We start from the raw sequence: 144,179 nt of genomic DNA, 5'->3' as shown, positions 1-144,179 counted from the left end.
CTCTTAGGTATATACCTTGTCAGGCAAGCAGTGCTGGCTGCATTTCCTAGACGATTAAGCAAAGTTTATCAGAGATTTGACAAAAACACAAGAGAATACAAAGCTTGATATTCTACACTGTTTAAACTTATTTACAGAGCGTTCAGCATGAGCATTTGCGGAAGGCAGCTTAAAGACTTCAATATATAACTAAATCAAAAGTCATCTTAATAATCCTGTAGATTTAGCCCCAAAGGTGTCACTAATAAAACAAGACCAAAGTATAGCTGTCGGTGTTCCAACTCTTGAGTTGCATTTTAATAAGAAGGTGATTAAGATCAATCCTTATTAAAAATCCTCTGAGATATGAGAAATCCATCATATAGTACCGTATGCCAAGCAGCCTTTGGTAAAACTCATTTCAAGATCATAGGAAAGTAATTTCACATTGCTTTAAATAATCTTCAATTAGGGCATGACATTCAAGCTCATTATTCCAGAAGTATTATAAGTACCAGTGCAACTTTTATTAACTTCCTACAATGTCCAAAAGTTTTCCAAAAAAATAAAAATGCCTTGAAGTGACATTAATCATATTTCAATTGTCTTTAAGAATTCTTTCTGAATTAAATTATTTCTGGATCAACTGTTTTGTATTTAGGATGCCTTTTTTATTTGCTATTTCTTCAGCATTTTAAATGTAGCACAATATAAAGCTTTTTGGTCTCTTCTCTCTCTTTCCTTTTTATAAATTATGATAACCATTACTTTTGACGTTATATATTCATTAGGATTTCATTAAGTGTGTGTGTTTGTGTGTTCCTTTTGTTAATGAGTTTAGCACAATAAGTTCATTTACAAAAATAAATCTAAACAAATTAACTTGTCCCTGGAAGAGCTTCAGTAAGAAACTTCCTGTTATGTCCTGAGCCTTGCAAGCGGGCTCGGGCGTTGCAGGTGGTCCCGGGCAGGTGCAAGCTGCCCGGGACCAGACAGGCTGTCGCCAGTGCTTGTGCGCATGCGCAAGTGCTGGCACGTGAAAAGTAACACATTGACCCGGGAAAGTCCTATAAAAGGAGGCTGCGAGGTGTGGGCTTTTGCCGCCATATTCCAATGTAAGCTGAACTGAAGAATAAAGGTTTCCTGAGAACTACAACTGCTTCTCGTGTCTTACCATTTCGCAACGGACTCAACACTGGCGACGAGGATGGGATTGCCTTACATCGGAAAAGAGAAGGTGTAAGCTTACACGAGTGAGTCCGGAGCGGCAGGAACAGCGTTGACTCGGCAGCTACCCACCAATCCAGTGTGCATTCGGGGGTAGGCTGGCTGATAGACCCTTCCTGATACGAAATGGCGAAGATTGGAAGGCTTTCGGAATTCGACGTCTCACACCCAGAGAGGTGGGAGTCCTACGCAGCCAGGGTGGAAAACTACCTCAAAGTGAACCAGGTGAGGGAAGAGAGCTTGAAGGCTGCCACCCTGCTGTGCATTTGCGGTCAAGACACATTCGAAATCGCTGAGAACCTGGCAGCACCTGTTCCTTTAGAGTCTGTCAGCTATGCAGATCTAAAAAAGATACTGAAGGAGCACTTCCAACCTAAGATGTCCGTCATCGTGTGGCGCCACACCTTCGAGCAGAGGGATCAACGACCCGGAGAATTGGCCAAGGAGTACATCGCCGCACTGAGGAAAGCCACCAAACATTGCGAGTTCAAGGACCTCGAAGAACGACTGAGGGACCGATTTGTGTGCGGGCTAAGGCATCGAGAGTTGCAACAGAGACTTTTCGCCAAGGAGGACTTGTGTTTCCAAGATGCCTTGAGAGAGGTCACCGCAGAAGAAGCAGCGGGCGGCGCCATCAAGAACATGCGGCCGATCAGAAACAGTCCAGATGCTGCATCCGTGCACCAGGAAGAAGTCCAAAGAAACTCCGAGGAGGATCCAGACGAGGAAGTGGACTGTCTCCACCCCACAAAGGAAGGAAAACCAAGAGGAAGCTCTTCAGCTCTCCCCAAGTGCATCGGTTGTGGAGATCGCCACAAGAGAGCCGACTGCAAGTTCCGCTCCGCTATCTGCCGGGCGTGCGGAAAACAAGGACACATTGCAGCTGTATGCCTGGGCCGTCAGAAGGTACAACCTCAGGAAGAATTGCGCCTGAAAGGTACCAGGGTCCCCAGCCAGAATAGGGTGGGGTTTTGTGCTTCGCGAAGAAGCATCTACAGGACAGGCACACACAAGCCCATTAAGAAAAAGCTGTCACTTAAGGTGAAGCTACAAGGGGTTCCATTAACTATGGAACTGGACACGGGGTCTGCACTTTCGATCATTTCTATGCACACATTTAGGAAGATCTGTTCCGGCAGTGGAACCCAGGCCAAGTTGAGGCCTTCTGACATTGTGCTAACGGATTTTCAAAACTCCAGAGTGTGTGTTAAGGGGGAGGCCACCCTTAACGTACAGTATAAGGATTTTGAGGTCCACTAGACCTACTAGTAGTAGAGGGTGAACGAACGAGTCTCATAGGACTCGAGTGGTTTGAGGCCTTGGGGATACACGTCACAGGGCTCAACAGCCTACAAACACTCGACCTACAGGAAGTCTGCAAAGAATTTGCAAACGTTTTCAGCCCCCAGCTGGCACATACAAAGGACCCCCTGTGTCATTAAAATTAGACCCCACGGTCACTCCCATTAGAATTAAAGCAAGAAGGGTCCCTTTTGCTTTAAAGAGTAAAATTGACACTGAGTTGGACAAACTGATCCAACAAGGAATTCTAGAACCTGTTGACTCCAGTCCATGGGAGACCCCCATTGTCACGCCTCTTAAGGCAAATGGGGACATTCGCATCTGTGCTGATTACAAATGCACTCTAAATAAGGCATTGCAGCAACATGCCTATCCTGTTCCTGTGGTCAGTCATATCCTGGCCTCCCTCACGGGGGGGGCGCGTTTTTGCAAAGCTTGACCTAGCTCAAGCATATCAACAGCTGCCTGTTGATGATGACGCTGCTATAGCTCAGACTATTGTGACCCATAGAGGGGCTTTCAAGGTAAAGAGACTTCAATTTGGAGTAAATGTCGCTCCTGGGATTTTCCAAAGCATAATGGAAAACACACTACGGGGTATACCAGGGGTTTGCCCCTATTTTGATGATGTCTTAATTGCAGGAGACTCCACACACATTCTAGCTGAAAGGCTAAGGGCTGTCCTGTTAAGGTTCAGGAAAACGGGACTCAAACTCAAGAAGGACAAATGTAAAATTGGGGTACCTTCTACTGAGTTTCTGGGGTTCAAAATTGATGCTGCTGGGATTCATCCTGCTGAATCCAAACTAAAAGCCATTATGCAAGCCCCTAGGCCAAAGTCTAAGGCCGAACTGCAGGCTTTTCTGGGCCTTCTGAATTTCTACAATTCCTTTCTTCCACATAAGGCTAGTGTAGCTGAGCCTCTTCACAGGCTATTAGATAAACAGGCATTGTGGCAGTGGTCACAAACACATGAGGCTAGTTTCAATGAGGTCAAGGCCTTACTCACTTCTAACAGTGTACTTGCACACTGCAATGAGTCCCTTCCTGTGTGCATCGCTTGTGATGCTTCCCCTTATGGGGTGGGTGCTGTACTGAGCCACCTTAGGACTGATGGAACTCAGGTTCCTGTTGCATATTACTCCAGGACATTGTCTGCAGCTGAGCGCAACTATGCTCAAATAGACAGGGAGGCCTTAGCTGTTGTTGCTGGAATTAAAAAAAATCCATGATTTTTTTATATGGTAGGCAATTCACGGTCCTCACTGACCATAAGCCTTTGCTGGGACTGTTTACCACACGTAAACAAACTCCCCAAATCATCTCTCCCAGGATGCTCAGGTGGTCTATCTTCTTGTCTGCATATGATTTTTCCTACTTCACAAGCCTGGGAAGGAAATGGGCCATGCTGATGGCCTCAGTAGATTACCCCTGCCGGTAATAGAGGCTGACCCCGTGCCAGCCATCAATATTCTCTCCATTCAAGCTTTGCCCGAGTCCCCCCTGAATGCCAGGGATGTAGCCGCTGAATCAGGCACAGATCACACACTTTCACGTGTCCTTTCTTGGGTTTTGTCTGGATGGCCTGAGCACTGTCCTAGTCCTGAGTTTCAGAGTTTCTGGTCTAAAAGGAACGAGTTGTCCACCTCTCAGGGTTGTCTGCTTTGGGGAAGCAGGGTTGTCATTCCCACCTCAATGAGGACTAGGGTCTTAGATTCCCTCCACGAGGGTCATCCTGGCATTGTCGTATGAAGGCTCTTGCACGCAGCCACTTGTGGTGGCCAGGGGTAGACAAAGACATAGAAGCTAAGGTGCATGCTTGCCACCTTTGTCAACGTTCACGCCCTGAAATGCCCCAAGCTCCTGTGCATAGATGGGAGGAAACACAGTCTCCATGGTCTAGGGTGCACATTGACTACGCTGGGCCCTTTCAGGGTCAATTCTTCTTGGTCCTCGTTGACAGCCATTCAAAATGGCTTGAGGTTGTACCTGTCTCTTCCACCACCACTGCAAAGACTATTCAGGTACTGAGGGGGATTTTTGCTGCACACGGGCTCCCAGACGTCATTGTGTCTGACAACGGCCCTCAATTCACTTCCTCCGAATTCCAAGCTTTCTTGCAGGCTAACATGATTCGTCATGCCACTTCTGCACCTTTCCACCCGTCCACCAACGGTATGGCTGAACGCATGGTTCGCATCACCAAGGACGCCTTGAAGACGCTCACCTACGGGGGCTGGCATCACAGGTTGGCTGACTTCCTCCTTTCTTATCGCACCACACCGTCCACTTCTACAGGGAGAAGCCCAGCTGAACTTCGTTGGGGGTGCAAACTGACTACCAAGCTTGACCGGTTGCATCCGGACAGACTGCCTACTTCTGTCTCACACCCCAGGGCACCTAGGCAACTACTTGTGGGTGCCCCGGTTTGGACTCGTAATTACGGGCCTGGTCATACATGGGTTCCCGCATCTATATCCAGGGTCACAGGTCCTCTATCCTACGAGGTATCCCTGGACAACGGTCGTGTCCTGCGTTGGCACATTGACCAACTTCGCCCTAGACGGGACCTTCCCGCTGAGACTCCTGGGTCTTTTCCAGAGGGGGAGGTGGAGCCCTTTGGGCAAAGGGGGGGCATGGAATGCTGCCCTGTACCAATGAGGGAGCCACAAATGGCCCATCCCAAAATTCCGCAATTGCTCCCAACAGGCAGTCAGGGAGCCCAACTAGAACCCAGGCATCAATGCCTACTACAGCCAGGGAGTCACCCCGGGGGCATGATCACTTTTCACCCGCATCACTCAGTACTCCAGTCAGAGAGAATACCCGGGAGCATCCCAACAATCCATTCCCTGCAAGAGAGCTGGCACACACCCCTCCTAGTTGGCCTGACTTCAACCCTGTCCCTAGAAGGGGGCAAACACACAGGGAGGTGGTCGAGGAACCAAATCCCGACTACAACACCTCTGACTACACTCAGGGGATAACTGAGTTTTGGGACAGTACTGAAACCCACACAAGCCCGGACACAGAACGGGATTCAGGGAATAGACAGCCTCCTGACAGGTCTTGGACGGACCTAGGAGGTTCTACAGAAACGCCCAACAGTGACAGTCACTTAGAAGGGCCAGAGAGCCTACAGCTAGGCAGGACAACCAGGTCATACACTGGAAGAAGCCCTGGCCTGACGAGCCCGGTGGGCAAGCAAGCAGGCCAGGCATTGGAGCACAGTCTTTGGGAATCACCAAGGTATAATGGAGGGAACAGGCACACGTCACCCCTCAGTCAGGGAGTACCTAGCAAGCACCCAGAGCTTAGGAGGTCACAGAGAGCAAGGAAATCTCCTAAGTACTTAGAGGATTACATAACACTATTGGCTAAACAGAGCCAGTAGAAGGGTAGAAACACTGGGGCAATGAAAATGGGGGAACTCTGAACATGGAGGGGAGCAAAGCATTGTACTAAGAGTGGGTTGTGTATTATTTGGCATTGGTCGTAGTTTTAGCCCGGGGGAAAGGGTGTTATGTCCTGAGCCTTGCAAGCGGGCTCAGGGCGTTGCAGGCGGTCCCGGGCAGGTGCAAGCTGCCCGGGACCAGACAGGCTGTTGCCAGTGCTTGTGCGCATGCGCAAGTGCTGGCGCGTGAAAAGTAACACATTGACCCGGGAAAGTCCTATAAAAGGAGGCTGCGAGGTGTGGGCTTTTGCCGCCATATTCCAATGTAAGCTGAACTGAAGAATAAAGGTTTCCTGAGAACTACAACTGCTTCTCGTGTCTTACCATTTCGCAACGGACTCAACACTTCCCTTTATCAGTTTTTCTTCCTATCTCCCCACCCCACCCCATAGTTTTTAATTCCTGCTGAAACTAAGTTTCTGCAGCTTTTGACCCACAGCTAACTCTGCCTCTTTCTCTGACTGGAGGAGAAATTAAATATATATTTTTTTCCAATTGCCCCTTACTATTCTACATGGATGTATCCAGCAAGTCACTAGGAGATGAATTTGACAATGAGGAGACTTTATCTAATGTGTTCAATCTTAAAATAAAGTACCTTAAAATATATTAATACTCTTCTATAAACAAAGGAACAAACAATGCATTTTGGGAGAAGATCTCAATTTCCTTGCTTGATCTTATTGGATCACGACTGCTCTCAGGATCCAAAAATTCACCCCTTGGAAAGGACAGCCTCCAACAGTGAAAAAAAAATGTTCTCCTTATAAACAAAAGAAATATTCCTCTGCCAAGGTAGACACTGTATTAAAGGAAACACCAACAGATCCTCACTCCAGAATTAATCTCATCACACAATGTAAAATTTCCAATATGTTATGGAATTAAAGTATATTTTAGCAAGTTTTGCTGTAGAAAACAACTACTTAATAAAAGAAAAGAGGGATAAGAAACTGGTTCTGTTTCATAATATAGCTATAGAGTTTTGATTATCTCAACTCTTCCTGTAAGCCTTGTTGCCAGAAAACTCACTGTGTTATCTCTAACCATGCATAGAACAGAAGATCTAATATATTAGAAAGTTAAGCTCCAGAGTTAGCTGAATGGGAATACAAGTGCCAACATCTGTGACATCACTTGATTCCCACTATTTGGTACCCAATCTTCTGTTGCGTAGCTTTTCAGTTCAGCCAAGGCAGTAAATGTCTTATTGAATCTGCCTTTGGCTTCCATTAAATAGGCCCCTGAACTTTCCTAGGTAATGGAGTATGACGCAAGGCAGAGAGAATAATAAACAGGATTTTCCCATATGTATATAAGTCAAAACAATTCTATGCTGGCTTAAATCTGAATGCTGAAAAATTGAGAAGTATAGTGGTTTTCCTGTGTTCATGGACTGGTTTTCAAAGACAAAGAGTACTGGCTGCAGATCACAAAGATTTGGAAGACTTCGAGAGGAAATGATAATTTAGGTCTTAAACACAGTTTTCTAGGGACCCTTATTTTCCCTGTTTGAGTTCCTCAAGGAGGAAAAACAGGAATATCAGGCAAAAGCCAGTGTGTCTTAGGACTGTTCTTTTTCTGCTATCATCTGAGCAGCAAAAGGGAAGGAGGTTGCACTGTGTTCCCACATGCCCCATTTTGTCTTTTTGATCCCTCCAGCAAATGCTGTTTCCCAGGGGTTTTGGTGGTGTGTGTGTGTGGGGGGGGGGATGATGTGGCAGCAGGTCAGCCCTGCCTGTTAAAACACCAAGTCTGAGCTTTTGAGCACCCGGTATTAAATAGACAACTTATACCAGACATAAGTCCAACAGCAAGAAAGAGCTCTTGACATCTCAATCTCCCTCCTCTTGAACCAGGAATTGCATTCTTGCCCACATGGGCCTCCTTTTCAAACTTTCCCATTTTCTTTCTTTACTGCCTACATGCCAGAATGGGAAATTAATTATAAATTATTCCTTGCACATTGGATACTGATAATTGTGGTATTTGTCCTTTTTTTCCGATTACACAAAATTTGCCAAACTTACTTCCTTTTAAAGTTTGCTTTGCCTTTGTTTTTTAATAGGTAATTCTAAAAATTTAGCTACTTTTAATCAGTTTTTGTTTTCTTTCCTGTAGATTAGCTCCTTTAGTAGTAGATTTCAAGATTTCCCCTTTGGACATCCCCAAATACAAGAACTCCTTTTACATTAGAGACAGAAAAATCTGCTAGAAACCTTTCTCATTTTTTGGCAGTAGAAAATGCAATATTGATGGATCTAGTAATTATTTGCTGCCTTTTTATTCATCCAAACCAGCTTTCTCTTCTTAAGTGAGCCACAATATTGAGGGAAGCCTATGAATTGATTCTTTTTTCCTCATTCTGATTCACACTGTACATTAAACAATAATGTGGCTTGATTAGCATTGATTCAGTGTGCGGCGTGAACCCAGTCATCATGGTTTATTCTATAAACCCTGGTCTATGACTTAGTGCAATGTGCAACCAGGTACAATTAACAGGCAGGTAAAATAATAGGTAGAAATTGGTGTATAAAAGGCATTGCCCCCTGAAAGATAGAGCAATCTGTATTTTGAAAGCACTTCTTTAAAAAGGTCTGGCCCAAGATAAACAACATAGCCGGCACTTGTAACAAAGGAAAGGCAGCTATTTGAAACTGAATGATGTAAGATGATGTGGTGGAAGGGATCAGGAATATTAAATGTAAGCCTGTGGGATATTTTATTGTAAGGGTCACTGCACTGATTTGCCTGGAAAGTACACTTATAGCACTGATTCTTTTCAAGAGTTCTTCATTTCATTTTTGGCTCTTGTGGAAGATCCTGTTGACTATCCTACTAAGAAGGAAGTTTTTTTTGTGTGTGCTAATTAATCTGTCAACATAAAGTTGGAGTTGCAGGAAATCAACTTTGCCCTTGTCAGCTGCAATAAACACAGAGGCCCCAAGTATCCAACCACCATTCCCATTCACCTAAAATGACTAAGACTTGAAATAGCCGGAGAAAAATACATATTAAAGAGCTGCCTTTTTCATAGAAATTCTCTCCCAGTGGGAATGTTACCTGACATCCCCTCTTGCTAAGATTCTGCTAATACTATTACCTTCCTTCCATGTACTATTTCTAAACTAAGATGAAATTTGAGTAATAGATGAAGCAATGGAAATTGCATTTAAGTCTTGTTGTCTGTAGTTTTAAATCAGCTTGGCCCTATATTATCAGTTTCAATAACTCAGCTTCAAAGCTACTGACTGAATCAGATTATTCATGCATTTTTTTTTAAAGCAACAATAATTTTATATTTTCAGAGAGTGTAAAAGCCCTGTAGTGCTGCTGAGGCAGTTAAGTATAATCAAGAGAGGAAATGCTTGAATAAATGTCTCTAAGTGCTTTATTATTCAACAATGGTTTTCCTCTCCTAATGTTTACTGACAAGAAGGTTTTGTTAAGAGAAGATTTCTAACATGGGGGTCTGCAGTTCCAGCTTATTTCCTCAAAACTGTTCCATTGTCCCTTTTGGATGGATGTGCACTGTCACAATGCCTGTTCACAAGGGACAGGTCTTGTGCCGTGATGGGACAACGTTGCTTTCATCATATGGATTAATTTAACCCATGCAGATGCTGTTGGTGCCTATTGAAAGCTTCCTTTTGGAAGTTCATCTATTACTCTCCAAGGAGGGGTTTAGTTGAGGGTTAAGTGGTGATGAACCAACATGTGTTGCAATAAATATGCCAACAAGGTGTACTTCAATTTAGGTTACCAGCAGGCTAGTTCAAAATCATTCCATTCTATTTCCACATCCCTGTCCAGAGACCCTATTGAGTAATTACTAAATATGATTGTCATTTTTTTGGTATCAGTTTGGCATGGAAATGGTTAATCTCAAGATCAACTCTCTCAGAGTTCTGATTAGTAAGAACACTGATGAGCAGTCTGCTTGACTACCTGATTATCAACACTTAAAAAGTGAATTCAGTGTTATAAATATGGAATAGCCCAGATGAGAAAGACCTGCCAAAGAGAAGGAAGGAAGGAAGGAAGGAGGGTTCCAGCATTTCAAAATGGTCAACACCTTGCAACTGTATAATCCTGCTGTGACTATGGATGTCAAAGATATCCCAGTAAACCCTGCAGGCAATGCTCTTGAAGCAGGAAAACAAAGGAGGAGACCATTCTCAGGTTAGGCTGGGAGTGATTAGGGGATGATATTGTGAATGTAGCCATTTCACCATTTGTAATGTACAGTATACATATTGGATGCTGGCCTAGAAACCAGGAGACCATGAGTTCTAGCCCCACTTTGGGCATGAAAGCCAATTGGGTGACTTCAGGCCAGTCACTCACTGTCAACCCAACCCATCTCACAGGTTGTTGTGGCAAAAATAGGAAGAAGGAGCAGTGGGTATGTTCGTGCAATGAACCATAACAACAATAACAATCCCGTCTAAATATCTGGCTGATTGTGCAACCATAGTATATTTTAACAATAAGAAAAGCTACCAAAAGCATAGGGAAGGCATAGTACAGCCATAAAGGGGAGGCAAAAGCTCAGTTTAGGATAGCATGGGAGATGATCTCTTGGTTAAGCCATAGAAAATAATTATCAATTGTATTGCTTTAAAAACTATGAAACAATGGTAAATGAAGAGAATGTCAATGGTTTATTAAAAATAAATGTATGAGAAATACTACAACTTGCAATAGTTCAGTGTAAGAAAGGTATATGTGTGTGCTTTAGGCTGGTATTGAGTGATAAATTTTCCCAACTTGACTTCTGCAAAGCCGTTCTAATAAAAGCATTATTTTCTTATTTAAAGCTGAACAAGCATATTTTGAGCTGAATTGTTTACAGGATGAAAGCTGAGCAAAACACTTCATTCAAATATGTATAATATATTCAGATAAACTTTTCTTCCACCCTTCTGGAAATGAAATTCAGAACTAGGTAATGCAAAAAGTGTGCCAATGTGTGTGATTGTGCACATAATTATGCTCCATTATTTCCTCTCTGCCATTCCTCCTTCCCACTAATTTCTTCAAACTGGGTTTCTCTCTGCATGCCTGGCATTTAGGGGGTATTTTGTGGAAAAATGGCAAACTATATACTGTAGTCTACACTGAATCCAGTATAATTTGTTCCCTGACAATCTGTTTAAAATTATATTTTGCCTTATATGCTTTATAGGACCATTGATAATAAGGACATTTCATATATTGATAAGCTATATATTTTTTTACCCAAGCTTTATGAATAACCAAGAAAGTCAGCACTCTTTTCTATTGGTCCCTACCCATTACCCTTGGTGTGCTGGCAGTGTTTTGTACAGGTACCAGGCAATGGCTGAGGGCACATACATCCAGTTTTCCAGGTTTGGTATAGTGAAGTAACCTTGACTTGATCTGAGTTTTGGGATGATAATCTCTTTTTCTAGTGTGGCAAGGGAAGATCTAGTCATATACTATAGGTTTGTCCTTGGGTCTTCAAAGATTCAGATAGAGCTCACCATACAAATTTTTGTTTTAATTGTCAATTATGAAGCTTCATAGATGGTAGATATCAACATTTTAAATAAATTTCTACATAAAAACTTACAGTGCATATAACAGAACTGAAAAGTCAATGTATACAGCTTACTTCATTAGAGGTGGATGTGAATTTTTAGCCATAAAAAAGTTGAACTGGCTACAGTATTCCATTAAGAAACCTCTTCAGAAATTGTGTCAAATGGCCATTTCAATTCAAGCAGCTCTTGGAAAGGCCTGATCTGTCAATTCTAGCCATCCACCCCATTGTGAAAGACCTAAAGTTTTGGTCTTGAATGGAATGGGTCCTAATTTTTTCTCAGCCAGACTGCCTACCTTTCCTGAGATGAATTAGATTAAGTCGATGATAGTAAATCTCTGAACTGGCAGATGTTGGAATCGCAGCCTCCCTGGCCAATAGTCGGGAAAATAGGAACTGTAATCTGCATCTGGAAAGCCACAGGTTTCCTACCTGTGGACAAGATGATCTCCAACATAAAGTTCATCCTCCACAATTCTATAAATAAACAAGGATGCCAAACAGCTGAATCAACTCATTATTTGTTTAGAAATATTCAGTTACATATTTTTCCTAATAATCCTTGAATCAGCAGGCAATGCCAAAGGGCTGCAATTTTTGAAAGAGAGGAAAACAGCCTGTCTTTGAAGATGTATGCCAAAAAATCAGAGATTAGAAGGAATTCCTTCTCACCAGGAGAGCAGTCATAATAAAGTCAGGATTCCTTATTGCTCTGTATATGACTATAAAATTGACCTCTGACTTATTGTGACCATGAGGTCAAAGTCTGGCAAATCCTGTGCTTTACATTAAGATTGCTGCAGGATCAGATAAAGGTGCCTTTCCATCTTTCTCAGTGTGAATGAATTACCGTACCTGTTTTCTTGGAAGTTGGCCCAGTTTCTTCTTGCCACATAAGTAACAAGGAAATACAAGAAAAAAAAAAGATGCAGCTCTTCTTAAACTAGCGATTTTCAGGTGTATTCTTTCTGCATTATGAAGTCAAAATGAGATGGAGTTACAAGGAAACCACAATAAAATAATTGGTCTTAGTCCTAGATGGTTTAAGCATCACAGGTCAGTTTTTAATTTTGAGATGCGGTGCAATGCATAGTGTCTTTCCCTTCCTGTGTATGAAGAATAGGATGAAAAAGATGTATACATCAAGATTTCAATTACTTTAAGTCATCCTTAGCCATCTTTAATATTCTACACTGCTAGAAAACTATACAACTGGCTATCACTGGAAGTAGGGACTTTTGATATCACATTTAAGTTGTGAAATGTTTGCCCATAGGACTGGCTGTGAATTTCTCAGAGTTGAAGTCTACACATCTTAAAGGTGTCCAAGATTGAGATAATATTAATATTATCTCAATATTAGTGTGCACACCTCCTTGGATTAACCATTTTACTAATTAGATCCGTTTTATGTATCTTTTGCATGGAAAGGGTTTTACTGACATTTAACACAATCTATGCTCCTGAAATCAAAGTCTAAATATTCTACTCAGATGTAAAACTTCAGCTTACAAATATTTGAATTTCTCTCCAAGATCTCTTTTGTAGTTGATAGCTTTCTTGTTCCTAGGCAATTTGTTGCACAATCACTGAAATCCTGTATTGTATGATGCAGGAGGAATACAGTTAATTCTCAACTTACAACATTTTTGTTTAGTGACCATTCAAAGTTACAACAGCATTGAAAAATGTGACTTATGGCCCTTTTTCAAAGTTATGACCTTTGCAATATCCCCATGGTCATATATCAAAATTCAGATGATTGGCAACTGGTTCATATTTATAACCGTTTCTGAGTCTCAAGGTCATGTTATCCCTTCTGCAATCTTCTGACAAGCAAAGTCAATGAGGAAGCCAGATTCACTTAACAACCAGGTTACTAACTTATCAACTGCAATGATTCACTTAACAACTATGGCAAGAAAGGTTGTAAAATGGGGCAAAACTCACTTAACAAATGTCTCACTTAACAACAGAAATTTTGGGCTCAATTGTGAGCATAAGTCAAGAGAAATTGTACAATCACCTTTATTCCAAGACAAGACATTCTTTTTACTGAACTGTATTTATTTATGAATGAAAAAAATCCTAATCTTCAGAATATCACAGTGAGAGTTATCACACAACAAATTAAAGAAAAGCATGATCTAGTGCTAGCACTATACATTCTCAGGCAATATAAATTATATTCTATTAGAATCAAGAATGGTGTAGAATTGTAGGATTTTTTTAAAATTGCATTGTTTACCTGATGTAAACACTAATGATTGTACATAGGAAGGTTGTCTAGAACCACCTGTTTTTAAAATTGGTTTTCTTAGCAATATTGTACATAAACTGCTGTCAGTTTCCCAGGGCAACTGTATATTCAGCCCATACTGAATTTATGATTGAAATGATCAGTAGAAATAATAAATGGCTTTTGTTGCAACTGAAGATATGAAACTCTGTCTTTGTTAAGCCTATTATTGTATGAGTATATTTGCACGTGTGAATGGCAATGTGGTTTACTTGTTCTGCTCTTTCAGCCAATGATTGTGTCAGTGTTTTAATCAAGCTTTCCTGCTTTGCTTCTTTATCCAGATTCAGTTCCATCTGTTTTCAGTTGCTGAATCCCTATTTCTTGTTCAGGAAAAGTTGTAGTTTTAAGAAGGGTAGGATAAGCTTCTCACTAAAAGTTCAAAACAAGAAATATCCTGTCTTATGGGAGAGTTGGCTTTGAGTTAGTGTCACTTCTAATCCCATCATCTCCTAACTCGTCTATGTCCATCATGGTTCACAGAGGTTTGCTTTCCTCCCATGATCTTATACTACCAATTTACTTCCGGCTGTTTGAAATGTCATGTATATACTTCTACTTTTCCTTATGACATTCCTTAGGGACACTCCTGAAAACCCACTTCATGTGGTTTCTTTAGCCTGCTTGACCCTAAGATTAATGGAAAATACAATGTTTATAAAACAAGGCTTGGTCTGTTTCTCATGTTCCACCATCATTTGGTTGTAGCTGAAATTCAAATATCACATCAGTTGAACAGTTCCCACTTATCTGGCAGAACATCTGCTTTGCACCAAAAAATATCCTTCATCCATAGCATCTCCAGGTAGAGCTGCAAAAACTCCTATCTCAAATCTTGAGAAGTTAGAATGAGCAAAAGTTTAATTCTGTGACACATCATACAAAGCCATTGTTTTAATTAATATGTTTGTGAACCATGGTTTATGACTTAATATCAACATGCCAACTGTGATGTATTCAGTAAATTTTGGTGAAACAAACCATGTCTTAGCATAACGTCTGAACCAACAAGTGGAAAGCAACTTCCCAAGTTCCTCGAGGCAGGGTTTTGCCTGTATACTGTATACTTATTCACATTCTGTCTTCCCCTAAGTCTTATCTTTGTCTTCACATCTGTCTCTACATTTAACATCTGGTTTCAACAATGATGATAGAAATTAGAGAAGAATTTTACAAGACAGACAAATGCAATTATTCCACAGTGGTGGGATAATGCCCATGTTATGGCCAATTTGGTAGAAGACAAAGCAGTTTCAATTCAGCCTTATACATTTATGAAAAATGTAGTGAAATCCAAGTGATCCCATCTCTTCCTACATTGCTACACAATGTTATAATATCTGCATGGTTAGTCTCTTCTTATGGTTATTATTTACAAAGTGCTTGGCATCTTGACAAATTTAATATATTAAACTCGAGGCATTGTGGCTCAAATTTACTTAAAAGCCATACTTTCACAGTAACCAGCATGTTAAACTAAAGGAACTTTAGACTGTGGTTACTTAACAGCCAAGGAGAGTCTGGAAGGAGACTTTTAAAGAACCCATATTTTAAAGAATGGTACATTCTGGTTTTAGTATTTGGAAATAACTGTTTCTCTCTTTTGCTTTCCTGAACTCTTAGACATTAAATATCGTAAGGTCAGCTTCCTTTGGAAAAAGAAATTTATGCATATTGAAAGGAAATAGTTGGTGTAGGTTAGGGGTGTCAAATTCGCAACGTCACATAACATGTCGCGACATATCGTAACTTTTTTTGCCATTGCTGGTAATGAGGTGGGAGCGGTTTTGCTATGATGCATCTGGCCCGCGGACCGGCAGTTTGACACCCCTGGTGTAGGGCCTCATTATCTAATGAAGTTCGGCATACAACTTCTCTTCACAAATCTTTGATATCTTGTATTCAAAAGCCTCTGACTGAATGATTTCTCAGGCCAAGCTCCCATTATCTTTGCCTCAAACTTCCAGGAAATTGCTGCCTTCTGGGTGGGTAGTTTCCAAAGAATATGATTTTTGTGTTCCCAATGAACACAAAATCCATTGAGGGTCTTGTTCTCCAGGAAACATGAAGTTCCATTCAAAATCAAGCAAACTTTAACCACCTATTCCAATGGTGGCGAACCTATGGCATAGATGCCAGAGGTGGCACTCAGAGCCCTCTCTGTGGGCACGCGCACCATCACCCCAGTCCTAGGCCTTCAGCTGGGTTTTATAAAACCTTTTCGCTTTAGGCCTCTGCTGCTATGTGCAAAAAAAAAAAAAAAAAGGTTCAATCAATCAGTCAATTTCAACTTCTCGCAGGAAAACAAAAGATCTTGCAAAGTTGGAATTGATTGATTGAACTTTTTAGTCCCACCCAGTCTGCCGTTACCACCGCAGCCATGCCCACCCAATGGGCCACACCCAGCCAATGGGCCATACCCACCCGGCACCCGACGATGCATAAGTGGGTTTTGCGTTGCAGTTTGGGCACTCGGTCTCTAAAAGGTTCTCCATCACTGACCTATTCATTCATCCTATGAATGTTGAAAGCAGTCTGTGTATTGTCCTGTTACAATCCATGCAAGTTTGGTCTCTAGATGACAATTCCATTCAGACTCCATTGATTAAATGTAGGGCTACCAGATCTCAGAAGATGGCAGCAAAAGGTTGGAGGCTTCTATATCTTTGCCACATCTAGGGGCTTTCTGGATTCCTGCAGTCCTTATTATGACTTATTGACTTAAACAGAAGTTAGGAACTATTAACATTTGTCGTATTGTGCTTCCTGTGTGAGTTAGTTTAAGGAAAATATTGAAAACAATAGATGTTTCATTCCACTTGTATAAGGGAGAAGTAGAGATGATGTGGGAATGGACAAAGGATTCTATCACACACAGACACACATGCACACACAGACAAACAGAGAGAGAGAAAGAGATAGAGAAAGAGAATGCTGTGAAACTCCCTTTCTTATTAACAACTGTCTGGAAATTGAGGAAGATCTTTGAAATATAATCCTTCTGTTTTTAATCATTTTTAATTCAAGATTTTAAATAGTTTCCTTGTTTCTCTGCCGCTGTTTTGTGTTTGCTGGATTGTTTTATTTTTTTTTAATGTTCCAGATCAATGAATAATATAATTTGGAATTGCTTTTCATTCATTGTGGCAAACTGAGTGATTTCCCACTCAAATAGCCTGGCATAAAATCTCTTCTAAATTGCATACTTTGATTTTCTTTAAGTCGGTCTCTGTTTTTATTAATAAGAATGTGATTGCCTGAACAACTCTTATCACTGCTAGCCTATAAAAGCTTTTAGCCAGACATTAGACTTAAAAAAAAAGTCACAAGGTGCTGATGACAGAAATCTGGCTAATGATGAAGGAAGCCCATCATATACCCTGAAGTAGAGATGATGTGGGAATGGGCAAAGATCCTCTTACTATCCATGGAGAAACACAAACCTCCATAGCAACACTGTGAAACTTATCAAAATTTACACAGACAGGGCAACCTGGGTGAGATCATTTGGCTGTTCAAGCTGCAGAGGATTTTATAGATTTCCCACAACTTGCCAGGACTTCAGAATGGGTTAGTTAGAATGCTAATTAATTCTGGCTTTATTAAAATGATTAGTGGGGAAAAAAAGTTAAGAGCTTGATCAAAAATAATCACATGAACTGCAGGAAATGAAAGTGCAAGCTTTATATGAAAAGGTAGATTGGTTTCCCAACAGAAGGAATAGAATATTGATATTACAAAATGGGCTATGGAAACTGCTGAGTGAAAAGAATTATGTTACAGAATGAAGGGAAGTGTGTGGTGTGATAGTGGGAAGTAAAATGATGAAGTGAAAGGAAGTGTGAATGGTAAAAAAAAATGCAAAGAAAGAGGATGGGAGAAGGATACCATACAATATATATAGAGAAAAAGGTACTTTCAATGAATACAATAAAAGATAGCAAGAATTGGTTAAAATTAAAGAAGGCAGACAAAATACAAGGTAGTTTTGAGGGAAATAAAGTATAGTTTGAAGCTTTCACCCTAATGAATGGAATTAACCACAAAAACAATGAAAATATTTGGGATGAAAAACTGAAGCAACCACCATCTTGACTTTGCTGATAGTATAAAGCAGGGGTGTCAAACTCAATTTCATTGAGGGCCGCATCAGCATTGCAGTTGCCCTCAGGGGGCTGGATGGGAATGGCCAGGGTGGGTGCGGCCTACTGGGTGGGCGTGGATGGAGTGGGTGAGGCCTACTGGGTGGGCATGGCCAGCTCTACATCGTTTGCGTCAAGGGTGCCTGTGGAGACCTGGGTAGGAGTGGGACAGATTTGAGGGTCTCTGGCAGAAGGGGGTGGGACCAGGGCAAGCGCCAAGGCATGGTTCATTGGAGAAGCCTCACTGTTCCCCTCAGGCCATGTGGTGGGGGCTGGATGGTGGTGCGGGCTGCCCAGAGCCCTGGGCAGCAGAGGTCAAATTCCCAGCCTGGTTCTTGAGCACCCGCGGCACAAAGCCCAGCCCCACTTCCTCAAGGCTGCTGCTCAAGGTTCTCCTGGTTCCTCACTGTTTCTAGACAGGCTTGTGGAGCTAAGACTGAATGCATTTCAGCATAGATGGCCACCACAAAATTGTACATTGGCTCCCGGTTGGCCTGGGCCAGGGCCAAGGCAGAGGGGGTCGTTCCCTCACTGTTTCCAGGATGGCTTCGCAGGCCACATGAAATCACTTCGCGGGCCGCATCTGGCCCCCGGGCCTTGTGTTTGACATGTCTGGTATAAAGTAATACGTAGATATATAAGCTTTCCTGCATAAGCCAGATAGGAAACATGACATGGGTTACAATACTTTATTGTAAGGCTACATTAACAGAATCTTTCAAGTCTGAAGTAAAAACTTCCCGCCATCACTTTTACCAGTCTGATCAATTAGGAAGGATTGTTCCTAAGTTTCTTTCTCTGCTTGTTAAGTGCCTCCCTCATTGGTCTGATCCTTCTCTAGGTAACATCTCTTTCTCTCATCCCCCAGGGTCATCCACACATTCCATTGCAGGATCAAGAAAAGGAAAGAAAGATCTGGTGAATGGTGTTTGAATAAACTAGAGTCAGCTTTCCCTTCACTATCTAATCTCATGCATTTAATTTTTTGAGAGAAACTATTTCTTATGCCCTTTCGGTTCTTGTATTATATTACTTACCCTGAAAGAGAACCAGGTGATATGCAATTAAATGAGCAAATGCAATTTATGTTACTTTTTTCAACTCTACCAATACTTAATAACAGTGAGCATCTTACAAAAATAGGAGAACATCAGCAGCTAAGCAGCTCACAGAGACATTTAACAGAGAGACCCAGACAAATGTGAGCATGCCAACACTCACTTTATCTTCCTACCCTGCATAATACAGTTGAGTAATATTAAACCATCTCTTCTTTCTAGGCTGGGAGTTTTAGGGGAGATGAACACACAAAAAATGGAAAGATAGTACAGGATAGGGAAATGGAAAATGAGGGGGAATTACTGGGGAGCAAAATGCCCAGCACAAGTAGGAATATGATTTTCAAAGAAATGGCCTGTGTAAAGGAACCAAACAGTAAAGGAGAATAAGGAGAGAAAGATCCTATGCTGGAAACAGATGAGGAGTAGATTTCTGTGCAGAAAGGTGGAAAGAGACATGAATTTTCATCTAGTACAGAATATTATATGCTATGCTTAATCAACTTCTCATTTGCTGGGATACAGTGGTACCATATTTCTATAGGTTTTCAAATATATTTCTCTGTGGCTTGGCTTCGGTGGGAAGGACATTGCTAGAATATTACAAGTGATAATCGTGCATATGTCACCCTTGGCTCCAGACAGAGAGATCAGTTCTTCTGGCAGTGTACGGGCAACAGCGAAAGAAAATATATCCTGAGTTTATGGGTGGGAGACTGAAATGAAACGATCAGATACATGGAACCAGTCCTTCCCAGAATGAAAGTGAAGAACATCTGGTTGTCACAGACTGACAATATTTGCAGCTTCCTGTACATGTCAACACTTTTAGACTATTTCAATTCCACCTCAGGGCAGCAAACTCTCCCACAGAGTTTCTGTTATAAGGTGAAAGAAAAAAAATAATTGTGTGGGACAGAAGCTCATTCCCCTGGTGCAGTTTAAATGACTTGAGGAGTGGGGGGTGGCTAGTTTGTTCAGTGCTAGAAGGAAGAAGGGTAAATTGAAAACCTCTGGAGGATTCTCTGTTTCAGATTTGGTACCGTGCATCATTTGAGCAGCTGTACAGCTGAAGCACACTGCCCTCTAGCAATGTGTCTCTATATTTGGCAGATGGCATCGTGGAAAACCTACGGTTGCTAAATTAGCAGAATTTGGCAAGGTGCATGACATTTCTGAGAGCTGTGAGGACCCATGTATCTTTTGACAAGCCTTATTTGTTTAAACCTGGAAGGAACTGTTTCCTTTTCAGCCTTTTGCTAGCATCTTCTCAAATGAACAGAGCCCACATGTATGCTGGCAGTTCACATATATGCTAAAGCCAGAACTGTTGGAATCTGTTATATTGATGAAATAGAGAGAGAGAAATTTATCTACTGTACAATGCAAAGTATACTAATTGTGTGGTGTGCGTAGCTAAACAGTGTCACAAGTAAGTGCCAGTGGTGGAATGGGTATTCCTTGATCCTAGTTCTGTCTGAATTGAACCATTTCCTTGCTCTCTGATTGGCTTCTCTCTTCTTTCTCACTTGACTAATTATTTTCAGAAGTACAGTGTAACTTGAAGCATCACTGCCAGTGTTTCCTTGTTTGCTTTGCTCTCCTCATATGCTTCTTGTTTCCTGTCATGTCTCTTAAATTGCAGAGGTTCAGGGAAGTTTTCTGCTGAATAGAGATGTAAGATATTTACATCCTTGGTAGACAGCTTGGTACTTTCCCATCAGCACTAGGTAGCATGATCAACAACAGGGAACTGTGAGAGTTGTAATACAAAAATATCTGCCCGACTCCAGATTGCTTCCTCCTGCTTTAAATAAATATATATTCAGTTGCCTCCTAATCCAGAGGGTTATATTAAAGTGCACAGTGTGAACATTAGAAAATATAATGCTTCGGTACTAGCCAGGAGGCACAGATTCAAAAGTTGTTTTTAAAAAACAAAAGAAAACAAAACCCTTAAAACATTCTGAGAATGGTGTGAAAATGTATAACACTGTTCTTTAAAGGGTGATCCTAGGACCCCTGGAGGTCCTGAAGACCCTCTCAATGGTCCGTGAAATCAAAATTATTTGCCAGCTTATGTTGAAAAATAATATAATACAGATAATCCTTGATATGCCACTGGGGTCGCTTAACAGCTTTTGAAGTTACAACAGATCTCCCCACAGCCAGTTATGACCCAGTTTTGAAGTTACAATGGCAGCACCCTCCCCCCCCCACAGTCACATGATCGCGTTGGGTCACTTGGGAACCGGTTCAGCTTTACAGTTCTTAGCAACATCATGCAGTTGTGTGGCTGCAATTTGTGACTTTTTTTGCTGGTTTCCATCATTTATTTTTGATTTTGGGCAAAATATGCCCATTGGGGAAAGGGACTCACTTAACGACTGTGACGTTTGCTTAACAACTGCCACAAAAAAAATGTTGAAAACTTGGGTCTGGTCATGTGATACCTTGACTTAGAACCGCAATGACTTACAAACATAATTCCAGGTTCAATTATGGTCATAAGTCGAGAACCACTTGTACTGAAATCCCATGAAACAATTATGAGAAGCACAAAGGCAGTGCACATGCATCAATTTTGTTAATATGGCAAATAATGATAAATATAACCCATACAAACAAAACCTCTTTTGGGGTCCTCCATAATTTGTAAAAGTGAGAAGGGATCCTGAGAGAAAGAAGTTTAAGGAACATTGATATAGAGCAGAGGTGTCAAACTGCTGGCCCATGGGCCAGATGCGTCATGGTGAAACCGAGCCCACTCCATTGACAGCAATGGAAAAAAAGTCATAATACGTTGCGACACATCACATGACGCTGCGAGTTTGACACCCCTGATATAGAGGGATGGAGAACTTCGTTGACTTTGCACTTGATCTATCCACACAGGCAAGGACTCACCTACTACTACAGAGGTGTGTGCATAGCAAATGTCAAAAACAGATGATGAATTTCAAACTTAAAAAAAAAAAAGAGAAATGAAGAAACTGCCTGGGTGCAGATGTGTGCCATTAATGCTTAATAATATATTACAGGCTATCTTCAGATGCTAAAGATACTTTCCCTGAAAGGCAGGTGATCTCAATATTTTCATATTCAGAAGTCAGAAACCATACCCCAAGAATATGAGAGAAAGGACAGAGCTATTAAGTTTGTGTTTAATAGAAAAGAGAAATAACCAAAAGTGAAGTTCCCAATACCTTTAAGTATCAGGGTATTAAGAAGGCGAGCAGTTTAGTGACATACATCTTTATTTCATGTGATTGCAGTTTGACTGAGATGAAAGAGACTGAAAAATTATGCCACATCTCTAGAGAAAGGTTTTGCTTGAGGCTGACATAAATTTGCATCGAGAGGGATCACTGAAAGGCTGATTTTCAAAACGGGGGTAAGCAGAAATATTTTTCAGTAAATAAGCTTAGTTTTTAGAAGGTAAGCCCTTCTGACTTCGACAAGTAAGTGAGGTAAATAACAAAGCTTTCAGATTTTATGCTGACTTCAAGAATAGCTTAGTAGCATTGCCACAAGAGTCCAGTCTCCCTTGAATACTGTTGACCCTTATCTAGTGCCAATTTATTCTTGACCATTAGTTGGCTAGATTTTTGTGTATAGGCTTCAAGAAATCTTTTATGATGCAACCTAACAAATGGTCCTGATTCTTTGCACCTAACAAGCTGGTTATTTTTCATTTGCTTAGATTGAGTTGTTAGTTCACACTGGCCGTTTAATGGGTACCAGGTTTTTTTTTTTTTTAAGATTGCTTGCATTCCTAATGAAAAACAGGTTGAAAATCTTTCGTTACGGGCCACAATACTTTCTGAAAACCAATGCAATCAGAAGTAAGCACCACTTCAGCAGGATTTTTTTTTAATTAAAAAGAAAAGCCCTCTCTCTAATTACTACACATTTCTGTTTTCCATCTACTAAGAAGCTGGAGTATATTGTCTGAAAAATCAAGAGAGATCTGGATAACAGCTGGATTTCATATTTTCAAAACTGGGGAGTGGAGGAGGGTCAACCATTGTTGTTCCTTCATGTTCCAGCAGACCTAGAGAGACTGCTAGGTACAATCTGAAACCATTTCAACAACAAGCAGTCCCCAATCTGAATGTCTGCAACTTCTTTCCAAACTATTACTTAAGCCTCTAACATGGTCATTTACATCAGACGTGGGGGGTGGAAGCTGTCGTTACTAACTGCTTGGAGAAGAATTCTGCAGGTCCTGGAAGTCTGCCCACTGTTTTATGATCTTTTACCAGCCCAGGAAAGACATTATGTGGATCTTTTAATTAAGGATGTTACATAAAACATAGTGATTGTTAATTTACAAGGCAGTGTGACTTAGGCCACTTTGAGGCCAGTGTGAACAAGCAGCCTATACAAGTAGTTCTTGATTTATGACTGGGTTGCTTAGTGGCCAAAGTTACAATGGATCTCCCCAGAGGCACTTAGGACTTGGTTCCAAAATTCTGATGCCCCCCCAGTGACATGATTGCATTTCAGGCAGTTGGCAACTAACCTGCAATTCAGGGTCATGCAGTCACATGATGATATTTCATGATGGTTTGTTTACAATGGAAAATTGGCATTTATTTCCAATTTTCAGCAAAACCGGCTAGTGGGGAATAATCGGTCCACTTAAAGACCATGACAGTTGTTTTACAGTTTTTGCATTCACTTAGTGACTTGCAAAAAAAAAGGTAGTAAAATTGGATCAGTCATGTGGCAATCCGCTTTAGGACCCATCACAACTTAAGAATGTAATGGGCGGGGTCCCTTACAGTCATAAGATGAGGACTACCTGTAAATAATATAGAACAGAGATGTCAAACTCACTGCATCATGTGACGTGTCACAACGTATCATGATTTTTTTTCCCTTGCCAGAGCTGGGGTGGGCGCGGCTTCCGTGTGACACATCTGGCCTGCGGGCTGGCAGTTTGACACCCCTGATATAGAAGGCTTTAAAAGATAGAACTTTTGGGGGGGTAAGATTTTATTTAAATATGAACAAATCCACAACAAATTCCACTGATTATTATTCTATGTTGGGCTCATCTATGGAATATAGAGTAAAAGTCTGGTGAACACTTAATTTAAACATTTACTAGTTGAACTGGCAATTTAGAAGTTCTTTCTTTCTACTCATTTTTCCATGGATCACTTTCAATACTGTAGTTATTTGACAGGTTTCAGCATGTTAATTATCATAGCACTTTTCCTCTAAAACACCCAATTTTTTCCATGGCTGATATTAGCTCATGCTGAAGTTGTATTATATTCCTCTGCCTGATTCTTTCTTTTCTTCTGGGCTCTCTTCCTCTGTCTAACAATACAAGTCTTTTACCTTTATCTGCTTCCTAAATGCTTCCTTGGGGATTCTGGGGGCAAGCCCTGAACTAATTGAATTCAATTAGCACTCCCCTCCTCAATGACATGCAGTAACCGACTGCCTGGTGGACCCCACTCCTCATGGCTGCCCTTTGTCTCTTTGGCTTAACATGTGTTTTCTTTGCTCCGTTCATTTTGCTTCCAAGCACCTCTGTCTGTTAGCATTGGAAAAATGAAACAAAAACAAACATACAGTTTAGCCGTGTTGGCAATGTGGGAAAATAAAATAAAATATAAAATAAAATCCAGCGCCTGATTTCTGCAATAGCATGTAATCCAGCACCATAGTCTGTGAATGTAGTAGGTTCCTTATGTGACTAATTGTTTCAGTAATCTACCTAAATCAATAATCTACATAATTCACCAGGACAGAGTCTGTGAATGTGTTCAATTATGCTGTGATACTATCCCTTTGGCAAGGAATTCAGAGTGGGGCACCTTGGTTCCCCAAGCCACTCAGGCAAAGTTGAGACTCTCTAAGTGGTGTAAGATAACCTAACAGCTTCAGGTCTGGAGTGCTTGACATCCAACTTGTCTCCCCTGCTTATTACTACACCATACAGGCTTTCCAAATTCTTACAAAATCTGAACTGAAGGTCAGAGAGAAAACTTATCTGTTATCCTGCCAAAATAAAATGCCTGTCATTTCTGAGAGGGAGGGTCAATAATTGGGGAGTTTTCTTATGCGTTCCAGAACTTTCTTCAAAGCTCACCTTCCCCTGCTAGCCCCATAGGAAAGGGTAGTAAATCTATCTGGACAACGTAAAACTGGCTCGTGTATTTCTTGTCTTTTAAATTTCATTTCTGTTTGGAGCCTGGTCATTTAAATTTCGACATGGATATTTAATAAAGTATCTACAGTAATGGCACACCATGGCTAATGATTATCTACTTGAAACAATAAGCATTGTTTCCCTTATATTCCCCCAAGGCAACATTAGGGTAATAAAGGATTTTGTAAAGTGTATTAAATTAACCATTTACACTGCTGGCATGAGACTGCATATTTATTCAGATGTAAGACATATTTATTCTAGCCTACTTACCCATGGTTATTCTAACTGTAGTTTACTCAACCCAATTTTTCTTGGTTCACCTAAAACCATCAACTAACCTCACAGTTTTGCACAATAGAGTAGACTAAAATATGGTTGACCAGTTTGGGGTTCAGTGTGTCATAAATGCAGCTTGTGAGGAATTTCATTCAACGCAAGTAAGCCTAGGCTTGCATTAGGACCAGTTTATAAATGGAACAACAGAATCAAGTCAACAAAGAACTTTTTTCTGTGACTGTCAAATTTACTATAGCCATGTTTGTACAACATGCTTAACCAGGTCATTTAAAGAGCTAGTAGGTGCATGCGTACAACATACAATGCTTAGCTTGTGTTGTCTTGGTCTAACTTTTTTCAGCTTTGAGTGTTGTCCAAACCCAGCCGATAAGGTTAACTTATGGTTCAATGTACCCAGTGAATCCATAATGGATTAATTCAACCACTAGATTGTGTGTGTTCAACAATTGATTTCTCCTTTCATTGCAGTATTAAGATGGGAACATGATAAAATGCTATATTGGTAAAAAATATCTACAAAAATAGAGATGTTCTGACAAGTTCTAGATTCTGGGGGAAGTCTACCTAACTGAAGCAGAACATCAGGCATTTGGTGGCTGACTCAGCTGAAAGTAATGTTTTCAAGCAACTTTATCATTGACAGGATTTATTGAGATGAAATAGATAGGATTACAAGCATTTCAGCAGCTGAATTATTTCTCATTTAGCACCAATTTATCTTGAAATACATTCTGGTGGAGACCCCGTTCAGATTCTTTCTAACACATTTGTTGGGAACTGATAAGGAGGTGATTTTTTTCATAGATAACAGAAAAACTTGCAGATCACTGTTTACAAAGCCATCTCCTGAATCCTTATCAGCCTGTGAACCAACCATTGCACAGAAGTTCTGCTTTAGAAAAAGGTTATTCTATGTATAATAGAGCAACATAGAAATACTATAAATAATAGAATAAAGTGAAATTAAAATTATGGATTGGAATTTGTGGTTAGAGTTGATTCCGTTTGCTGTTTAATGCTACTCTCATGCTCTTCTGTCTTTTATTTCTCTGTACAACTTATTTAACTTCATACTTGAATTTGCAACTTTTATCTCATATTTCAGGCAGAGTTCCCAAAAAATACATTTTCCACTGTAGAATATTCTTGTAATTGCTAGTATGAATTTGGAATTCTATCCCATCTCTTTATGGAGCAGACCAATACCATCCTGGTGGTATAGTCTTTTAGATTTTTCTGCTACTAGTGCTTTTCCCTTGAACTGGGCTGTTCTCTTATTTATTTCAAACATGGAATATTTCCTTTTTAATATTAATGTTTTTAAAAGCTTTTGTCTTTTATTCCTCCTTTTCTTTTTTATTTTGTTTATCTCTTGTGACATTGAACTATCACTTGAGGCAGAGAAAAAGGCTAAATCCTCTAGATACTATGCCTTTACAGTACAAAGTCACTAGTGAAATTATTTTGCTTTTTGTTCTTTGATGGTTTCATTGCCAGAAAGGCAGCATAGTTTATGAAAGTCCCATTTCTCTCCACAGTGCTGTTAGAGTGTGGATGTCAAGCCAACTGCTCCCTGACACTAAGTGATGGCAGCAGAAATTAATAAACTGCTACCACAAAACAGGAGACGAGGCCAGGATAGAAAAAGTCAAAAAGCTTTGTGGAGAAGAATTGAGGCTTCCAGCTTTCCACCCTATAGGCTCAGCCATTTACTATGAGGATCTTAAGCTATTTTTAGAAGTGGAGTTTCCATGATATTTTAGTCCAGATATGACTGCTTGTGACTAAATGTTATTCTGCATGTTATTCAACAATGACATGGGACCTCTGAGAGCTTATTTTAAAATGCTGCTGCTGATATCCTTATGCAGATGACATCTAGACTTAATCCACTTGAAGTGATGGATGTTTTAAATTGGTACCTGGATTTAGTAAGAATGTTTAGTAATAGTAATAGTAGTAAGGTTGGAAGGGACCTTGGAGGTCATCTAGTCCAACTCCCTGCTCAGGCAGGAAACCCTACACCATTTCGGACAAATGGCTGTCCAGTCTCTTCTTAAAACTTCCAGTGTTGGAGCATTTACTGCTTCTGGAGGCAGGCTGTTCCACTGATTAATTGTTCTCACTGTCAGGAAGTTTCTCCTTAGTTCTAGGTTGCTTCTCTCCTTGATTAGTTTCCACCCGTTGCTTCTTGTCCTGCCTTCAGACGCCTTGGAAAATAGCTTAATTTCCTCTTCTTTATGTCTGTGGGATGTTTATGAGAGAGATGTATGCAATATGAGTAAAATTGCATAACCCCTATAGCAGTGATGGTAAACCTTTTAGAGACCGAGTGCCCAAAAACTGGCCCCGCCTCCCCACCCCCTGCCTCACCCCTGCCCCACTCACCACTTCCAGGGCCCACCGCAGATCCCCCAGGCAGCCCCGCAGCGCTAATGCAGTCACGCCCTCTGCCCGTGCCCTGCAGCATCAACTGTGCATGATGGGGTGTGAGGGCAGAGTCTTGTCTATGCTGTCTGGCTGCCATGTGGGCCACTCTCAGGGGCAACTCTCCTTCAGGGGGGCTGCTGGAGAGGAGGGGGTCACGGGGGGAGGGGAGGCTGGGGCAATGGCATGTGTGCCCACAGAGAGGGTTCCGAGTGCCACCTCTGGCACCTGTGCCATAGGTTTGCCACCACTGCCCTATAGGATCAGATGTTTAGTCTGGGATACTCTCAAATACTACATTACATAGATGATGATTTGAACATCTTTTATTACTTAGCTGATGCACCACAGATAGCTCAACTTTATGCCATTATTCACACTGCAGTACCATTGTCCCTTGGGGGCTCCTTTTGAAAATGCCCATGAAACATCAGCTAATCAAAAGGACACAAAATAGGTACTATTACTTTCCATGTTCTGCTTCTAGATATATAGTGAGATGATGGGATGGAGTATTTTGTTTTGTTATGCTTTTTTTTTTACAACTCTAAGCATTTTAGGCATTTTGATTTGGCCAAGAGGAGTCAGAATAATTGTTAGTTATTTTTGTACTATTTTTTAGATTGTCCATTTAAATATAGTTTGAAAATGTCAAAGCAACAGGAGTGTTGTGGGTAAGTGATTATCACTCTTGATTTTAAGGAAAATTAAGAATAGTAAAACCTGTATTTTGTCTTGAGAAAAGCAGCTCTTCAATAACTGATAAATAGAATTCCATGGGAAGAGAAGCTCGTAAGAAAAGGAGCTTAAGATGGATGGGAAGGAAATGCTTATCCTATTTCTAGAAGATACAAAATTGAATTAGATAGCTTATATCCAAGAAATGAAATATTGGTGAGTAGAAAAAATTAAGGACCGATACAATAACTGAACAGGTTTAGTAAAAATCTCAAAACAAAAAAAGATCCAGGGTCTTCTATTCTTCACTACTTCCATTAAAGATTTGAATGATGAAGTGAAGGGAATGCTTATGAAATTTGCAAATTATAAAAATGGGATTGGATATTGTATGTTTTCGAAGTAAAAAAAAAGGACTCAAAATGATCATGTACTGGAGGAATGAAAAGAAAAGAATGAAGTTTAACAAAGACAATAGCAAAATTCTTTACTTAGGGGACAAAAATCAGATCTACAAGCATAGAATCAGGGATCACCTGGCTCAGTAATAACACTTGCAAAAAAAAAAAAAAAGATTTTGGCTTAATCCTTGACTAGAAATTGTAAATGAGCCAGTAATATGATGTGGGTTTGTAATTAAATCAAATGAAACGGGCATCCGATCACAGGAAGTAACCATTCCATTCTGCCTGGGTCAGGTCCCACACACTTTAAGTTGAAATCACACTTTAAAAGGATTTTGAGAAATTGGAACCAGTTCAGAAAATGATAACAAAGATGCTTAGAAAACTATGTACCAAAACCTGCAGAGCAAAATTGGATGAACATATGTTAGCCTTGAGAAAAAAGGGCATAGAATAGCACTCTTGAAATATCTGAAAAGATGCCCCATAGGAGAAGGTCAGGACCCATTCTGTCTTGTGCCAGAGGGCAGAACAAGTGATAACAGATTTAAGTAACCGGACTGTAGATTATTCTCCAACATTAGAAAGAACCTTCCTAATGATAAGGGCAGTTTGACAGGGGAACCAGTCACCCAGAAGAATGGTGGCCTCCTCTTTGGATGTGCTCAAGAGGCTGGAGAGCCCTCTCCCTGGGATGCTTTGATTTGGATTTCTGTACTAAGCAGAAGGTGGGGCTCAGAAATCTCAATGGCCCTCCCCAACTCTGTGATTCTATCATAATATTATAGTGTACAATATCACCATAGAGTGTTGGTCTTTACTTATTTGGAAGTAAAGAATGTTGCCTGGATTAATCCATTGACCTAAGACCTGATTTGCTTAATTGTGGTTTACTGGAAATTCCCCAACTTCCCCAAGCTGTCAAGCAGGAATAAAAAATCTTAATGACTGGTTTAGCGCTCGCCACACTGTACAAAGCTATAGGACTATAGCTATTCTTTTGTTCTTTGGCTGGGATAACCAGGTCGTACCTATGACTACCTTGATTGGTCTTAACAGTGCTTGTCAGCATATTTCTGTGCACCCCCCCCCTTTTTTAAAAAAATCATCTTTTGCAGCCCTTGGCACTCATACAGAGGTACTCAAAGGAGCAGGTAAGGGGCAGTCCAAAAAGTCCTTTTAGCAGCAAAAACATTTGGACCTCCCTGGAATCTTCTCTTCTGGCTGGAATCAATGGTCTTTGAAGAGCATTCTTTAGGATAGAAAAACTATAGCAGACATTGATTAATTAATTGATTATATGCCACTCTAAGAGACCACACAGATAGATTTTTATCCATGATGATCTGTCCCTAACCTGGTCCTTCACCTTTTCCAAGAGTGCCCCCATGCCACTGCCACTGTGTCCATTCACCTGGCTGCTGACTACCTCCTCACCTCTTTTTTCCTTCCAGCTGATGACAAAGACAGCAAAAAACAATTCCTGGGACGCCAAATTTGACTGTCTCCCTTTTTCTTTTCCTTGACCAGCCCTCCCCATTGGGGAGGTTCAAACCCAGATCCCAAACTGGTAAAATGGATCGGAGGCCGTAAAGGGAATTCCTACAGCAGGGAGTACTTGAAATTTGGGGTCCAGCGGAGGAGAAAGTAGGCAGAAAGTGGGCAGAATTCCAGAGGGCTGATCTAGAGACGGCCGCAGCCCGGAGGGTGGTTCTTGTGCTCCGAGCTAGCCTGCCGCGGACAACTCAGAGGCCGGCAGCTGCCGGAAAGTCCTGGACTTGGAGACGGAGCGCGCTTGCCTCCGGCCTTCTAGCCTCTCGGGCTCTGGCAGTCTCGGCGCGAAAAGCTGGGTGGAGCCCTCGCGTGCAGAACTTCGGGGGAAATGCGCGGCGGCGGCCAGCTGAAGAGCAAGGCGCGCTTGAGGGCGGGCGAGCGAGCAAGCGAGCCGGCATCAGGAGCCTCCCCTAGGCAGCTGGAGCGCGGCCTCGGAAACGCTGCGGGGCTCGGGACCATCCGACGGATTTTGAAAGAACTTCTGGCGGGGCCGGTTAGTGCTGCCAGCCTGGCAAGTGAGGGGCTATGCAGCGCGCGGGAACCCTTTTCGCCGGCCTGGGAATGTGGTGGTGGCTCAGCTGGGACCTCGTCGCCCTCTGCGAGGCTGCCAAGGGCCGCGTGCCTCGCCTCCGCCTCTCCTATAAAGGTAATTGCAGGCGAGTTTTGCAGTTCCTTTAAGCCTTTCTTTTTTTTCCCTGATTTTGCCGTCGGGATAAGCCTCGGCGATAGGGTGCTGATGATCCCATTTTGCAGATGGGGAACTGAGACTGAGCAAATGAAACTTGAGCGATCGCGCGCTGCAGAGGCCGTCAAAGGATTCTATCCGCCACTTGGCTCCCCAAAATTGTCTTCGCCTCTTTAATCTGTGTTTCTGCACGTGTGTTTGTGTGAAGTCCTTAGTAAACCTGTCTCTATAATCTTTTAGGATACTTTTTGTAATCTAATATTGGTTCTTTCACCTTTGTTGTACCTTGATTAAATCTGGAGGACAGACAGATGTGTGTGCAGGAGATATTTGGAGGGACTAGCAGGCTACTTCATGCTCTTGCTAGGACCTAGCTAGGTTTTATTACAAGTCCCTAAATCTCAAAGGGAGATCTTTGGACTGAGATCCACATTCTTTAAAAGGGGTGGGGATTACTAAAATCCTCTGAACTGCTTTAAATTGTGAGTAATTTTCTCCTGGGCAGGTTTATATAATGGTTAGGGGTAAGTGAAGAAGAATAGATAAGAAAGAAATCTAAGAATGGCAGGCAGGGGGTTTTGGCTTCAGCATTGTGCAAGTGTGTGGAGTATGCGCTAGATCAAGACTGCAAATTATGAGTTGAAATAGTGTGCATTTAAACTTTTTTGCATGGGATTGAGGGTGGGTGGTGGGTGGGATTGAACTGCATGCAATTCAGAGATAATAGATTTTCAACTGTACATTTCTGCAGGGATATTTTTTAATATATACATACAATATAATTATCCCAGAAAAAAGCGTGTCAAACAAGCATACAAATCAGATAAGGTTGCCAACTGATCAAAAAGCAAAATCAGCCTGCCATGCCATGCCTTGATTCCCTTGACAGCAATTTAATATATCAAAATCAACAAGTGCGCTTTATTTTGTAAGCATGCAGACAAAAAAACCCAAGTACTTTACACATTTGGTTTTTGTAAAAGTTGCCAGCCCTGGGGGTAAATACAGATAGATTTCATTTGTCTTTCCTGAAATTTTACCACTAGAGGGTGAGGGAAAAAAAACCCGCCCTCTATGGGAGTTTTGCTAATTTTATTTCAGCTCAACTCAAACACTCATAAAATTTTCTCTGACATGGTCCTATGAACAATGCCTGTATTTATGCAGCCCCACATAAGTACAGTTTGTATTTAATAGGGCAGTGGTGGCAAACCTATGGCACGCGTGCCAAAGGTGGCATGCGGAGCCTTCTCTGTGGGCACGCGCCATTGCCCCAGCACACGTGGTCTCTAAAAGTTTGCCATCCCTGGCCTAAGGCCAGCCAGCCTGGAGCCGCCATTGGGGAGCCTACCATCCCACCCACCAGAAACCCCCTGGATCTCCCCCAACCTTGCCTGGCTCCCACAGGTGTCCCTCCCCATAAGCAACATTGAGGTGGCCATGCCCACCCAGGCCATGCCCACCCAGTCTGCCATGACTACTGCAGCCACACCCATCCAGTGGCCATGCCCACCCAGTCTGCCACGCCCACATAGCTGCGCCTGCTGAGTGGGCCACACCTACCCAGCACCCGGCAATACATAAGTGGGTTTTGGGTTGCAGTTTGGGCACTCAGTCTCTAAAAGGTTCGCCTTCACTATAATAGGGTCTCTGCATGATCTCAGGAACATACTAGTTATTGTAGCTTTGCAGCTGACTGGCATTTGCCTGGAAAAAGCAGGTTTACAGGAATAACCAACACAATAAAGTCTTTAGCCCCCGGGATTTGCTTTTTGTCACAAATCACTGAGCAACCTTCACTGAAGTTCCCTAGTTTCCAGTTTTACTTTCCTACTTGCTTTTCTATCTTCACACATTATATTCTGCAATGTGTTGTGCTGTGATTTTATTGCTTTTTCTGATTTGCAAAGGAATTTTTTATTACTTTTCAGTTGTTTAAAACAGTGGTTCTCAACCTTTTCTTTATCTTGAACCCCCTTTAAGTATTTTTTGTGGCCACAGACCATGGCCGCAGATTTCCAAATGGTGTAGGGTTTCCTGCCTGAGGAGGGGGTTGGACTCGATGACCTCCAACATCCCTTTCAACTTTTATTATTATTATTATTATTATTATTATTATTATTATTATTATTATTACTCAAGATTACTTGATTTTTATTATTACTATAATAATATATATTATTATTACTATAATATATTTTATTACTTGATTATTATTATTACTCAAGATTACTTCAATTATTACTCAAAATCGTAACATTTCTTCAAGCTTTCGCGGACCCCCTGTGATGACCTCATGCTCCCTCAGGGGTCCATGGACCACAGGTTGAGAACCACTGGTTTAAAACATTCACCCTTATTATTTAAGTAATAATTAAATAAATAAATATTACTTGTTGTCTGTTAGTAGTGTGCTGGTGAGAGAACACTGAAGACAACTTGTGAAAAGTTAAACCAATGGCTCTGCTTTCACCAGTAAATATTGTCCATTAGGGGTCTTTTGGTGCTCTCTGAGCTTGGATGTTTTCTTGCAGACGTTGGTTAGCATTGATGATGTTACCTAGTTTGGGTAATGAAACGTTTGCAGGAGAACTAGCAAGCTCAGAGGGCACCAAGGACCCCTCATGTCAACCCTGAGCTACAAATATTCTCCTTTATTGGTATCACCTATAGCAAACCTACTGGCTTTCTAAGAGCTCAGGCAGTCTTGTATGATCTAGACCAGGGCTTTTCAACCAGTGGTACGGGTACCACCTGTGGTACATTGGCACCTGGCAGGTGGTATGCGAACATCCTAGAAAAGTGGTAGCGGGGGAGGGGAATCAACTGAACCGGTGGCAGCACTGCACAAGCCTGAGCGAAAGATGGCTGGAGCTGCAGGGCTGTCAGGGCTCAGCGGAAGCGCTAGGATCAGCGCCAAGATCCAGCTGCAGCTTGGCGCTGATCCTGGTGCTTCTGCTGAGCCCAGAAGAAGCGCCGATCAGCTGGAATGTTGCAGCATCTCCAGGGTCTTATGATTTACATTCAGATGCTTGGCAACTGATTCATATTTATGACGGTCACAGTGTCCCAGGGTCATGTGAAGTGACCAAAACCTGCTGCAACCACCCAGCAGAGTGGGGGGGGGGGATAAAAACCAAACACCCCCCACCCCCACTGCCAATCTTCAACAGAAATGTTCACAACAATGGAAACCTCAGACAGGAGGAAGAGTGCCACCGGATGGCAGGCAAGTGTCTTGCTCGGCTGTGGCTTGGGGGACACTTTTTTCAGTGCCATTGTAACTTCAAACAGTCACTAAGTGAACTGTTGTAAGTCGAGGACTACCTATACTTTATCACTTTTTTACTTTTTTTTTTTTTTGGTCATCAAGTTTTTGACACCTTGCTAGGTGGTACTCGGATATTGCCATATCCTAAAAGTGGTACAATGGGTGAAAAGGTTGAAAAGCCCTGATCTAGACAACTCCTGGATTGAACTTGGAACCTTCTATATGTATGACGTTGCCGGGCTATCTTCCTCCTAGCCTTGTGTCTTGACCTGGATTCCCTGGAGAGAGTTGTAACAAGGATCATAAGACAGGCGGTCCTTGTTCAAGGCTGCGTTTCTTTGGTCCGGAATGGAAGCAGAGTGATGATATCTGGAGAGGCAGTGTGAATGAGAACAAGGGCAAGAATGCTTCAGGCGTCTCTGATGCTTGTAATGTTGTCTGAATTCTTAGTGATGGATCAGATGGACTGGATTGCTTCCATTTAACATTATAAATAATGAGTCTGGGCCTAAGTGTCAGAACAGTGGAGAGTAAATCTGAGAGATTAGGTGGAATTTGCATATTTAGAATGGCTGCTGTGAAAATTTGTATATTGCTTTTCTGCAGGATAAGGAAACGCTATTGGAATGTTGTATATTTAATCATTCACTTGCTAACTCCTGAAATATTGTTTCTTGCCAAATGCCTAGGACAGCTATAGTGCCCAATCAGTAGGACAGTGATCAGTTGGCAGAACTCTCTGTCTCTATTGACATGAACAATTTTTTTGCTTCCGGCCATTGGGGATGCTTTTTGATCTCCTAAATTCATTATTCAAGATGCCATCTCTTAGGCTAACTCTGAGCCCCATAATTCTTAGTCTGAGGTTGGGCTTAGTCAAGAGGATAATCAGTGGGTTGCTGCTGTTCTCAGTGGCTCTTCTGGAATAGCAAAATATCCTTCTTTTAGGAAGATGTCCTAAAAGTTGGTGTGTTGTTCAAATATGAATACTAGAGAAAACTGTCAGTGTCCAGTCAAGCCTCAGTTGTAATAGTATGGTAAAATGTTGTTCAAAGAATTAGAAGCATAATTATTATGTTATCCCTTTTTGTCAATATTGGACTTAAAGGCTGAATAGGGAGTTCTGGTGCTCTGTGACATGACAGAAGATTCCAACAATAAAGAGGAAAACTGAGGGAGTTTGATGAACTGGAACACATGTCACTTGATGTCAATACTATGACCAATACATTTGAACGTTCTTTGGGTGATCCTGGTTTGCTGCAATTCAGGGATGGGGTGCAATGTTCTAAAGGCTGCACAGACTGTTTTGAAGATCTGAGGGCTACAAAGGGAGTGGAGCCACAACTTACAAAAGCATAGTCGTTTCAGCAGAGTTGTTTGGATTTTCCCTTCTTTGTGGTATGTTTAAGTTTAGGGTTTACAATATGTGAGTTTTCTTCTGTTTTGCATCACAAAATGGAAATAAATTCTGCGTTCCGTTTTTAACAGTGATGATCTGATGGCCACAAAAAAGGGCACTTGAGGGCTGCATGAAGGGGATGTGGGGATTTTGTAATCTCTGAAGCTTATCCTTGTTGTGGAATATGAAGATTCCGAAGTGAAGGTTGGTGGCAGCAAGAAATCCAAGAAGCCACCCATCAGGGACCACAACCTTGCATTATAGTGAAAAGAAGAAGTTGCTCTTTTGATGGTTTGTTCCCGCAGAAGCCTATAGTAAATTCACATGTGCTTCTCAGAGGAATAGTTATTGGCACTTCTAACCTCATGAGTCATGTTAAGATTGAAGCACACATTGCACTGAGGTATTACTGAAGTAGCTGCATCTGTATCTATTTAGACAAATAGTTCATTTTCCAAACAAATGTTCTCTTCTTTGCTCTAAGATGCTGCTCTGTGCAAAAAGAAATATTGTGGCCAGGAAACAAAGATAGTGTAACCTCAAGTAGGCTAAAGGAAATAGGGAAAATCTGCTTTTAGGAGCAACCGTGGGAGGGCAGGAAATGTAAAACAGAAAAGTTGGGTTGATGCTGGCTTAAACTGAATAGCTATGGAGGTCTTTTTCCCAAAGGCAGACCTGGTCCTGGCTGATGGGATGTTTTAGGCTATGATCTGGGACCCTTGAATTTGAAAAGGAGTATATTTACACAAGAGACTAAGTGGAATTATTCTAGGAGGAACGCTGTAGGCTATCCATGTACCTCATCTGAGAACAGGAAAAAATGTTTGAACTGCCTTAAAGCATAATGCAACCAGTTACTTGTCACTATCAATATGTAATATTTTAGTTTTTTAGATGCTTATACTGGGTAGCAGGGTAAAGAGTTCTGCAATCAGAGAAATATATAAATCCAAACATATGGATTTAGCCAAAAAAAATGATTGAAAAAGGCCCTTTGTTCTGTACTTTTGGGGAAAAAAATCTAATAAAGAACTTTTCTCCCAATTATTTATAGATTGCATTCTCAAGACATGGTTAAACCAGACCAGTGTTTTATCAGAACTCTAGTTATTTTACTCAGGAAGAAAATTATCTACCCTCTTGCTACTTAAGGTAGCAGTTGGTTTCTGCATATGGCCATTGCAAATGGCTTGCAGACTCTCCAAAAGAGAGAAATAACCCTAAAAAGCAGAGTAAAATAGGGATAGAAGGTTTTATTTCATCCCACCTCACTCACGGTGATCTCAACCACAGTCAATTCTCTGATTTTTATTTTTATTTAATCATATAAGTAAAAAAACTTACCTGGTTCCTATCTCAAAATATGTCTAGAATGCTATCTAAGATATTTAGGTTAGTCAGTGGTTCCTTCTCTGGTACCAAATCAATTATGTCCAGCTTTGTGCTAAACTTGGTGAGGCCTTAAGTATCCACATGAATAGTGACAGAAACAATAACCAGAACTATTACTGAAAACAAAACAAAACCACAAATTATTCCAGTGATAATCAGGGCACTTGGTACAGACTTGAAAAATGTGCATGAGTGGCTCAATTTAACAGTGGGTATGGAATTCTAGGGACAGACTTCCTGATCTCCTGTAGCAAATATTCACAATTGTCTCATGTTTAAGGTGCCATGAACTGCTTGATCGGATCTTAAACAATCCAAATTAAGAATGGTTGTATTCATAGGAGTTCCAATGGAAGAACATTCTATAGCAAACCACAGAGCTCACAAGTATCCAATATTGACTTGTAGCCTCCATTAGATGATTTTTCCCCTCTTTTCCTTTCATTAAGAGTATGATTAGCTAATGTCTGTGCCTCCTAATTGGTCTTGAAATGGGAAGTAGAGAGGAGGCAGTTGTAGGACACTCTCACCACTGTTCTGCTTTATGAACATAGCTTAGTGCACCTTTCAGAAAGAAAGATGGTAGCCCACATACAGGTCCAATTACCATAAGCAAGCACAGCACACATGTGCATGCATGCAAATACACGGATGCACGCACACACTCTCTCTCACACACACACACACAAAAGCCATTACATTGTAAAGAGTTCTCTTTGGTAAACTGTTCTTTGGGCTGTTGATAATAGTATGTCTGTGTATTTTAAAAAAAGTCCCCTGTGTAAGCCATCTTGTATTACTTCATGCTTTTTCACCACTTGCTGGGTGGGCCTCTGATTTCTAGAAATATAATTATGCTAGTCCCAGAGCTGTACCTCTCATTTGGTGCCATAAGCAGCCAGAAAATTCCAATAATTGCAGTCCATCAAAACTCTTCTTTCAGGAGTAGGGGAAGGAGGGAAGCAGCTCCCCGAGGCCTTGAGTGCAAGTTAAGCTAAAGTCTGAATCTCTCCAGCACCATGCAATGGATTAGGTAGGCCTAGGCCAGGGGTAGGCAACCTTGGCTCTTTTATGACTGGTGGACTTCAACTCCCAGAATTCCTGAGCCGGCTGGCTCAGGAATTCTGGGAGTTGAAGTCCACCAGTCATAAAAGAGCCAAGGTTGCCTACCCCTGGCCTAGGGTCACCCCAACTCTGAAATAATTATTGGAGAAAGCTGGTGTTTGGAGATAGAACTTTGTTGGCTGCTGTTAATCATACCTGGTGCCCAGAAGACTTCACTCCCATTTTTCTTTTTAAAGAAGCAGGGCCAAACATCCTTTTTCTCCATTCATATGTTGAAATGTCTTACTTACTTCTCAGCCTTGCTACTTCCTTTCTCATGTTGTTTGTTTTTAAACAGCTCACCCTTTCATGTGGCAGTTTATTTGTCAAGTAGGGGACTCTGATGGTCTGGCTCCTGTTCCTCTGACCCAATCACACACAAACAGACCGTATGAAAACACATAGGGAAGGAAGGCTTGAGCCTGGGGAAAATATAACAAATGCTGAGTTTGCTTGTGTATGTCTTTCCTGCAGTTAAGCCTTCTAATAAAAGAGAATATTTGTAGCTCAGGATTGAACTTGCTTGTTTTCTTGTAGATGTTTCATTACCCAAACTAGGAAACATCATCAGTGCTAGTAAGGAGTGCAGTTTGTTGTTGGTTTATAGTCTGCTGCCTTGCCCTGTCAGTGTGGGTGGGAGTGATCTTAGAGATTCTTTGGTTGGGCTGATTACTGTTGGCTTCTTTGTCAGTTTCTTGATTGGGTTGTTGTTTACTTGATTGTTGGTCTGATGTTAATCTTGGAGTTAATCTAAGTCCAAGACCAAGACCAAAAACACCAGGGGATTTCTAGAAGCCTGGCACGCTGACAAATTAGCCATCAATAGACACATAGACATTAACAACATCTTTAGACTATGCAAAAGAGACAATCTATCAGCCCAAAAGGGAAGCACCCCTCCACCAGCAATCAGCACCCAGCTTAGCATAGATGAACTCCAAGGTTAACATCAGACCAACAGTCAAGTAAGCAATACCCCAATCAACAAATTGCCAAAGAAGCCAATAGTAAACAGCCCAACCAAACAATCTCTAAGAGCACCCCCACCAACACTGACAGGCAAGCCACTAGAGTATAAACTGACAGTAAACAGCACTGATGATGTTATCTAGTTTGGGTAATGAAACTTCTGCAAGAAAACAAGCAAGCTCAGAACACTAAGCGTCCTAATATATACAGTTGTCTAACTCTATATATCTAACTATCTTCTTTTTCAATTTTGTGGCTTAAAAACTTTTTTTTTTAAAAAGCGACCATTTGAGCTTATTCTGGTGTAGAACAAGAGAATGAATTTGTTGGAAACCTATAGATTAAAAAGTGAAAATAGAAACGTACGGGTGTCATTTGAGGAAGTGACTCATTCTTTTCCAATATTGGATTCTCCATCCTTATCTAAAAACATGATTTATTAATACCATCTAAATTTAATGTATAAGCAAAAGTATAATTTCACAACAACATTGTGGGAGGAGAACCAGGTGCCAAAATTCAGGAACATGAGAGCCACACTGTCAAGATAAATAGGGCTATGGCAGTGGGGCTGCAAAAATCTACATGGCGGCAGAAACAGAAATGCTGTTTGCTATCCATTTTTTTTCAGTGCAAATCTGGTAGGCCAGTTGTGAAACCGGGGCTCTTCCCTCGGGCACTGACACTGGATATTGGTGGGTTGATGGCATGGATGTGGTTTGTATCCTTAAAATCAGCATAAAATTGAGACCAGAAGTTTTCTTTTAGGATAAAGAGTTGGAAAAAAAGATTTGGAGCTTTATTACTGTGTATGTTAACTGCAGCAAGAATTGAATATGCACAGAAATGGAGAGAGACATCAACCTCACAATAGTATGCCCAATGGAAAAAGTGTCAGAGCTAGCAGAGATGGCAAAATTGATGTTTTAATCAGAGAAAAAAAAATATGTCCAGTTTTATTTCTACCTGGAAATCACTTCTGGATTTTGTGCTTGAGACAGAAAAAAAATATGAAATTTTGACTTGGATTTTCTTGATTAAACTAGCTAGTTATGGAAATGGCTAGTGTTTGTTAGAATGATACAGTAAAAAGTCGAGGCTGCAATTCTAGTTTGCGTTTGCATTTTACTGCACTGAAAAATGTTGGAAGTCAATGCTTTTTTTCTTCTCCTATCTGATTCCTCATTTTTTCTTTCTCTTTCTTTTTTCCCCACTTTCCTATCACTTTTATTTTCATTTGTATTTATATTCTTAGTAATAAAAAAAGGAATGGATGTAGTTTGTTTAACGAACTACATTATAATGTGATTTTTAGGAGCCTCAGCCCACTTTGTTTTCAGTAGATCTTTACAGCTGATTTTTGTTTTTATTTCCATTTGTTGCCAGAGTCCCTTGGGTAGATAGACAGCCATATAATTTTATCAAACAAACAAACAAACAAACAAACAACCCTAATATCACATTCCCAACTGCATTTGAAGCCTAGCTGGAAGCAGTCTCAGAATAAGAGAAGTGGCAGAAAATAAGAACTTAGCTTTAGGAGTCACTGAATGTTTGATTAGGATTGGATGGGCTAGAGTCAGACTGAGAGAGTAAAATGTTCCATGAGTGACAGCTGAAGATGGACTAAGTTGGACAAAGCTGAGGAGCTTTTATGAGCAGTTTCCAGGAAAGATCAGGTTGGCACAATCCCATCCTCAGTTCTAAAGAATGGTTTGTTTTGTCTTTTAATCTGTTGTAATTTTCTTGCCTTCTTGGTTTAAATTAGTCTAAGCAAGGGCCCTGGTGGGCAGAAAAGTAATTTATAAATATAAACATTTTTAATGAATAAATAAAGCCTGCACATTGTTTTCCATTGCCTAGGATCAGCTACATTTCCTTTACTTTATGTAGACACATGTAAGAAAAGTAAGGTCATGGTCTTTTTCCTACAGAGTATTTTTGTCTGCATTTTACTCCCCCTCTAATATTTCAAAGACAATGACATCATGGCTTGGAATGCCTGTGTGTGTCTTTGTGTGCACAGTTTGTCAGTATACAGCCTGCGCCTCCCGGTTGGTGGGATGCAACAATGTGTTTGTCTGCAAGGTCATGTCTAGATCTGAGATTCTACTGGACTTCAGTTGTACTTGAGGTATACTAATCAAAAGGTGCCAAAATGATAAGGGAATTCCTTATCATTAGAAAGGAATTTTGCAGGTGAAACTATCTTATTAAAAAGTGTTATTGAAAGCCTCCATTAATCAAAACCACAAGGAATGGTGTCAGTCAATCTTTGTGGACCAAGGGTTGATTGCTATGGCATTATTTACAGGATCCAGAATGCTTTGATTCACTTGACCTGGGTCATCTTGATGAAGCTAGTGGAAGACATCACCCATTGGTTTTGGGGTGAGATATCATCCTGATAATATTCAGCCTTTTTATCCTGGACTAAGCCTGAGATGCTGCGGAAGTCTTGAATGGGTGCTTTGGAGGCTACTCAGATCTGGATGCAACAAAGCAGGTTAAAACTGAACCCAAGCAAGCCATTTCTGATGAAGTATCTCTATTGTCACCAATGATAACTTTTGATCTTTGCATAATATTTGGTTTGAAAGGAAAAGAAGGAAGAGAAAAAAGGATCCATAGAATTTGCAAAATACTGACATTACCTGGAAATGTTTTCAGAACAATACAAGACAAAACTAGAAAAAAATATAAATTCTTCCATTTTTATGGAAGAATTTATATTTTTTTATCCTTATGTATTAATTTGGATTAGAATAAAAATAAACTAATTTTCAGACAGTTTAGCACTTTAGCATTTTATAGTGTTAAACTCTCAGAAACAGTATTTATGCTGTTACATTTAATAATAAATATACTACTACATTTAATTGCTATTTTAAAAAATTAAAACAAGAGTTCAATGTAATAAAAATAAATAATTTTAACTAAAGAGTTTAGAACCTTTATTTTAAGAGAAGCCAAACCTCGGATGTCTCAGCAAGCCTTCTGTTGAATTGTACTCCATAAACCAGGGGTTCTCAACCTTGGCAACTTTAAGACTTGTGGACTTCAATTCCTAGAATTCCTCAGCCAGCTTTGCTGGCTGAGGAATTCTGGAAGTTGAAGTCCACAAGTCTTAAAGTTGCCAAGGTTGAGAACCCCTGCCACAGTTTCAAGCTGAAACTAACATCAGTCTTCTTTTCAGGATGCCATTATTTTTGGGATTATTGCACACTCGCACAATTTAAGTTGCCATCTCTTTAATGAAGGAATGAGATGTGATTTCCAATAAAAAGTATAAAGTGTTCTGGGGATAGTTACCATATATAAAGTCAACTTAGTGTATTTTATAGATGTATAAAGTTTAGTAATACTTAACAGAAAAATATGGGATAGAAAAGGAAAACCAACTTTTAGGGTTTGTTGCATCCTGCAGTAAATCATCTAAAGAATAATTGAACTATTTATGACATTACCACCAGATATGATAGCACATTCCAATTGTCATAGTTCCACCGATTTTTAACAATTATCACTGGGATAATTTATCAGCAGAAGAACATCTTGTTATAACTATGATTTCTTTGTTATAGTGTATTATTCACAGTGAATCTGATGCTCATCTTCCATTAATACTCTCATTGTTGCTTGTCAATTATATCATTTAAGTTCTGTCTGTCTCTTTTTGATTGTGTAATCTTTAACTAGCTTGGTCTCTGAATCATATTTCAGTACCAACTTACTTAAAAATCCAGCAAGTGTTCTGCATTTTGTATGGCAAGCATTTCAAGTTCAGTCAAATCTGAGCATGTTTAATTTGTTTTTGTAATTCCTTCTGGACTAGACTGCTCATTTGAAATAGTTGAAACACTTTTGACCATTCTAAGGAAAGAATCTCGAATGATTTTATTTTTGCAGGCTGTCAATATTTTTTTGTCCAATAATCAAATATGAATGAATGAATGAATCTCTCTCTCTCTCTCTCTCTCTCTCTCTCTCTCTCTCTCTCTCTCTCTCTCTCTCTCTGTTTGTGTGTGTGTGTGTGTGTGTGTGTGTGATATATATATATATATCCTCTATACATTTAATACTACTTTGAACAAAGTTCATACTTATATTCATTCAAAGTTATTTCTGCAAATCCTGTTCCTTCCTTAGTCTGAACTGAAGTTTAAATCTGAAGTTTAATTCATGTTTGTTTATTTAACCAGATAAAATTACACATTTTGTCTTTGCCACTCATTCAGCATCTTTTCATCAATGTTTATAGGAATCATTTGGAACAGGAAACTAACTCTTGGAAGAAATGTTCATTTTTATTGTTAACATTCTCCCTGGCCAAAATGTATTTTTTTCATCTAAGAATGTCATTATACTCTTTCAGATTTACAAATTATTTTAGAGTGCATATTATTTTCTAGCTAAGTAAATTCCTAATTATTTCATTGGTTTAATAATAATATTAAATTTTGATGTTTATCTTAGAAATTGCTGTTCCTCTTTGGAGAATTTCCATGCAGTCATCTGTGTCTCATTGTTCTGGATCCAAGATCCTATACTGTATTGTATATATTCCATTATTAATTCTAGACAACCCCTTGGATGAGTAACTATAACTACAACTTAATCAGTGTATGTTTTGAACTTATATGCTTCTCTTGCCATTTTAATTCTAAAAAAATTACTATCCTGTTGAATCTTCCTTGTTAATGGTTCTAATGCCAATAAAATCAGAAATGGAGAACTGGACAACCTTGTCTTGTCCTTTATGTGATGTAGCATGCTTTAGATGTAGTTTCTCTTACCATTATCTTTGCTGCTTGTTCATGATCAGACTTTGAATCCCTAGAAAAATGTCTGAGCAAGAATTCATTTTCTTCACCACTGGAAATATAAAAGACCATTCTAAATGATCAAAACTTCTCATCCTGAACTCACAGCTTTTGCTTGAGAGATAGGTGGAGGCTATAGCCAGGTGAGCCTTCATCCATCTCTGGCTCTGCAGCTGTGACATCCCTAACTGGAGGAGAGAGCTCTTGTCCCTGTAACCCAGGGGTTCTCAACCTTGGCAACTTTAAGACTTGTGGACTTCAACTCCCAGAATTCCTCAGCCAGCTTTGCTGGCTGAGGAATTCTGGGAGTTGAAGTCCACAAGTCTTAAAGTTGTCAAGGTTGAGAACCCCTGCTGTAACCTATAGTGATGTTCTGTCATCACCCTCTCTTTGGATTCTGCAGTGTGCTTTACACGCAGCTGTCTTTGAGAACCATTCAGAAACTACAATTATTACAAGATGTGGTTGCCCAGATATTAGCAAATTAGAGCCACTTTAGTCATGCAGCAACACTTTTGCATTTGCTGCATTAGTTACCAATAAGTCTTCAGGTGCAATTCAAGCTGCCGGTTTTGACCTTTAAGGCCATCTATGGCTTGGCATTCAGGGACTTCTAGGACCACCTTCTCCATTCAGGAAATGGTCCACCCAACTCATCCAATACTGATTTGCTATCAATATCTTCTAAAGTTCCCACAAGTGAGAGGGATGGGGTGAAGAGATGGGTTTCATAGCATTTTTCAATTGCAGCCACCATATTACAGAACAACTTCCCCATTGATATTAGGGTGGCATCCTCATTGTTGGTCTTCCAGTTGCTATTAAATAAGAAATTGCTCCAGAATGAATGAATGGTCATCATTGTGCCTATTGCAATATGGGAGCATTCTGTTTTTATGGTTTGTATTATGTTTTTGTGGTTTTCATTTGTAAGGTGCCTTGAGTTGTTTTCTGAGTCTAGTGGTGCATTAACACAATAAATAAACAAATGTCAAAGACTGCATCTTGGACTGTATACTGTGAGTACTATAAATGGCAATGGGAATGAATTAACCAATACAGTGAGAGGAAAAAAAAAGGTATATGTGTGTGAAAGAGAAACAGAGAAAAAGGAAGGAAGCAAAACTATAAATCTGAATAGAGTTGGTCTGACCTATAGATTAGAGTTATACTCAAGGAAGTAAAAGTGCAGATATAGTTATAAAGAAAGGGGCTAACATGTATATCAGCAAGTATACACTATATTGGTGATATTTAGGTTTTGGGGAGCGCCTATGCAAGTAGGAATTAATACAATAGATTAGTGTTAATTCATGTTATACTCCAGTAAACAGTGATAAGCAGAAATAGAAGTTTGCTTTGAAAAACTTGTGCAAAATGTTCTATTTCACACACCAACTTGATTTGCAAATAGTTTACTATTAAGTAATGAACCATTACAGACAAGCAGAAAGCCAGCATCTCTCCTCCAGAACTGTATATAGGAAAGCAAGGTTTTGCTTGAGAGTTGGGTGGTTAGAGAGTTCAGTGTAGAGTCAATACAGAGGGAGGGAGGGAGGGAGGGAAGATGCATTCTGGAACGGTTCAAAAGTGTAGTCACCAAGAAGCATAGTTAACCAGCTCAGAATGCAAAACAGGAATGATGGGTCCCAGGTTGACATGGTTGTTCTCAAGAAGAGGCTGACAGATGGCAGCTGCTATAATACAGCCAAGCTGCAGGTGTAACTCAATTATAGATATTCATACCCTTGCTTCTTGAGGAGCTGAGCTTAATGACCATGTGATTCACTTAGCAACCAGAGTAAAAATGATCAAAAAAATTGGATAGGGTTATGTGATGACTCACTTTACAGTCACACTGACGTATGATGGAAATTGTGATCCCAATTGTGGTTGTAAGTCTAGAATGACCTGTACTATTTACTTAAGAAAGTTAGGATTTTATAGCGACTCTATAGTGTTTGGATTTCCAAGCACTGAGAAACATACCTGTAGCAGCTGCCTGTAGCACTTCACAACAGCTGTACCTGTTCCTGCAGTTGTGGACTTGCTCTCTGCAGCTGCCTTGTAATCCTGGGAAAGCAGGTGGTATTGGAAATTGGTGCTGTTTGTAGTTGCACGCCTTCTGAAACACAATCAGGATAGCTGCACAGCTCTAGTTTTTTTATCATTTCATCTGGGCAATAAGTTTTCTAAGGTAGGTTAGGTTGAAAAGCAGCAGATCATTGAAAAGGTATGAGGTTGGTTTGAACCTTTAGCTCTGAGGTCCAGTTCCAACCCTTGTATGAATAGTGAGGGGAAATGTTTATGTAGCTAGGCTGGATACTGTCTATCACATATTGCCCACATTTTCAAGGAGAAATTGCCTGGTGTATAATGAGATCTAAGAAATGAATGGTGGAAAAGAGACTGATTTTAAAAGACGTTGTAGGAAAAAAGAGTTGTTTGAGACAGGGTCTGCTAGCTTTGGCTTTTCCAATATAAAGGTAGCAGATAGTCTTTGTCAGTCAGGGAATTTTTAAAACATGAGGTGTTAAAAATGGCAATTAATGTTTAAATGCCATGTTTGATATTTATTGATGTTTACATGATTGAAAGGCAAAAACAAAACAAGAGCAATGATGAAAACCCCACCCAAATACCAAATCTTCTCCAAAGTTTTATTTTGAGTCTTCTAAATCTTAGGAGTGCTGTTCCACAATATCACAGTGCTTTGTGGGGACCTGGCTTTATCAGTAGTGCCATATGATTAAAGTTAGGAGCTGAAGGAGCAGAATAGGTGCAGCACTTCCAGGAAACTTATTTTCAATAAAATCTTTAGTGTTGCTGCTAAATACATGGATGTGATTTGTTCCACAGAAGACCAAGAGCATCTTAGATATAAACTGCTGCTGTGTTCTCAGCATGAACCTAATGTAAGACATTTGCACAATGCATAGGTCTTTTTAGTGGTAGTAGTGGAGAATTCAAACTACTACCACCAATGTGTTAGGGAGAACAGTGTTTGCAAGATGTCAAATTATCCCAGAAAACTGGTTCTTCCTGGTGTACAATGCCCAATAAAACCACAGATTGGCAAAAAGTTTATTCTATGCAGAAGAAAGGACACGGGATCACTCTCACTGGTCTGTCAAAAGATATTGCTTCAACAGTTTTCATAGATACTTCTCCATAAGCCCTCCTTAAGACAACCCCTTTTAGATCATCCTATGACCTTATCAATGTATATTAATATTGCTTAGCTTGCATCCTCAGTGTCTAGCAGCAATCAGCACATTTACCCCTAGTTTCCAGTAATAATTAGCACATTATGCCATGATTAATACATTCTCTCTCCGCTCCCAATTCCTCTTTTCCCAAGCTGATGCCTTTGACATATTAGCAAATCTTATACTGTATATACAGTATTTCAGCATAATCATCTATTCCTTGCACTTGTGACCCTCAGGTGCCCTGTTCATGCAGTTGCCTTGTTCCATGACTACATTTGGGATTTCATCAGAGCAAGCATTTTCTGAGGATTACACTAACTAAGCTATTTCCATTATTTATGCACTAGCAATGATTAAAAATGTCTGCAAATAATAATTTCCTACAGAGACTAGGTTTTTAAGGAGGGGGGGGGTCTTTTGACCTTTCCTTCAAAATTAGAGGAATAGTACTGTAGAGCCCATGCATAGGATTCAGGAGGCCTTAGATTTAGCTCCAGGCAACTTTGGGAAAAAAAAAAACTTTTATGTAAAATCATGGAAAGCAGTTAATCAATGTTATTGATCAAAATCAGTGGATGTCAAGCTGCACCTAATCCACTTTTGCCCTCACAAGAATAAAAATAGCTGCAAAATGCACTTTTGTGCATTTTGGAAAATAGAAAAGAAAAGAAGAAAAATGATCTCCAAGGGAGGGAATGCACTGATTTCAGAGGAGAGGTTGGTTTACCAATCCCATGAGTTTCCATTCTCAGACTATTGTTTGGCAATCTCCCTTATGTCCTGCCAGCAGCAGATATATCAGTTTATAGCCTTGGTTTTAAATGAAAAGGAACTGTTGAAGCAAAGCCAGATTATCATCTTTTTCCCAAAGTACCATAGTGACACAATAATATAGTGGGGAGGTCTTGTCAAAAGCCACATTGAGATTTTACAGAAGGCATTCATCATAATCATCACAAGCTCAGATGAAGTAGGGTTTTTTTTGCTGAATCTTGGTGTGTTTGGAGGGGTCTGTTTGTGTATCCGCTTGACTTCGTGAGAAGAAGCTGTCAACACAGATTCCAGGGTCTCCTTGCTTGCTGGTAAATTGGGTGACAAAAAAGGAGGCCACTATTTTGACGATAGTAAATGTGAGGGAAAAATAATTGAAATTCTAGACTTTAGATGCAAAGGAAAACTTGATCTCTTCTGAAAAAAAGAAAGTTGTGGACTTGCTCCTAGGATGCTGCTTTCTTCAGTGAAAACTTGAATGAAACATGTGGACATATTTGATGATACTTTCATGTCCACAAGCTGTTTAGGTAGAGAACTGATGAAACATGCGTAAATGACAACTGCTCTTTTACCTTTTTCAAATAAATAAATAAGCAAGCTATTGTCGGCAACAATAGCTGAATGTGTCCTGCAAGAGCAGATATCAGCATTGGTTACAATACTGTCTGTCTGTCTATCTATCAATCATCTATACACAATATATCCATTTCTCATTGGTTCAGTGCTTACTTTTGCCTTATATGGTTAAATTTTACATATACAAAGCACTTCGTTGCCTACATGATTTTTAAAAATGCTGATTGGTCACTACTTCATCCTAGAACACCCTGATATGTGACTAATTTATTATCTTGGTTTCTTTATACTGTATGTAACTTAGCCTTTAACAGATAATAGAGGAAGACCTTTATTTTCTATATAGAGCCTGGTATCCCAAAAGCAGGCAGAGCTGAACTGGGGCAAGGCAACTCCTGACACAACCACAAAAAGTCTCTGCAGCCTTTACAGGAGATTCTGTTGTTAGTTTGGATTGTGGGAGGTTGTGCAAGGATGTTTTCTTGCTAGAGAATATTGATATGCTGTTCAAAACTTGTATTTTTATGTTGGCCACAAATGTTGCCAACCACTTTGGAATTTATAACAATGAGAGATACTGAAATAATAATAATATCAATTAGTAGTAAGATGATTTTTCAGTCTTCTAAAATGCTGGGCATTAATATTTTTAAAAGAATAAAATAGTACAAGATCATTAAATTGAATGAGATGTTTAGGCAAGAATGCTGAGATTTTGTAGTCTTGCGAGTTTGCTTTAAAAATAATTGTTAATTTTGAGTTCTGCAGATATTTCTCAGGGTACTTTGCTGCTAGACACATCACTAAATGATGTCTCCTGAGATCTTACAAGAAGGTTCGAACTGTCTTATCTAGAATTCACATATGAGTATAACATGAAGGAATACAGGAATTTAATGAAGAACAGTAAAAATTAAAGGTGCTGTGAAAAATAAAAGCATAAAAATATTTTTTTTTAATAGAGAAAAGCTCCTGCTGGAGAATTGAAAGGAATTTTCAGTAACTTGGTATAGAAGAAAATTTATGACATAAGTAATTTTTCAAGAAGCATCCAAAGACCAAAGCTCTGGTGCATGGTTGAACTGAAATTTCGATTAAAAATTACTCCTTTCAATAAAGCTGAAGGATTCACTAAAGATAGCATAGTATTGTTTATAATACACCATAATATTGCAAAATCCTTCATTCTTTTGCCTCAGGAGAATGAATTTTGGTGAAGTCTGAAGGGGGCTGGGCATAGTCAATTCACCGCCAGAATTGACCCACAGCCATTCTTCTCTTGCTTGTGCCATTAATCTCTTTTGATATGGCCATAATGCTTAAGCAGGGGAAAATCCTGTTGGATTAATACAAATATAAAAGCTCTCTGTGGTCTTTTATATGGTGGAAATTTTCTGAAACAACAAAAGGCTGAGAGCTTAAGCCCAATGCTGTTCTGAGGCAGGAAAATATTACTATTGTTTAATTACAGCAGAAGAGATAGCTCCTTTTGAAGTGGCTATTTGTGGCACTTCCATTGCTGAGAAGCTTTCCACAGGAATAGGTAAGAGGGCCATTGTATGTTCAGGAAGAAGAGAAATACCTTATTAGATACCCATCATAGATAGTATGGAGGATGAAAACATGAGGCATGTAAGAAATGTCCATTTGATGGAAGACCAGCTGGGCAGTTTTCTGACTAATTGGAGTTGCTTTGATTGGTTTGGATTTCTAAGCAAGCAACCCAGTTTTCTTGTTGGACTAATGCCAGTTCCCCACAGCCCCCTCTCCTGCTTTCTTGTGTTGTCCTTGCCAATACTGTTTCATATGAAAGATGGTGCAATCTATGAATAAGCCTCTCAGGTAATTCTCTGTGACATGGTTAATATACAATACCATTCTTTTCTTCTATCCCCATCATAGTCTTGTGGGAATTAGGGAGGGGGGCTTTATTTTTTAAATAAAGTTCCATTCCCATTTAGTCCACAGTCTGAAATTACATTCCCCTTCACCTTCAGCTGTGTTATTTCTTCTTTTCTCTCTTCTGGAAAGTGCTGGAAGAATTCTTTATTTGAAACAAAGGTAATAAATGCTAGCACACTTTCCAAACTAAGCCTTTGCTTTTGGATTGCATGATGAACTGTGAAGGAATTCTGGGAAGGCAGCACTAGTAATTAAAGATGGTTGGAAATTATGATAAATAGCATTATAAGGTGCCTTAGGAAAAAAACAGTACAGGTGCTTCCAAAATAGAGTTTTAGTATGGCATTGCAGTATTCCCTTCATTTACACATAAAGCAGTGATTCTCAAACTTTCTAATGCCGTGACCCCATAATACAGTTCCCCATGTTGTGGTGATCCCCAAGTGGGTGTGGCCACCAATAAGAGGGAGTAGGACAGCTAGGGAAAAGGGAAAAAAATGGCGGACAGCATGGTTTGGTGACCCCCGTGAAATGGTCATTCGACCCCAAATGGGGTCCCGACCCACAGGTTGAGAACCACTGACATAAAGGGACATGCATAGGCTTTCATTGTCTAACTGTTGTCTTCTTAATTTTCATTTGCTTCAGTTTCTTTCTTATGTAGAACAGTGTCTCTCAACATCAGCAGCTTCAAGATGTGTGGACTTCAACTCCCAGAATTCCCCAGCTAGCATATTGGCTAGGGAATTCTGGGAGTCAAAGTCCACACATTTTGAAGCTGCTGAGATTGAGAGACACTGCTATAGAAAAAAATGATTTTTTTAAAAAAAGAATAATTGAACAATAGCACAAATTCCATACATATGGATGCTATTTTTCAATCTTGGTATGCTATTATGAAGCAAAAAGAATTTCGTTTCAGCTGAATTGAAAGTTCCACTGGGAATTTCTTTGGTACTTTTGTGAGAAGTAGGACACGGGCAAATTCAAAATCCCATAAACTTTGTTTGTTTGTTTAGTTATTTATATCCTTCTTTTATTATTTTTAACTCAAGGTGGCAAACATATCCAGGCATCTTGGATAAAAACCTTGTGCATAACAGAAACTAAGCATAACAGGATTTTATTCAGAACCAGTGACTGCTATCAGCAATTGCTATGGCACAGAATCTTTCTTTTCCAGAAACTTTGAAATAGTGATCATTTAGTTGGAAATGCAGAGTTGGTCTTTAGGGGGCAACTGGAGTGGTGCAATATTTAATGGAAATTAGCTGCAATTGCCAATTGCCAATTTTCAACTGGGACAGTTGAAAATTCATGTACAAGTGCTTCAGTCTCAGAATAAATGATCTTGGGGGGGGGAATTATTGAAATTATTGAATTACTGAATCACTCCATAACATCATTAAGAGCAAAGTATCATTTAGGCATACTGGTATGCACATTCCACAATTTGGAGTAGAAGCTGGTTCATTCTAGCAGAGATGAGAGAATGTAATGGGTGGTTGCTTTCAGTTTCACTTTTGTATTGGGTTGCTTTATTATCACTATGAGCCACCTTGAAAATATTTTCCCTTAAATGAGAATGAATATATAGAACTTTAATTTATTTACTAGTTTATAATATGTAATACAAAAATATGAAAGAAAATAATAGAAAAATAGGGGAGGAAAAAGGGAAGGGAAAAGTGTGGAGCAAAGGGAAAAAAAGAAAGAAAAGGCATTGACTTCCGGCTCCCTTTGGCGCAAAAGAATAAGATAGTAGCATCAAACCTCAACTTTTTACTTTTACAAAATAATATAAACTAGCCATTTCTATAACAACAAACTTATTAATCGGTAAAACCCCAAATCAAACTTTCATTTTTTTTCCATCTCAAGCACAAGTCCAGAAACCGTTTCCAAGTACAAAGAAAAGCAATTGTATTTTTTTCTTTGATCAAAGCAGTCAATTCGGCCATCTCTGCCAACTCCATCAACTTTTGCAACCATTCATCCATTGTAGGAATCAAAATGTCCTTTCATTTTTGTGCGTAAAGTAATCTCGCTGCCGTCATATATAACATCAAAGTTCCAAATGTTTTCCCAAGACTTTTTCCATTAAACCCAGAAGAAAAGTCTCTGGTTTTATTCACTTTGAAAATCTTCTGTATTAATATGTGAATCCTACTCCAATATTTCTTTGCCTTATCACATGTCTACAATAAATGATAAAAGGTCCCTTCTTTACATTTGCATTTCCAACATTCATTTAGAATAGAATAGAATAGAATAGAATAGAACTGGAAGGGACCTTGGAGATCTTCTAGTCCAGCCCCCTGCTCAAGCAGGAGAAACTATACCATTTCAGATAAGTGGCTGTCTAGTCTCTTCTTTAAAACCTCCTGTGATGGCGTGCCCACAATTTCTGAATGCAAGCTATTCCACTGGTTAATTGTCCTCACTGTTAGGAAGTTTCTCCTTAATTTCAGGTTGCTTCTCTCTTTGATCAGTTTCCAACCATTGTTTCTGCCCTCTGGTGTCTTGGAGAATAATTGGACCCCCTCTTCTTTGTGAGAGCCCCTCAAATACTGGAATACTACTATTATGTCGCCCCTGTTTCTTCTTTTCTTTAGTCTAGCCAAACCCAAATCCTGCAGTTCTTCATACGTTTTAGTCTCCAGGTCTTTGATTGTCTTAGTTGCTCTTCTCTGAATTTTTTTTCCAAGATCTTAACATCTTTTTTGTAGTATGGTGACCAAAACTGTTTGCGTTATTCCAGGTGTGATCTTACTGGGGTTTTATAAAGCAGTACTAATACTTCGCATGATCTTGATTCTATGCCTCTGTTTATACAACGCAGGATTGTATTAGCTTTTTTGGCTGCTGCTGCACACTGCTGGCTCATGGTTAAGTGATCGTCCACTAGGACTCCAAGGTCCCTCTCACAGTTACTGTTTTTGAGCCAGATCTCACCTAATCTGTATTTATATCTTTGATTTTTCCTGCCTAAATGTAAAACTTTGCTCTTCTCCACATTAAATTTCATTTTCTTGGATAGGGCCCAACTTATTCAACTTTGTCAAGATCTTTTTGGATCCTGAGATGCTGGCTATTCCTGCCAGTTTAGTGTCATCTGCAAATTTGGTGAGTTCTCTATTTCTTCATCTAAGTTATTTATGAAGATATTGAAGAGTACTGGGCCTAAGATGGAGCCTTGCGGTACACCACTGCTTACTTCTCCCCATGTGAATATAGTACCATTGAGGACTACTCATTGAGTGCGGGTTGTCAGCCAGCTACAAATCCATCTGGTGATGATGTTGTCTATTCCACATTTTTCTAGCTTATCAAGAAGTAGACTGTGGTCTACTTTGTCAAAGATCTTACTGAAATATAAGTATACTACATCCACAGCATTTCTCTGGTCTATTGATTTAATCACTTTATTAAAGAATGAAATAAGATTTGTTTGGCATGATCTCTTTTTAACAAGCCCGTGCTGGCTACTAGTTATAACTTTTTTTGCTTCTAGTTGTTCGCAGATCTGTTTTTTGATTATACATTCTTGACAACTTATATGATGTTAAATACAAATGATACACCATCTTATAAAAGTTTTCTTTTAAATTATAATTTAGTGTAAATATTAGACCTTTCGTCTACATATTCTCACATTGTTCAAGCATTACATTATATCCAAAGTTTCTTGCTCACTAAATCATACAATGCTTTACATAATCATTCCTCAAATTAAAATTCAGTAACACTTCTAAACCTTAGCAATAATATGTTCATCACTATCATGCAGTAGGATTTCCAATTCATTTTTCACAAAGTCAAACCCATAACTCTTTTTATCTAATTTAAATCTTTCTTTCAATTATAAATATGTAAAACAATGGCAGATACATTTTTCTGATTCTAAACAAATATATAGAGACTATTTAAAAAAAATTACAAACCATCTTTTAAAAAAATGATTTGGTGCAGTTACATTCAAACCAGGTACTGATCTATTGGAACCTTTCTTTTGAAACCTCATCATCATGCAGCTCTATTTTATAATAGTTCTGGATGGTTAGGTTCAGGAAGTTGGTTGAAAATGGCATAAAAAATTAAGGAATGGAAAACCGTTTCTCATGTGTGTTTGTGGGTGTTCTGTGGGAATCCGTGGGAACGCAGGGGAAGGGCAAAGGTCTGTGAAACAGCTGCAAGACCCTTATGCTGGGCCACTGCTCTTTAATGACAATGTTTTGTTCGCTGGGGTGCCTAAGGAGGGACACTAGGTGCCATCTGCCCAGGAGGGGAAATGAGGCTTGGCCAAGCGGGTGGCAGTACTGTAGTAGTTTCCCTGGGAATGCCTGGAACCAGCTCAGAGAGAAAGTATCTGAATTTCTATTCTTGGCAGTGGGAACTACAATTTTCACAGTGGGAAATACTGTATATTGCTGACTGGATGAATTTGGAGTTAATTCCATATTAAAGGACGTGCCTAAGGGAACATGGCTTGCACTCTTGATGCAGAAGAAATCATGATAATTTCCCTAATGTCCCTGCTTAATTGCCTACCAATTGTTGGAGAGTTTTCTTTTTCTTTCTTTCTTTCTTTCTTCCTTCCTTCCTTCCTTCCTTCCTTCCTTCCTTCCTTCCTTCCTTCCTTTCTTTTTCTTTCTTTCTTTCTTTCTCTCTCTCTCTCTCCTTCCCTCCCTCCTTTCCTTCCTTCCTTCCTCCCTTCCTTCCTTCCTCTCCCTCTCTCTCACACACACAAGGATAATGTGCAGATTTGGGGTTCTGCATGATAATATCTGTGTATACAGTATGTTGCATTACATAGAAGTTAAAGCACTGCTTATTCAAAGGTAACCCTGAGTTGATTTACAGGAGGGCAGCTGTGCAAATTCTATAAGTAAATAAATAAATGAAGAAGTATTTGCTTTTTAAAAATCTTAATATCCTTTAATAAAACTGTTATTCTCTCTTGTAAGGTTGACTGGTAGCAATTTTATCTCATCTGCTCATCTTTATCCTATGAAATCCAAGAGGGCACCTGGTTTCTCCACTTTTTATCTAACGGATATGTTTTATGGCACCTTTATTCAATTAGAAAAAAGCCTGCCTCTCCAAATATCAATACATATAATCTGAAATAATATATACAAATGAAATATGTGATTTATAAATTTTATAAGATAAAATTGATTGATTGATAAGTGCTATGACCTTCATGCAAAAATGATTCTGGGTGGCTACAAAATTTAAAAACCATGCAACCAATGAATTAAAAACAATAACTAAAGATGAGAAAAATGTACTATGGCAACCAAGGACACCAATTCACCCAGGCTCAACTAACTTTCTGACCCCCCCTCCCCCATCCCTGAGAAAATAACCATGTCTTCATGGCTTTCCAAAAGGCCAGAAGAGTTGGGGATAAGCTACTTGTCAATGCTGCTAACATCGGATGTTATTGCTTTGACAACAGATGGAAATGTAGCCATTTTTTCTCTATTGCTTTTAGAGTTTGTTGATGCTGGGAGGGGGAATGTGGATGAGAGTCCAGCTAATCATAACAATAATAACTCAGCTGTGGGAACCCAAGGTTATTAGGTCCAGAGTTAATAGAGATTTGATGGGCTGGAGAGCTGGGGAGAAAGCCCACACTTCAAGTTAATTGGGGAATGTGGAGGAGGGAATTGTGCTTTGCTACTTTGTGCCAGGGGAGATTTCAACTACGTAGTGCCGATACTTTGTTGGGTATGATGGACTGTTGGGTATGATGGATTCCCAGAGCCCATTAGATTAAGGCCCCAGTGGGGATGTTCCATGCTGGAGATGGCTAGTGGACTAAGAAAGAAGACCCCATCTCCATTCCACTCATGTATTTGTTCCTAGTTTTATCCAATCTTTGTTAATTTTAATTTTTTTATATTCTGGCTTTCATTGTGTTGTAAGCCATACAGAGTCACTTAAATAGTGAGATGGGCAGCATATACATTAATAAATAATAATTCCCAAGAGGGAGGGTGTGCCTTCCAGAGAAACAAGAGACAATGCAGTGTGGGAGAAAGAGAGTGAAGATAGCTCTTCCCTCATAGTTCCTAGTGTATGTATATGATTATGGAGCAGGTCCTCTGCTTTAGTTTAGCAAGATTTCTGCCTGTGAGTGATGAACAATAAAGGAAACTGCTTAGAATTTCAGTGTGTCTTTCTTGGTTTCTGGAGTCTGACAGGTCATCATTGACAGATATCAGATGATGGTTGATGCTTCAATGATGTATTTTTCCCATAGAGAAAACATTGGCAAAGGACCCAGCTGAATTTCTAACTGAGATGAGCCAGAAGGAGGGATTTTGTTTTGGAATGAAGATGGCACAAGTTATAACCACCTGTCTGTGGAACTGTCTTCCTAGAGAGCTTCTCTTCTCTTCTCTTCTCTTCTCTTCTCTTCTCTTTCCACCCCACCCCACCCCACCCACCCCACCCCACCCTACCCTACTTTACCTTACCTTACTTTTTCATCCAGGTATTGGTAGGAATCCTGAATATTTTCTTTTTTTTCTTGCGCTCACTACAATCCTGCATCCCAATAAAATATTAGTAGATAAATGTAGCTCTGGTCACTACAATCCTACAATCCTGCATAGCAATAAATTAATAAAGTTTACAACAGATCAACCTCTCAGGTGGTGGTGCAGAAATCTTGGTATATAATTTAAAAAAATAACCACCCCATGATTTCAGTTTTGGCACATTTTAAAACAAAGAAGAAGGCAGCTGTGTTTTTCAAAGAGGTTGTGCCTATATACTGGTTTTCTTCTTGCATGTCAATATAGGCTTCAAATTATTTATAGCTGGAAATTGTTTTAGCTTTTTCTTGTCATTTGCAAATCTGTTGTTTACACCCTCTTTCTCATCCCTTCAAGCTCTCCCTTGTGTTGATAGGATGCCTTTTGTGATCCCAGTGGAGTTAGTAATTATTTTCCCTCTCTGCTCTCTCATAGGTTCAAGTGATTTTGGCCCTGCCTGAGCCCAACCAATTTCTCTAGAGAAATAATTACCCAGCCCAACGCAAATAAGCAAAGCCTCAAACTAGAAATAAATGACACAGCTAAAGAAAACAACCCTGGGATGTGGGCTGGGGAGGACATTGGGCTTTTAAAATAAACTCCTTTGAAAGCAGAGAGAAGAAACTCAAGGGGAGGATTTGCAAAGAGATTAAGAAGGCTGCATGGGAGAAGCTGATGACAGAAGAATCGAAGAGTGCACTCAGCATGTTGCACACAACCTGCTAGTCTTGGTTCAAACATCTGATAATTTATTTACCCACACTAAACTCAGAACTGGGCTGCTTTTATATCTCTGAGGTTTAGGCCATTCTCATTTAGTGTTACTCATGCACACCTTTTTTCCCTAATCTAGCCTGATGACACTTGAAGATGGAGTTTGATGGGATGTACAGGTAGTCCTCAACGTATGACCACAATTGAGCCCATTTTTTGTTGCTAAGTGAGACATTTTATGACCTTTCTTCCCACAGTTGTTAATTGAATCACTGCAGCTATAAAGTTGGTAAAACGGTTGTTAAATGAATTTGGCTTCCCCATTGATAACTGATAATCAGATCCTAATTATTGTCTTGGTTAAATGATTGGTTGATTATATTTCATCAAGATGATTATGATCTTTGTAAGTACAGCTACACTGTGACATTTGAACAATTGCTCTACCAAATGCTAGATTGCAGTTAATTTCTTGACTGCTTGTTCCTTTATGGTTGATTTTGATATCTGTATTGCCAATTCCAAAGCTTGTTGTTGTATCTATTCTCATGATTTTTGTTTTCTTTATTTAATTTTAGTTCTATTTTTTTCTGAGCTCCTTGACTTTTATTACTAGAGCTTGCAGATCCTTTCCATTTTTTGGTTAGAAGTATCATCACCATAGTGCAGATTATTAATTTTCTTCCTCTAATGTAAAACCAAACTCTTCCAATCCAGTTTTCCTGGAGCTAGTCTGTTTCATCATGTTTTATCCATACTGGGGCATCCTGATCCGTATATAAGTTTTTCATGAGGAGAACAAGATGTTCTTGGATTCCCATTTTCTAAGCACATTCCACAGCTTGATGTGATTGACACAATCAAAGGTCTTTCTATTATCAATCAAGTACATAGTGACTTCTGTTTGGCTATTCTTTGGCTTTCCCAGTGATCAATGTGCATCAGCAATAATATCTTTTGTTCCTTGGTCTTTTCTTGAACATCTGGCATGCCTTTTTCCACATAAAATTCTAATCTGCATTGGAGGATTCTAAGCATTATTTTGCCAGCATGGGAATTAAGGGTATTGTATGATAGTCTGCATACTCTGTTAAGTTTCTTTTCTTTGGTATTGGAATATCTTCCAATTTGTTGGCCCCTATGTCATTCTCCAGGTTTGCTGGCTTAGCTTGGTTTAAATCTTGACTGATTCTTTTTCTTTTACTTGCTATATTTCAGTGGATATTCCATCATTCCTGTAGCTGTCCAACGTGGTAATGACTAGAGTGCTGATCTAAATTAATCTTCTAGTATTATTTCAGTTAAGTAGGAGTATTTAAATTGGCATTGAGACCATAGGTGGTTGAAAAACAAATCAGTCAAACTATTTTAACCTCTGAAGTATAAAACAGATGCTGCACCATCCTGTTCCATTTATAAAAGCTCTCTGGCCAAATAATTTCATCATTATTTGATAGTCTTGATGGTACAGAGAGCAGACTAGTGTAACAGCTATTTGAATGAATATGTGGCACTCTTTCAAATTTTGTTATACTGCCCCCAGAGGCGATTGATTCCTTTTGCCTAATAGGAGGACTGGCCCTAGTGCTGAATATAGGTTTTGGGTGAAGGATTTGGCTGTTTTGGCATGTGACATGCATACCTTTATTTTACCTGATTTTTGCTCTAGTGAATAATGAGGATATCCCAGCTTGAAGAGAGGCTTCCTCAAACTAACCTGCCTTTTTTTCTGTTCTAATAATTTATCGCCCCCTTAATATCCTAATTCTGATTTGACATCTGTGGAGAGGAGGGGTGTGTGTGTGATCTTAGGGGACTTGGCAGTGAAGCATAACATATCATTCCTTTTATTGGAAGACTATCAAAACCATTCCAGATGTGTGGTGAAAAAGGACTGTTTTCCACCAAGAGGCACATAATTGGGAATTAATGGAGAGGGCTCCACATAAAGGCATCTTAGTGGGGAAAATTACAGTGTTTTTGAGGGATGGGAAGAGGCAGAATGACTTAATGTTGCCTTCTACCCTAGTCTCAATAATTATGTCCAGCCAAATGGAAGAGCCACAGTTGCTGCAGTGCTGGACTCTGGCATGTAGTCCACAAAGATCAGAACAGGAGGATTCTGTCCCTGCCTGGCCTCTAATGGATAATATCTTCCATTACATTTGAACTCATTTGGAAGTGTTGATTGATATGAGAGAGCAGGCTGTGCAATAGTGGCAAACATCTGTAGCTCAGGTGTAGGATGAAGATGAAAGTTCATTCTCTGAGCTTGTAGATTGGTTTCCAAATGTTTCATTACCAGGCTAGGTAACATCTTCAGCGGAGTTTAGGGGATGTCAGTATCAGTGTTCTGTTTATAAACAAACTTCCTTCTCTTTATAAATGAACCTTTACCCTCAGAGTAGGATGTCCACATAAAGTGTTTCAGGCCCACAATCTCATCATCATCATCATCATCATCATCATCATCATCATCATCATCACAACAACCCCCAGTGAGGCACTACCTTGATGTGGTTATGGGGCTTGTTTTACTCTGAGAAAGATGAGAACTATGCCAGAGGTTCAATCATACTGGACAGGTCTCATCAGAGGAGTCAGACAAAGAGTGTCTCTCACATAAAAAATATGGTGAGACATAAATTTCAGAAAGCCATACCGGCTCGGATGTTGCCCTAGTTAACAAGGTCCGCGCTAGATGTTGGAGTTCCTGGATATCTGGTGAAAAATGGGTTACAGGACTCAGGAATGTTGGCTGAGCAAACAAGGCCAGCAGCTGCAGAACTAATGGAAGAAAAGGTGTTTACCCGTTGCAAATACACAGTGATTGAAAACAAAGAAATAATGATCTGTTATTACAGATCAAGTCCAACAAGAAGAGGATATCTAAAACGAATGTACCAGTTCTGGAAAGAACAACATCCAGATCAGAGACTAGCAGATCAATGCCGATGTATAATACAAAATAAAGTATTCACAGAAACAGAATTGGACCAACTGCAGAGGTTTACCCAGGGCAAAGAAATCAAAGCCTTGCCAGAAGTAATTCAGAATGTAGAGGCAAACCAGGTGGAGTTGGCAGTGAAGAAATTCAGCAGAGATATACAACTGTTCTCATTTGGAAACTAGGCACCTCTTCCTCAGGAAGAACAAAGCCCTCTAATTAAAGAAATAAAAGAATTGAAACAAAGAATAACTGAGCATCTAGAACAGCACAAAAACAACAGAATAAGGCTGCCTGCATTGAAGCTTGTTCCAAAGAAACAGTTAGCACAAGCATTAAAAGATGCAAATACTGCAACATCAAGTATAAGCACCAATTCACTGCAAGAAACAAACCAACTAATGTACAGCACAACTGCAATTATAACTGAATACCTGGGATGCAAAATCAACAAAGAAGAAAAACAAAGTGCACTACAAAAATGGAAGGTTAGACTAGAAAATAAGATCAGCAAGTTAAGATCATATGCAAGCAAGCTAGAACAAACGAAAGATAAGAAGCTGAAGAACAAGAAGACTGAAGAATACCTAATCAAGAAATACCACTTAGAAACAAGGAAGATCAAGGAAGCACTGGAAATAATAAAGCAGCAAGTAACAGCTATAGCAGGAAAATCAGTAGATACAAAGTTCGAATTGCAAATTATAAGCAGAACCTCCAATTTCAATCCAATCAGAAACGTTTTTACCAATCCATCAATGGAGACACTGCAGTACAACAGCATCTAGTTGAAAAGAATTTCTTTCCACCTGACCAGAAGGAAACCACCCAATAGCAGAAGAACAAAAGATCAACTCCTAATAGACAAAATGATCTTGGAAAACTGCAAGAAAAGGAAGACCAACCTGAATGTGGCATGGATTAACTACAAAAAGGCATTTGACTCTCTGCCACATGACTGGATGATCAAGTGCCTAGAAATCGGTAGAAACATCAGAAAATTTGTGCAAAGATTGATGGCACAATGGGAGACATAGTTGCAGGTCAATGGTGAGAGACTGGGAAAGGTTAATATCAAGAGAGGAATATTTCAAGGAGATTCATTATCACCACTACTATTTGTTATTGCACTGTTTCCTCTGTCAACAATACTGAATAACTCAGGACATGGCTATCAAACATCAAAAACATCTGCCAGACTATCCCACCTCCTTTACATGGATGATCTGAAGCTATATGGAAAAACATCATCTGAAATAGAATTGCTGCTAAACACTGTCCGTACATATAGCCAAGATATTGCAATGGAGTTTGGCTTGGACAAATATGCCACACTTACTATCAAACAAGGAAGAATAGTGAAAACTGAAGGAATAAGATGCCCCACGAAAATAACATTAAGAGTCTGGATGAGGAAGATTACTATAAATACCTGGGTATCCTTCAAGCTGACAACATCAAGCACACTGAAATCAAGAAAAAGATTAGAGGTGAATACATCAAGAGAGTGAAGAAGATCTTAAAGTCCAAACACAATGAAGGAAATACCATAAAGGCAATCAACACCTGGGCAATTCCAGTCATTAAATACACAGCTGGAATAGTGGACTGGACTCAAGCAGAACTAAAAGCGATGGATAGGAAGACCAGAAAAATAATGACAATGAATCATGTCCTTCATCCACACAGTGACATTGACAGACTCTATCTACCAAGGCAAATAGGTGGACGTGGAATGCTGCAAGTATATCAGAAGGTTGAAGAAGAAAAAATGGCTTTGGAAGAATATCTGAAGGACAATGATGAAGATGCACTGAAATTAATATATCAGGAAGGCTTACTGACTAATGGAGAACCCAAACTGGCCTACAAGAAAGACCAAATGAAGAACAGAAGAGAGGAATGGGAAGATAAAGCACTACTTGGCCAGTACATTAAAAAAAAATAGCTGGGAAAGCAGGTAATAATAAGACCTGGCAATGGCTAAGAGCAGGACAATTGAAGAGACCGAGGGACTAATTCTGGCTATACAAGACCAAGCCTTAAGGACAAATGCATACAAAGTCAAAATTGAGAAGACAACAACAGACAGTAAGTGCCACCTATGTAAAGAAGTTGAAAAAACAGTGGACTGCCTGGTAAGCTGCTGCAAGAAGATCACACAGATTGATTACAAGCAGCGGCATGACAAGGTAGCAACAATGGTGCATTGGAAGATCTGCAAGAAATATCATTTGCCTGTAAGCAAGAACTGGTGGGATCATAAAATAAAGAAAGTCATAGAAAATGATAAAATTAAACTGCTCTGGGACTTCAGAATTCAAACAGACAAACACCTGCAACATAACATCCCGGACTTAATAATTGTCGATAAGAAAGACAAAAAAGTCTGGATAGTGGACATGGCAGTGCCTGGAGACAGCAAATAGACGAGAAAGAACTGGAGAAGATAACTAAATACAAAGACCTACAAATAGAAGTAGAAAGACTGTGGCAAAGGCAAGCAAGGGTAGTACCAATAGTAATAGGTGCCTTGGGTACAGTCCCAAAACAACTGCAGCATCACTTGTATGTATCCATTTCTATTTCCCTTAATTTTCCCATTTCTTCTCCATGCACTCCCAAATTGTGATAATGGAATGATTTTTTATTGTTTTATTTATTGTATTTATTGGCCACCCAACTTTCTACAGGATAACTTGGAGGCAATCTTGAAGGACTTTGGGACTGTCCACCCCAAGGAAAGATCCGGATTCTTCTGGAATAAGCTTTGAGCCAGCAATTGTTGAGTCGTTTTTTTCAGAGTAGCAAGAAGGTGCACCAAATGATTAAATGCTGAGCCAAGATGATGAGGGTGAAATGAAGTCAGCCAGAGCTGATTCTGGTATGTGGGGAGCATGCTGAGGTCAGGATTGGTTGTTTTTCTCCCTCCAAATTACAATTGCTCAGCAATATCTCCCACATGTCATCCTATTTGCCTCCCTCCCTCCCTTTACTGCTGTGATTTATGCAGAAAACTTGTAGGAAAGGGGAAGATGTTGTTGGGAATTCTTGGATTTAGAGGGACAAAAGTGAGGTGGGGAAAGAAAGCTACTGAATCAAAGGTGTTGCATATTCAAGGAAGGCACAATTTAGCAAGAACAGATTAATGAAATAAAACTGTGTCTGAGAATTTGGCTGGAAGCGCAGAGCCTGGCAATGAATTTCAATAATTCCTGAGTCAGACCTGAGCAATCCTGTTAGGTATTGCAAAATATTCTGTAGTCAGATTCTTACAGCCAATGCTGATTTAAAAGGTCAGAGATATATGGTCTGGTTTATCCTCCTGTGGAGTAAGGGTTATAAATACACAATTATATTTCATATAATAGTTCCAGCCTTGCCAGAGAAACAGAGAAGCAGCTGATGAATGCCTAGGAAGCCAACTGGAATGCTGGTCTCCAAGGATGCTTTCTGTATTGGCATGCCTGTTAACAGCTGGGAACTATTCAGCATGACAAGCACCTGACTCCAAGCTCCCCATCTTCAGGGGCAAAAAAAAAAAAAAAAAAAAAAAAAAAGATAGATTCCTACATGTGCGAAACAATTCCCTGGGGGATTTCTCCTCCTTGTATTTTCTCATCACTATACAACAGAACAATTATGTTGTGCAATTGACACTAACCATCTGACTTGACAGAGGCCTCTTCTCACTAAGACTGTTTCCATCTTAAATCTTCATCATAACAGTATTTCAGCATTACAACAGGAGGAAATGTTAATGCAGTGAATTCCATAGTGATGATAGTAACATTAAGGAATATATGTGATGTTTATATATTCTACTATCACATCCTCCTGACCTTGGTCAGTCATATTTAACAAGAGTCTGCAAATATTTTTCTGTAATGAGTAGACAGTCGAGAAGAAAAATTACAGATGATATTTTTTTTTTTTTTTTTTTTGCAGATATTGTATCTCCTCTACCTATGTCAAGGAACAACAGGCAACAGGCTTCATCAACCTGTTGGTTTTTAAGTGGGCTACATCTCATGATGAGCATTTTGACCTTTGTTGATCAGGTGCTTTGACCATTAGGTACATTGAGACTTCTCATTACCCCAAAACATAATGGCCCTGCGGAAGGAGGGTGAGGAACACACATGAAGAACACACATCTGCTGGGCTTCAGCTTTTTATAAAGGTTTTTGAGGGGTCCTTGATGCTGTCTGAGCTTGGTTGTTTGCTTGCAGACATTTCATTACCCAAACTAGGTCACTTCATCAGTGCTAGAGGACTAGCACTAATGATTTTACCTAGTTTAGGTAATGAAAATCTGCAAGCAAACAACCAAACTCAGAGAGTACCATGGACCCCTCATTTCAGCCCTGAACTACAAATATTCTCCTTTCTTGATCAAAAGGGTTTTAATTAATATTACTAGTTTCTCTTTTTATGAAACCCTGGTGTGCTCTTCTCTCATCTCTTTTTCCCCACATTTCTTTTCTTGACTTTTCCCCACAGTGTTCCAAGACCTCAAATCCACTCCAGCTTTCAGCAGCCATAGATAAGACTCATTCTGCAACTGTTGGGGAGTTATCCTTGTCACATGATTGATTACTTTATAGAGCATTTATCCTTTAGCCTTTTTATCAGCCTTAAAGAATCCTTCTGTCTTCACTCCCAGATAATAGCAACTCCTTCCAACCTTTCAACTGGAGTACATGGCTTTCCTAGCTAGAAAAATTTCTTGGGAAGTTGTCAGAATAAAAAGATGACCCTCCTAGGGTAGGTGTTATTTTATCAGGTTTAAACCTCATCTTTTCTACTAGCAGTATTGCTGCTGAGACACGGTGGATGTAACAAATACTATCTTTCTAGCCACCCCCTTCTTCTTCCTAATGCAAGTAGAACCCTGATTTATACTGCATCCAATTTCCCTGACGTGAAGCCATTTGATTCTTGACAAATTCAGTATATTTCAAGAGCAGAAACTTTTGTAGTAATAGATTTAGAGAAATCCTCCTTTATAACTCCTCTCCCCTGCTTCTGTCCCTGAAACTTGTGAAGTTTGTGGAATTGAAAAAGATTAATTTCGGCATTTGTCATCTTGTAGTACTTTCTTAGGGCTTACACAGACTATGTTAAAACACTGTTTCCAGGCCCTATACCCTCCCTGAAACTAGGCTATGTGTTTTTCAGTAAACCAAGAAGAGTTCTTGGAGTTCACTTACAACCAAGCTCAGAGAGCATCAAGAACTCCACAGTTCTTGGATTTTATGCCAAGTAAGAACATTCTCAGATTTTGTGGTTCTCAGTTTCAGAAGAGTGTGCTTTTTTAAACTAAGAAAGATGTTTAATAAGTAAGAATAACACACTGAAAGATTATACAGCTTTTTAAAAAGTATTTTTTTTAAAAAAAGGGATTTATCAGATTTTCTGAGATACTACTTGAATCTGTCGTCTGGCATGCACTGATTTATATAAGAAATGTATTAGTCATTTGACTTGCGCTAGAAAATTAACAATATGATCTCGCTTCATTTTACAGGACAAAAAAGAATAGGAAATTATATGCATGTGTGTATATCTTTCTATGCAAGACCACAAGAAAAGGTTATACTTTGGATTATTTCTATTCAGCATTCCAGTTTCCAGCCCTCCTCTCTTCTCTATTCCAGTTCTTTTCCCACCAACTTTTTATTCTTTCCAACCCAAAAGAATTTTGGAAAAATTATGTAAAGAGGCTCAGGACTGCCTGCCCATCTAGGGTCAACATGGTAATGTTAAAAAAAAAACTTGAACAGAATAGGATTAAATTTGATGTGGCTGGAGAAGCCAGCAAAAGATAGACTAAGTTTGAAAATCAGCCATATCTGGCAACATAGCTATGGAGAAAAAAAACCCAGAAAGAAAATTCCCTAATGCATCCTTATGCAGAACCAACTGCAAAGCAGATTGATTGATTAAATATGTGCCATAAAATCATTTTCAACTCCTAGCAGCTACACAGATTTTTTTTCCATGATGATCTATCCTTAATCTATTTGTCTCCCAATGGTGCACTCATTGCCACTATAGCTGAGTCCATCCACCTTGCTCTTATTCTCTGCAAGAGGAATAAGGGGACCAAAATAGTGGGCAGAACTGCAGATTGAAGCCCCATCCCTTGCTACATATGTATGACTGATGTACATACACTGGGTATGTATGTATATTTTTGATGGCTGCCATTTTGGTCCACTTGGATCCTTTTTTGCAGAGGGTTCTATGAAGGAGAGCAGAGAGGGCAGACATTCTTGAATGTGGCTGATTGCTCCATTCTAAGACCCCTCCCTCGCCTTTCTTGGCCTTGTGATCCAGAGGAAATTTCCCCTTTAGTGGTCCCCCACCCCCTTAATTTCGTAATTTGTAAACCTTTGAGTTTTGGGATTTTGAGAGGGCTCCCTAAAGATTCCTACCCACCTGAACTAGAGAAAAATAGAAGGAATGCTACAAGTTTGCAGTTTAATAAAGTTCTAAAGATTCTCATCCTGAGAAAATTACAATCTCAATTTAAAGCAGATAAAAAGAAAAGAAGAGAGATCCAGGAATAAACCTGAATGTGTTTTTAAAGATATACCGTATTTTCCGGCGTATAAGACGACTGGGCGTATAAGACGACCCCCAACTTTTCCAGTTAAAATATAGAGTTTGGGCTATACTCACCGTATAAGACTACCCCTCTTCCAACGCACACCAAATAAAAATTTAAAAACATCAGATTTGATTTCAATATGGTAATTTTAATTCAAATGCTTATGACATGCAGGTACTTAGCAGAAAAACTGTCATTTATAAACATAAGGCTGTCATCAAACATATAAACATAAAACAGTGCAAGTGGATTAAACTTTTCCTAATTCACTCTAAAGCTGAAAGGAAGGATAAGACAATAAAACCATGGGAGCTGCCATGCTGTTTGTTTTCTAAGCTGTCAACCAAACTGAACTGATGATGATAGGAGGAAGATAAAAAACAATAGAAAGAGCAAGTGCCGGGCAAGTCCCTGGCGAGTCAGCAACGCCCATCATAACTGCAAGCTATTTTTACAGGTTTTGCTCGCGTGACAGTTTCCCTTTAAAAGCCTTCAAAATCATCCTGTTCATTATCTGATATCATAAAAATATCAATGACATCTTGTGGTACATTTGTAAGGCAGTCATCATATGGATCGAATTCCGTATCAGATGGTGTGGTCTCAGCTTCAGCTTCCTCTTCATCTTGCCACAAGTAGTCATCCTCCATACCATCTAATGAATTTGATATGCCACACTTCTTGAAAGACGATTACTGTTTCTGCATCAATATCATTCCCTCTTCCCTCTCCCTCCAATCCTTCCCAGCTCAGAAAGCAGCGAGGAGAAGCATGCGCGCACACACACACAACACACACACACACACACACACACGCATGCACACACGCCTCCTTTCTCCCTCCAATCCTTCCTTCCCACCCCGATTTCCAGCTCGGAAAATGCAAAGCGTGTGTGTGCGTGCACGTGGCCTCCTTTCCCTCTTCCCTCTCCCTCCAATCCTTCCCAGCTCAAAAAGCAGCGAGGAGAAGCGTGCGCACACACACACAACACACACACACACACGCATGCACACACGCCTCCTTTCTCCCTCCAATCCTTCCTTCCCACCCCGATTTCCAGCTCGGAAAATGCAAAGCGTGTGTGTGCGTGCGCGTGGCCTCCTTTCCCTCTTCCCTCTCCCTCCAATCCTTCCCAGCTCAGAAAGCAGTGAGGAGAAGCGTGGTGCACACACACACAACACACACACGCCTCCTTTCCCTCCTCCCTCTCCCTCCAATCCTTCCCTCCCACCCTGATCTCCAGCTCCGAAAGTGCGAAGCAGCGAGGAGACAGATTGAGACCCACAGGCATTTACCAGCCTGTGACTTCAAGTTAGCAAAAAGCAGCTGCAAACCACAAGCCTGCTAGAGGTGAGCCGTGGGGACGGATTGCTGAAACAAACAGCTTAGAGTTTAATTGCTCTCCCCACTGCCACTCTACCAATCAAGGACTCTTTTTGAGTGAGGGGGGGGGAGAGAAAACTTGATGAGTAATATACCAAACCACATGTGTAAAGGAATAAAATAGAATACCCATATTTTCCGGCGTATAAGACGACTCGGCGTATAAGACGACCCCCAACTTTTAAGAAGGTTTTTGTGGCCTAGAAAGTCGTCTTATACGCCAGAAAATACGGTACATTCTTAGGTTTAGTAACATTTTGGAGTACAACTAAGCACTTCTGCCAAAATCTTCGTGGAAAAGGTGAGTTTTGTAAAGGAATTTAGGGAAAATAAGGCACTGATATGCCACAAGGAAGAGGGGGGGCAATTTATTCTCCAAAGCACCTGAAGGCAGGACAAAAAGCAACGGATGGAAACTAATCAAGATGAGAACTGACCTAGAACTAAGGAGAAATTTCCTGACAGAACAATTAATCAGTGCAATGACTTGCCTCCAGAAGTTGTGGATGCTCCAACACTGGAGATTTTTAAGAACAGATTGGATTTGTCTGAAATGGTATATAACAGTGATGTCGAACCTTTTAGAGACCGAGTGCCCAAACTGCAACCCAAAACCCACTTATGTATCTCTGGATGCCAGGTGGGTGTGGCCTACTCTGCGGGCGCAGCTACAGTGGGCATGGCAGACTGGGTGGGCATGGCCATTGGATTGGTATGGCTGCAGTAGTCATGGCAGACTGGGTGGGCGTGGCCTGAGTGGGCGTGGCCACCTCGATGTTGCTTATGGGGAGGGACACCTGTGGGAGCTGGGCAGGGTTGGGGGAGATCCAGGGGGTCTCTGGTGGGTGGGATGGTGGGCTCCCAATGGCGGCTCCAGGCTGGCTGGCCTTAGGCCAGTGATGGTGAATTTTTAGAGACCACGTGTGCTGGGGCGATGGCGCGTGCCTACAGAGAGGGCTCTACATGCCACCTCTGGCACGCATGCCATAGGTTCGCCACCACTGTATATAAGGTTTTCTGCTTGAGCAGAAGGTTGGACTTCCAAGGTCCCTTCCAACTCTGTTATTCTGTTATATTTTCATATCATCTTTTGCATTCTGTATGAATTCAGTAAACTAGTTCTTACGATTTGATTATGAGCCTATTATTAAGCAGCAATTGGCTACAGTCATATAACACACCAAGCTATAACTATGGTTTACAAGCCACAGTAGATGGGCTTACAAAACACACTAAGCCAAAATCAAGCAAAACACATTAGGTCTTTGTCTGTTCTGCAGAGCTGCTAATTAGTCAGTACATTGCTTACCATGTTGTGCAAACTCTCTTCTATGGTTAATATATAAATCAGTGAGCTGTGTAAAGAAAGAAAATTGGGTGAATTATACTACAGTTCAATTGACCGTGATAAGTGGTAGAGAAATAGACATTGGTTTAAAGGTTGCCTCAAAAGACCCTACAGAGTAACTTTTTGTGTCTATCTAAATATTTAGCAATTGACCCGAATCCTATACTTGCAAAAATGGAAAATATAATGGGCAAGACACATGAAAAAATTCTGTTGGAAGGAATGAGACTTTAATCCCAGCAAATTCTCACTTACCCTCTTTTGTTGAATTGTGCCTTATGCCCAAACAAAGCAATGGCTTACCCAAGCTATGTGATACAAAGAACATCTTCTGTTTCAACTTATTTTTCCTAACTTTTTTGTTTTGTCATTTGATTCCTGTCTCTTAGATCTCCTGGCCACTAACCGCTCAGTCCTGTTTCTTGGTCACCGGGGAAGTTTAGACTTTCGCTCCCTGTACCTAGATGAATACCGTGACCGCCTATTCATTGGAGGAAAGGATACCCTTTACTCGCTTCGGCTAGACCAAACCAATATGGATGTTAAGGAGGTAATGCTCTTAAGATGGATTGTTTGCAGCCAGGTATTTGTAATAGTACTGATTATTTACATAAGAATAATTAAAATTTGCTCCCCACGGTCCTTCTTCATGGTGGCTTCTAAAAGGAGACTATTCTACTGATTCCCATAGAACATAGAATGAGAGAAGTCAGAGACTATGGCTTATTTATGGCCATCAAATGGATTCTGTACTCAGCTGAGATTGGAACTATAAATTCTCAGTTCATTCTATATTAGGAATGTATTTATTATATGATTTTATTAGTGATTAGCATCAAGCTGTTCTTGTCTGGACCCCAAGGTAAGCAGGCTTAAGCCTGGGTAGTACCTGGTGAATGGAGTGCTAGGACTGCAACCTAGACTGGGAAGGCTCCTCACTTCCCACCCCAAAAGATGATAATGGCAAGTTATTTCCCTACTGTTGCCAAGAAAACTACATGAACATGTCTGTGAGATCATTAGGGGTCAAGCTCAGAAAAGTGGAAGGAGACTTCAGTTTGAATAGTTTTCTAAGAATCTGACTAGTTGGAGACCTACATTGGAGAAAAAAGTGAGCTGCTTGCAGTGGGGATAAATAGGATTAAGGTAGCAGAGAAGAAGACTTCAAATGGACAGCAGGACTGGTTGCCCATTTCACTGGAAGAGTGGCAGTCTACAGTTTGCAGATTATCAGTTCATCACACTGTGGATGCTCTGGCTGCTTCTCCATGACCATAGCAGCAAATGGGGAGAGAAATTATTGGATTTCCTGCTCTGTAAAAAATTGGAAATCAGTTTGGAATCAGCCATCTGTGCCCTTTATGGGAACTTTTTGCAATTGTTGAGATACTAAGAGTTTGCCTCTATACTTGTGTTTATTAACCTTAGTTATATATTTCCCTCTTGCTGGCCAGTTTAAATATTATTGAGAAAGCTTGCCATAAAATGTATACTTAACATTAATCTTCTACATGATAATAGTCAAGTGCCTCTACAAGCACACTGAGTTGTGTTTGTTTTTATTAAACAAATGTTTAACAAGATAAAACAATATAAATTTTAGAAAATAAATAAAAAAATAGAGGAGAAATAGTGAATAGATAAGAAAGAAAATAGGAAAAAGAATATAGAAAAAATGATAAAGAAAAGATTATAAAAAGTGGCTCCCATTTTTCTTAGCAGTTATTATAAATGTTTTTATATTTTGTCCTCGCTCTCTTAAGTTTACATCATAATTTTCTGCCTTCCAAAGTCTACCCTTTCTAATCAAAAGTTCATTTTCCCTTTCTTTTGTAAAAAGTCCATAAGGGGTTTCCAATCACTAAACGTGATTATTGTCTTTCCCTAATCAAACAGGTCAATTTTGCCTTCCATTTTAATTCTGTTATTTTCAGAATTCAAATTCCTCCTTTGTGGATATTTCAGAGGGTTGCATATTAGTTTTTATTTATGTCTGTGTGTGGTTTTAAATGTGCTCATTGAATGTTGCTCTAGCATGACCAAGCACTTTTCAGTAGTTTTAGATGAGGATATTAAATCATCCCTAGAGGAGATTTTCTTGAATAGAAGTTGAAACGTGAGATGGACAGAAGGAGCTCTGCAAAGTCAGACCTAAGTTCTGCTAGAGTCAAGAGCAGAACAAACTTTCTTCAATAGAAGCCAGAAATGTGACACCAGATTGGATAGATGGATGAGGGTTTTGCAAAACATACAGCCCAAAAGAGATTATATTGCAATTAAAATAATTGAAAGCATGGGAAGCTGAGACACAATCAAGTTTTGAGTAATTTATAGAAGTTTACAGAAGGATTTCTGTCATACATGTAAAATGAGTAAATCAACTCCTAGGTCAACCTTAGTATAAATTGAAATAGGAAATGAGATCTGATGGGTTAGGAGTTTTTAGTACAAGTACTGTGCAAACTTCTTAATGGTAATTGTTTTGTTTCTTTGTTCATTAATTCTGTGAGATAGGCCATTTACACTTTCATAAGCCTATAAAGAAAAAATCAAGACTATCTAGAGGGAATCTGGCCAATGAGAAATTAAATCCAGAATTTTTTCCTCTTTTGGTCTAGCCAACATTATATTCTCTAAATCATGCATGTGGAAGAGAATTGCTTCATCCCATTTGTGCAAGGATGTATATTCAGTGAAAGCTATTTGCAAATGCATAAGACTGCAACTTAAAGGTAAATTTATGGACTGTGTCCCATTTGTTCTTTGTGGGATCACTGCAAATGTACAGATCTAATATGACTTGGAACATATGTGTAAGTATATTCTATAATTAAGGTAATGGGATTTGTTCAGTGATTTGAAGAGAGACAATCTACTTGGTTTAGTCAAGATAGGGTTTCCATCGAAGGCTGCCTTCTTTGTATTATTGGTTTCTGCCTGGCCCACATGAGTCATAACACATTTTTCTTCCAATAAAGATGTAATATAAAGTCACTGTCTAAATCTGGTCTTACTGAATCAGTCAATAAAAGAAAAGTCATTTCATTAATCTGAAGAATATAATAGGTGGAGTGACAATAAAAGAAAACTACCTAGACTGAAGAGATTTATGTGTATGGATGTTTGAGAGAAGAGGGAATGCAATAGATATCCTCTGAGTGTGCAGCTATACATGTCTTGGCATTAATTCTGCCTTCTTTAATCTGGTTCCCTCTAGAAGTTTTTGGTTTTAATTCTCATAATCACTAGCCAATATCATCATTAGCTAGATGGAAGATTGTAGAGGAAGTCTCCATTAAGAGCTTTGAAAAAGTAGGAATCCAGCACGTAGGGAATAAAGACTCATAACCTATAGTTTCATATGATCAGATACTGTTTTGACTTTCAACTAAATGGTCCTCAGCCAGGGATGTGTTTGTCTTCTCTTCAGTTTTTATATGTAAAGAAAGGACATCTAAAACAACTTAGATTTTGAAGTAGGAAGATCAGGGGTACAATAAGATCAGGGGTACTTCTGAACAGACTGTATAGAGTTATCTGTTGAAATATTTTCATTTTTCCCTTTAGATCAATTCTATCATGATCTTATGATGTATCCCGGTGTATTCTGCTCAAATGTTGCATTAGTTATGGCTGCTTGATATTTATTTAGATGTCTAAATGGAGTCATACACTATTATTCATTAATGTTGGTCACTTCAGTTTTTGGTACTTTGGTTTTTAAAATACAGCATCTGAAAGCCAAAATTATGGTTTTCATTTTAGTTAGTCTTCAGGCTTTTGTATTGCTTATCTGACTGCCCTACAGGAGTCCATCCCTGTTGGTATTTTATTAATAAAAGACATTGAGACAAGCTTGTATGATATATTCTATGGGACAAGAGCAAATTTATTCTCCTTAATTATATAGCTTGGCTTCTTATGGCCATTTTGAAAGGAAGATTTTGAGTACTACTGCCTTTGGATGAAATCTTAGCTGGTTGTAAACTGTAAGGTTTTTAGAAATAGCAATTTGTCATTTATGCATAGCTAAGTTCCTGAGGGTGTGAGACCACACAAAAGAGAAATTAAAAGTCAACATTTACTCCTCTATACTTCTTTTTAAAACTGAATGTTTCTCTATAATTCTCTGCCAGCTCATCCGCCAGTAAAACAAACTTTATAAATCAGGTCTTGGCTTGCATAAACAAGTAGGGATAAAAATGCCAAGTTGTGGGGTCAGATTAGGGTTAATCAGAAGTTCCTTATTTAAGATTTTATCTTAATTCTCTCTTGTGTCATGAAACTACAGCTCAATAACATAAAACAATCCCAGAGACTTTTTTATATTTGAAATATTGAGATAGTCTCTCAAATTCATTTTCTCAGAAGAGATAGATTAACAGATTAATTTCAAGCAACATAATAAAATTTAATTCTGTTTTCAGCATTGAACTGTGCTGTCCCACTCACACCCACACCCATGCACCACGGATGTGGGAGTCTTTATTAAGGCTTCCAAATTAGTATTCCCCAGTAATTCCCTTCACCAACACCAGCACACCCCCGATGAGTTCAACAGGCTACTCAAGAGAAGCCAGTGCCAGTCCACACTGCAAAGGCAAGGCAAATCCACTAGGCAAAGGCAAGTCCAGAGTTCAAGAAGCATGATCCGAAGTTCAAGGCACAGAATCCAGTCTGAGAGTCAAGTCAAGAATCACAAAGGCTAAGAACACACAACAAGGAAATGGACATGTTGTTACACTCCACTTGCTGAACTAAATAACTGCTTCCTGCTTCATCAACAGGGACAAGGCTGCTGCCTCACAAGTAACCTGGCTGACCTTTGTTATGCCTGCCTCTTCTCAGCCTTACGTGCTCTGAAGGAGGAGACAGCTCTTCCTGATTGCCACTGACCAGCTGTAGCTGCATGCTTTCTCTATCCGAAGCCTCTGGGCTTCCCAGCTGCAATAGTGCCTCTCCTGTCCAGCTGCTCCTCTGGTTGCTCCACTGTGCTTGGTCCCTCCGCTCCTGGCTCATGCAACCTCCAGATGTTTCTCCACATCTACCTCCAGCATCCCTGGGTCAGGCTCTTCCTCGCCTGAACTACCATCTGGGGAAGCATTTGAGGAAATCATCACACCAACTTTCTCTTTTTTTCATGTCTTCTGGTTTCATCCTCTAGTTTTCACTTTTGATGGTTCTAACATTTCTTATGATGATCTAATTAGTGGTCCATTTTCTTAGCCTTCTATTTCTTCCATTGCCTTGCTTCCCCTTTCATCATCCTCAAGAAACCCTTAATGTTGCTTCTGAGACTTGCCATGCATGACCCCCTCGACTTGCCAGCCATACCCAATGCGTGTAAAGCCAACCTGCTTTCCTTTGTTTTGTCTACAACAATTGCAGATCACAACCACTTTCAGGAGTGTTACTGAGTGAGTGTGAAATGTGAATCGGGAGGCAGGAAGCATGGTAGATGATGGGCAGTCAATCTGCCAATTAAAAAAAACAACAGCAGGAGAAACATACTTGATTGAGTATTCCATCCACAGTAGAAGTATGAGAGAGTTTTAAAAGCTGGTTTTTCTGTTTTTGGAAAAATCTAAAAAATGTCTAGCTGCTTGTAACTTACCTGTGTGGTTTTGCAGCTGGCGGCATGAGATAGATGGGGCCATGTTCAGTAGAAGATTAAGGTGGGAAATCTTGGTATGGTAGCACTTGAGTATTTTCCTTTCTGGTGGTTACCTGTTGTTGTCTTTTCCTTTTACTGATTATTTTCTTCTTTATTTCTCTTTTTTGTTTAGTGCTTGTTTTGCTAAGATTTTTTTTGACAGTTACTACATATGATTTATAATGCTTAACTGTATACTGAGTTATTCTTTTTTTCCCTTCTGGTTTTTAAAATTCTGTCATCACTTCAATGTTGTACCTCATGAGTTCCGTTCTTATTTTTACTTGGTTCAACCATTTATCAATTGTCCCCTTGTCTTTATGAATTTATTTGAACTACCCATTTTAATGACTGAGGTGGTTTTTCCCTTGTCTGGTCTCTTTATTTGCTTGTCTTGTGGTTTTGACTATGTTTGGCATTTATTGCATAACATAAATAAATGGTTTATGCTCATTTTAGAGTTATGGTTATTGCTTAACTTGCTCCTTCTTCTGCAGAGAGAAACTATTTTCCTATATTAGTTCAGAGTGGAGAGTGCTTTGTTGAGTCCAAGAGTGCTCAGTCCAAAGAGCTGCTTCATCTTGCTTGCTTGGCTACTTGTAGTCATTTGGCTTAAGACTGACAAAGATCTGTGGGGTTTGGGGGAGATAAGTAAATTTGATAATATTATCTCTGGGAGAGTTAATATTCCTGGTAACTGGAACCAGCCTTACAAAGACTTTTTGATGTTTCCAAAATATCGCTTAAAGAGCAGATCCTGAAACTTGGTATTTACTGAACTGAAACTACTCTTCTGGTTCAGAAGATCCCCAGTCCCTAAAGCATGTTCTTCAATTGATTTGAACTCAAGTTTGTCTTCTTTTACAGATTTACTGGCCACCTCTTCCTGGGCAGAAAGAAGAATGCTTCCAGAAAGGAAAGGACATAGCGGTAGGTCATCCCATTGCTTGTAAAATGCTTATGCTAAATTTCATCTCCACTCTGTGACGTATTTGAAATGAATTTGCAGTTTCTGAAAATGTCTGCGGTCACCTTGGATTTTCTTTTTCCAAAAAATTCGTTCAGTCCTTCTTCTACACAAAGGATTCATCCCTGCCCTAACTTAAGCAAATTGCATTCTGTGAGGAAGGAGATTAGGGATCTACAGTATTTCCTCACTAGTACCTACCCATAGCACAAAAATGACTTGGTATCTGCTGTGCCCTATGGCGTTCTTGATTTCATCCCCAGCTGAATGAAGCTTAAGTTGTCCTGATCTATACTATTAATGCATTATTTCCCCTTTATTCTGACATCATCAAAGAGCAAACTGAAGGAGTGTAAAAGTTTTGTTACTCGTAGGCATGATGGGAAGGGAAGGGAACAGATGTAGTCAGGGTATATAGGTTGTTGGTGGGACAGTAAATTTCACACTAGCATAGTTTTCCGTCTACTCAAGGATAGGTAGATAGCACTTTAATAAAGCAGGTGGGGAAAATGCCAGTGATAACGTTGCACCATGCTTTATTTTAGCGCATACATTTTCCAACATAGGCTGTTACCCTGGCTCTCATAGCCATGTAAACAAGTCTTCCAAGGTCTTGCATTTGTTGGGAATCATGTATTGTCTTAGCAAGCTTGCTTACTGTATAAACTCAGGCTATTCTGAATTGGTGGTGTATTGTCCAAAGTCCCTTAGGTTTTTTCTTCCTAATAATTACATAGGAGAGGAACCTTCCTAAATCAGATATTTATCTGGTCTTAAATCCCACTTTAGACACCAGCCAGACACCTAGGAAAATCCACAAATTGGGCTTGAAGTCAGCAGCTTCTCCTGTTGTAATCTCCAATCAATCGGTATTCAGTTCCATGCAGTCAGTTAATCCAAGAAAAGCAGGGATGAGAAAATCTGTCAATATCAGTTTTGCTCAGTTTTTCATGTTTTCCAATGCTAAATTTGTTCCATGCTATTTTGGCATCTCTTCCGAGTTGATTTTTTTCTCGCAGTGCTCACAAAAAGTAAATGCTTCCTATTTATGTACATGTTTTTGTAAAAGTTTTTCCTAAAGTATTTTTACTTTTTTCATAGCATGACATAGTTTTGATTGTTGCGTCCTCTACTATAAACATTTTTGAGAACATATTCCAATTATAAAATATTTGCATATTGCTTTATACTGTTTGTTCATAAAACTGCATCCTAAAATCCAGTAGCATCCACATATTAATAGACAATAAATTTTCTATTAATGTATAAATCTGGAAAATAAGCCTAAGGTAAGTTTGCATTAAAATAAAAACAAAACTTTTTTTTTCATCCAATCAATATGATTTCCATAGATTCTCCTACAGCACCATTACCCACCTTGATACTTTTCAGCTGCATTGAAGTGCAGTTCCTCATATTCCTAGCGAATTTATCTCAAGCCAGTTTTATTTTTGTGGAGTGTAGATGTCATATCTGATCATGGATTTGCCTGGTCTGTCCAGAATTTCAGTTAACATCTATATTAAACCTATTGCAGTATTCTTCTTAGGCTGATGATGTATGTTCTCGTCTACCATATGGTTTTGAGAAACTGTGCAAGAGTAAATGCAGGCTAACAAAGCTTGATTCAAAAGGGTATGAGAGCTCACATTAGGAGGAATAACTGATATAGAGATGCAGATAGTTTGGGAGTGCTCCTAGTGCAGGGGTAAGCAACCTTGGCTCTTTTATGACTTGTGGCTGGCTCAGGAATTCTGGGAGTTGAAGTCCACGAGTCATAAAAGAGCCAAGGTTGCCTACCCCTGTCCTAGTGGGTTATGCTCAAGACTTCTTTTCCTCCATTTTAATAGTGTGCTAGTTATATCCTTTCCTAGTAAAGGCAGATCTTTCTGGAATTAAAATACTGTAATGGCTTTCAGATTGGAGTAATTTGCTAAATGTGGGCCTGCTCATAAAAAGTGTCAGTCTGCTGTAGTGGTTGAGGTGGTGGTCTGGAAATCAGTAGAATCATATTCCATTTCCGATTTAGGCATGAACAATTTAGGCTGAGTGAATTTGGGCCAGTGTCTCTCAGTCCAACCCATTTCACTGTAAGAGATGAGCAGCCTGACCCAGAGGGCAGGGTCAAACATGTTATCAGTTTGGAGTCACTGTGCTCCCACAAGAGACTTAAGTCTAGCCCCCTGTAAATTCTGTTGACTCTTATCTAGCACCAATTTGACTTGACCGTTAGTAGATCAGATTCTTGTGTATAGGTAAGGTAAAGGCAAAAGTTTCCCCTGGCCAGTCATGTCTGACTCTAGGGGCGATGCTCATCTCTGTTTCTTAGCTGAGAGAGCCAACATTTTCGGAAGAAGCTTCTGTAATCATTTGGCCAGCATGGCTATATGCTGAGACACATGGAGTGCTGTTCTTACCCTCCCACCTATATATCTACTTGCATTTGCATGCTTTCAAACTACTAGGTTGACAAGAGCTGGGACAAGAATGGGAGCTCACCTGGTACTTGGATCTCAAACTGCCTACCTTCCGGTCGACAAGCCCAGCATTTGAATTGCTAGGCCACCACACCCCTTGTGTATAAATAGTATGTAATAAACTTTTAGTGCTTTCAGCTCAACTCCTGTTCCTGGTTACTTGTGCCTGACACTCACAGGGTCTTTACTGGATATTCTTTATGACTTGGTGGCCATTATTTTTTTAAGATTATCTGATGTTAACTGCTCTTTTGGGTTTTTGTGAGCTTATGCTTGTGTCATCAGAGATAGTATCTAATGCTCTTATCTTTTCTTGGCTTCCCTGTAGATTGCTTTAGTTTTCCAAAACGTTAGCATCTTCTCCAGTATCCTTTGTATTATATGCTCAAAATAGCATTGCTCCATTATTAGTGTTTCTAGGGGGTTGTCTACTCTTACTTAATCTAATATTGAATGATCTGTTCTTTTTGTGGGCTAGGATATTCTCAGCTTTTTCTCCAGCATCACAGTTTAAAGGCATTAGTACAATATCATGAGCTCTGAACTTGATTCTGATCTTATTCCTTGGGGTACTGTACTCTATACCGTGGAAGTTTGGGATTCTTACTGCTGAAATTCCATCTTCTTTATACAGATTGGGGAGGCAACAACTCATTAGGTATTGATTGTAGAACACATTCTCAGGAGACATCAAGCTGCCTACCGGATTTCAATTTGATATTAGATTCACTATAAGATCTTATTACTAGTACGTAGTGCCTATTCTTTGCTTCTACATCAATGCAAGCAATAATCTAAGATTGGGGGGGGGGAGTAAATGTGGGGCTTATGAGAACCCTGGGATCTTTTGTTGACAATCTATCTCATTGTGATGGTTCCCAAGAGTGAGTATCACTCCCTTCAGCCTTATGGTATTTATTTTGCAGTCTGAAAAAAAGCTGCAGGCTTTGAGGGGAGTCTTAAAATGCTCATTCTTTGCTTTTAGAAACACAAAATTTTAAAAAACTCATTCTTTTAGCTGCAGAAAAAAAAGTATTCTTTTCCCAGCATTTCTGCTTTTAATAGGATACATGAGAACTTGACCAATGTTATCCAGAAGGAATGGATCAATAGAAGCAATGATTACATTTATAGAATACACCAGCTATTAAAGATCCACTAATGCAATTGAGTTAAGATGCCGTGTCTTCACTATCCTCCTTGTTAGTTAAAAGCATTGTTAGAATAATAAAAGTGGAAAATATGTCCAGTTCTCCAGTACATTTTTAGACTGTGGCTTAGAGGTCCGATAACTCTTTCCATGAGCTCACTGCCAGACACATTCTAGGTTTAGCTTATAGTCTTTCCACTTATATAAAATGAAGCCTTACGTAATACACCAAGAGCCATTAAAGAATGTTGGATTTTTAGTTAATCAAGGAACTCTTCTTATTTATCTGTGTTATGTTCAGTGCTATTCAGTGGATGGAGCTGAAGAACTGGGTGTTGATACAGGATATGAAAAGAGTGAAAAGAGAACCTTGCTTCTTGTTTCTCTTGGGGTAGGAGAAAGAATGGAATGATTCTTCTGTTGCAGCTCTTGCTTTGATGCACTCCCTGTAGTAGGTGAGACACAGCTTATTTGAGGAGAGGCATTTTGATGCCAGATGTTGTGCATTTGTAATTCCAGGGTATTCTGCATTTTGTTTTATTGGAGTTTGATACTATCTGATTTTATATTTCAATTGCCTTTTAAAAGTCGTATAAATTATCCATCATAATTTGGATGTGTGACCGCAGACAAATATTATATAAATAACTTTATAGGAAATTTCATTTTTTTTCTAAACAATTATTCAAAGACATTATTTTAAATTTCTCCCTTTTTACTTAGGCACTGTTGCTCAGCTATTTGGATTTTCAGTTCATCAGTAGGTGAATATGTTTGTACATCTTCTCTGTTTTAAGATTTGTGAAACAACCAGATATCTATTACATAAAGAGGAAAAAAGTTTAGAATAGAATAGAACTGGAAGGGACCTTGGAGGTCTTCTAGTCCAGGGCTTTTCAACCTTTTCACCCATTGTACCATTTTTAGGATATGGCAACATCCGAGTACCACCAGTCGCCTAGCAAGGTGTCAAAAACTTGATGACCCCCCCCAAAAGGAAAAAAGTGATGAAGTACAGGTAGTCCTCAACTTACAACAGTTCGCTTAGTGACTGTTCGAAGTTACAATGGCACTGAAAAAAGTGCCCCCCCAAGCCACAGCCGAGCAAGACACCTGCCTGCCCACCCGGCTGTGCTCTTCCTCCTGTCCAAGGTTTTTATCGTTGTGAGCATTTCTGTTGAGGATTGGAAGCAGGGATGGGGTGGGGGGTGTTTGGTTTTTATTCCCCCCATCTGCTGGGTGGTTGTAGCAGGTTTTGGTCACTTCACATGACCCTGGGACACTGTGACCGTCATAAATATGAATCAGTTGCCAAGCATCTGAATATAAATCACAAGATCCTGGAGACACTGCAACATTCCAGCTGATTGGCGCTTCTTCTGGGCTCAGCAGAAGTGTCAGGATCAGTGCTGAGCTCCAGCTGGAGCCTGGCACTTCCACTGAGCCCTGAAAGCCCTGCAGCTCCAGCCATCTCTCGCTCAAGCTTGTGCGGTGCTGCCACCAGTTTAGCTGATTTCCCTCCCCTGCTACCACTTTTCTAGGATGGTCGTGTACCACCTGCCAGGTGCCAATGTACCACAGGTGGTACCCGTACTACTGGTTGAAAAGCCCTGTTCTAGTCCAGCCATCTGCTCAAGCAGGAGAACCTATACCATTTCAGACAGGTGACTGTCTAGTTTTTTCTTAAAAATCTCCAGTTATGGAGCGCCACGATTCTGAAGGCAAGCTGTTCCACTTCTCTCTTTGGTCAGCTTCCAAACCATTGTTTCTTGTCTTACCCTCTGGTGCTTTGGAGAATAGTTTGACGCCCTCTTCTTTGTGGTAGTCCCTGAAATACTGTAATACTGCTATCATGTCGCTCCTATTTCTTCTTTTCTTTAGATTAGCCAAACCCAAGTCCTATAGCCATTCTTCATATGTTTTAGTCTCCAAGACTTTGATCATTTTAGTTGCTCTTCTCTGAACTTTTTCCAAGGTCTCAACATCTTTTTTGTAGTATGGTGACCAAATTTGGTTGCAGTATTCCAGGTGTGGTCTTACTAGGGTTTTATAAAGTGATACTAATAATTTGTGTCATCTTGATTCTATGCCTCTGTTTATACAACCCAGGATTGTATGAGCTGTTTTGCTACTGCTGCACACTGCTGGCTCATAGTCAAGTGATCGTCCATAAGATGGATAAGGAAAACAAATATAATTCTTATTTTAAGGTGCGGCTGTTTCCCCCATTGAATTCTAGTGCCCTCTTGTCTGAAGAAAATATTTTTTTTCTGAAGTATATTTAAAAGAGAGTTAAAAGGATTTTCTAAACACCACAAATCAGCAAAATGGAAACAGCTTAATCATGGTTGACAGATTCATTAGAACTCTCCATGTCATATTAAAATAGCAGTAGTAATAGAAGAAATATGGAGAAGGAAGGAGGAAGGAAGAAGGAAGCTAACTCATGAGGAGAGAGTTGGATGCAGGAAAATAATTAGTTCAGGCCAGTCAACTTGGTTCGTTCCAGATGTTTTGAATTACAACTCACATGAAAAGATGTCTTTATTTTAGCTTTATAGTATCTATAACTGTAATCTCGTTTGTAGCCTAATCTGAGAAATAGGGAGCTCTTGAACCTGGGATCTGACCTTGAATCTCTGGATTCCTAAATCATAATGAGATCTGAAAAAGGCAACCAGTGTGCTTGATAGTTGGGACCAGCACCAAGGAGATCCAGGTTATATTCACCCTTAGCCATGGAACCCTATTAGTTCGGATTGTGGCAGTAATTCTTTGTCCTTGGAGTCCTTGATGCTCTCTGGGTTTAGCTGTTTTCTTGCAGAGATTTCATTCCATCATTAGTGCTAGCAAGAATGTAACCAAGCTCAGAGACCAAGGACTCCATAGTTCAATACTGAACTACAGATATTCTCTTCTGTTGATACCATTCTCTGTCAACCCAACAATTCTCACGGGATGGCTGCTATTAGGATAAATTGAAAGGCAATCCCAGTGTAAACAGCCTTGAGCTCTTGGAAAAAAGATGGGATATAAATCCAACGAATAATTGCACTGATTTTTTAAATTAAACTTTTCTATTTCTAGGATTTTCAAGTGTTATAAATTTAAAAATATAGCAAAATAATCTAACAAAAACATCATTTTGTAAGAAATTAATTTCAGATTCCAGTGCATGCAGAAATACTAAATCTAGCATATTAAATCTGCAAATGTATACTAAATCACGGTCCCTAAAGTATGAAAAAAAAAACCCCTGATATGACAAAATTTAAAGTGTTTAAAATATGCACTTTCCACACTTCTGCCATCTAGACCGGGATAATTTAATACAAAATATTTTAAAATGTGATTTATTTTTCTGCTATTACATATATGATAAAAAATGTTACGCCTGTTTATTGTTCCTTGAAAGAATAACATTTTCGGATTAAAAGGCATTAACCTGATATGAAACACAAATCTCTGGTTGAGATCTATCCGCTGTTTGTTCTGGTTCCCTTTGTTCTCAAAGGGAAAAGTTGAAAGCTGAAAATATGGAATTGATTATCAAGCTTTGAAAGAATTCAAATAAATGACTCTTCTCTGGAAACTGAAGAAGAGTAACAAGGCACAAAATAATCACTTGAAGAGCAGGCTGACTTTTTAATTATATTTTGGAAATGAGATAATTTTCCTTTTGAATAGGCATTTTCTTATGAGAAATATTTATTATTTCTTATGAGAAATATGGGAATTGCTGTAGCTCCACCTTCTCCAACCTCATGCCCTCCAGATGTTTTTAGGAATACAATTCCCAGAATTCCAATTCAGCAGGGCCAGAAATTGTGCCATTTGGGAATTATGGGAGTTGTTCGTGTGCCCGGAATACACTGATCTGTGGAACGCTGCCTGTTTCAAAGTGTCGGTGCTGCTTTTCCTCAATTTTCCTCAATCTCTTGAGCAAGAAAAATACCTAAAGGCATTAGCAGCATCAGGAATGTCATTATTGGCTCAAAGACTAATAAAGGAATAATTGATGATATTATAATATGAATTACAACATGGGTGTCCAGATTTTTGGCTTGTCCGGACTGCATTAAGTGAAGAGGAATTGTCTTGGGCCATATATAAACTATATAATATAGTTAATGTATGTAAATTTTGCTAAAAATCACATAACAATGTTAAAAGTTTACAATCTTCTGGGACCGCATTACTAGCTGTCCAGGGCTGCATGCGGGCCCCGTGTTGGACATGCCTGAATTACAGGAAGGATCTCTGTCCAAATAAATACAATGGAGATGAATTAGATCCTATTCGGATGGATATATAGAATTCTTCCACAACTAGAGGTACCACACAGAGTTTGAAAGGCACAATGGTAGGAGGGCATATTCCAAAAGTAATGATTATGACCTGAACAAAATCTAAGTAAGATTTCATTCTTTTACATTTACATTTGATTAAAATTAAGTACAGGTAGTCGACTCACAACCATTCATTTAGTGACCATTCAAAGTTACAATAGTGACTTAGAATCAGTCCTCCAACTTACAACCATCACAGTGTATGTCTAGTTTAATGAAGAGAAGGATGAGGGGGACATGATAGCAGTGTTCCAATATCTCAGGGGCTACCACAAAGAAGAGAGAGTGAAGCTGTTCTCCAAGGCGCCTGAAGGCAAGACAGGAAACAATGGATGGAAATTAACCAAGGAGAGAAGCAACCTAGAACTAAGGAGAAATTTTCTGACAGTTAAAACAATTAATCAGTGGAACAACCTGGACTTCAGTAAGGCATTTGATAAAGTAGATCACAACCTACTACTTGACAAGATAGAAAAATGTGAGTTAGACAGCATCACCACCAGATGGATTCGTAGCTGGCTGACCGGCCGAACCGTGTGTGATCCTCAATGGAACCGCATCTACATGGAGGGAAAGTGCCCCAGGGTTCTGTTCTGGGCCCAGTGCTCTTCAACATCTTCATCAACGATTTGGACAAGGGGATAGATGGGGAAATCATCAAATTTGCAGACGACACCAAGCTGGCAGGAATAGCCAACACTCCAGAAGACAGGCTTAAGATACAGAAGGATCTGGACAGATTTGATCACTGGGCGCTATCTAACAAAATGAAATTCAATGGTGAAAAAAGTAATATTGTACATTTAGGCAAGGAAAACCAAATGCACAGGTATAGTTTAGGAGGTACTTGCTCAATAGTAGTAACTGTGAGAGGGATCTCGGAGTCCTAGTGGACAATCACTTAAATATGAGCCAGCAGTGTGCTGCAGCTGCCAAAAAAGCCAACACAGTGCTGGCCTGCATTAACAGAGGGATAGAATCAAGACCATGTGAAGTGTTAATACCACTTTACAATGCCTTGGTAAGGCCACACTTTGAATACTGCATCCAGTTTTGGTCACCACGATGTAAAAAAGATTTTATTTATTTATTTGTGAGACTTATATACCACTTTAAGTGCAAGCACTCTCTAAGCGGTGTACACCAGTGAGCAATGTATATATATATTTACATTGCCCCGAACAATCTGGGTCCTCATTTTACCTACCTCGGAAGGATGGAAGGCTGAGTCAACCTTGAGCCGGTGAGATTTGAACCGCTGACCTGCTGAACACAGTCAGATAAAGTGGCCTGCAGTACTGCACTCTAACTGCTGCACCACCTCGGCTCAGATGTTGAGACTCTAGAAAGAGTACAGAGAAGAGCAACAAAGATGATTAGGAGACTGGACGCTAAAACATATAAGGAACAGTTGTTGGAATTGGGCATGTCTAGTTTAACGAAGAGAAGGATGAGGGGGGACATGATAGCAGTATTCCAATATCTCAGGGGCTGCCACAAAGAAGAGGGAGTCAAGCTATTCTCCAAAGCACCTGAAGGCAGGACAAGAAGCAACGGATGGCAACTAATCAAGGAGAGAAGCAACCTAGAACTAAGGAGAAACTTCCTGACAGTTAGAACAATTAACCAGTGGAACAACCTGCCTCCAGAAGCTGTGAATGCTCCAACACTGGAAGTTTTTAAGAAGAGACTGGATAGCCATTTGTCTGAAATGGTATTCCTGCCTGAGCAGGGGGTTGAATTAGATGACCTCCAAGGTCCTTCCAATGTTGTTGTTGTTGTTGTTGTTATTATGTTTATTTTCTTCTGAGATATTTTATCATTTTTTTCCCCTGCTACCTTGTTAAAATTACAGTTTGGTGGCAACTTTTGCAGGTTTCTAGGCTCTGCGTTCAAAAGGCTTTTGGAATTAAAGGCAATTCTTGGTTAAATAGTTCTGGTTTGGAAGTCGACCTGATGCATTATGAGCACCTTTAACTTAGTCTTGAACTCATCATGAACTTATCATGAAAACATGTGATACTTCCTTAGTATCAGTCAGATTTCCCATTTTAATATAACCCCTGGGTAGTCTTAAGTGGGTACCAACTATTGCCTGGTTTTGAGAGCAGCCTACTTCTTAGTTTACTTGAAATACCCAGGGACTTTTTTTTTTTAAGTGGTGTGTTCAAAATAGAAATGAGAGCTGGGATACGACATGTTCTGTTTGATGATATGGTGCAGAGGGAAAGACGAGTGTAAGAAAGGGAGGGTAAGACCTTGGGTTTCTACAGCAATACATGTAGTTTGTTATGTGTGATGGCCATTGGAATCTGGCAGTGCCTCCAATAGACTCCATGGCTTCTCTCTGTTTATCTGCCAATGACTTCTGCTCCGGAAAAGTCAACAATTAATCCAGGTCAGACTTCTGAGTAATCGTTTGTTATTCTGCTATGTAACTAAACTTCCGTTTTAAATAACTGGTTTGGCTAGATGAAGGTTGTTTGTCTCCTTCATTTCCTGTAATTGTCTCCCTACCAGCAACACTTCCTCCGCCACACACACATCTTAACTGGAATTTGCAGGCAACTGATTCTGAGGCCCTTGCTCTGATTCTGATATGTTCTTTTTCAGTAATAATTTTCCCTGGGGGGGGGGGAGAAAGCAAAATGGATTAAGAAGTCCTGAGGAGATCTTGCTCTGAGAAAGAGAGATTATGTATCTTACTGTTCTAAGCAGTCTTTACCAAGCTAGTATTGTCTGCATACATTGGGTTACAATTCCCATATTCTCCATCCAGCACAGCTATCAGCCCTCTGGCTTGAAGTATTGTAGTTTAATACTTAATACTATGGTATTATAGGACACCATGTTGAGTAAGGCTGATCTAGTTTGAAGCATTAGAGAGTGGCTGCTTATAAGTCAGCTATTTTCTTATTTGGGGCATGAGCCAATTCATTTGAAGTTTCCCTAAATTTTCATAAGACTTTTAGAGCAGAGAAAAGTCCAAGACGACTTTTGGGATTGCTGGACCCTAGAAACGAATGTTTTATGTCAAATCCCATTCTATTCATGGGCCTCAAATTGTTATATATTGCTTTATGCCCATAGAATCAAGTTGCCTAGTCAGTATCTCCAGACTTCATTGGTATTCTGTTCTGAGGGAGGAATCTCTAATCTCCCATAATCTTGGTGCCTGGAATCCAGCATGTAGAGATGGCTGTCACAGAATCCAGACTCTCTCCATTTCTGAAACAGAAGGAATATTTTTCAATAACTTGTAGCTCTGAAAGTATACTTTTGAACTTGTGTACTACAGCTGTTAAATTATGAGCATGGAGTACAGAAACCCAGATTCAGATTCCCATTTTTCTATGAAACTTGCTGGATGAATTTATTTCTATAGCATAGCCTGTTTTACATGTGGGAAACAAAGCAAACAATTAAATCATATGTATTCTTTTTTCCCCTTTAATCAGCGGGCCTCTTAACTTTATTGTCTTTGGAATCAGCTCTTCCTAAATCAAGTCCTCTTTGTTTGGAATATAGCTACTTTTTGAGAAAGTCTGCCAACAATTTTATTATAACTGTTGGAGTTTAAAGTAACATTTGATTACTATAAAAGTCAACTTCTGAGCAATTAAAATCAGGAATAGACAATACTTTTAAACTGGGGGTACATTTGAGATTTTGAGAATAGATCAAGTACCTTCACAAAATGGCTCCCTTGGCAGGTTTGTGGGAAATGAATGAATGAATGAATGGGACAATCTGTTTCAAGAAATGCTGGATTCAGATATAAGGCAAACAAGCTACAACTTAGGACCTCACCACATGTTTGCTATTTGTTTTCTTTTTGCTTTTAGAAATTACATTTAAGTATGTAGGGCATGTTGTACTATATTATAATTTATGAGAGATACTAAGCCAGCCAAATGATAAATATGTTAGCAATAAATACATTCATTTGAAAATAAATTGTATTTTTCACTTTAAATGTTATTAATTAATTAAAAGGTATATATAAGTGTTTTCAATGTTTTTTGTGGTCACCCAAAATTATGTTTCAATATGTTCCTTTCTAAGGCCTTCTAGTTTAAATTTATATAGTTTAATATAGCTTAATGCCTTACCAGGACTAAACCTGGCACTGATCTCAAGGGATACAGATGCTGAAACCTGAAAGCAAAACTGGGTCTATCAATCCAGGAATATGGACATAAATGTCCAAAATCTGCAAGAATCTCACAGATTCTCCTTTTAGGTAGGTTTTAAAAAGAGGAAGGGACAAGTCCATTCTCTCTCTGCCTTTTTTCCTTTTTCCCTTTTGGGATCAAATCCGGGGAGGCAGAACTTCAATCCAGGAATTGCTTGAAGATGTGGGGGAAATAGCCATCTAGGGAACAGACAAACTAAATGGGAGATTAATATTTTTGGAGTTTTGCTGATAGAGAAGTAGCTGAGATAATCCCATTAGAAACCCTTTATGTTTCCTTTCTCCCCCCTACTCTTTATCCTTTGCTTTTACTTAAATCCTCTATAATTTTTTGAGAAAGACTTCAGTTATTTCTTTTTGAAAGGATTTTAACATCTCCCTGTTTAAGTTAAGCTACAGAGGAAAAGGAAGAGAATTTAGTTAAGCTAAACCTTAAGCTACAGAAAAGGAAGAAAGCAAGAAAAACAATTGTCTTTCATCTGTTCTTGGGGAAATGTAGCACCATTTACCCAATGGACCTCCTGCTGCAAGGTATGGGAGGGATTGTAAAGTGGAGTTGGGCATCCCCAATATATTTCCCTATCCAAACGAACCTACCGTGTGTCAGCCACATGCAGGATTATGCGTATCCCATTACATCCCATTTATCAAAAAAAGAACTAATCCTTCAAAATATTGTCATCACAATGGGATCTTTGAGGACCGCATGTCATTCCTACAAATGAATCTGATGTTAGAGACTGGCACTGTTTTAGAGATTGGCTTTGCCTCGTGCTGGCAAAGTTTTACTTTAAATTTTAAAAAGTCTGTAATAGAGACATATAGAGGAGGCTACGTGGTGGGCACCAAATGATGGAGACTGTGTGTCCATATAAACATTTCTGAGTAAAAGAAATCTAACCTGAAAAATGAAGACTGGGAAGCAGAAGTCTGTCTGCCTGTCTGTCTGTCTGTCCATCTGTCCGTCCTCCCTTCCTGCATTGGACATGCTTGTGAACTGTGGCAGGATACACTTTATTTTCTGGATAAATTTCTTTCAAGATGCCCATTTGAATTTCTAAATGAAAATGTTATTTTAAGACCCATTGTGATACTTTCTTCCTGTTTTCTGCTGATTTAACAGCAGTGTTACATTAGGCTAATATGTACTTAGGCTAATACAGGATATCACTGCACAAGGCAATATGACAACCTCACTTCCTGACCTATGAATGATAATACAATGGTTTCAGTCACATCAGTCATCCACGCAGTCAGAGGTGAGGAAAGATCATCATTGGTTCAGCTGAAGTGACAGGAACATGGGACGAGGTTGTAATGTACAGATAAACAGGAATTTGCTATACACTTTGGAAAACACAAGAAAGGTTTGCTGCCTGATCAAAAGCTGTTCTATGATCGTTGGTGGTATTGTCTCAATGAGAAGACAGATTTTTATAACCCTGGGAAATGGCATGTGAGAATTTGAAATATGAGAAGGGGTTTGTTTTCTATACTTCAGTATAGATATTGGATCTAAAATAACATTAGTTTGGCAAATGGAAAATGCTATTTGGTTCATTATGCTCAATGTATCACTTTACTGTTTTTGATTATTTATTCTTTATTAAGCTGCCCATTCCCAAAGGCTCTACATGGCTAACAATCAAAACCTTCATAAAACAAGAAAACTCCCCTGAAGGTAATAAATTAACGAATGGTTGTACAATTGTACAAAAGGAGAAGAAAACATACTAAGCCATGTATTGATCAGGTGACCCAACCATCGCAACATGCTTTCCTCCTGGGATAGGTTGAATGATTGGATTGCGGTGCTTTCCTGGATCTCTGTGTGGGAAGGTGTTCCAAACAGGTGAAAGGGAGTGGCCAAAGTCAGTGTTCAGAAACCAGAGCTATAGCTAGTTGAGCTTGGTTCTCAATAACTCTGTATTTATTCATGATACTTTATCCCTTGAATCAGAAGTCCACCCTGCTTCTAGTGTGTCATCCTTTGCTCAACACCTTCTTTTATTCACAATACCTCGCTGTGACCATCCAAATGAAGTTATTTCATAGAAACGTAGAAAGCATTGCAAATACTAATTGTCATTTCTTTTCCAGACGGAGTGTGCAAACTATATCCGAGTTCTTTATCCTTTAAACCGGACTCATCTCTTAGCTTGCGGGACTGGAGCTTTTCATCCCATCTGTGCTTTCATCTATGTGGGACACAGAGGAGAGGTAAGGAGACAACGTGCATCTGAGGTAGACCTTATAAGTACTCTAGTGAAGGACTGAGACCCTTTTCTATTAAGAGCAATTGTGGCCCTGGGGTGGCAGGAGATGACTTTTGTTTGTTTGTAAAATGTTTCTTTGAATCAGTCAGTCTTTTTTTCAACTGAGAGAGCCAAGATGCTGGACTAGAAACCTTCTACAGACCATGAACTCTAGACCTCCATTATTCATTGAACTTGGTTGGGTGACTTTGAGTAAGTCTCTCTCTCACAGTCCAACTCATCTCACAGAAAGATTTGAAAAGGAAAAATAGGATGATATATCCTGCCCTGAATTGGAAAAAATAAAGGTAGGCTATAAAGCAAATAAAGGAGATAAAGGAAGATTTGTTGGTGAGGAAAGAGTTCCCAAACCCTCCCTTTTCTTGTGGAAAATGGTGCTCTTTTATTTTATTCAATATTATATTTATAGCATCTATCCCGATTGCTATAGAAATAAGGAGGGCTCCTTGGGGAGGGAGCTTCCCCCATTGATCCTTACAAGATTGAGAAGCAGTGACTGTCCCAAGGGTGTGCCAGATGAGTGAGACCTGAACCCATGTCCTTCCAGTCCCATTCTAATGTTTCATCACATTTCCCCCTTCAGCTCCCTTGTGCTTGCCTTCCCTTGCCTTCCCATTTCCAAGGCAGCTGCAAAGAAATCAATAGCTGCCTATTGATTTCAGACAATGGGGTAGTAGTATGGCTGGCCTTAATAATGGTGAAAAGAAGTAGCTTCTGGATTGAAACTGAGTTGTAGCTACACAAAATGGTAAATGATTGCAACAATGTTGGAGAGACAAGAGTGCTGGCATGAGAGGAAGCGAGGATCGTTTTTATAAAACTATAATGTAGTGTTATATTCAAAGCAAGTCAGTGTATTAAATACAGTAAACTACAGTTTTGCAAATAAAAGAAAAAAAGATCTTTTAGATCAGACTAGCATATGGTTTCATAAGCTGACAGATATCTCTTGAAACCATATAGAAGCCTTTGATTGATTTAACAGAGCTTTTCTTGTATGTGTACAAGTTTACTCACTTAATGCAGAAAGATTAAACAGTGATTGTTCCATTTCCAAGAAGGAATCAATGCAGACAGCAACTAGGTTTGCAATTCTTTGTGTTAAATGTCTTATATTGTGTTAAATTTGGAAAAGTTGATTTATGTGCTTATGCTTCTCAAATAGGAAAAAAACCCCTTGATTTCTCAGTTTAGTGCACTTAGCCTCCTTGTTGTTGCAACTTAACATAACTGCCTTTGTGGAATTTGTTCGGCTTTCTCAGCCTTCTAGGAAATGAATGCAAGGATATATGAAGCTGTCAAACTGATCAGTGTATTGCTTCATTCATATCTAACTCCTACTTATACTGCTTTCTTCCTCTGCCTATTTTTCTGTCTGCTCTCTTTTTTTAAAAAACAAACCAAACTAAACCTAATTTGCATATTCCATCTGAACATGTTCATTCACTCCTAGGTGTACTTAAATGGAGAGTGCAGAAATAATGTTAGATGGGGATAGATTTAAAAAAATGAGGAGTTTTTGGTGCTTTCTGGGCTTGATTGTTTTCCTGTTTCATAACCCAACCTAGGGAACATCATCAGTGCTAGCAACCTATAAAAAACAGTGAAATTGCAACTGTATAATGGTCTATATTAATATTAAGCCATCTGTCTTGTGGTTGGGGGATAGCATAAATATTGGGCCTATATAAGATATTTGGGATATGAGCTACAAATACTGTAACTTCCAAGAATGGATTCCTTTGGAACTGTGAGATCTACTTTGGAAGCTACTGCTTTCTCACATTTTTAAAGAAATCTTTTAAATTAGGAAATGAAACAATAGTCTCCAGTGTTGTCTTAATTTTCAAAAATGCCTTTGGATCCCAAATAGGCATCATCATCATCTTCTTTTAAATACAAAATTGGTGTATGGTTTCCATCGGGAACTTTGGCCAATGCATGAAGTAAAATTAGTAGAAATCATCTGCTGAGAGAGAGCCTGCACATCATCTGATATTTTGATAGTTTGTAACTGATTATGTTCCCCAAACTAGTCATTTTGTCTTTTGGTAATGCTGTCTTTAGGGACTTTTGGGGTGTGTGTGAATAGATCAAAAAGTTGAGATGGCAAGCAGACTTATTATCTTGATTTATTTCACTGCCTTGTGAACCCCCTTGTACCTGTTGTCATTTTGCTTAAGTACCTACAAATGCCCAAGTCTGGAAGCATTATTGTAGAAAATAACTATCCGCTTTCTGTAATTTGCACCTATTGATCACATTGTTCAAAATCCTTGCAACCAGAAGGACCACATTATTCTGTTAGTTTGAGATAGATAGATAGATAGATAGATAGATAGATAGATAGATAGATAGATAGATAGATAGATAGATAGATAGATAGATAGATGATGGATGGATGGATGGATGGGCGGGCGGACGGACGGACAGACAGACAGACAGACAGATCCATTATTAGCTCAATCTCTTAGAAGGCTTTGGGGGCTACTTCATGAAAATGTATGGTTGTCTTCATGTGTATGTGTGTGTGTGTGTACGCACACACATATATGCAACACCTTTCTATATATATATATAAATTACAAAACCTTTCATGTAACAAGGTAGTAATAAAATGTTGCATTCTATCAAACTCAGTTTAAATGTATAGTCTAGCTCTGTAAAGAACTAATACAAATAAAATCAAAACTAACCAAGAGTTAAAACCAATTAGCAGCCATTTGACCCACTGGCCTCTCATGAAAAACACCCTGATCAACAACCAGATATAAAATTTGTGGGTGGCATTTCTTGTCCTTTCCTCATTAATCAAGCTGGCCTAAGCAGGAAGGTCACCCAACTTCACCTCGTAACCCTTCTTGGCTCTGGCAATTTCAGAAGCTTTTATGACCAAGCCTGTGGGAGAAAGAGTCCTTTCAGCACAGCTGTTTATCATGAGCCCCTGGGATGATCACTTGGACTTCTCACATCATGCAAGCCCCTCCCCAAATGTACAGACTGACATCACCCTGGTTTGCCATGAAAAGCAGAAACACAATCTAAGCCCTGTGTTGCGCCTGCAAGGAAGTCATACCAAGTGTGGGTGTGCAGAAAGCCTGAATGAAAGTGATTTGAAGAGATCGCTTTGTCCAGCCACGGCAATGACTCCAGAGAAACAGTCAAAAATTGCAGAAATAATATCAGCATTGCAATTTTCAAAGGAGACAGTTTCATTAAGCTGAGGGATATTTCTTGAAATTGAACAGGATAGTGAAGACTGTCTGCACCAAAAACATTTCACCAAACAGTTAACTGTGGCAAGGACATTTAATGCAATTCTAGGATGGGTTGTGGCCTTTACCTCCATATAATGTAAGTTTGATCATCATGTATTTTGTCATTGACCAACAACATTTAGAGTCAATACTAAAATCAAATGTCCGTTTATTTGAAGAGATGAGTCAGCCTTTTTGTGGCTCCATGCTGGTTTATCTGAACCTAGAATGAAACTGACACCTTTTTTTGGGGGGGGGGCAATGCTGAGGCTTGTAGTTTGCATTGTTTTTCCTCTCTCTCTCTCTTTTTTACTGAGTTTCTAAGTTCTTAAACCCAAACTTCTTAACCTCTACTAAGGCTTCTCCTTAACCTCTACTGCAGCCTAACTGTGCTAGGAAAGAAACATAAGCAACCTTCTTAGCAGGCCAGTATTAATCTTTCTAGCTAGTTTGTAGCCAATTTCACAAACTTTATTATTGTCATCATCATGAATATCAGCAAAGAGTTTCTTGGTTTGATTTTCATTACTGTTGGAAGCACTGTACACAAAATGGTTGCTTCCCCACATCACCTAGATTTTGGGCTCAAGAATGCTACTCTCTCCCTTCCCTGCCCATCACATAGATGCTCTACTCTGCAATTGAGAGCCAGGGTGAAGTTATTGCAAAACACTTTTGCTGCAAAAATGTCACTTTGTTATCCTACTGGAATCATAGCAAGCAGAGAATTTTTAATAGAAGTAGAAGTAATGATGTGCAGGAATCATAGACTGATATATTAGTAGAAGGCAAGCAAGAGCTCACTGGACACTTCCTTATATAAAAGAGGCAGAAAATTGAGAGAATTGAGGAGAAGTCGTCAGGTGTCAAGTGACTATGGTTAAAAAAAAGGGAAGTGGCGATAACAGGGAGGGAGGGAGGGAGGGAGGGAGGGAGGGAGGAAGGAAGGAAGGAAGGAAGGAAGGAAGGAAGGAAGGAAGGAAGGAAGGAAGGAAGGAAGGAAGGAAGGAAGGAAGGAAGGAAAGGTAAGGTGGGTCGGTCAATTATTGGCGATTTTTGTAAATAAGCATTTCAAATAAGTTTTGAAATACCTTTATAAATGTTCCACTATAAAGGAACAATGTCTACCCTGTTTCATTTCTTCATACAGTGTTACTGCGTTGTTAAAAAGGATATATAACTTCACTACAAGAACTTATTTATTATTTGAGGTGGCAGCAAAGTTTTGCTGTAATAGTAATTATTACCAAAATAAATTTAGAAAAAAATGGTCTAACTTTTGATGAAAAAACTCAGTTTCACCATCTTTACATAGTGATAGGTTGCCTCCCAGAACAACTTAGATTTGTTGTTGTTTTTGCAAGTGGCCAGAGAGATTCATAGTACATACGGAAAATATGATGTGGTATCTGTGTGGGTGTCTCTCTGTGTGTGTTCTTTTATATTATGTAAGACCAGAGGTTTTTTGTAGCAGTTCAAGGGGCAAGATATTGTTACATCATGGATGCTATGCCAGCAAGCTGGCAGAAATGAAGACAATTGAGGCAAAATATTGGGAATTATAAACACTGAAATTTGTATGGAGTGGAAATACCATAAATAATTTCAAGAGTTTGGCATTAGGCGTGCCACCTTGAATTTCTGAATGAAAGTTGCGATATAAATTTAGGAAATAAAAGAATAAACCCTTTTCCATTTTTTTCACTTGTAATTATACCATTACAATCTAGATTAACTTTCCTTCTCTTCAGTTTCCCAGATGTTTGCAGATTTTGCAAGTTTAATATATTCAAATTCATATTTGTATATTAAATATATTTATAATTCAACTGGGAAAGGCTAATTTGGTAAAAAGGCTAAGTTTATAAGATTTGTGTGTCATTAGAGATGGGATAATGTGATTGATTTGGAGAGGAAGGTAAACTTTTCTAAAATGCTCAACAACACTAAAGCTTAAAGTTTAATTAACTTTAATTTTTTCCCCCTTACAGTTCAGATCCTAGCCATTAATTTCAAGGTTTTGTCCATTATGATTTTGAAATGCTGACTGACAAAATTGATAGAAAGACAGTGGGACAGTGTTAATACCTTATTGGCAACTGATTTTGAAATATATATTTTTTATTCCAGCAACACATAACCAGCTAAAATTATTCATAAATATGTAAACATTCCAAGATCTATTGGCACTGAGAAAGCCATAGGGTTAATAATGGGATGAATATCAGTCTTAGTAACTTGATTTTTGCTTATATTAAGAACAAAAAGCTGCTGTTACTTCCTCTTGGTGAATCTATGCTATCATGACAAGAGTTTCCTTACACATCCTACGATCTGAGTGCCTTTTAGAGTTCTCTTCATTTCTATCACATAAATACTTCCATGTTTCCTTTGACTCTATTTGCTTCCCTTCATTTCTCTTTCCAGCACATGTTCAGCTTGGATCCAACCAGTATAGAAAGTGGCCGGGGCAGATGTCCACATGAGCCTAATCGGGCGTTTGCAAGCACATTTTTCAGTAGGTGCTAAAGTAAATTAATCTGAATCTTTTATCCTAATAGCTATACATGAATATTTATTATTTTATGCATATATTTTTTCCTGCTACCGTGGTCTACAGTTTAAGACATAGGTGCTGGAAACAATTGAAAAATTGCATTGTCTCAGGTGGACTTTTCAGGAATTGATCTTATAGGCTTCTTTGCCTGGCCTTTTTCTGTTCTCCATAGAGAATTCAGTTCTTCAAGCGAACTCAGAATTTCTGTCTAGAAAGGATCTGTCAGACCATTCTTCCAGGTTGCTGCTGGTCACTCTGCTCAATAATCAATAACTTGGGTTATTTGTCTGTAAGCATGTATTAGAAAGCCTCCTCTCTCACCATTTGTTATCTGGGTGACATACAAACAATAATGAACAAAATTAAAAAGCTCAAAAAAACCAAAAACATAATACATTACTGAGGCTGTATTTCTCCGAGGCCTTTCTTGAATTCCATATAAAATCCGCTGTGCAGTTGCTGAATTTATGATTCTGTAATAGATGTGGGTTCCCGTTGTGTTTTCTAAGACTACCCTTATAAGCAGGAGCTATAGCAGCAGTACTGTGGGTTGGGGGAGAAAACAGTTGCTGTTTTGCTGAAATAAAAGACTGCCACCTCTTCTATTCTCGATTTCCCGATTTATATTTAAATTATGTTTTAATGCTCAGTGGAATCTGTGAGAAGGACCAGGATGAGGACAAGGATTGTTTAACCCAGTATTTCTCAACCTTGACAACTTTAAGGCTGGGGAATTCTGGAAATCGATGCATCTGAAGATTGCTAAAGTTGAGAAACACTGGGCTGACTTTTTAAAGACTTACTATGTTGATGAGTTTTCCCTATAGATGTAAGGCCTGCTCCTTCCCAGTATGTAGTCGCATTCATTTAGAATTTCAGTGTGATTTTGAGTCCACATAATTTAAAAAAGAAAAAGAAAAGACAGTCGAGAAAGGAAAGGCAGCTACAAAACTCCGTTCATTCTCTCCAGGGACAACGGCTTCCCCCATGCTTCAATTATTTTCTTTCCTCCTCTCACACAAAAAATTGTGCTATACATTTCAGTGTTGCTTTTGGTAATGAATTGTCCGTGATAAGAAAAATGATGGGAAAAGTAACAGGAACAGACGGGAGGATTAAAAATGGTAGATGAAATCATCTGGACTTCCCTCCCCATCAGGTCCCATGGGCTGTTGCATAAGAAAAGGCTGCTCTAGAAAGACCCGGAAAATTGAGAGAACAGACTTGTCAGAACAGCAGCCAAGGAATCTCCCGTTCAGATCTGACCTCTGCCATAAATGCAATTGATGGCTGCAGGCAAGCTGTGCTTTCTCACCTTGAACTTTAAGACTTGTGGACTTCAGTTCCCAGAATCCCTCAGCCAGTTATGCTGGCTGAGGAATTCTGGGAGCTGAAGTCCACAGGTCTTAAAGTTGTCAAGGTTGCAGACCTGTGTTATAAGGCAATCAGAATACTCATGAAATCCTTTAAATATAATGAGAGCATCTTTATGTGCTGGTACCTTTACTATTAAAGGTTTTAATAAACACAAAACATGTATATAAACAGCTACTGTTTTTAATTGAACTTATTCTCTAGGTGGAGACTTGTATACGGGGCTAACAGCCGATTTCTTGGGCAGGGACCCTGTGATCTTCCGGACCATGGGACATCGCTCTTCTCTACGTACAGAGATGGACCAGAGGCTGCTTAATGGTAGGGAAAAATTAAGTCATCAAGTCAAAAGGCACATATAGTGAACATATAAATATGCAGTCTTAGAGAAGTTGGAATTGCTTCATTTTAGGCAAAGCATGAAATAGGTGTGTGCTCCATGAATTTTGTGCACTGGATCACGGCAAGGATATAAAGGGGATTAAACAAAGCTTGTGCAAAGCTCAAAGATAGCCAGAAGAAAAGTGACTGACAGAAACCTATACAATGTACACAGCAATCAATGAAAAAGGGAGTGTTGTCCATAGAAATAAGAACGGGGAAAAAAGTTGAAATGGAGGTCATGATCACTGTAAATTTGTACATGGGAAAGGAGGAGGAGATGGAGAAGTGTTTATATAACTAACCCTGTAGAGTTTTAATAAGAGTTCTTATCTGTTATCTCTCTTGGCAATAATCTTCATTAACTGTTCCAAGACAGAAACTGCCAAGATTTTAAACTTTTAGGACCAGCACCAAGTTACAAACTGCTTCTGGGGATCTTTTTTCTTAATCTGTCCAATTATTATTTTTTTCTTCAGCTCCCAAATTTGTTGCTGCTTATATGATCCCAGAGAATGATGATCGGGACAATGACAAAGTCTATTTCTTCTTCACGGAGAAGGCAGCAGAGTCAGACAGCAAAGGACATGCCATCTTCAGCCGTGTGGGCAGAATCTGTGTGGTGAGTTTTTCAGGTCATTTCTGGGCATAATGATGCCCCCTTAGAAACGTGAGCTGGTGTTGAACTAAAAATGGGGAAAAAAAACAATCTTGCAGCTCTGGATATCGTATTTTAAAATCGGTAGATCCTGGGACAGCTTATCCCCTGTGAAGTGGTTGCTTGCTCCTCTCATGAGCCTTTGGGATTTAATTTAGGAGAAGCAGTTGAATTATTGTATGATACTTGAAGATAAAGGCCATATGATATGTCTTTATTTTATTTTTATTGTTGCTATGTTGTTTTAGTGGTACATTGTAATGTGTTTTGCGGATGTTATTGTAAGCTGGCTAGAGTTCTAGAAGGAGGCAGTATATAAATTAATGTAATAAATAAATCAGAAATATAGGTTAAACGAGTCAGTTGACATCTTTATGCACCAGTGAAATGGATCATTTGGTCTTTGACTGGTGCCTAATTATATTTCAAGGGTGAGTTTAAAGAGATTTATTAATAGATATAAGGCCACTTTATAACTTAGCCATTTTGTGATTTATGGCATTACTGGTTATTATGAAAACGGTTAAGCAATAATAGCCTTCAGTCTTCAAATGAGAATATGAGAAATGAAAATATCTGAATGTGTATATTCATTATATTGATTTTTTAAAGATATGTTTAAAGATGAATCCTCTCCTGGTATCAGTGGCAGAAACGGTGCTGTACAGATTTCATTTGGGGGCTTAAATGGCGTTGCATACTTTTATGCAGAAATAGCAGAGGCTAGACCAAAAATGTATAGATTGCCAGCTTTCCACACCAGAAGGGATAAGTGTTTCAGCTTCATTTTTGCTTTTAAGACCCTATATGAATTCTTAGCTTCCTTACTAAAAATACACCCAAGAATTGATAATTTGGATTTACACATAAGAATAATCAAACAAAATTGTAGTCCCCCCTCTGGAGAGTGGAACAAAAAACTTTCACGGAAAGCATTGGCATGTATGATCTGCAGCCAAGGGTCCAAATGAAAAATAAAGTCGTAACCGTTGAAGCCCTAAGCTCTGCTGGTAAGCAAGAATTGCCTCTAGGACTTGGCAATGCTACAGATGCACTGAACATGGAAACATTTTAAAAGGTTTCTCTCTGATCATGGAGGTCTTGTCTGCTTTCAGTTAAACAAAGTTGTCCAGCCCAGCTCCAAAAACCTGGAGAGGCTAAATAAATTTGCTAAAGAATTTGGGGAAGATGCTATCACTAGGTATGAGTTCTGGTGAGTGGTAGAGGTGATCAAGTAAGAATTTATAGACTATTGTAGCCTAAGTGTTCAGAGTCTCTCAGCATTGAGATAGACAGCATATAAATTTAATTAATGAAGAAAAGTGAAATAACCAAAGTTGGATGTGTTGCTAAATCCAAATTAAGATTAAAATGCCTACGGGAGCCAATGTGGTTTCACGCTATATTTTCTTTTTCTACTGCTAGAACATCTGCACAGCTTATATAAACTCCCTTTCACTTAAAGTGCCTTACATCCCAAAAGACAAGGTCTCTCTGTTTTCATGCAAGGAAGTACCAAACAGTCCCTCTCATATGGTGAAAAAGAAATGAAGCTGCAAGAGCAGATACATAACAGAAAGGCTCCCTGATATCTTTGCCACAGTATGTAGCTTTATGCGGCAGTCTTTTCTCCCTCCTTATTCACTGCAGTTGCTTATTTGTGATCAGCTTCATGATGGGGTGATATAACATTGTTGGGATTCATAACAGTTCTGGATGTTATTTTAACACCCAGAACTGAAAATGCAGCTAGTTAAAGCTGGAAAATGCTTTTAAAAAAACGATTACCAATAGTGTTCTTTAATCTATGTTCACTGGCTTCCAGTAACAACCCACCTAAAAATAGAACCATTGGCAAGATATTTTTTTTTTAAAAAAGGAAGGAATGTTTTGAAACAGGGGAGGAGAAAATGTTGACAAATTATCTGAAACTTAGGTGAGCCTAGTTGATTCTGGTTTATCTCCAACTAAAACCTGATTTATACTAAATTGTTTTATACTGAAGTTAAACTTGCTGTCCCTTTGCCTCTGGTTCCTAAAGAAGAGCAGTGAGTGATGTAATGGAGGTCTGTTTGGAACACATGGCTGGTCTTAAGTTCTCCTATCAAGATCTCCTCTTTGGTAGGGCCAGGCTCTCGCAGGCTGCATAAATCTTGCCTGACACAATTCTTTTCCAGCCAAGTTACAGAACATGGATCTTTTATTTCTGGTAATTCTCTTTCTTGTGATTTTTTTTTCCAAAAGTGACGAGGGGGGGGGAGGAGGAGACTGGTGTTGCTGTATGGGAGGAAGGGGTAATACTTTAAAGCTTTTGAATTCAGTTGTTCTTCCAAATGGAAATGCCCTATTTTATTTTATTTTTTGTTCAAGCCATTTTCACTTCCTCCCTTCTTTCTGTTTACAGTTCTCCTGTGAGCAGTTCCTTCTAGCCAAAGGTTCCACAAAGCCCTTTCAAGGCCAGCTTCGGTTCTGCCTCCTGGATTTCTCTCCATCACACATGCATGAAGTGTAATGTAATGAAAAACTGGCTCTGCAAGGAAACAGGCTAATGGTAGAAATAGGAAAGGCGCTGATCGTAGAAGCTCCTCTTCGCTGAACCTCCATATTAATTGTAATTGAATATGTCATTCGGGTAACATGAGAGACAGTTTGGTGTAATTGTTAAGGCGTCCGGCTAGAAACTTGGAATTCTGGTCCTGCCTCAGGTACAGAGGCAACTGACTGATCTTGGACCAGCCATATTGTCTCAGCCCTGGAAGCAGGCCACGGCAAACCATTTCCAAAACCTTGCCTAGAAAAGAGCAGGCAGTCAACAGGAGTCAAAACTAATTTGAAGGGACAAAATAAATACATTGGAGTTATAGGTCATTAGCAAAACTCTTTAAATATTCCCCTTTGTATTTTATGACATCTGTCTCATGTAGAAAGCCAAAACTGAGAAAAACGAACATATCGCAAATACATTCCTAGCTCTTGCATTTTCTCTTTCTCACTGACCAAATACCTTTTCTTGTTCGAGCACCGATGTATTTACTTTTTAATAGGGGTGTACAGTGCTTCAGATCTGAAGCCAAAATGCTGCTTCGAAGCTCACGTGGCTGCCTGTGTAATGCCTAGTGTGACTCCTTAATCCAAAGATGTCTTTGCTGAAATTACTGACTGGCTGTGGAAAGCAAGTGCATGATTCCAGGGAAAAAAAGCACAGTTGTTTGAAGGAATTGCAGATAAGCGCTATCTGAAGAGCCCCCTCCACTATCGGAAGCACCTTTTTATATTTGTATCTGAAACCTAGCTGAGCTGTACTTTTTAATACCATCCGTAATGTCACTCTCCATCATTAAAAGCAGAGGGCTAAGCTGACAAATAAAATCCTGTACCCTTTTTTGAGACTGGAAGGCGCCTCCCCTCCCAACCAGCACCCGCTTTAACAATTCTCTGTAACTTTGGTAATTGTCAAGCTTTTCCAATAAAATAAGAGAAAAGTTTCCATACGTTCCTGGAGGGGTTGGGATTGGATCTCTTTCACTAAAAGTGTTTTGAATTATCTTCACTCAGTTCTCTTCATAAGGTTTTCAGGTAGCAGAATGTTTTTTCTTTTAAAAAACGAATGTCTAAATGGTTCTTTTCAGTTGCTAAATCTGTCTTACTTACTTGCTTGGAATCAGAACATTTTTACATGCCAGTGTTCATGAAATTTTAATATATATTAATTTTAAGTATCTTAAGGTTTTATGTACATATAAAACACATACACACATACAACATTAAACGTAAAGTATTTTTATTTGCTCATTTAAAAAATGCAAAGAGATTTACAATAAGTATTAAAACAATTTAAGAAATTCAAACATATATTAAATTGTTATAAAATATATGCAGAATAAAAATAATAAGGCAGTAACAAGAAAAAGCAGTAATAAAAGCAGTAACAGAATTATTATTAAAGAGCCAGGCACAGTAAAAGTGTTTTTGCTTGGCACCCCAAAAATAGCACCAAAAAAATAGCAAAGATGGTGCTAGGTGTATTTTACTGGGGAAATTGGATGCTACAACTGAAATGATATCATACTTACCATGCTTTAGCTTAGCCTACTCTTTCCGCAGCCTGGAGTTCGATCCTGACAGGCTCGAGGTTGACTCAGTCATTCCATCCTTCTGAGATTGGTAAAATGAGGACCCAGATTGTTGGGGGAAATATACACATAATGTTGATATTGTAAACCACCTGGAGAGTACTATAAAGCACTATGGAGCAGTATATCAGTGCTTTTGCTAAGTGCTATTGGCAGAGTACCTGGAGCAGATCCTCTGATTTTGATATGCCATGTGATCGTGATCAAATTATCCATTTTAAATAAATAAATAAATAAATGTCGGTTTTCCCAAATAAATTTCAGCATCTAATCAATCTGACTGCTTTGAAAAAGCTAAGCAAGGTCAAATCTGGAATTGAGAGATTATCAGGAAAATCTAAACTGTAGGGTGGACTAGGAAGTAAAACTATTTCATTGCTTTGAAATAATATTAATATTAGTACCAATAGTCATAGGCTCCTTGGGTGCAATCCCAAAACAACTGGAGCACCACTTGAACACCATTGGCATTGACAAATTTGCTATTAGTCAATTGCAAAAGGCGGCCTTACTAGGAACTGCTTCCATCCTGCGACGATACCTGTAATACCATCAAACATCCACATCTGCCTATCCCAGGTCCTGGGTAAGGACTCGATAGGTAGACAAAATGCCAAATCCAGTCTGAACATCTGGCTGACTGTGCGATGATCCATAATAATAATAAAGTTGGAAGGGATCTTGGAGGTCATCAAGTCCAACCCCCTGCTCAGGCAGGTAACCCTATACCATTTTGGACAAATGGCTGTCCAGTTTCTTCTAATAAAGGTGTGATAAAAAATATCTGAAAAAAATAAGCCCGGGGAAATATTCTGCATACTCATAGTAAAACACATAGCCTGAGAAAAGTAGTCATCTGAATCTCACTCTTTAAGAATAGACTTTAATGCACAGAAACTGACTTTCTAGCCATTTTGGAGGGAGTTAAGTTAGTTTATACAATGCAGACAGACTGTGAGGAACACAGTTCCCCTTAATAACTCCCGTTTTTTGGTAGCTACTGCCCAAGATATCTCTAATGACTAATGATAGGGCCCACATTGGATTGCTTACACAAGAAAAGCAGTACTTTGTTGACTTTAAAATTATAAGTAGGTGATGCAGTTCAGTGGTGAAATATATGATAAACGTAGAAAGCACATTTCAATCCAATTCTGGCATCTCCATTTTTCAGACAGCAGATAGAATGGCTTGCCTGGTAGAGACCTGAGAGAATTATTTGCCCACGTTTATTTCTGTTGCCTTTGAAAGAATCAGTGGTTTGACAAATAGCTTCATCTTTTCTTATGTAAGCTATGGAACTAGGTCATTTCTGGCTCAACAGAGAACTCTGGGTTGATTTGTTCTAATGAACTTGTTTTGTTTCTTTGGCTGTCCGTGGTAGGTTTGGGAATTTTCTTCAACACCGAAACTCAGAAGTGTCATTACTTTTTCTGTCTAGCTTCTTCATAGTCCAACTTTCACTTTCATAGCAGAGAGCACAGGGAAAACCTCAGCATCTGAATATCTTTTCCAAGCCCTTCATCCGGGGCTACTCTGTGACATATTTCTTGACTGCTAGTTCCTTTACAGTTACGTGCAATCAATCGTTTTCAACTCCTAGTGGCCCCACAGAGATTTTCTTACTTGTTAAGAGAGGATCCCTCTTTGAAATAGGTATCCAGAAAACATCATAGCATCTTTGTATACTTGAAATGTTAGAGACCATCTCCACCAAGTGGGGAAGTGAAGGGTCTTTCACCCCCGCCTACTATTCCATCCTTGGTTGAAATTGTTCCAGTACTTTTCGTTAAGCACTTTGTAAAATGCATTCATCTCTTTAGCTCCCCTCCCCCTTCATTCTTGGGATTCATCAGTTCTTATGGTCAATGCTAGAGCATTATCATTTTGATGAATGAGTACTACTGTTCCATCTTACCATACCTCAGAGCTATGGATGCTCCATGGCAACAGTGAAGGCCAAAAATGCTGGATGGAGCTGTCTACGGGTGTGTAAAGAGACTGCAAACAGTTAAGCTAGTTCAAGTCTAGGGCTCCATTCTCCTATGCTCCAACTGGCCAGCTCATTTATGACCCGCTTTTGGTGATTTATTGCCATTGTTTTCACCATGCTGGGATATATTAATACATTGTTAGCCTCATCTTTAAGACTCAGCTCCCTAGACTCTGCAGAGTGGGTGTGGTACATAAGGCACTTTGGAGTGTGCAGTCTGTCATATTACAACTTGATAAAGTGTATTTGGATTATTCACAGCATATTTTAGGAGAGCTGATTTTTTAAATGTTTATATTCAACTAAAACAAAGAATAGTCTACTGTCTCTTAAATCAGGGAAAGAGAGGCTATTGCCAGAAGAACCAATATGCTGCACAACAGGCAGCAAAGAATTTTCTCTAATTTATCATTTGATGCTTGGCCTGAACCTGGGTGTGTTCCACACATGTTCCTATTTTGGGAGATGCTTCAGACATATTCCTGTTCTTCTGTATGAAATGTTTGCCAGTATATTCTTTTTCTCTCTTAATGTTTTCTAGCCAGAAGAATGGAGCAAATATTCTCAACTTATAACAATTCCTTTAGTGACTGCTCAAAGTTACAGGGGCACCGAAAAAAGTGACTTAGGAAGATTTTTCACACTTATGACCGTTGCAGTATTCCCTGATAACGTGAGCAAAATGTGGACGCTTGGCAATTGACTCATATTTGTGATAGTTGCAGGGTCTTGCAGCCATGTGATCACCTTTTGCGACCTTCTGACAAGTAAAGTCAGTGGGGAAGCTAGATTCATTTCACAACCATATTACTAACTTAAACAATTTCAGTGATTCATTTAGCAAGTATGGCAATAAAGGAGCAAAAAAAATGGGGCAAAACTCACTTAACAAATGTCTTGCTTAACAACAGAAATTTTGGGGTCAATTGTGGTGGTAATTTGAGGACAGCCTGTAAAATAAATAAATAAATAAAATCTGAACAGAGAAGCATAGATGCTTATTCAGAATCTAGATATATTAGAAAATGACCCCTTGGAGACACTTTTCCAGAGGATCCTTGTGGATGGACAGCAATTAACATCTTTCACCTCTTAATTTTGTGTGTGTGTGTGTGTGTGTGTGTGTGTGTGTGTGTGTGTGAGAGAGAGAGAGAGAGAGAGAGAGAGAGAGAGAGAAGGAAAACTACATCAAATAAGAAGTGGAGCGAGGGAGAGTATGAAATGGAAGATCATCCAATCCACTCTAAATATTTGCCTGTTGAGGCAGAGTGCCTGCATTCTAAAAACACATCTGGAAGCAGCTATAACTAACAATCCAAAGACTTATCATGTTTGTGAAGCAAAAGTCAGAGCTTGGCCTCTACCAAGCTAAGAACCAACCTAATGGACAAGACAGGATTCAGTCTCTATTCACTGCTGTTGAAAAATTGAAAAAAAAACCCAACAACCTTTCTCTGTCTAAAGAGCTGCTGAGGAGAAGTGTTTGTCAGCTGGAAATTTTCCTGATGGCGCCTGCCTGCAATAATTCAAACTCCCTAGAACAAGTCATAAAGTCAATGCACTACAATGGACTAGAGAAATGGAGATGGCAGATTTCCATGCAAATAGACTAATTCTGCTGGCTGTGAATTCCTTGTTCTCATCCTAATCCTACAAATAAACAATAAAACATAAAGATGAAGCAATTATTTGCTGTATTAACCAATCTTTCTACAAAGAGGGATTTTGTGTTTAAGAGGCATCCAGGATGGGGATCTATTTGATTTGCAGAGTTGGCAGGGACACAGATAAATCAAGGACTGGGGAGGGGGGGTGTACCCTGCTTAGTTAAGACAATCTGTGGCCTTGTCCTTTTGCCTCTTTAGCAGACAAAACAGACACACAATGGCCGGGTTCAATTGCTGCAGTCCCTTGAGAGTATTGATCCACAATAAACCCAGAGGGGTTTCTGGATCTTGTAGGGCTACTTTTGTGAAGGAAAAAGAACAGTTGTCATAGAACAATACCTGAAATGTAGTGATGGTGATTGTGGTAAGATAATTGGAGTCTATTTTGGTTCCTCTATGGCAGGGGAAAAGAAACACGTGTTAGTTGTGGGTTATATTGATATTTGGGAGAGAGAATGAAAACCTCATTGAGCAGGGCAGTGATGAAAAGTAGGTTAGGGTCATATTACATGTGTAGGCTGAGCAAGGATCTTCTGTGTTTTTCCTGGGATTCTGGAGATGTTGGGGTATTTTTCTTTGCATTTTCTAGTTGCAAAGAATAATTTTAGTATGTATACTGTTACTTCTTTATGCTTCCTGTGGTGAAATGAGATTTATTTTAGTCAGAAGTCTAAAGTTTATTTTGGGGAGAAATAAATATAATTTAAAGTCTTGCCACCAACTTCCCCAAACGATAAAGTTGATTGTTACTTTCAGTCTTATCAGTGTTTTTCTTGGAGTGTAACATTTTAAGTGTGTGTGTCTGTTTGTGTGTGTGTGTGTGTGTGTGTGTGGGAAAGGATTATTCGGTTTCTCAAGGGAGCAGTTAATTATAAACAGAATAATTAATAGTAATATTGTGTGTAGAATTAGTACAAGTTACTTCTGTTTAGAGGTGCATTATCAAAACTCCAGTCTTATGGGCAGAATTAGAGTTTACAATGTTAGATAAGCCATCGTCTCCCTTTTTTTTTAAATAGTATATATGATTGTCTTTGGTTTTTTTTATTTCCCCTTTTTCCTATCTGGTTTTAAAGTTCTTCTCCCTTCTTCTTACGTCTGTCACTCAAAGTCCCCCCCCCCCACTTATTACAAAAATTTCTGTGCTGCCCAATTCATAATCTCCATGAAACTAAAACAAAATATAAAATCTCAAAATCGATAAAATCGAACCATTTCTCCAACGCCCACTCAGACAAAATGGTGAACTTCTGGAGAAAAAAGACTTCACCAAATCTGAGCCATGACACAGGATTGTTTCTGGACTAACACCTCCTGATCTCTCTCAGAACTGTGATGAGAGCTGGCCTTAGGCTAAGGCCAAATAGGTACTAATTTAAAGTGTCAAAGCTTAGGGGACAACAACAGGTCCTCTCTTTCCTAATGAGGAAGAGGGAGATGTGGGAGAGCTTGGGAGACGGGGAGGGGATGCTGCCTAGAGAAAGGTCAGATACGAGACAGCAGTTCCAAGAAGATTCCACCCCCATTTGCACTCTGATACAGATGACCCTGAGGGCACAGATAAACCCCCAGGTGGCCTCAAGAGCTCTTTTCAAACCCCCCCCCCATCCTGTCAGAATGAATCCTTCCTTAATCCCCACCATCCTGCAGAACGGATGAAGCTTCTTGGATGAGAAGCGAAATGTCTTCTTCTTTCTCAAGGAAAAAACAGTCCAGTTGTCCTTTGGGGAAAAAAAAAACCTTTAAAAGTACCCTTGGGCCATTTCTCTCAGTGAAATGTTTTTGATTTGTTTGTTCAACTAGGTCCTCAGGATCTTGTTTCAGGACTTATGTGGAGAAAGATCATGTTTTAGGTCATATTTGTGCAGAAATAATAAAAATTCAAAAGGTTCAAAAATTGTTATGTGCCACTGTATCAGTGTCTTTCACTTCGGAACAATATTTATTTCTCTTCTTTCAGAATGATGCTGGTGGACAACGAGTGCTGGTCAACAAATGGAGCACTTTCAACAAAGCCCGTCTTGTGTGTTCTGTTCCAGGACCAGATGGCATTGACACACACTTTGATGAACTGGGTGTGATTTATATTCCATAATCACAGTTGGTTGGTTTGTAGAGGATTAGGAATTTATATTTCCAGTAGGGGAAAAGTGGAGCCAAAGGAATGACCAGGAAGATTTACTGCTATATTAATCCTAAAACTAAGCAAGTGGAGATTTGATCAGAGCTTGATGAAAAATCACTGGGAGTTTAAATGCTTATGTTAGGAACTCATAATCTGAGATCCGTGGCCTTATACTGCCCCCAAAAGATTTGTCTGCAATCTTCAAAGGCTTTCAGAAAATTACCAAATTATAATTTTTGATATAGGAGAAAGGGGAAATTATTAAATGCATGGATGAAGAGTAATCCTATTAATGATAATAATAATAATAGAATTGGAAGGGATCTTGGAGGTCTTCTGGTCCAGGGCTTTTCAATCTGTGGTATGCGTACACTAGTGTATGTCGGCACCTGGCACGTGGTACACATACGACAGATTGAACAGCACTGTTAAAAAAAGTGTAAAAGTGGATGAGGTGAAGCAGTGGCACTGCCGCACAGGCTTGTGGGAAAGTCTGCTGGAACTGCGTGAGGTGTTGTCTGGGTCCTACGGAGAGCCCAGGATCGAAGTGTGCAACTCCAGCTGATTGGTTGTGGCCTTGGGGGTGGCAGGCAGCCTCATGCAGTCTTCAGGCAGAGATTCAGCTGGAGCTACACGAGGCATTACCTGCCTGGGTGCTGCTGAGGGGGAGAGAGGATATAAAAGGGGGAAGAGAAGAGGATATAAAGGGGAGAGAGGATATAAAGGAGTGAGAAGAGGATATAAAAGGAGGGAGAGAAGAGAGGATATAAAACGGAGAGAGATGAGAGGATATAAACGGGGGAGAGAAGAGGATATAAAGGGGAGAGAAGAGGATATAAAAGGGGGGGGGATAGAAGAGAAGATATAAAAGGGGGGGAGAGAAATTTGTTAAATGAGTTTTGCCCCATTTTATGACTTTTCTTGCCATACTTGTTAAATGAATCACTGCAGTTGTTAAATTAGTAACATAGTTGTTAAGTGAATCTGGTTTCCCCACTGACTTTGCTTGTCAAAAGGTTGCAAAAGGGGATCACATGACCCTGGGACAATGTGACCATCATAAATATGAATCAGTTGCCAAGCATCCAAATGTAAATCACATGACCCTGGGGATGCTGCAACAGTCATAAGTGTGAAAAATGGTCATAAGTCACTTTTTTCAGTGCAGTTGTAACTTTGAACAGTCACTAAACGAACTGTTGTAAGTCAAGGATTACCTGTACTTAATCACCTTTTTCCGTTTTTTGGGGGGGGTCATCAATCTTTTGACCCCTTGCTAGGCGACGTGGTACTCAAATATTGCCATATTCTAAAAGTGGTACAATCGGTGAAAAGGTTGAAAAGCCCTATTCTAGTCCAACCCCCTGCTCAGGAAGGAAATCCTCTACTATTTCAGACAAATGGCTGTCCAATTTCTTCTTTAAAACTTCCAGTGTTGGAGCATTCACAGCTTCTGGAGGCAGGTTGTTCCACTGATTAATTGTTCTAACTGTCAGGAAATTTCTCCCTAGTTCTAGGTTGCTTCTCTCTTTGATTAGTTTCCATCCATTGCTTTTTGTCCTGCCTTCAGGTGCTTTGGAGAATAGCTTGACTCCCTTGATGTTTAATTGCATACTAATGAAACCAATTGTAGTCTTATTCTGGCTCTGCCCAACTGCCCAGTGTTTGGAATTGGGTCACTTCTCCAGCATATCACCCACAGACCAGCACAATCCTCACTTCAAAAGAAGTTTATGATCCTACACTAGAATCTGGTGCCATGCAATTTTCTTTTAAATTGGGCAATGCTAGTGTAAGAGGAGCTAGTAGCAGTGAAACAAAATGGACAGCACAAATATCTTCTAGGCCAGGGGTAGAGAACTATGGCCCTTTTAATGACTTATGGACTTCAACTCCCAGAATTCCTGAGTTTGGCAAGATATTAGAAAAAGCACTTAGAGAAATGCTTGTGTAGAGTGAGTATATTGACAGAACAGTTATAGAACTTGTTTGATCCTCCACTTTTCAACAGAGGACGTCTTTCTTCTGAGGGCTAAAGATGGCAAGAATCCTGAAGTCTATGCACTGTTTAGTACCATCAGGTGAGATTTTTCCATCTGTGGTTTCTAGTTCTTCTATAATTACTTTTAACAGTGAATCTTTTAAAAATGTTCTTAATAATGAATTTATAATTTTTTGTATACTCAGTATAGTTTGCTGTTTCTCCAATTCTTCTTCAGTCAACTTCAGTAGAATTCATACGGTATGAATTAGTTTTTCCAAAAAACTAGGCATTTATTTACGTAAAAGCAATTTTTTCATTTTTTTTCTGAATTGCAGCCTAGAGAGATAAGAAGCAAATCTCAGTTACATTTAAATCTTGTATTACAAACAATATTTGGATAAATTTTTCTCATTACAGCAATGTCTTCCAAGGCTTCGCCATCTGTGTCTATCGTATGGCAGACATCTGGGAGGTTTTTAACGGGCCATTTGCTCATAAAGATGGTCCTGATCATCAGTGGGCAGCTTATGAGGGCAAGGTGCCTTATCCAAGGCCAGGAGTTGTAAGTATAAGAATGAAGATGATGATTTTCCTGGGGGGAAAAAAGAAAAGAACAGTATATAGGAAGAGCAATTTGCCATGAAACAAAGAAATTAAAAAATAACATGCAAAATATCATTTTTTTTTGTGATTATCCAAAGCTGCCAGAACTATTCATGTCAGTGGAAATGACAGTAAAACAATTTCCTCAACTTCTGGAATAAATTTTGCCAGCATGGGAAGAATAAAGGAATGTAATGAAATGGGGGAAAGGGTTGGCTTTGATTCCTGATAAATAGCTATTTAGCTATTTGCTAAAATCGTGCCCTTTCTCCTAGTGCCCCAGCAAAACCACCAACCAGCCAAGTCGTCAGTACTCCTCCACCAAAGACTACCCAGATGAGGTACTGCAATTTGCGCGTGCTCACCCCCTGATGAGCAAATCTGTGTATCCACTACAACGGTGGCCTGTGCTGGTGAAAACCAATCTGCAGCATCGCCTACGGCAGATTGTGGTGGACCGTGTGGAAGCTGAGGACGGGCATTATGATGTCATGTTCATTGGCACAGGTGTGGCATTAATCACGCGATGTATTGGGGTTCAGCAGTACCTGAACATCCTCTCTTCCAAACTGCATACTGTATGCAGAATACGGAGTTACTTGTCATTATGTGGAAGAATTTGTGAGTTTGAAGATAATCTCCTGAATTTTCAAATCTTCAGATTATATCCTGACATTGAAAAGGAGTCTTGGGTAAAATACTGATAAATGGGCAAGGGAAACTTTGCTATGCATTGAAACAAGGCCTGTGCATCACGTTTGGCTGAATTCAGAATAGAAGTGAGCCATTTGGACCAATTTGTCAGGATATGAAGCAGTTAGAACTAAACTGTGACCACCATGCGGCACTGTGAATGATTTGGCACGTTTTGACACTACAGGAAGTTTGCCCTATACCAGCAAAATAGGGAAAATACTTTTTCAGGGAATCTCCAGTTACAGTGTTATGTGGAAGGAATGTTCAAATTTATCTCCCATTAAGGCTCCTTTCTTAGAAATTGTGTCCTTTTTCTTGTTGTATTTCAAAATGTAGCCCCCATTCAACGGTGAGAAAAACAATAGCTTGGCCAGCTACATGAAATGTTTTCCAACTCAAGGTTGGGGAATGAGAAAAAAAATGAACTGGTTAAATTACCACTTAATTTTTTTAAGGTGGAAAGTTGAGCATTGAAAAATAGTTTCTTTTTAAATTAGCATTTCCCCAATAGCTTTTAAATTTAAAAGATTCAAGTAGAGAAAGAATAAAAATGATTCAGAGATGCAAAGGAGAGGTCCAAAATCACATACTAGTAGCATAGTGCATCTCGTAGTGTAAAACTAGGAGTCAGATTCTAGACTACTTGCTATTCAAGAGTAACTCTTGAAAAAGTTTCTAATCAGCTTTGCCAGGATTTTAGGCAACCCCAGGGATGCCCTTGTTTTAGTGCTCTTTCTCTCCTTCCTCCCTTTCAGAGGCTGGCTCCATATTGAAGGTCATAGCCCTACAAAGAGGAAATTTTGCTGCTGTTGAAGAAGTCGTTTTGGAAGAGCTTCAAGTGTTTAAGGTACAGTAAAAAAAAAAAAAAACCCAGTATATATGCGAGCCTCGTGTATATAGATCAGCAAAGGAGCAATCCTGGCTGGCTAATTTTGACTGTGTTGCACATTGCTTGGTATTCACTGTTTTCTTGTACAGTCTTTACATCTGTTCCTCTAACAAAGTCTTAAAATACCAATGTACACATGTACGGTGATGGACCACTTTTGTGCCTGATTACTATTTAGCTATATACTGTAATTCCAGATTTGCAAAGTGTTTTATGAAGACAGTCATCATCCTGAACAAAAAGATATCCCATTTCTTTTTTAAAAAAAATTGGTATTAATTAATTTTTATTAATTTTAATTAATTTCACTGGGAAAGTAAAAAATTGTATTTTATTAATCCAGATACATGTGTATGCATACATGCAGTACGTAAAGGAGCTATGATAAAAGTAGCCATAATGTGAATACTGCAATAATTATGTAAGCCTTCTTTTAGGTTTGGTTCCCATGTGGCTAGATAATGGGACCTTGCCCAGCTTTTTAGATAGCCCAAGATCCTTGCTTGTTGGATTTTGTGCTGTCACTCCCAAATTTTCCATTCTGTATAATCCAGTTTTTCTCAGGATAAAAGAGAAAAAGACCATAGAAAGTATACTTATTTATACTTACAACTATTGAGTAATCTGGGAAAGAGAATGGTTGTATACTTCCATTAGCCCTAATTTTCAGATTTACTGAAAGTTTAATTTTCAAACAAGTGATTTGTCCAACTGCCCTTGTGTGCACACATTTGTTTTTGTGAGAAAATAGCTGGGACAATAATGACCTTCTATGACTATTAGAAATACATAAATGTAGAGTCATAGGATAGGGTTGGGAGTCATTTTGGTGACATATTTTAGCTGAGTTTGCCATGTCTTCTTGCCCTTCAGCTACCAGTCCCTATCACTGAGATGGAAATTTCTGTGAAACGGGTAAGTAATGAATGAATTGTAAAAATAAACCATCCACCTCTATTTATTTGCATTTTTACTATAAAACTCAAATTAATATTATTTAAGCTAGGCATGGCTTACCACATTAAAATATGAATGATGAGTTAATGATTTCTTGACTGATTTATATAGTTCAGGCAATTCCATAGCAGATGAAATTAATGATAATCTAAATTACTGATACTTTAGTACTGAAAGGCAGTCACCAATTCAGACTAAGTAATGAATTTTAGGAATAATGCAAGGATATTTAAATACAAGAGTTCTTATTATCTTATTATCCAAGAGAAAAATCTTCCTGTATTGCAAAATTATCCTTATTTCCAAACCAGGCAAGAAATCACAAGATGTAATTTTATACTGACCCATTTTTCTACTTCACACTGATTATAAACTACTGTATACATTAAATTATTACCAATCCCCTCAATTCAATTATAAATAAAATTATATATCCAAACCTGTCTGGATTTAGTCACAGAACTATAGCCAGTCCTATTAGAAAATTAGTAAACATTGTACTCTTCTGTAAAATCAATTTGGTATCAATGGGTTAGTTAGATATATTGATTGTGTACAAAAAATATTTCTGAAAAGAAGTTTACAAAAATTTAAATTTGGCAATTTTTTTAGACATAATAGATCAAATTCATAAACCCATAAAGACCTGGATAAAAATTAATAATTATAACTAAGTGGACAGTTTAATATTTTGAGGTTTTTAATCAAGGGTGTCCATTATCTCTTTACTATTTAATCTAAATACTGAAGCTATATAATGTTATGCATGAATAATAAATTCACAGTATTTGTGTGTGTGTATGTATAGAGAGGGAGGGAGAGAATTACTAAATTTTTGCAAGCAATATGATAGATAGTCAAACACATCACATTTGTTTCATATTAAAAAGGAGCCACAAAAGTTTGCAGAAGTATCAGCTTTAACATTTTTCCACCTTGGATGCACAACAAAGAGTTCAGTTTTATATACATAAAATAAATATAACACCCTTCTTGCCAATAAAGTGATTCAAAATAAAATTTGGCCAGTAACTTTACTTGATAAACTATAAGATTCATGTGCTAAAGAAACCGAATGGGAAAACATAATTTTACAGGATCTGGAGGGACTATATTTTATAAACAATACTGTCATCCTCTGTCAACACAGGGGATATAAGGAAATCATAATATGATCTGTAATGAGACAGTGTGGATGCTAAACTAGTAAAGTGCCAATGCAAAGGTTTGATTGTTTCAAATAAAAATTTTAAAATAGGAACCAACCAACCCCCAAAGAATAGATTCTTTATGGAAATGTGGTGGTGGTGGTAAAAGCAGCTTTCAATCACCACCATGCCTAAAGTCCAACAAAACACTTACCAGATTTTAGATTACGGGAAACTGTGGTGATTTTTTGTTGAAATTTAGCTAGAATAAAACAAATACAATAAAGATACTAAGTTCTAATAAGACCAGGAAAAGTTCAGATACTTCATAGCAAACACTTTTTACCCAAACAGGGAACTAGCATAATAATATTTACCTTCCTCCAATCTAACATTATCCAGCTCTGTTGGATTCAGTAACCATAATCTCAGATAGACTGGGAATTCTGTTTGTAAATCATGGGTTGTGTAGTCCAAGATTTCAATGGGTGCTACATTGGGGGAAAACATGTGCCTGCTTTATAAACAGCGGACAACTTCCCAATTATTCTCAAATAGTGATTGATATGCAAATCAGAAATAAGAAATCATTATTTAAATCATGAATTTCTATTTTAAATCACGCAGATCTGTGAAAAATGTTAACTGTAGTCTGACACTGCAGATATTAATTATCTCAAGGCATATGTAATGTGGCTTCTTTCTGTATGTCTTGACTTCTAAGACCTCTGATGTTACCAAGTAGATTTTCTTTGACATGAATGTATGCAATCAGTTTCAATTCTGAATGGCCATAAATAACGCCATAACATATCCAGGAAACTGTGGGAATTCCAAAGCCACTTAATTTTATTGCTCTTCCAAATGCTGTAGTGTAACTTAAGAAGGTTGATGACACAGCTGCATATATTTTCACTCAGAGAACCAAATACAGTAGAAAAAGGAAGACAGCAATTTAAATCAGGAAAGTCTAGTTGAGGGGAGCAGGGCGGGTATAGACTAAACAGTCCTTCCCGGTCCCATTGTTTCCATGAAATTTGACCCTTGCTGCACTTGTTTCTACAGCAAGATGGCAGGTGTGGCATTTGCCATCTTACCTGTAAAAGATCAGCATGAGCCAATCGGTGTTCCTGCCTGCTGATCAGTAAGGTAGCTTAGAAAAAGATAGTTCAGTCTGGATCTGCTCCCTAATTTTGTCTGGGTCCTAAAGGTCCTAAAAATTTCCTATTACCCATTTCACAGCAAAAGGGAAATTGACTCTTGAGTGTTTCCAATGGCCATGTTACTATTATGGGAACGTAAGATAAAGCAGGGGGTGGAACTGAAAAATAAAAAAGTAAAAAGAAATTATCTAGATAGTCTAGACCAGTGGTTCTCAACCTTTTTAATGCCATGACCCCCCAACCGGTCATAAGTTGAGGACTACTCAACCGGTCGCAAGTCGAGGACTACTTAACTGGTGCAGCACCGTTTGCAGAATGGGACTTTTGGCGGGCTCAGCAGGGCAGAGACAGCCTGGACAATTCCTATTGGCTTTTGAAAGCCAATAGAATTAGACTCTATTCAAGAGAGTCTATTCTGTTGGCTTTCAAAAGCCAATAGAATAAAAGGGAGTAGCATAGCTAAGGAAAAGGGGGAAAAATGGCGGACTGCGTTGTTTGGCGACCCCCGTGAAATGGTCATTCGACCCCAAATGGGGTCCCGACCCACAGGTTGAGAACCACTGGCCTAGACATCATTCGTTTTCTGTATTTAAAAGCACACCTAGAACAAAAGCATATCAGCAAGTTTTGTGGCAGGGCATTTCTTCCAGGACCCGTAAGAGTTATGGGATGGGGGAGGGGGAGCGAGAAAGTTGAGGATGTAGGAATTGACCCTCAGTGGTGTGGAAGAAGGAATGAGTGAACGCTCACTTGGGCCCAGGAAATGAGCCAGGGAGGATACCCCTCCCCTCCATTCACAATTCCCATTCAGCAACAGCATTCCAGCAAACACTACACATGTACTCCAGTTTTACTGAACCAAAACACCGCTAGGAGTAAGACAGCCAACTCTCCAGACAAGCCAGTTAGGCAGGTTTAGAGTTGGCTTCAAGTAGGATCAGAATCATGATATGGAGGTGTCTTTAGCAAGCTAAACCCCAGTCTTCTTTTCTGAAAATTGCAGAGGAAATTCTGATAGAGACAAAAGATGTCCCAGTAGAAGAGAATATCTATAGTTCAGGGTTGAACTGTGGAGTCCTGGGTGCTCTCTCAGCATGGTTATTTACTTGCAGACATTTCATTACCCAACCAGGTAATATCATCAGTGTTAGTGAGTGGGGAGGGTGGGTGGGTTGCTCCCTGTTTTAAAAAAATGTCCACCAATTTTACTGTGTGTTTTACTCCCTTCACCAGCATGAGGCGGCTACTAAAAACACCAGCTTCAAGGTGATTTGGTGTTTCTCCTATTAACCCTGCTTTGGTTTGCTTTGACAGCAAATGCTTTACGTGGGCTCACGGGTCGGTGTGGCCCAAGTGAAACTGCATCAGTGTGAGATTTACGGGACCGCCTGTGCAGAATGTTGCCTGGCACGGGACCCATATTGTGCCTGGGATGGCCTCACTTGCACCAGATACCAGGAATCGGGCAAACGTCGCTTTCGCAGGCAAGACATCCAGAATGGGAATCCCATGCACCAGTGCCTGGATCAAAACCTGACAGGTGAAGAAACTTGGGAATATCTGCTTAGAGCGGAATGGGCTGGCTTTTGTGAGGGCTACCTGCCATATCTTTGGCTTTCAAGAACACTGGAGAGCGTGAACATGGCAGCATTAAGATCAGTTACAAATAGGTGAGGTGTCTGCTGTGTTACCGCTAATATGACCCCTGTGTTCATGGAAACAAACATTTTCACAGGAAGTTGGGCCAACTTTTACCTTGGGCAGTGCCTATTTTATGATTTGAAAACATAAACAGAGCACCATAATCTTCAGTGGAATATTGGAAAAGAGAGGAAAGCTTGGAGTCTTTGGCATCTTGAATTAACCCTGCAAACATTTTGGCAATTTTGATTCAGTTTTTTGGGATGGGAAATAAATCTCTCTCTGTATCAAAGACCGAAGACTCAGGATGGGCCAGGCTTTAAACCCATTCCTACCTCCCGCATGTTCAGAAGCAATCCTGGGCTGTTGTGACCTCCCTTTATGGAGACGGGCACTTACAGAACGATTGGTCTTTGGTAATAGCATTTTTGTGTTTTTGTAGTGGATGACTTTGACAGCACTGAGGAGAAGGTGGTGTATGGTACGGAGCACAACAGTACTTTCTTAGAGTGTATCCCCAAGTCACCCCAAGCTGCAGTGCAATGGTTTGTACGCAGATCTCCAGAGGAGCTAAGAGATGAGGTGAGACACTCTTGCTTTTGTTTTCTTAATGGCAATTTTCTTTAATCTTCTCCCTCTAAGTATACCCAAACATTTACTCTCTCATGTAAATATATGAGTCATGTCAGCACATTATTGTTCCTGCTGTTTCTGCCACATCACTACCACATTTTTTTGTCTTGACTGTTTTCTTACGCTAGTTATTGATTATTATAGAGCATTGTGGGGGTCTGGGAGATCTTTACTTACTAAATTTCAGTCTGCAGTACAGCTGTAAAAGCTGAGGATCTCTGCCAAATATACCCGTTTCCATTCTGTGGAAATGTCCCCTGTCTGTCAATAAAATTGCTTTCTCTTCAGGCTGTAAGTACATATGGAGTTCTTGGTTACTGAAGATGGAACCCATAAGAAAGGTCCCCTCAACCTCTTCCAGTCATAAGGCAGAGCTAAATTCTTACACCTGGTGGTTGTGATCTGCCCTTCTGATTTTTTTTTTTTTAATTCTTGGCTCCATCTGGGCTGGGGGATAAAAGTGGTTTGTATCCGGACTTGAACAAAAGAAAATAGATTATCATGTAACTGAGCCTACTAAATATAAAGCATTTTCCTCTCTTGATTTGTACCTCCTTTTTAAGGAGGCAATACAATAACTTGGAATGTCTTCTGTCAATAAACTACTCATAGCCATCATTGCCAAGACAGTGGTCCAAAGAGAAGGAAGTACAGTTCTTATGGATCTTACTGAATGTAAGATGGATAGAGTTTAAATAACATGAAACAGCTGTTGTGGGCCTTCATGCCTTGGAAGTTATTTTTATAGCTGTCTCTCTCTCCCTGCCCCCCCCCAGCTCTGAGAAGATGGGTATGTGAGTTGTTTAAGACTTTACTAACTGACCCTGAATTCCTTAAGGAGGCATTCAGTGAGTTTGCTAAAACAGCTGAATTGATTGCTGATGCAACCGCAGTCTATAGCAACCAGAGTGTTAATTTGCAAATGGCTGGTGTTCAGACATTGGCAAAATGACCATCAGTCAAGAACTACTTTGGCAGGCAAGCCCTCTGTGGGGAAGAAATTTTTTGGGCAGATTATTGTTGTGATATTGGTGGAGAGTATACTAAGAAGAGGTACTTACCATCTGCAGCTAAGAAGGAAAATGCCATACACTTAAAAGATTAATTACCTTTCAGACTAGAAAATAATATTCCAGCTTTTTTTCATACTGGAAGTAACCACGGAAATAGACATTGGGGACCTCAGGAATATCAACACAAGTATTTCAGTAACAGCAGTTGAAGTAAAGAAGAGAAGATGAGGAATAAAGAACTCTAATTCAGAGCTCATTGTAGGAGTGTGTGTCATGGGGGTGTATATATATCTGTGGGGGTATTCTCAAAAAGCTTGGACATCTGGGAATGGACCAGCAGGGACAAGTCCTGGTCAAGGATCAACTGAGGAAGGCGGGGGGAGTTTGTTTCTTTTTCTGTTTATCTTCTAATGATCAGAATGACACCTCATAAGAAGTTTCAATCTCTGCTGACATGCCTTGATGTTCAGATCCCCTGAATTCAAGTATTTTTTGTTAGTTGCGAAGTCGTGTCCGACCCATCGCAACCCCATGGACAACGTTCCTCCAGGCCTTCCTGTCCTCTACCATTTTCTGGAGTCCATTTAAGCTCATGCCTACTGCTTCAGTGACTCCATCCAGCCACCTCATTCTCTGTCGTCCCCTTCTTCTATTGCCCTCAATCTTTCCCAGTATTAGGCTCTTCTCCAGTGAGTCCATCTTTCTCATTAGGTGGCCAAAGTATTTGAGTTTCAACTTCAGGATCTGGCCTTCTAAAGAGCAGTCAGGGTTGATCTCTAGGACTGACCAGTTTGATCGCCTTGCAGTTAAACTCCTAATAAAGATACTTTGTAATCCATCATTTGAATATTCAAAAATAAATTAATTTTGTCCTAAATTCATAGGTGGCCAAGGAAAAAGATGTCCTTCAGATCTTATTCTTTAAATTTTATGGTGCAGTTCTCGGCAAATAAATATTTGGTGATAGATTTGGCTATACATTTTAGGGCAGTGAAATATCCGAGCAAATACTTTGTCAGAAAATACTTTCAGAATAATTGTTTAAAATTTTAGGCATATATTATTTTTTCACTGCAAATTCTTAAAAAAATAACACATAAAAACGTGGGTGAAAGATGAACATATTAAATATAAAATATTTAATAAAATGGACTGAACTATTACAGCAAGATCTTAAAATACTGAATCATAATAAATGGCATATTAACAACCCCCCTTCTGTTTATTTTTCCCCCCTTCTGTTTATTTTTTTATTATTTTATTTATTTTGTACTCAAAGCATGGAAGATAAATTTACATTCTTTCTGTGCAAATGACGGCCATTCTTATAGGGAAAGTTAGTAATTTAGGAGGTAGGGACCCTCCAATTAATTAATTTTGAAGCAGGTCACTGGAATAATGGCACAGTCCTGCTTCTCCCTGCTATGGTTTCTTAAATCTCCAGGCCTGATTTCAGTGGTTTGGAATACATATATATTAGGGAGTGGCTCTCAGTAAAATTCTGTAACTTTCATTGTTGCTTCAGAGTGTGTGGATTTGGGGAATATTTTCTCACAAATTAATTTTGCCATAATCACAATATTTTTTTCAACAGGCAGACTTGCATATCAAATCACAACATAGAGGCTGGGTTAAAAATTACAAAATTATTAATAAAATTGTCTTTTCATTGTATGTAAGTACTGTGGAAGCCAGAGAAATATCATGCAAGCAAAATGAAGGACAGTCTGTGAATATTTAAAACAAGCCCAAGAATTATTCTACATACTGTACATAGCATGTTACTGATTTTACCACTTCATACTGAATTCTGCTCCACACTAAATACTTATTTGTAATGGAAATTAGCCTTCAAGGAGAGGGTTTTCTTCCCGATCTTATTTGCATGTAGATCATTTAGTAGATTATCCCGTCTTTATTACTTTATAAGTTACTCAAGACAGCAAAGATACCCCATACTCCATCTTTCTCCTCTTTTTCCCCACAACAACAACCCAGTGAGGTGGGTTGGACTGAGAGAGAGTGACTGGCCCAAAGTCACCCAGCCAGCTTTCATGCCTAAGGTGGGACTAGAATTCATGGCCTCCTGGTTTGTAAGTCAGTGCCTTAACCACTACACCAAACTTTTGGTTCTTGGATTTGCTACTTCGAGGAGTTTGATTAGGAATTCTTGACTAAACTGAAAATAGGTAAGTCCATCCCCTACCGTGAGAGGTCTTTCTCCTCTTTTTCCCAGGAAAAAGTCTAATTCCCAGGAAGTGAAGTGATAATACACAATGATTGGAGAGGAGGGTGTTTTTTTTTTTTTTTTGAGCAATTGGGATATAAAAGGTGGGACTGATAAGTAAACACAGCTGCTGAATTCCATTCCAAAAATCATTTGCTAATAAGGACAGCGCTGGTATCTCTTGAGGGTGCAGTGGTGTCAAACCTCCTCCCAGGTCTCCCCTTCAACTTTCTGAAGGACCACACAGATTAATGGAATGTCCTGCTCCTGCTGGGCTCCTTGTTCTTTGTATATAAAAAAAATAAATATAAGTCAATCATTAAAAAGAAAGGAAGACATTAACAAGTCGTACATCTATCTGCTATTTTCATTTCGCCTCAGTACTGGTGATTTCCTTTATAAGGTGGGTCTTGGGTCAGGGGACTCAGCTGGGATGCATCTTTGCAGGTGAAAGATGTTTGCAAGAGAAGACCATTTCAAAATGGAGCTTTTGAACAAAAGTACTATATCTGACCGTAGTTAGCATTTTAGGTGGGCTTCTGGGATGGCATGCCTGGCTTTAGGAGCTGCTATCTCCCTAGAAAAATTCCGTTATCGGCATTACCGCTATTATTACCCAGCATACAACTAGTCACTCTAAGAATTCACAACCTAACGGCAGAGAAAAGGGGATAGATGGGGACATTTCAAAGCTAGAGAAATGTTTTCATTTATTGAAAATTGCCAGCCACCAAAGGAGTCTGGCAATTTGAAGGAAAGATAAGATGCTGGATCAGGATAAGCAGCATGGTTTGGGAAAATATAAAGTCTGACTGGATGTTTCAGAAGCTCTAATACAAAGATAGGTGAAATAGGGGAAGTGAAGTGGTATAGCTTTATTTTGAACAGCTCTGATCTTAGGGGCAATATTTTATACATCTATCAGTTTTCCTAGATGTTCCAGTCTCTGGGATCATTCTTTACCAGTATCTTCAATATTTAGTAAGTGTAATTCTACTTTCTTTTTTTTTCTTTTTTCTTAAAAAAAAATTATAAAACAATTATAAAACAAGTAAGAGCTGAGGTGGTGCAGCAGTTAGAGTGCAGTACTGCAGGCCACTTTACTGACTGTGTTCAGCAGGTCAGCGGTTCAAATCTCTCCGGCTCAAGGTTGACTCAGCCTTCCATCCTTCCGGGGTAGGTAAAATGAGGACCCAGATTGTTGGGGGCAATGTAAATATATATATACATTGCTTACTGGTGTACACCGCTTAGAGAGTGCTTGCACTTAAAGCGGTATATAAGTCTCATAAATAAATAAATAAAAATCTCTGGATTCTCAGAGTCACATCAGCCACATGAAATAAGCGCTTACTTTTTTATTCTACCTTGACTATTTATGGGGAGAAGCCAGGTGCATTTCTCGCCACTGAAATTTCTACACATACCTACACTGTTCTCCCTTTGTCATACGCTGCTGCTTCAACTCAAGCATATTGTAATATATGTCAGAAAACATATGAATCATAGCGTATTCGCAAATCTGTTTGGGTTTTTGTTATTAAGAAAGATTGTGGGAAAGTTTGCAGCCCTGTTATTGCCCATTTCTTGCCCTGTGGTATCTTGATTAAATCAAACTGAATTTCCAGAAAACTCGTTAGCTTCCTAATTTCTTTCTTTCTTTTTTTCCCTGGCTCTTCCAGGTGAAAACAGATGAGCGGATCATGAAGACAGAGTACGGCTTGCTGTTTCGGAAACTCTTTCGTCAGGATACTGGAACTTATTACTGCAGGTCTCAGGAGCAGGGCTTTACTCAGACTGTCACCAAAATCATTTTGGAAGTGGTTGAGAATGAGCAGCTGGAACAAATTTTCCAGAGGGAGCAGGAGGAGGAGCTGCTTCGCCCTCCATGCCGAGTTCCCAATCTCCGCCTGGTGCAGGGACAACGATTGTGGTTCAAAGACATCATGCATCTGATCGGCTATGGCAATCTACAGAGAGTGGAGGAGTACTGTGAGCGTGTGTGGTGCGGAGATCGTGTACCGTGGCATAAAGGCAAACTCCCAAAGAGCAGGAACCTGCTGGATGGTGGCAAAAAGGGAAGAGGCAAGCAGCCCGGGGACAGAAACCGGGTGCCCAGGCAGGCAGTAGCCACTGAAGGGGAAATGGAGCCAACTCTTGGCAAAAGCATCCCGTAAATTAAAATCCACCCTTCTAAAACTTTGCCCTGATGGAAGCCCCTTGCCCTTGCTGATCAACTGAGCCTATTGATATCCCTTCCTTCTGTCAAAATGCTGGAGATTTAACAAATACCCAAAGTATTGTTTTTCTATCCTGTATTGACAACCCTGGTGTGAGTTATATCACACCTCACACGGTATCAAGTCTAAGAAAGGGTAGTGGTGGCCTCACTCATGATTATTTTAAATGCTGGCATCCATGAAGCCTCATGTTCAGTACGGCTGAGCTACATGAGTCAGAAAAGGAGCCTTAAGGATCTAACCAGGTCGCTGGGAGATTGTTACCAGCAGCTAAGGAACGGCAGTACCCACTCCTCTTACAGGACTGAGATGAAACAGTGGAGAGCTGGAAAGAATGGAGATATGTAACCCATGCTGTTCTGGAGGTGAAAAGGATCAGCTGTAGTTAACAGGTGACACGGTCACCCCTTTAAAAGAACAGATGCTGCTTCCGGTGACTTATTCTGCCTATACTTCCTATGCTGGGTATGGGTGTGACCATTGAACTCTGCGTATCATGGTATCTGGAGGTGAAAAGCAGTTCATTATAGCACTTCCGGCCTCGTGCTTTTCCTTGTTCTGTCCAACAGGTCATAAAGAATGTCAATTCTTTGGGCATGATTACATACGAGTTTTAAAAAGGCCAGTTATGTTTACAGTATGATTTGACCCTAAGGCTCATTTACACCGCATGTGTCCTTCTAGTGCATTCTTTTCAAATAACCAACAGTTGGAGGTGAAACTAAACTTGCCAAACAAACAAGCAAAGAAATAAACAAAAACCTCAGGGGTAGCATGGGCCAGACCAAAAAAAAAAAAAAAAAAATCTTGTGCAGCTCTCATTACTTCCCTAGGTTTTTCTCAGACTGAGCAGAAATTTCAGCGGGGAAATGAATGGCGTAAAAGCAGCTAATTTTTTCTTTTCCTCAGCCCTCCTCTGTTGCAAGTGTCCCCCCTCTCCCCACAAGCCCTCTGTCAAAAAGCAGAGGAACCACTAGGCCAGGGGTTCTCAACCTTAGCAACTTTAAGACTTGTGGACTTCAACTCCCAGAATTCCTCAGCCAGCAAAGCTGGCTGAGGAATTCTGGGAATTGGTCCACGAGTCATAAAAGAGCCAAGGTTGCCTACCCCTGCACTAGGCTAACCTTGGCCACATAACATAGTTTGGTCTACCTATTCCTGAGCTTCCTACATTTTGCTTGCCAATATCTTATCCTGTCCAGGAAAGCCTGGCTTCTCTGTATCACCTCTGATTATCTCATTGCTGGCCACTTTTATTGGGCAATACAATCACAGATGGGACCCACCACCGTAGGGCCACATGAGCCAATAAGCCTTTCGTGGACTTGTATTAATTCCTTTGTTTTAAAGATCGACAGCTAAATGAAAACTAGCAGTTTGTTCAACAAATAAATTAAATCTTACATAGCAAGCTCTGACTTGGAAGTAATTTTACACCCGCTTCTTGACTTTCATCAGCATAATGAATAGTCGTAGGACAAGGTGGACCTGGGACTGAGATATTAGTTATTTTTTACCAGCTGATCAGGGCTTTGTCTTTTCATTGCTGTTCAGGCAATGGATGCAGCAGAGAAGAGAAGCTTCAGTAGCAATGCTGGGAAGGGGGGGAAGAGATGTGGGGCGTTCATTACTAGAACCTACTCACAGCCCTGCCAACATTTGCCATCTTATATGGGAAAAGAGCAAACGAGAGAGTGGGAGAATGAGAGAGACCTGGATTGTAACATTTGTCAAATGGGAAAAGCTGTTGCAGGATAGCTTTCTAGTCTCATAACAAAATAGTTTTGTCTGGACATCTGCCCACTAATACCTTTAAATCCCCCGGGTTGCTTTGATTTGAGTGCCCTATGCACTGCAATTGCCAAGAATAGATAATAAAAATAAATCAGGAGAGTTTCCAGTGTGTTTCCTCAAAGGTGCAGTGGGATAGATCCCAAACCAGAAGGTCCCAACATGGGGGTCTGACCCAGCCCATGAGATAGGTCATCTCACTGAAGGAAGAAGGTTTAAGAAGTTGGCACTTCAAAGCATTTGCTTGAGAGAAACAAAAGTGACTGCCAAGTAGAAACATTATTTCTTGACAATCACAATATTGTTTAGCTGAGAGATTTGATGCCCTGTGTGGACTGATGGGCATATTCTGACAGATGGGTCAAGCCATCTATCAAAACTCACTTCCTTCCCAAGCTTCAGCTGTATCCCATGTTAGGGAGAGAGATTTTTTCCCATCAACAGGAAATCCACCCATTGCGTTCCTTAATCTCTCCCACATTAAAGCTATAAAAGTACTACTTGCAAGCCTTGTAATTGACTGTCAGGATAGCCCAATTCAAGCCTTCATATTTTTGTGCTGACTCAAGGACTTGAAAAGCATAAGGAATAGCCATCTGTCAGGAATGATTCTAAGAAATGGTTGCCATGGTGATTCTGTCTCTTCCAATTTTTCTTCTATTCCCACCCACCTCCACAAGCCCCTCTTATCTACTGTATTGCACCTAGCTGACTTTTTCCTAACAGATGGGCACGTTTTCAAAGGAAGCATTGGGCTGCAACCATCAGTCGTTGTTGCTCCTGAGAATGCTTATAAAACCAACATATGGCTCACAGACTTTCTTGGAAATAAAGATGACGCTATAGCTGTGCTTTGTCTTGTAACATGTCAGCATGAATATATTTAATTAATAAAATGTAACAAAAAGACAGGCAGATCAAAGAGCCTGGTTGGCACTAAGGCAATAATCCACTAGTGTGTTTCCAACGCTTGTTCTATTTGTGTACACCCCAGATTTGTGGATTTCTCTTTTGCCAAGTTGGTGACATGTTCCTTAAACTCTAATGTATAGCTCATTCAAAACAATCCAAGAGTTCCTTCAATGATCAAGCAAACCTTTTGTAAACTTTAGATTCCACATCCTAATTGACCATACTACTAGACATTGTCCCATTAAAAAAAGAATGGACTAGAGGGGATGAACATGGTTTGGAGGTTGATGTGCAGGTATTGATTGGACCTAGAAACAGAATAGACTCCTGTGGGAGATGGGATGGGCAGGATTCTTATCACCACATGTAACCAGAAAACAAATCGGAACTACTTCATAAAGTCAGTTCATCTGTTTTTCCTCTGAATCCATTTTTATCATTGCTCACCATCAATAAATTATCTGTAACAAACAAATGATACATTAGATTCTCTTGGCACACAGAACAGTCCCTTTATGTCACGCAACTAGGACTTCTTTGAAGTTCATGGGGTTTGTGCCTAATGTTCTGTGCAAAACACCAGTTCAAGATATGTTCTGGAGTGGTGATGGGGCAAACAGGGCAAGACTGGTTCAGGTTGCCCTCTCTCTCTCCCCCTTCTCCCTAGTAGCTACTGCACAGAGTATCCAAGCAGCCCACCCTCTCCTGATCTTCTGTGTGGCTACCCTTCCCTTCTAAAAGCTGCTGCTAATGTCCTTGCCTTTTTCTTCCTCATACTTCTTTTGAATCACTTCTATCCAGAAGAATCATGCTTTGGTCCATTTCCAGAACAAACCAACTTTGCCCCATTCTTTGTATGAACTAAAATATCTGAAACATTGTTTTTTTTTTTTAGTTTGGATGGCAATCATCTTAAAACACCAGTTAAATTCACATAGCAATTCATATGCATAACATTTACATAACCAACCTATCTTCCAATCCTTTCCCACACATCTCTCTCCTTTAAATCCTCCATCGATGGATGATCTCTCTCTCTCTCTCTCTCTCTCTATGTATGTATATATATGTAGGTCTTTGGTTATTCAGGTTTTCTCCCGCACGGAGAAAACCTGAATAACCAAAGACCTACATACAAACACCCGCGAAAACCTCAGAAAACAAATTATATATATATATATGTTTTCTGAGGTTTTCGCGGGTGTTTGTATGTAGGTCTTTGGTTGTTCGGGTTTTCTCCCGCGTAAAATTGGAAGTGTCTTGGCGACGTTTCGACGAAGTCCCATTCGTCATCTTCAGGCTGGTGTTTTCAGCTTCGTGCTTCGAGCAGCAATGTGTGGTCTTAGCTGTTTCTTCCTTTTAACTGCCAGTGGGGGTATGAACTGATTGGGTGGGAGCTTGGCTGTGTTCTGATTGGGTGGAGGTGTGTTCTGATTGGTTAGGGGCGTGGCTGTGCTCTGATTGGCTGGGGGGTTGGCTGTGCTCTGATTGGCTGGGGGAGTGTTCTGTTTGGTTGTGCTCAGGTTAGTCTGAGTTGCAGAGGGGTTTAAGATTTTGGGCTGCCTTGCTATTTTTTGGCTTCGCGTTTGTGGTCGTGCCTCATTTTCATGGAGGGTGTCAGTTTGCTTCATGTATGGATTGGAGGGCTTTAAAGTGGCTAATGATGCAGCTCTGGTCTGGCTTCTGGTTTGTGGTCGTGCCTCATCATCGGTGTGGCTTTGGGTTTGCTTTTTGCGTGGATGTGTGGTGGTAACATCCTGTGTGGTTTTTGTGAGTGTGGGTCTGGTATCATTTTTTGTATTAGGGAGTCGTTTGTCAATAAGGGCGGGTTTCCAAATGGCTGGTAGGCGGGAGGTATCATCTCGCTTGTTCATGCTGTGTGGGCGTTTTTCTATCTCGATGGCTTCTCTGATTATTCTGTTATTAAAATGTTCACTTTTGGCAATGGTTCTGGTATTTTTAAAGTCAATTTCATGTCCTGTGGCTTTAAGGTGTTGGACCAGGGAAGATGTTGGTTCCTCTTTTTTGACTGAGTTCTTATGTTCTTCAATGCGTGCACTTATTCTTCTGTTGGTTTGTCCGATGTATGTGGTGGGACAAGTGGTGCATGGGATTTCGTATACTCCTTGATTTTCTAATTCAATTTTATCTTTGGGGTTTCTAAGGATGGTGGATATTTTTCTGTTTGTGCAGAATGCTGTTTTGATGTTGTGTTTATGGAGGATCTTACTGATTCTGTCTGTGGTGCCTTTTATGTATGGGAGGAGGGCTTTGCCGTTTTCTTGTTCTTTGTCTTGGATTTTAGTGGGGGTTTCTTTTTGGATTAGGTTTGTAATCTTATTTCTTGGAATCCATTGGATGTTAGTACATTGGTGAGAGTGTGTAGTTCGGGTTTTAGGTGTTGTTCGTCAGCTAAGCGTTTTGTTCTGGAGATGAGTGTCTTGGCTACAGAGTTGATCTGTGCTGGGTGGTGGTGTGAGAGAGCGTGCAGATAGCGGTTTGTGTGTGTTTTCTTCTGGTAGATGGTGTGTCCTAGGGAGCCATTGGATTTCTTGTAGACTAAGACATCCAGGAAGGGAAGTTGGTTGTTAGCTTCTGTTTCCATGGTGAACTGTATTTTGGGGTGTAGGCTGTTGAGGTGTGTGAGGAAGTTGTCCAGTTTTTCTTTCCCATGTGGCCAGATTATGAAGGTGTCATCTACGTATCTGAGCCAGAGTTTGGGTTTGTGATCCGATTTTTCTAGAGCTTGGGTTTCAAAGTGTTCCATGTAGAGGTTGGCAATGACAGGTGAGAGGGGTGATCCCATGGGTGCTCCTTCTGTTTGTTTGTATTTTTGTCCATTATAGATGAAGTATGTGTTGGATAGGCAGTGGTTGGTCAGATCTAAGATGTGTTTGGGGGGGTTATATTTGTTTTGGATAGCTGTCAAGGCTTCTTTGATAGGCACTTGGGTGAAGAGGGATATGACATCAAAGCTCACGAGTAGGTCGCTGGGCTGTAAGTTTTGTTTCTTTATGATCTCTATAAAGTGGAATGAGTTTTTTACGTGTGAGGTGATGGATTCTGCATAGGGCTGTAGTTGTTTGGCGAGAAATTTGGCTAGGTTTTGTAGAGGTGAGCCTATGGAGCTGACTATAGGTCTGAGTGGGGTTCCTTCCTTGTGTATCTTGGGGAGACCATAGAGTTTGGGGCATCTGGATGATTTCTCTCTGGGAATGATTCTTTGCTGGATCTCTTCGCTAATGGGGGAGGCTTTTATTTTGGATCTGGTGGTTTTTTCCAGGTAGGTGGTGGGATCTGTATTTAGGGGTTTGTATGTGGAGTCTTGAAGTAGGTTGGTTAATTTGGTTTGGTAGTCAGATGTGTTCATAACCACCGTGGCGTTGCCCTTGTCTGCTGGTAGGATTATTATGCTGGTGTCTTCTTTCAGGTTACGTAGTGCTGTCTGTTCCTCTTTGGGTAAGTTGCTTTTGGGTGGCTTGCTGGTACAGAGGATGTTGGTGATTTCGAGTCTGATTCTGTTAGCATCGTCGGGGTTGATTTTGGTCAGGCTGGTTTCAACTCCACATATAATGGTTTCAGTGGGTATGTGTTTGGGAGTGACTGCAAAGTTGAATCCTTTGGAAAGGACATTGGTTTCGGCTTTGGTGAGGATCCTATCTGAGATGTTATGCACTGTTTGTTTCATGTGTGGCTGTGAGGGAGGAGGGGTTTGTTTCTGGCGTTCTTGTAGTCTTCGGAGTTTGTTGGTGTGTGTATCTGTCTTGAGGGTGGTCTGTGTTTCGGCTCTCCAGACGGCGAGTTGTTTGGATTTGTCCCAAAGTGCGGGGTGGATCTTGTTGCTGAGTTTGAGGTGGAGTGTGAGGAGATCTTTGTTAATTCGGTCTAGGAGGAATCTTTTTGTGTGAAGTTCATTTCTGATTAGGGCCAATTCTGTTCTTTTCAGGATCCGTTTGGTGGCTGCAGAGTTGGAGTGGAATTTCAGTTGGAAACATGTGGGGATTAGATTTTGATCTCGGCAGTTGCGTAGGAATGTGAGGTCGCATAAAATGGAAGCTCTTTGGACTTCAAGTTTTTCATAGGTCCTGGTCAGATGGTGGATTTCCTCCCCGTAGAGGTTCAATATTTGTTTTCTGAGGTTTTCGCGGGTGTTTGTATGTAGGTCTTTGGTTGTTCGGGTTTTCTCCCGCGTAAAATTGGAAGTGTCTTGGCGACGTTTCGACGAAGTCCCATTCGTCATCTTCAGGCTGGTGTTTTCAGCTTCGTGCTTCGAGCAGCAATGTGTGGTCTTAGCTGTTTCTTCCTTTTAACTGCCAGTGGGGGTATGAACTGATTGGGTGGGAGCTTAGCTGTGTTCTGATTGGGTGGAGGTGTGTTCTGATTGGCTGGGGGCTTGGCTGTGCTCTGATTGGCTGGGGGAGTGTTATGTTTGGTTGTGCTCAGGTTAGTCTGAGTTGCAGAGGGGTTTAAGATTTTGGGCTGCCTTGCTATTTTTTGGCTTCGCGTTCGTGGTCGTGCCTCATTTTCATGGAGGGTGTCAGTTTGCTTCATGTATGGATTGGAGGGCTTTAAAGTGGCTAATGATGCAGCTGTGGTCTGGCTTCTGGTTTGTGGTCGTGCCTCGTCATCGGTGTGGCTTTGGGTTTGTTTTTTGCGTGGATGTGTGGTGGTGACATCCTGTGTGGTTTTTGTGAGTGTGGGTCTGGTATCATTTTTTGTGTTAGGGAGTCGTTTGTCAATAAGGGCGGGTTTCCAAATGGCTGGTAGGCGGGAGGTATCATCTCGCTTGTTCATGCTGTGTGGGCGTTTTTCTATCTCGATGGCTTCTCTGATTATTCTGTTATTAAAATGTTCACTTTTGGCAATGGTTCTGGTATTTTTAAAGTCAATTTCATGTCCTGTGGCTTTAAGGTGTTGGACCAGGGAAGATGTTGGTTCCTCTTTTTTGACTGAGTTCTTATGTTCTTCAATGCGTGCACTTATTCTTCTGTTGGTTTGTCCGATGTATGTGGTGGGACAAGTGGTGCATGGGATTTCGTATACTCCTTGATTTTCTAATTCAATTTTATCTTTGGGGTTTCTAAGGATGGTGGATATTTTTCTGTTTGTGCAGAATGCTGTTTTGATGTTGTGTTTATGGAGGATCTTACTGATTCTGTCTGTGGTGCCTTTTATGTATGGGAGGAGGGCTTTGCCGTTTTCTTGTTCTTTCGTCTTGGATTTTAGTGGGGGTTTCTTTTTGGATTAGGTTTGACCAACCACTGCCTATCCAACACATACTTCATCTATAATGGACAAAAATACAAACAAACAGAAGGAGCACCCATGGGATCACCCCTCTCACCTGTCATTGCAAACCTCTACATGGAACACTTTGAAACCCAAGCTCTAGAAAAATCGGATCACAAACCCAAACTCTGGCTCAGATACGTAGATGACACCTTCATAATCTGGCCACATGGGAAAGAAAAACTAGACAACTTCCTCACACACCTCAACAGCCTACACCCCAAAATACAGTTCACCATGGAAACAGAAGCTAACAACCAACTTCCCTTCCTGGATGTCTTAGTCTACAAGAAATCCAATGGCTCCCTAGGACACACCATCTACCAGAAGAAAACACACACAAACCGCTATCTGCACGCTCTCTCACACCACCACCCAGCACAGATCAACTCTGTAGCCAAGACACTCATCTCCAGAACAAAACGCTTAGCTGACGAACAACACCTAAAACCCGAACTACACACTCTCACCAATGTACTAACATCCAATGGATTCCATAGAAATAAGATTACAAACCTAATCCAAAAAGAAACCCCCACTAAAATCCAAGACAAAGAACAAGAAAACGGCAAAGCCCTCCTCCCATACATAAAAGGCACCACAGACAGAATCAGTAAGATCCTCCATAAACACAACATCAAAACAGCATTCTGCACAAACAGAAAAATATCCACCATCCTTAGAAACCCCAAAGATAAAATTGAATTAGAAAATCAAGGAGTATACGAAATCCCATGCACCACTTGTCCCACCACATACATCGGACAAACCAACAGAAGAATAAGTGCACGCATTGAAGAACATAAGAACTCAGTCAAAAAAGAGGAACCAACATCTTCCCTGGTCCAACACCTTAAAGCCACAGGACATGAAATTGACTTTAAAAATACCAGAACCATTGCCAAAAGTGAACATTTTAATAACAGAATAATCAGAGAAGCCATCGAGATAGAAAAACGCCCACACAGCATGAACAAGCGAGATGATACCTCCCGCCTACCAGCCATTTGGAAACCGCCCTTATTGACAAACGACTCCCTAATACAAAAAATGATACCAGACCCACACTCACAAAAACCACACAGGATGTCACCACCACACATCCACGCAAAAAGCAAACCCAAAGCCACACCGATGATGAGGCACGACCACAAACCAGAAGCCAGACCAGAGCTGCATCATTAGCCACTTTAAAGCCCTCCAATCCATACATGAAGCAAACTGACACCCTCCATGAAAATGAGGCACGACCACAAACGCGAAGCCAAAAAATAGCAAGGCAGCCCAAAATCTTAAACCCCTCTGCAACTCAGACTAACCTGAGCACAACCAAACAGAACACTCCCCCAGCCAATCAGCACAGCCACAGCCAATCAGCAAGCCAACCCCCCAGCCAATCAGAGCACAGCCACGCCCCTAACCAATCAGAACACACCTCCACCCAATCAGAACACAGCCAAGCTCCCACCCAATCAGTTCATACCCCCACTGGCAGTTAAAAGGAAGAAACAGCTAAGACCACACATTGCTGCTCGAAGCACGAAGCTGAAAACACCAGCCTGAAGATGACGAATGGGACTTCGTCGAAACGTCGCCAAGACACTTCCAATTTTACGCGGGAGAAAACCCGAACAACCAAAGACCTACATATATATATATATATATATTATATATATATATATATATATAGCTAGTAGGCGAGATGATACTTCCCGCCTACCAGCCATTTGGAAACCCGCCCTTATTGACAAACGACTCCCTAACACAAAAAATGATACCAGACCCACACTCACAAAAACCACACAGGATGTCACCACCACACATCCACGCAAAAAGCAAACCCAAACCACACCGATGATGAGGCACGACCACAAACCAGAAGCCAGACCACCGCTGCATCATTAGCCACTTTAAACCCCTCCAATCCATACATGAAGCAAACTGACACCCTCCATGAAGATGAGGCATGACCACGAACGCGAAGCCAAAAAATAGCAAGGCAGCCCAAAATCTGAGCCCTGCAACTCAGACTAACCTGAGCACAACCAAATGAACACTCCCCCAGCCAATCAGAGCACAGCCAACCCTCCAGCCAATCAGAGCACAGCCAACCCCCCAACCAATCAGAGCACAGCCATGCCCCTAACCAATCAGAACACACCTCCACCCAATCAGAACACAGCCAAGCTCCCACCCAATCAGTTCATACCCCCACTGGCAGTTAAAAGGAAGAAACAGCTAAGATCACACATTGCTCCTCGAAGCACGAAGCTGAAAGCACCAGCCTGAAGATGACGAATGGGAATTCGTCGAAACAACCTACATATATATATATATATATATATATATATATATATATATATATATACACACACACACACATACATACATATATATGATGAGGTGAGCTGCAGCTCATGAAAGCTCTTAATAAATACTTTTATTTGGAAAAATGGCTATAAGACTCCTGATTTTTTGCTACCATAGACAAACATGGCTGTCCTGCAATGTCTATGCCTACAGAATTCCATTAAATATTTGCCAGAAAAATGAAAATGCTTTGATCCAAATAAATCTTAAAAAGAATGAAGGAAAAGGGATAAGTAAGAATCATTCATCCTGGAAATAGACTAAAAGAAAGCAGTCCAATTAATGAGTTCATCTTGTTCCAATCAAGCAATCTTGGATGTTTTATGAAGTAGGAATAGGCTGAAAATGTCACAAATTGTCATTCAACACTGTTCGAGGCCAATATGTTGGAAATGTCTGAAATAGATGAATACCTCTTATTGTAGGATAACGCTGTCACTTTATATGATTGGTCCCAGTAAATCACTCCCAACACTTACTAGTAAAGCAAGAATAATAGTAGCCTTCCAAGTTACTCTTGCATTGAAAAAAATCTTTCAGAATCTGATTAGAAAAATCTGCATCCATATTTCCTGTTGAAAAGACTCTTTAAAATAGCAAGGTGAAAGAGGAGAGGGATCTGTTTATTTAGCCCAGGGACTAGTTCATTTTTGTGAATTGTAGTTTTGCTACATTGGAATATTTTATTTAAAAAAAATACAGAGCTGCAATGACTGTACGATGTTCTGATTGAAAGCAATTAAATAGGTTACAATGAAGATGGTTTGATTTAAAACATGATTGTAGTAAAGAAGATATGGGGAAACGAGAGGAAATTTTAAGAGGGAGAGGCTGAGAAATATGAGAGAAAACAGTGAATATATCCATGACACCATTATATCTCTCCTCAACAGATGAACTTATGTATTACTAATTCAGTTGTGGTGTATTTGAAACCACTGCAAAGATGGTTCATTTCTGGAAATACTGCTCCTTTTTCCCACCTCCCATTTGAAGAATTCCTGCCTCATCCTGCCTTTCAGTTCTTGGTTTATATCTGTACTACTAGGTCTTTCAAGAGAAAGGAGGTTTAACTGCTTTTCAGCTTCCTCTTAATACAAGCTACTTCATGATGATGATGATGATGATGATGAATTTTTGGTAGACAGCTAGAAAAATGCAACAGGAAGTATAGATTAGTGGAGGAGGAGAAGTAATTTATTTTGCCTCCATTTCTCATTGACTGAGACTGGGAGGTCATTTTGCAGAACCTGACCAAATCATTCATTTTCACTTCTGGTTCTAAGCATTTCTCTTTACTAAAATTAAGACATTTGGGGTGTCTCTTCAAAAAGCTTTTGAAGGATGGGGAGACACAAAAAGTGAATAGAATTAGAATTAGAACAGAATAACGGATTGGAAGGGACCTTGGTGATCTTCTAGTCTAACTCCCTCCTCAGACAGGAAATCCTATATTATTTCAGATAAATGGTTGTCCAATTTCTTCTTAAAAACTTCCAGCGTTGGAGCATTCACAACTTCTGGAGACAATTTGTTCCACTGATTAAGTGTTCTAACTGTCAGGAAATTTTTCCTTAGTTCTAGGTTGCTTCTCTCCTTGATTAGTTTCCATCAACTGCTTCTTGTCCTGCCTTCACGTGCTTTAGAGAATAGCCTGAGTCCCTCATCTTTCTAGCAACCCCTGAGATATTAGAACATTGCTATCAAGTCACTCCTAGTCAGTCCTTCTTTTCATTAAACTAGACATATCCAATTCCAGCAACTGTTCTTTATATGTTTTAGCCTCCAATCCCTGAATCATCTTAATTGCTCTTCTCTGTATTTTTTCTAGAGTCTCAACATTACATTGTGGTGACCAAAACTGGATGAAGTATTCAAAGTATGGTCTAACCAAGGCATTATAAAGTGGTATTAACACTTCACGTGATCTTGATTCTATCCCTCTGTTACTGCAGCCTAGAACTGTGTTGGCTTTTTTGGCAGCTGCAGCACACTGCTGGCTCATATTTAAGTGATTGTCCAATAGGACTCCAAGATCCCTCTCATAATTACTACTATTGAGGCGTGTACTACCTATACTATACCTGGGTTTTTCTTGCCTAAATATAGAACCTTACTTTTTTCACCATTGAATTTTGTTAGATAGTATCCAATGTTCAAGTCTGTCAAGATCCTTCTGTATCTATCTTAAGCCTATTTTCTGGAGTGTTGGGTATTCCTGCCAGCTTGGTGTCATCTGCAGATTTGATGAGTTCCCCATCTATCCCCTCATCCAAATCATTGATGAAGCCTAAAACAGAGTCTTGGAGTATCAGTGAGCCAGTGAGCAAGAGAAGAAAAAGGTACAGTGAATAAGCAATTTTTTTCTAGTGTAGCTGCTATTCAACATCAAGTAATCAGTTTGTACTTCTACCAGATAGTATCTGGGCTCTGAACTCATTGAAATGTGTGTAGATTTGATACCTGATCGGTTCTCCATCCAGAGACGTCTCTCTGAAAGGATAGACTTTCTGATCTTTGCCTTCTCTAGCTACAGGACCTTGAGCTTGAGCTACAGGCCTTTCAAGCCCAGAGTGTGAAGAGATCAGAGAGAGGACAGAAATGGATGAACTTCATTCTTGCATCTACTAGGCTATAATTACAGAAAGCCTTTTTTTTAAAGCCCTACAAAGTGCAAAAGGAGCATGATGTAGAGTAAAATAATAAACAATATATGAGCTGGGAATGGATTTCACATTTCATAGCCTATGAAATGCCCATGTAGTTCACCCTCATTCCCAGTGAAGTTCCTTTCAGACCTAATGGAATCCACCTTCCATAATGTTAATGCTGACTTGAAAAATGGGCAGTGTAGTCCAATACCTCTCAAGATCGCAATATGGGAGAAGAATTCAACCAGCTTCTGAACAAAATGGTAGGATTTCACTTGCCCCGGTGTCTTGGCTCTTTCAGTCGCTCAGGGTTAAAGAATATTAAGCTAACCACTGCAAAATATAAAGACATAACAGATTTATGGCGACATTAGGTTTGGTGAAGTGTAGAAGAATCCATTTCATCAGATATGTGGAATGTTATCCTGAAGTGGCAGATTTATGCAGGCAGAGTTCACACACTGAGCTGTGATTTATTAAATTGTAGCTTATTCAATTTATGTCTTAATATTATGGGTAAAATCTGTCACTTGTGAAGAATAACATTTTTTTACACTAATCCAGTTCCAACATAATTATTATTAATTATCACCGTCAAATGCATTTTTATACCAATATCTCTCCGAGAGTTCAAGATGGCTCCAGTGGGGGAGTCTTAACTAATTTTATTCCCACAAGAAAATTAGATTGATTGAGATGAGAGCATGGGAGGGACTGTCTATAAATAACCTAGTGAATACTTGATGTTTAGTTTCCCTAGTTCAGGTCCAACTCCTTAAACACTACACTATAGCCCAGCCCTCAGTCCATTACAGATCATCCCAAATATACATATAGCACAGTTGCTCTAAAAATTGTTACAGAACAACAGCACAAGAAAACAATCAAGAATCTAAAAGCATTCAGGAAAGTGCAAGACCAATTTGGGTATCAAAAACCTAGAAGGACTGAGAGAACAATGATGCCATAAAAAATATCCTGAATACCAAATAAGCAGTGAAACATACATGACAAAGCCATTTTTTCTGATGTCTATTCTTTTGTCTTCAGGAATAGGGAAGTGAGAGCATTGGAGATGGGTTTTTGAGATTAATAATTGCACAAACTAATGGGGGAAATGCTCCATCTGATTAGCTAGAGAAGACACGTGTCCAGCCCTCTGTCGCCACATATTAGGAACTGGAGATTGGTCACTGACAGACCCCCCCCCACCTAAGCATTATAAATCAGTGACAGAATATATACTTAAAATGCAAATAGTTCTGGTTTCAGTTCTTGGAACATCCCAAACAAAACTGTAGAGTTGCTCTCTGATATTCTGGAAAGCTGTTGCTAGCCTGTGTGTATGGACCAACTGCCTGAACTATGCAGAAAAGCAGGAACTGGGAATGCTTTCATTAGAGACACCCAGATTGTCGCAGCTGTACTCCTCCAAATATTACTGAACACCCAGGATCCTTCCTCTTGGACGGTATTGGCTGGGACCACTTGGACTTGTAGTTTGCCAAAATCTGGAGGTAATAGATTCCTTGTGATACACCAATAGACTCTTATTATCTTTAGTTGCTCGTTGGTAATACACATTAAAGTGGAGTTAGCATTATGCAAACCACATAACCAGAAAAATCCATTAGAATCCTCACTGGGATTTTCCAATTTGGATTCAAAGCAAATATAATTAGTTCATCATTTGGTCTTAGTCCTGTTTCATACTTAAATACATACGTGTTTCTGTCACTTTCCAGATTAAACTTTTTCCAAGTATCATCCATCAATTTTTTCTAGTTTAGTGCTTTCCATAACTGAATTTAAATTTCCACTAGTTATTGGTCTTGGAAATAACACAATTCTAACACAGTTGGAGATATCAAATTGAGAAAAGTTGCCATCGGCAATAACCAGTATCTGTATATTGAATCAGTACCCTTGCTCATTTTCAGTAATGTGTAAGTGATTAACTTCCCACCCAATTTATCCTTTCTGAAGTTTCAACCACTATTGCAAAACACACTAGAGTTAATTGTGAGGGATGTGCTTTTTGTTCACCACTGGCGCTATTCAATGCCCTTCATAAGCCTTCAGGCTTTAGCAAGATCAGTTGGCAGAATGAAGGCTAAGCCAAGGCGGATACATTGCGTGGCTGCATCTAACCAGTAAAGCCCATACCTTCTTCCCTTGTGATTTGTGCTGGCTGGGCTGGATCCTATTCCTGAAACTACAGCAGATTAGAAAAAAAAAAAGCCAGGAGAAAAAAATCTTCTATAACAAAGCAGAGAAAGAGATTAGTTTGGTCATAGTCACCAACAGCTTTGACTGGAAAAGGGAGATGTGTTTTTGGAGGAACGGCATGATCTTGTTTATTCAGTGACCTCTCTGGAGCTGATAAAAATCTTTTTCTTCCTGCTGCTAGTCAGACCTCATACAGTAGGGAGAACCAGCAGCCCAGCCAAAAACAAGATTGTTACCAAGCAAGAATCTCTGCAGACCACATAGTTCAGGGATAGGCAACCTTGGCTCTTTTATGACTCGTGGACTTCAACTCCCAGAATTCCTGAGCCAGCACAGCTGGCTCAGGAATTCTGGGAGTGGAAGTCCACGAGTCATAAAAGAGCCAAGGTTGCCTACACCTGACATAGCTGATTTAAGATGTTTAGGGATTCAGCACAGACAGTAAACAAAACAAAACAAAATAGAGGGATGTTGGATGGCACAAGGAAAACATCTTCTGTCTTATTCCATTTGGGATATGCAGATGCCAGGAATCACAGCAAGATAACCTAAAGTTCTGGTTCCAGAACTGGGGAGGATACTAGTTGGTTCCTGAATGTCCTTTCAGGTTTGGAGACTGGGAAGAAGAGAGAGAATCAGTTAAAGAAAGTAGCTTGGAAGGAAATTTTAGATCATTTTAGGATATAAATAAATGGAGAGGGTATTTCCCCTTCCCATTGCTAATCTCTCCCTTTCAGATATACATAGAAAATAAAGTCAGTTTTCTAGGATAATATTAAAAAAGAGAGAAATGTCTTTCAATGGCCTATAGACAACCCATCTACATTGCAACAAAGTGAACAACTTCTGCATATCACTTGATTCACCATGCTGGTTGGGGTTCTTGGTTGTCCTTCAGCAACATCTGGAAAGTAAATTCTCCATGCCTGTATAAATTCCCCATCCCTGTAAGTGCATTGATTGGAATTATTATTATTATTAAAAAGATATGCCTTGTTTATGCTTATCTATGGAATACACCACAAAATGGGATTGTTGAATTTGTGCACCGCCCAGAGTCCCTTTGTAAGATAGATGGGTGGGAAAGAAAGAAAGAAAGGAAGGAAGGAAGGAAGGAAGGAAGGAAGGAAGGAAGGAAGGAAGGAAGGAAGGAAGGAGAAAAGAAAGAAAGAAAGAAAGAAAGAAAGAAAGAGAAAGAAAGAAAGAAAGAAAGAAAGAAAGAAAGAAAGAAAGAAAGAAAGAAAGAAAGAAAGAAAGAAATTGTGTACAGACTAAACTCAGCATTTAAGGCTGCACGTTTAAAGATAATAGGTTATCAATACCGGTACTTATAAAGTAGTTCTATGTATCCATTGGGAGATAAGAAAGGCATGGTTTCAGTTCATTCACAAAAAAGGCCATAATGTTTTGTTTTTTTCCCCATCTATGGCAATCTGGTTAGATTAGATTGCCTTCATCTGATTCTTTGGGAGATTTCTCAACTTGTTCCACATGCAGTTGCCTTAATGAGAAGGATGGAAAAGTTTTTTTTTTCAATACAAAAGGCCATTACCATGGTGTGTGTGTGTGTGTGTGTCTGAACTAATATTCTCCATTTCCTTGAATTTAAGCTCAGCATTCACCTTAAAAAAAGATCAGCCTGAGATCCTGATCACAGAGCTTCTATTCAAGTGGAGCCGTTTGAGATTTGAGGATTGCCGGCTTATCTTTTGGAAATGTTTTTTTTTAAACATCTACTTTAATTTTGGAATTTGCTACCACTAGACAAGCTTGCTTAGCTTCAAAAAAGGGTTGGACCATTTCTTTTAACCTGAAGGACAGTGTGACCGACTCTCAGGCCATCCGCTGAGAGACTAAAGGTTTCCTCATGCAATTGGTTGGCCGCTGTGAGAACAGACTGCTGGATTAGATAGGTCAACAGTCCAATCCAGCCAGGCACTGTTTATATTCTTATCCCTGGCAGTTCACTTGGGAACCTCTCCCAGCATTTACTCTGCAGTGGTGACATTAATGCAACTGCAAAAAAGTGAGGAACAATAAGCAAAGGGGAGGGGGGAGCTACATTTGGGGAAATATTATTTTGGCCTCTGAGGTCTGCAGGAGGCATATCTCGAGGCAGTCATTTCCTCCTTTTAACTGTGCTATTCCCTCCAAATGATTTGCAGTTTAGGCCCTATCCAGATCTTAGCATCATTGGACATGATAAAAGCAAAAATTTCAGTTTGGATTGGGTTTAGGAAGAATTCAGAGCCTTAAAACTTTGATACCTATTTTATTTCATGCCCCCCCCCCCTTAACCTGCCAGCTTGGGAATAAATCATAATTAAAAATCAATTATATTTTCAATTATACTTGCCTAGCATGTGTACAGACTCATGCTGAAACCTTCAATTTTAAAAGAAGCATACTCACCAGTCAACAGTCTCATGACTGGTGCCACGGAGAGAGCAAGTGACAAAATATCTGTCAGGATATAACAATGCAAATCCCAGGAGTTACGTATTTGCAGCCAATTTGAGAACAGAAAACATGACCGAAAGAACATAAAAACACGAAAGGGTGAATTCTTCATCATGACATTATGATGCAGAGTTGTCATTGTTTGGCAATGCAAAAATGCCAAATTAGTAGAAGATGCCTCTGATTTTAATTTCTTCTTGGGATTTTGAAGGGACCGATTGCATTTTCTTTACTCTCTTGTCTCTTTCCCAACTAGCCATTTATGTCAGCTAGCTGAATATTTTTTTTTTCTGGATCGTGTTTATTCAGAATGCCACATGTGTTTTCCTAAATATCATATCTGGTTCTTCCAGTATCACTGCTCTCTGGAGGGTAGCATGTAACTATCAACAACCGATGGATTCCTCCTGTCTGACTCCCCTTTTAGTGCTCATTCATACTTAAAATAAAATGGAAATATAAATTTAAATTAAACATAGATTAATAAAAAACTTCTGACTTCCCTTTTACTGCTTTCATTCATAAGTAAACTTATACATTCCTCTCTACACTTATATTCACCAATTCTACTCAGTAAGATCAGATGGCTTTCCACTTTGACTGAGATCTGTTACATCCTTTTTCTTTTTTCTTTTTCGTAGTTCCATGGACATCAATACTACTTTAGGTGTTTTCATTTCATTGGTTAACTCATGTTTTTTGTTTTACCATTTACGCCTCTTACATTCCAGTCTTACCATGGTTGCCATTACATAGACCCATAGATAGTAATCTCTGTCACTGAAACCACATAAATCATATACCTGCAATAAATATTGAGGTAGTATAAATATCCATCCAAGAAACAGATGTCATGCCTCAAAGGCCCTCCTAAATAGAACAGGGATAGGCAACCTTGGCTCTTTTATGACTCGTGGACTTCAACTCCCAGAATTGGAGTTGAAGTCCACGAGTCATAAAAGAGCCAAGGTTGCCTACCCCTGGAATAGAACAATTCTCAAAGCTTCTCAAAACTTAGCGACAATGTCCCGGGGCTGGGCGGGAGGCAGCTGCAAAGGGAGGATGCTGTCATAGCAACACTCTCTTCCCCGAAATCTCTATTGGAAAGGCCACTTGCAGCATGTTCCCCTGAAGGTAAGCACATCTAATGGGTAGGATTGTTTTGAAGTAGATGTCCCTTTACATACGAATGAAGGCAAGTATACTTGTCCCGGGATAATATTGCAGGATCCAATCTGAATCCGTCACCGGGACCAGAGGTTTTGTCCTCTGAGATTTTGGACTTGGGCTGGAACTCATCCTCAGAGAATTTCTCAAGCTCCTTACATACCTAAAAGTTAAGCCTTGTAGGGGTTTGTAGGTCAATATCAGAACTTTGAATTGTACCAAAAGCCAACATACTGTAACTCTGCCACTGCAGCATCTTCTTGTTTAACTCTTTATTCCTATTATACTTGAGAAAAAAGCAAACACTCATAAAATAAACAGTGTAATTTGGAATAGTCCACCCATTATTGCTAAAGGGTGAATATCTGTAGACTAAACCAGACAACAAAGGTAAAAGAAATGTCTAAGCTGGACTCAGGGAAAGCTGCAAAGATGTTGGCTCTGAGAAACCGCTGCCCATTAGGAGCAGTGTTTCTCAACCTTAGCTACTTTAAGGTGTGTGGATGTCAGGTCCCAGAACTCCCCAGTTCAACAAACTTTAGAAGGCAAGATCCTTTCCCAGCTTCCCATATCTGGAGATCAGAAACATATGTCAGGAACATGCCACTCATCTGAGAAGCTTATCAAATGGAAGTGCTTACATTGTATTGATTACATTCTTTCACTCCAAGGCCAA

General features: G+C 39.7%; 1 protein-coding gene across 2 annotated transcripts; it reads left to right on the top strand.

Moving 5' to 3' along the window:
* The first annotated feature begins 30,422 nt into the window (after positions 1-30,422).
* SEMA3G (semaphorin 3G) lies at positions 30,423-126,045 on the top strand. Of its 2 annotated transcripts, XM_039342609.1 has the most exons (16): positions 30,951-31,208; positions 70,618-70,778; positions 76,749-76,811; positions 91,120-91,239; positions 96,980-97,070; positions 98,688-98,804; positions 99,344-99,486; positions 109,276-109,390; positions 111,452-111,521; positions 111,842-111,986; positions 112,303-112,534; positions 113,479-113,570; positions 114,486-114,527; positions 118,195-118,420; positions 118,964-119,103; positions 124,077-126,045. In XM_039342609.1, exons 1-16 carry the CDS (start codon positions 31,088-31,090, stop codon positions 124,569-124,571), a joined length of 2,373 nt encoding a protein of 790 aa, XP_039198543.1. In that variant the 5' UTR covers positions 30,951-31,087; the 3' UTR covers positions 124,572-126,045. The 2 variants fall into 2 exon arrangements, with proteins under 2 accessions (XP_039198542.1, XP_039198543.1); XM_039342608.1 differs by lacking the exon at positions 70,618-70,778 and having other exon boundaries at positions 30,423-31,208.
* The last annotated feature ends 18,134 nt before the right edge of the window (positions 126,046-144,179 follow it).

Source organism: Crotalus tigris, unplaced genomic scaffold (genome assembly GCF_016545835.1).
Source record: "Crotalus tigris isolate CLP2741 ecotype Arizona unplaced genomic scaffold, ASM1654583v1 scf7180000017800.2534000, whole genome shotgun sequence".
Lineage (NCBI taxonomy): Eukaryota > Metazoa > Chordata > Lepidosauria > Squamata > Viperidae > Crotalus > Crotalus tigris.
This window is presented reverse-complemented; position numbering and strand designations above follow the sequence as displayed.

Bases quoted from the DNA above. Each gene is read 5' to 3' on its own strand.
- SEMA3G (XM_039342608.1), top strand. From the start codon at position 30,891: ATGCGCGGCGGCGGCCAGCTGAAGAGCAAGGCGCGCTTGAGGGCGGGC. The intron at 31,209-76,748 runs GTAATTGCAGGC...CTTCTTTTACAG, and splicing joins CCTCCGCCTCTCCTATAAAG to ATTTACTGGCCACCTCTTCC. The intron at 112,535-113,478 runs GTGTGGCATTAA...CCTCCCTTTCAG, and splicing joins TGTCATGTTCATTGGCACAG to AGGCTGGCTCCATATTGAAG.